This window comes from Malania oleifera, chromosome 10 (genome assembly GCF_029873635.1).
Source record: "Malania oleifera isolate guangnan ecotype guangnan chromosome 10, ASM2987363v1, whole genome shotgun sequence".
NCBI lineage: Eukaryota > Viridiplantae > Streptophyta > Magnoliopsida > Santalales > Ximeniaceae > Malania > Malania oleifera.
Window position 1 is genome coordinate 31,766,013 of NC_080426.1, and position 144,179 is coordinate 31,910,191.

The 144,179-nt window shown below is 36.2% G+C and overlaps 4 protein-coding genes across 7 annotated transcripts in view; 2 read left to right on the plus strand and 2 right to left on the minus strand.

Moving 5' to 3' along the window:
- The window catches only part of LOC131165709 (putative casein kinase II subunit beta-4), a 19,693-nt gene extending 12,762 nt beyond the window's left edge, over positions 1-6,931 (minus strand). The window contains exon 1 of the mRNA XM_058123716.1: positions 6,260-6,931. Within this exon, the coding sequence (XP_057979699.1) occupies positions 6,260-6,506 (247 nt within the window). The 5' untranslated portion in view covers positions 6,507-6,931. The remainder of the gene's footprint in view (positions 1-6,259) is intronic.
- An 11,487-nt stretch (positions 6,932-18,418) lies between these two features.
- LOC131165710 (cytochrome P450 714C2-like) lies at positions 18,419-25,434 on the plus strand. The gene is made up of 5 exons (XM_058123717.1): positions 18,419-18,973; positions 22,435-22,664; positions 22,884-23,125; positions 23,340-23,715; positions 24,860-25,434. Exons 1-5 carry the CDS (start codon positions 18,661-18,663, stop codon positions 25,283-25,285), a joined length of 1,587 nt encoding a protein of 528 aa, XP_057979700.1. The 5' UTR covers positions 18,419-18,660; the 3' UTR covers positions 25,286-25,434.
- Positions 25,435-52,575: 27,141 nt separating this feature from the next.
- Positions 52,576-91,887, minus strand: LOC131165711 (cytochrome c oxidase-assembly factor COX23, mitochondrial). 3 transcript variants are annotated; one of them, XM_058123720.1, is made up of 3 exons: positions 91,677-91,887; positions 68,470-68,546; positions 52,576-52,933 (listed from the first exon to the last, which is right to left on the minus strand). In XM_058123720.1, the coding sequence occupies exons 1-3, from the start codon at positions 91,765-91,767 to the stop codon at positions 52,925-52,927; spliced, it is 177 nt and encodes a 58-aa protein (XP_057979703.1). In that variant the 5' UTR covers positions 91,768-91,887; the 3' UTR covers positions 52,576-52,924. The 3 variants fall into 3 exon arrangements, with proteins under 3 accessions (XP_057979703.1, XP_057979702.1, XP_057979701.1); XM_058123719.1 differs by lacking the exon at positions 52,576-52,933 and adding an exon at positions 67,437-67,825; XM_058123718.1 differs by lacking the exon at positions 52,576-52,933 and having other exon boundaries at positions 67,437-68,546.
- A 2,844-nt stretch (positions 91,888-94,731) lies between these two features.
- Positions 94,732-119,631, plus strand: LOC131165712 (rac-like GTP-binding protein RAC2). Of its 2 annotated transcripts, none has more exons than XM_058123721.1 (7): positions 94,732-94,910; positions 95,038-95,125; positions 95,989-96,098; positions 96,231-96,297; positions 96,714-96,778; positions 118,627-118,692; positions 119,152-119,631. In XM_058123721.1, exons 1-7 carry the CDS (start codon positions 94,803-94,805, stop codon positions 119,242-119,244), a joined length of 597 nt encoding a protein of 198 aa, XP_057979704.1. In that variant the 5' UTR covers positions 94,732-94,802; the 3' UTR covers positions 119,245-119,631. The 2 variants fall into 2 exon arrangements, with proteins under 2 accessions (XP_057979704.1, XP_057979705.1); XM_058123722.1 differs by having other exon boundaries at positions 96,234-96,297.
- The last annotated feature ends 24,548 nt before the right edge of the window (positions 119,632-144,179 follow it).

Consider the following 144,179-nt stretch of genomic DNA (forward strand, 5'->3'; position numbering starts at 1 on the left):
CTTATCGATCAGGTGGAAAGGAAGGCTTCTCTACTAATTTACAAAGCATAGGCTCAAAGAACAATATATATTGCATAGCATAGAATCAAAGTTCCTCATCTTCGCATTGACCTTGTCCAATGCAGAGGTAAAAGTAACAGCCATTTTTTTTTGTTTTAATATGCTGTCTGACTGGTTCAGTCTTGTTTAGCTGAACCCATTCAGTTCAATGGCAGCGAATTGGCTTGTCAGAAACTTTTTTGAAACCCTTTTTTTTTATAGGAAGTTTCTTCTTTAAGCAAGAGTGAGGCTTTGTGACAATTCATCTTCTTCCAACAAAGGAGGTAGTGTTTCCGTACCTTTCATCTTCCAAAAATAGAAATAAGATCAGAGCGACCAAAGGTTAGGGTTTCAACAAGCAGTGAACGCAGCTGCATCAATAAGCAGTGACGCCTAACTATGATTTGTGGGGTGATGAACGACCACTGAAGGACCTTGAATGCAAAAATGGACTGAATGACTGCAGCTTGCTCCGGCGACAACTAGAGCTTTGCTCCAGCAAGTGTGTGGGTCTATGACGATGCCCACATGAATCTTCTCTATCAACAACGATACAACCTGCTTCAGCGAATGACACAAATTCTTGATGTTCTGCTGTGGACAAAGATTCCTGTATATATATGGAGCCAGTTCTTCATTCTTCATCGCAGCACAGCTTTATTTCTCCGCAACCGCAACTTCATTCTTTGTTGCGGGACTTTTTCCTTTCCAACTGCTGGGAGTGAAAAAGGGTCAAATGGTGAGATTACAGAAGAACTGCGTGCTACAGAAGATGGAGATGGAGATAGTGTTAGTGCAAGGCAATTTAAGTTAAAATCACCAACCCTAGGAGTTTATGTGAAAACTCACATAACCCTGTCAAACATTGACAGCGGTGGTGATGAAATTACAAACCCTGTCAATAACATCGACAGCAGTGTTAATTCAAAGCAGACCACTTGATGCAGGACCAACATCCAAGAACTTTAATTCTCATTCCCTAAAACTAATGTTGGAGGCTTTTTGTAGGCTTACAATGCTTGAAAAATGTTAGGGCTGCGGGAGTTTTCACATGCATAGTCATTAAGTGTGAACTAGACATAACTAGGTGAGCACCAACTTAACCCAAATACTTAGCTACTAGGTTGGGCCCAATCATGTATATGAGCCACACGTCCTCTACTCAATTTTCCGAGGTGGGACAAGTTGCAAGTGGAATTCTCAAAAATATCCTCTTGTGACTTCAACCACTTCCCCTTGAAAGGAAGTCATTCTTGATCACTTAATGTCACGCAACAATGAGGAATCATTACTCAATCATGGGAAAGTCCACTTAACTGCAAGATTCATAGGATCAACCACTCTTCTACAAGGTCTACATCCACAACATCACAAGCAAGAACACTCGAGCCAACTTGAAGAACTGGCTCTTATACCACTTAGTTGAAAAATGCATGCTTACAAGATAATGATAATCAGGAATTGAGACCTCTTCTTCATGACAAGTACGTGGTTGGACATTGCTAGGTGTTAGGCCATGAAAGTCAATATAGATGGTTACGTGGCTACTTTGAAGGCCCAGCTTGTTGCTAAGGAATGTGCTCAGTTGTGTCGCTTGGATTATTCTAAGTTGAACACATTCTCCCCAGTCGCCAATCTTGCATCAGTTTGTTTGTTCATCTCCTAATCCAGCACACGTCATTGGCCTCTACAATAGTTTGATGTGAAGAATGCCTTCCTACATGGTAATCTTCAAGAGGAGGTCTATATGGAGCAACCTAGCTCAAGGGGCTATTGGGATTATTGTGTTGGCTCAAGACATCTGTTATGTAAAGCAATCTCCCAAAACATGGTTCTGAGACCTAAACCCTACAATAACAGAATGGTTCGAATTGTCCTCTCTTTTGAAAAGATCTTTCATTATATAGGCAAGACTTCCAGTTATACAAGGAAACTTAAATCTGTACATGTTAATTACACAAAGTGATATTAGGAAGCTATATATGATAAGCCAGCTAATTTACATAGAGTGATTTTAGGAAACTATACATGGTAAGCTAAATCTCCTCTCCCATTTATGAAAGTATATACAACGTAGATTAATAGCTATTAACAAGGCATAATTTATGGCCTTCTATTGACATCCCCCCTCAAATTGATCCAGATTATCCATAAGCCTCAATTTGTTTGTAATTGTAAAAGAAGATGAAGATCTGTTGAAGAAGACGAAAACAACAGCTGCTAGAGTTCAAAGACGAAGACGAAGACAACAACTGTGACGACTGCAAGAATCTCAAACAATGGTGAGATTACGACTCGATCAAAATCAGAGTGGCTCCATAGAACCAAGAATCCAGGACATGATTTGATTATCTTTGGCATCCCAAGTTGCCTTGTCGGCCACAGACCTTTCCGCAGTAGATCCCCCTTTGCTGCTGCCATCTATGTCCCCACAGCTCTTTACCATTGAGAAAGGTCTCCAATTGAAACTCCCAAGCAGCATAATTTTTGCCAGTGAATCTGACAGAAACATTATCTGACTTCTCTATAAGTACTGAGGCTATGACTGAGAAAACTAGGGCTGAGATTTCTTAGAGAATGGCTCTGATACGATAACAGAATGGTACGAATTGTCAGCCAGTTATACAAGGAAACTTAAATCTTTAGATGTTAATTACAGAGTGATCTTAGGAAGCTATATATGGTATCCAGCTAATTTACATAGAGTGATTTTAGGAAACTATACATGGTAAGCTAAATCTCCTCTCATATTTATGAAAGTATATACAGCCTAGATTAATAGCTATTAACAAGGCATAATTTATGGCCTTCTATTGACATATGAGCCACAGCCACTGCCAAACTGAAGCCTAAAATCCTAAAGAATGTTGCAAGTCTACAGTCGTAGGAGAACTGCTAGAACCAACGTAGGCCTAAAAACCAGCAGCCACTGGAAATTCTGTGGACCACACTGCAAGTTCAAGAACACCAAAACCACTTTAGATCTTGCAAAGCAACGCCATAGCCTCCCACAGACACTGCTGAAATCCATTGCCAAAGCTGCCTTCAGAAGTCCTCACGTGCTGGTTGAAGGCTGGAAGTGCCAACCCCATGTACTGCCACGTGAAACTTCAGCCATGTTTTTGGCCTGAACTGTTCATATGTTGTTCAAACCTTTCTAGAAACCATATTATTGAATTTTTTGTGATGAATTTTAGTCCAAAAGGATCTTACCTTTTAGTTGTTCATGAGTGCACTCCAGGAATGATTGTGTGGTATGCTGGAAGCTGTTTGTCGGTGTCTACTAAGTTCATTGAGTCTAAAACAGTGGCATTTGTTATGTTAGTGATTTCTTCAGTTGTTTATCTCATTCATTGTGTGCTTTTGATTTGCGTTGTGTGCGTCCGTATGGAGTCCAAGAATCCCAAAAGTATATTGTCGGTTGCGTGCTTGTGATTAGCTCCTGTGGTCAAGGTTGTGTGTGTTGGGATGAAGTCCACAAATCCCTAAAGTCATCAATCACATGTGAACAGTTTACTATAGCTGTCTTAAAGGAGTATACAAGGTTCCTACAGTATCAAAGATCCAAACAAGCATCTCATCACATTGCATCTTTCGTTTAAAAAGGCAATCCTACCTCAACTAGTTCTTGGATTATCGATTCTGCTGCCTGAGCATATGACTGATGTAACCAACTTCTTTTCTACACTCCAGTATTCTAAAAATGTACCTTAAGTTATCCTTGTTAATACAATTAAGGGGATATGAACAGTAAATCCTACTCCCTCAGTCTCTCTTTCTTTTATTTTGTAGATTCCTAATTCCCCTCTCAATCTCATATTAAGATTACAAGGTTGCTAAATAATTATTTAACCTTCTTTCCTGATTCTCTATTCATTCACAATATGAAGATGTGGAAGATGATAGGCACAGGATGTGAGGCCACTTTGAGTAGCTCTCTCCTCTTATTGCTGCAGAGTTGCTGCTACACCGCTTGAAATCCACTGTAACCTTGGTCATCCTTCACTAGACAAGTTAAACAGCTAGTTCCTACTTCGAATTTTGTGTCTAATCTTGAGTATGCCTCTTGTCAATTGGGAAAGCACCATCATGTTCACCCTGCTTCCCAAGTCAATAAACCGGCATCCAACCTTTTCAAGTTAAGTTCATTCCGATATTTGGGGTCCTAATTGTCTCACATCAAAGTTGGGGTTTCAATATTTTATTACATTTGTCAATGAAGCTTTCTCCACTTGGCAAGTTCCTCACCAAAAAGGGAATTGAATTTTGGAGGAAAGGGGTAGAGAAGGAGGGGAGGATATGTACTTAATTTTTCATCGTGATACAAGGGTAAAACTTCAAAAGAGTTCTACTTAACAACATCTATCATATTACCGAGAATGGATACTAGTGGAATTTTTTAAAAGTCAAAGGTCTCCATCATTTCAGCAAAACAAAGGTCACTCTACATTGCCCCTGAAAATATACTAAGCAAAATGTACAAATGCCTTTGAAATTCCACATCTTAAAACAACCATTTGCTCAAAATCGAGTTTTTTTTTTTTTTTTAAGAAAAGCGAAGAATTCTACCAAAGGACAAATCCAAGTTCTTATAAATTCTCACTTGTACATAACCGCTACCTCCAGGCTCCAACAAAATTTCTTTCAAATCCCAAACTTAAGCCAACTACTCCCTCAAGTTAAAACTCATTTAAATCCAAGGTCCTAGACGGCTACTTCTCCCAAACCCTTCATAGAATATTATGTGGTGCATGTATGTATGGTGCAAACATATCGCACATACACCACATCCAGTTTCAAGTAACAAATATTCATTCTAGTTACTTTTCCTACCAGATGTTTATATTGCTACATTATGCTAGCTAAACTAGGTATAGGTACCAAATTCATATCCTTACATTACTTTCTTTGATGCCACTTTTTTCACTTGTGAAGTAAGTTGAGAGAGGATACTGCTGATAACTAGGAAAAAAAAAAAAAAGGGTTTTGTACAGCTAATATGCAAAGAACAGGAAGAGACAGTCAACCATCTTCTGTGGCATTGCAAATAGGTGAAGGTTCTGTGGAGCCTGGTTTACATGTCACTGGAATGAAGTCGGCAGCATCAAAGAAAGATGAGCAGGAACTGAATGTGTGGACAGAAACTGATTGGAGCTGTGGGATGCCATTCCTCTCCGTATTCTGGATTTATCTGGAGAAAAAAGAATTCCTGAGCCGTTGAGGGACAGGAAAGTCCATAGAGAGACTAAAGGAAGACAATTCTCGATCATGCAATTTTGTACTAGGTTTCTTTTTCTGATTGCTGCATCTCTTCAGGGATTTTGTTGAAAGCCCTTTTGGAGGTTGCTAACAAATTGTTTGTAACTGTTACTGCGCCTTTCCCATCTTTTAGTCCCCTCCACATTACTCCATCCTTAATGCAATATTCTTACTTATCAAAACATGCTAATTCAACACTCAAATGTGCTTGCAAAAAGTGAGCTTACCAATAACAGTATCGAATGGTCCATTAAAATGTAAAAGCTATATGAGCTGCAAATAAACTGATGATTAAGTAGGCCATATCCATATCAAGCAGAGAGTGAACACAACAATGTTAAGCTTGAAAAACAGTTCAAACCTCATTGCTTATAGTTCAAAACAATTGTATAAACTTGACACTTTTTGCACCCACCAAACATCATTCCATATGGCTATATTTATATTAAGTACTTGGAACTTTAAAAATTTTGAGCAATCAACATCACAGCCCTGTGCCCACCGAAGACCCAAAACCACCTTCTATCTTTTATTCCTTTTACTTCACTTCCAAAAATATAAGATAAACAATCATCATTCCATCTTGCCATCTAGAAGCGATTTCCTTCCTTCAAAAAAGGCAAAAACAGTACTCGCTTTAGATTTAAAAGAAGCAAGAAAAGTCCTCCAAAATGCGCCCACCAAAAAAGTTGCCAAAACAACATAATCACCAATTGTGCATAATCTCAGTTAACCCAGATCCCCTATGATAAATTCACGTCCGCCCATATCACAACACAAAATGATCAAAACGCAAACTTCTACAAGTATCCATAAATAACTTAAATTTAGTATAAGCATGTGCATTTACGCAGAAGCCCAGCCATATATAGACATTACGAATACGTGCACATAGGGCAAAAAACGCACCCAAATTTTTTTTGTCCAACAAGAAATGAAATGAAATTAAATGAAGGCTAACCATCAGAGCATTTGTTCTTGGGTAGAGTGGACGAAGCGGAGCGTGTGTCGCGGTGATCAAACTGCAACTTGCCGGTGGAGGTGGAAGGTACGGACAATCTTTCCTTGTCCTTCAAGCCCCTAGAGGTCGAGGGGGACGACTTCTCTAGGTGCTTGTCCAGGGCATCGTTGATGCGCTTGCGATCCAGCGACGGCCCGCCACCAACAATTTCCGACTTAGCCGGTCCTCCGCCCCTGTCCCGGTACATGTTCGCCTCTTACCCCAATAAACGAGATGGGTTAGAGATTTCACACCTTTTCACCAACCATGGGACGTGAATTGGGTGCAGGAAACTCTAGATTCTGAAGAATGAATATGGTTCTTTGGATCCAGAGGTGGGAGTTAGCCGGGAGGACATAGATCAAAACGAAGAAATCCTATATTTGCAGATGATAAAGAGAGCGAGAGTGGAGAATTAAAGGCCAGAGCCTGAAGAAGGAGGGTAGAAACTAGGGTTTCGATGAGACGGGAGAGACCGCGAGCACCCCAGAGATCTCTCTCTCTCTCTCTCTCCCTCCCTCTTGTTTATGGTGTGCTGTTTTTGTTTTCTTTTTTGGTTATTCTCTCTCTGTGTCTTTCTCTGTCTCTAACAGAAAAATATCAAAAATATTACTCAACGCATAGCCCATCAATGGAGCACACATATGTTATATACATATATATTGGATGTTACTAATAATAAAAATAAATATAAGATGAGAAATGAACAATCTATCAGTATATAATTATTTTTTATCAAAAAAATAGACTTTTTTTTTAAAATCATCTTACATGTATAATGATGATGTTTATGCACACGTTGTGATATGCATTTTAAATTTTATATTTATTTAAATATAGAGTTAAAGAAATTAGTTGATGTGAGTTGAACAGCGTCAAACTTTGATATTTAAGATCATTTCAACCAAAGAAATTTTGTATATGTGTGTGTGTAAGAGAGAGAAAGCGCTTTGAGCTTCATAGTTTGTTTAGACTTTATTTTACAATCATAAAAGTCGAGATTTTGAGGTTGAACTTAAATTTGTATAGTTACAAACAAATATGTCGAGTTGAACCTTTACGTGATAACACTTGGTGCCGTAAACTAGTAGGTAAGCTTTTTCAACTGCCAGCTCAAAAATCATGTCTTGAGATTGGCTTGTGAGTAGAATGCAAACTCAGGCTCTAGCTTAGGCTTGGTTTGTTTGCTTGTTTGGGCTTTACTTCGAGCTCGCTTCTTACATAAATTTTTTTAAGATAAAAATTCACTCAAGTACCAAATATAAGTTTGAAGCTTTTAAGGATTAAGGTGCCTTTGAGTGGAGATATAAATGGTAAAAAGGCTTAGCTCAACTAATATGGTTATGGTAGCTCAGAGAGAAATGCACCTTATGTTGGAAAAATTATAGCAATAATTGCAACAAATTAAAAAATTAACAAAATAATCATCCAAATATCATTAGTTGAAGCGTGAGAGTACAATTGTCCTCAAATCTAACTTTGCGCCTACCAAGAATGTAGCTTAGCTAATCATTGTGTACAAAGATTGAAACTATAAGAATTTAAATATCTAACTATATAACAAACAAAAGGCAAGTTAGTTGTAGATGAATTAGAAGTTATGCACGTTGCAACAACAGTCAAACAACTAGACCCGACTCGTCTGTTTAAATCGGGTTTAGGTTTAATATAAGCAGACCCATTTATAAATTGATCAATCCAGACCCGACTCGATTAATAAATGAGTTAGGCAGGTTCGATTCGAGTGACCCATTTAAAAATAAAATGAATGAGTGTTTTAAAAAAAATGTCATTTTATATGAAATGTTTAAAAAAATTAAATAAATAAAATATATTTTTTAAACGAATGATCCATTTATTAAACGGACAAATTTGGATTTATATAGTAGTCACCTGTTAGTAAATTGATCAACTCAAACTCATTTAACCCCGATCCGTTTATGACTTGTCAGTTAACCTGTTTTTCCACTCCTATCTAAAACCCTCATGGTTTCGAACTTCGATTCGGAGCTACCTTTGAGAAGTATCAAGAAACAATCGATGATTTAAATACGCAGTTCTCTTAAATCTCTCATTGTTGATTGCATGTTTAGTACCCTTGTTCAGTAGCAAGAAACGGTTGACGATTTAAATATGTAATTCTCTCAAATCTCTCGAAAAGGATCTTCTTCCGCGGATACCTCTAGGTTAGAATCTAATACTTTAATGAAACTAGATCTTGTAGAATCATAGGTCGTATATTCTTCTTATTGATCAATGATGATAACAATATCAGGCAACCCCATATATATTTAATCCCACCCCCTCAGTCACTACGAAACGAACGCCCCCAAAGATTGACCTTTTTAGAAAGGATGATTCATTCAAATTGACATGAGAATCCAACTACATTGCATTGTTAGAATTCATGTTGTATATTTGAAAGAGGTTGACCTTCTTGCTTCCCTCGTGGTACAATCCTCTTCACGCTGAATCCCTTTTCGTCATTGATTGCATGTCTATTGGTTTATTTTTAAAAATTTATGGATATTTTTGTCTTAATTATATTTAAATTTGTATGATCATTTAATATAAATTTTAAATTTAATTTAAAAGTGATATAAAATGAATAATTTAATCAAAAAAATTATTTATAGATATTAAAATTTATGATAACAGGTTATTGAAAATAATAAATTTTGATTTTCAGTTTTTTGACAAAGACAACAAAAATAGAAAACTGACAACAAAAACAAACTTTTTTTTATAATATATATTTTTTACTATGAAGAAATAGAAATAAAAAATAAGAAACAACAATGATACCAACTAGACCCTTAGAATTTGAAATGGGACGTTCAAAATAGAATATCAATATTATTATGGTCTTTTGAGGATATTTTAATAAATTAAAAAAAATTAAGAAAAGAGAATCAGTTTTCTATTAGTAGAGGTTAATATAATTTAGTAAATATAAATTTTAGAAACATCAAATTATTGTGGACAACATACTCAAAATTCAACATTCTAAATATATATCATTAATATGACAATATTAATAGATTATATTTTGTTGGAATTAGTATAATCCCAAAAGGAGGGTGATTGGGTAATAAAAATTTTCTTCCTAAATTCAACTAAACCAGTAGTAGTAATACATAACCTATGGTCTTTCTAAACATATACCAATTGTGCAGATAAAAATAATATGTAGAAATTAAATCATACGCAACATTTACAATATATCAAATATAACATACATATACAAAAATATAAAGTGTAAGAAATTAAAAGCAGATACACAATATATTATCGGGGTTCGGCCAATACTGCTTACGTCCCTGCCTCAAGCTCACAAGTCAGAGGATTCCACTAAGTTGCTCACTTACGGGTGGAACGATACCGTTTGCAATACCTTACTAGAATAGTGAACCTAGTTCTCCTAACCGGATTTGAACTAGTCTAGTGCTCTCCTAATCGGGTCTTAACAAGTCCGGGACTATTCACAGGGTTAGTTTGCCTCTTCCGACAACTCATCGGGAATACAACCAATAATCGAATAAAATATTTTTCGTACAACAAATAATGTTTCTAAACTAAGCATATGTGTACAACAATAAACTCAATGTCCTCACATATGATATGAATGTAAAGCTCAATGTGAGTATGAAATTTTCTCAAAATAACTTTTACAATCTTTGAGTAAGGTGTATATATATATATGTACAATAATGACTCAAAGATTTAACCCTAATAAAATATTTTTCTCCAAAAATATTTTCCAAATAAAGTGTATGAGAGTTTAGGGTTTATGTCTCTAAGACATTTTCGCAAGTACAAGCCAATGAGCCATTGAATCTTGCAATTGATGTGTAAGATTCACAAGCAAATAATGAAATTTTCTCAAAATAACTTTTACAATCTTTGAGTCAGGTATATATATATCTGTACGATAATGACTCAAAGATTTAACCCTAATAAAATATTTTTCTCCAAAAATATTTTTCAAATAAAGTGTATGAGAGTTTAGGATTTATGGCTCAAAGATATTTTCACAAGCACAAGCGAAGTATTTCTGAAAATATTACACTGGCTCAAGAAATGGTTCAATCTTTGCACAAAAAAATAGTTGGAGGCAATGTGATGATAAAACTATATATGGCTAATGCTTACGATAAAGTGAATTGGATTTTTCTTCTAGAAGTACTTAAAGCTTTTGGTTTTTTTGAGAGGTTTTGCAAGCTCATAAAAAATTGTGTGGAGTCTCCATGGTTTTCTATTTTGATGAATGGAATCTTTAAGGGGTTTTTTCAATCTATGAGAGGCTTGCGGCAAGGTCCACTATCTCCTTATTTATTCATCATAATGGAGGAGGTTTTGATAAGGTTGCTTAGGAAAAAAACTATGAGACTAGTCAGATTGGTAAATTTAATAATCCGATTGGGACCCCATTGGTTTCACATTTGTTATATGCGGATGATATTCTTATTTTTGCGAATGGTGGGAAGAGGTCTATGAGAAATTTAGTTTATGCTCTAGAAAGGTATGAGAAGTGGTCGGATCAAAAAATCAGTAAGACTAAGTCGGCGTTATTCCTCTCAAAATACATCACTCCCACTAGAAAGCGTGGTTTATTGAGGATCACGGGTTTCATGGAAGGTAAATTCCCTATTTCATATTTGGGTGCGCCTTTAGTGTCTGGAAAATTGTCTTCCAGGACATTGGAGTCTCTTGTGAAAAAGATTAAAAAGAAAATTGTAGGGTGGAAATCTAAGTTGCTCTTGCAAGGTGGAAGATTGATTTTATTAAGACATGTGTTGTCTAGTATGCCTATTCATTTGAAGTTTGTTATTAAGATTTTGCAGGTCACATATTCTCGCATTAACTCTCTTCTTTCAAATTTTTTATGGGGAGAGGTGAAAGATAAAAGGAAGATTCATTGGCGCTTTTGGGGGAAAATTTGTAAACCTACCTCGGAAGGGGGTTTGAGCTTGAGAGATCTTAAAGAAGTTCAGAAAACTCTTTTCATGAAATTTGCCTTCAAATTGCTCACTTCTAACAATCTGTAGGCAGATTTTTTCAGAGCTAAATATTGCAGAAATGATCATTTATTAGTAAGGAAGTGGAGACCAAATGACTCTTGATTTTGGAAATCAATTATGGCCACCATTCCAGAAGTTATGGATAATGTTAAAATTTTGGTGAGAGATGGGAACTCTTCTTTTTGGTTCGACAAGTGGCTGTCATCAGGCCCGTTATCAGTGAGCACTAAGGATATTTTGAGCAAGAAACTGTGTAGTAATGATTGCTGGCTAAATAATAATTGGAACTTTGATTTAGTATGGGAATTGGTTGGTGCTGATAAAACAAGGGAAATTTTGCAATAGGTGCCGACGGGTAAAAGTGGGTAGGATATTTTTGTCTGAAGCCTGCCCCCGATGGTAATTTTTCTACAAAAAATGGCTTGGGAGACAGTGAGGAGCATAAGTGATAATTTTTTGTGGAATGATTGGTTTTGGCATTCTTTACTGCCCAGAAGAATTTCAATGTGGTTATGGAGAGCCTGGTTTAAACACTTGGCTGTAGATGATAGAATTCATACCAAAGGAATATCGATGGCTTCGGCTTGTGATTGCTACGTTCAGAAAAGTCAGGAAAACATTGATCATATTCTTTCTTTAGGAGAGGCGGCTTCAGAGGTTTGGCATCGAGCTAGTGTGACATTGGGGATTCCTTTCCAACGATCTCTTCCTTGGAAAAATAAAATGGCAAATTGGTTCCACTAAGCAAAAAAATCGTCTATTAAAGGTATTTTAATCGGGCTGATTTCATGTTTGATTACGTGGTGCCTCTGGAATCGAATATGTAAAGCGAGAATGGAAGGAGTTTATTAAAGTGCGGATCAGATGTGGAGAAGTGTTTGATTCTGGGTCAGTTTTATTGCTGAGAGCACCATTTCTTTTCAAAAATTGAAGAAGTCGGACATTAAGATTTTGAATAAATTTCAAATTAAACATTAGGGAGTTTGCGATAGGCCTGGAAAAATTATTTCATAGGTTAAACCTCCAATAGGGTGGATAAAATTTAATTGTGATGGGAGTTGTAGGGGCAATCTAGATACTTCAGGAGGTGGAGGAATTATTTGGGATTGCCATGACATGGTAAAAGTGGCTTTTTCAAGTTATTTTGGCAATGGTATGAATAATAGTGCGGAATTAAAAGCAATCAGGGAAGGAATTCGTTTGTGTAAATGTTTGCATTATGTTAATATGATTATTGAAAGTGATTCACGAATTGTAGTTGAATGACTTTGGAAAGGTAAATGTACTTTGGGGTATCTTTGGGAATTTTGGGAGGAGCTCGTGACAGAGTTAGAAGGAGTGAATGTCATGGTGATGCATTAATATAGAGAAGACAATAGTGCGACTGATTTTCTTGCTAAAGAAGGAGAAATGAGAAACAATGTAATTTATGAAGAACAACACCTTCTACCACGTTATTTGAAAGGTATCCTTCAGATGGATAGGTGGGGTCTTGTATCCGTTCGTCGTTAGTTCATCTTTAGAATTTCGTTTGGTGTATTTAGTTTTGTTTTTTATTGTTTTTATGTTTTTATCTCCTTTGTTAGTTATGTTTAATTTTGTTTGTCCTAATTTGGTTGGTTGATTTTAACTTGTAACCATGGTATTCCTCCGCCAAAAGTGAAGGTTTATTAAAAAATAAATGGAGGTGCCGCCCTCTTTTAGCAAAAAAAAAAAAAAGCCAATGAACATTTGAATCTTGCAATGGATGTGTAAAATTCACAAGCAAATAATATTAACTCCCAATAATATTTATCAAATGAAATATGTTGAAGAATCTCAAAATTAGATATAAGAAATATATGCATGATGAGAGTAAAAACAATATGATTTAAAAGCAAATGTCTAATATATGTAAAACACTCTCTTTAGAATTTGATTTTTCAAATAAATGATAAAGAGAGGATAAAAAATAGGCTTAGAAAGATTAAAATATGATATAAGAATTTAAAAGGATTTTCTAACTAATCATCTTACTAATTTTGAGTTATGAGAGGGTATATATAGATTTGGGTGAAAATATGATCGTTGGAGATACAAGGGGTATTTTTGAAAATGTTTAATTATGTTTAATGAAAAATAACCCTGTTTAATCATGGTAAAAATCTAACCAACCTGAAAGGTTTGGTTGACCATATTCAAGGTTCGGTCAACCATATTACTAAGTTCAGTTGACCGTGTCAATTTTGAACAACGGATTTGGTCGACCGTCTCAAGGCAATTTTGAACCCTTCGTAGGTTCGGTCGACCATGGCTAAGATTCGATTTATGGTTTGGTCGACCATGGCTAATTTGAACTACACATTTGGTTGACCAAATTGTTAAGGATTAGACACGTATTAATTCGGTCAACCGTGGATGATGCGTTCATTTTAGAACGGTCGACCGAGCGAAGTCAATATGTTGACTTCTAGTCGGTTTGGTCGATCGTGACATTTATACTACCACATGTTTGGTCGACTGTGACTTAGTCAACATTGGCTTATAGCCAACAGAGTATTTGGTCGACCAAACTGATTATTACCAGAAGGGTTCGATCGACCGGGACTATTCAAAAACACAATTTTGACCCTCAATTTGACCCTAAAAGTCCAACGTAGGTCAATGAAATTTGGTTTGATTTCCTACGGTCAATCTATGGTCATATTGAGTTTTTCATCCATATCATTCATGCATGCAATGTATTATTATGGACCAAGATATAAAACAAATTGCATTACAAGTAAAAACATAAGCTTTTTTCTTCATCTTTACTCTATTGCTTTCTTGGAATACGGCAGATGATGTAAGTTTTTAAGTTATATTCTGACTTCCATTTTCTCTTTCCTTATGTATGTTGAAATTTAAGTATGTTAACATACTAAATACACACATAAGTAACATGTGTTTTGTCAGCATCAAAATCGGGATCGGACTCAAAAAGTCAACATATTTGTTTCGAAATATTCCAACTAAATGTGTAAAACTAATTTCTTTTAAAAATTTTATATTCTAAAGTCTCTTATAGCTAGATTAGGATGTTTTAAATTTACATATTTTTATTCATTTTTGTTTTAAATTTGTTATTATACTACTTACATACATTACAGGTCCACCTTTGATGCTTCAACATCATATGTTAGCTAGTCTGCATATGAATGTAAGTGAGTACCTATACATATATATATTACAATATTATTTTTTCGTAATATATATTATTGATGTATTATATTTATTTTAAAATATTTCAATAAAATGCATAGAATTATTTTTTTTCAAATTTTATATTAGAAATCCTCATTACATAATAGCACAGTGAACATCTATATTTTATTTTTCTAAATTAATTTCCATTGAAGTTGTTCTACCATGAAGTGCAACCCTATTTAGTATTATTTTTTCGTTAATTTTTTTTTTAAATGTCACATTAATTTTTTTTTAATCATACATTATCCAAAATTAGAATGACTTTACAGTTACTAGAAATTTTCACTCTATTGGCTAATATAAGAATACAATTATGTTGCTGTCTGAAAATCGAATGATGTTCGTGAATCATTCTTCGATCGCGAAAACCTGAAAAAGATCAAACAATAATGATTTAGAAGACTCGGACTGTACTTCAGGGGATCACTCTGATGCCTAATTAAGGGACTAATGAGAGACTCCGAATTGTAACAATAGAAAGAAATGAATATGAGATACTCATCTCCCCTTGGAATCCCCTTATTATAGTAACAATGGTAGGCTTTTCCCCAGCTCAACATTCATGAGTTATCATTATATCCAGGGGATTATGAGCAACTTATGGGTTGCAAGTAACTTTCGGGTGGTCATGTAAGCCATTAATTGTTGCTTCCATTACCACGTTGGGGATTATTAATAATTTAGTGGGAGTTACCCAAAGCCGACCTTACGGTTGCCTGCCTCTATGGGCATACTGATTTTGAGCGTATCAAAATTCATTTTTAATTACACAAACAAAAAATGCAAGAACTTAACTATATTGTTAAATCTAATTCCATTTTAGGTCATCTTTGGAAATCAAATGAGACAAGATATGATAGAATTTATTTGGAATATAGGTGCTGATATTTGCAGAGTCTTAGAAAAATCAAAGCGCAAGGTGTCGTGGGTATTCGGGTCCATCCTTTATTCTCTTTCTTGTTTTTCAGATATTTTTTAACTGACTTCATTCCACAACTTGATTGTAGGTAGGCCAGATATGACAAACTGATAGAAGATAGGAGAAATAAAAAATAAAAAGAAAAATATAATAATTTGCGCAAATTGCTTGAAAACATTTTAGTTTATGTCAATTATTCAACCAATAATTTTATTATTATACTAACCAAACATACAATTTGTGAATACATCTCCGTCTCAATATAAGCTTGTTAATATATATGGTAATTGGTAGACTACTTCATTATTTAATGAATACAATAGAAAATTAAACCTACTAATACAATATCTATATTTAGAGGTGTGCAATCGATTAGTTCCACCAATTCGGCCAATTAAATGAATTAACCGATTTTTTTCGGTTAACTCCACCCTATAACCTAACCGAACCGACCAAATTGATCTATTTAACCAAATTGTACCTGACCGAACCAAATTGTTGGGTAGTTCGGTTAACCAAATAAAATTAAAATTAATTATGAAAAAAAATATGAATGTATAATTTGTATGCCAAAATAGGAATGGTTGAATGAGAAGGGAACCTAGGAATGACTGAATGGAACATTGGAAGTTTGGAATCCTAGCCTAAAATCATATAATTTAATAATTTATATTTTATTATTAATTAATAAAAATTCAGGATTTTCCCATAATTGAATCGAAAATCAAATATCTGAATTTGCCCCATTCTAAAACCGAACCGAACTACAAATTAACCGAATCGAACATATCGAATTTGGTCAGTTAATTCGGTTAATTCATTTAAAACCGAATTATGCTCACCCCTATCTATATTTATATTTAAAACTTGGATGAAACATGTGTCAAAATTTCAACTTTTTTTCACTTGGCTTTTATTTATTTTTCCTTCATTTGTCTTTTTCTTATTATTGTTCTTTTAATCTCTCTCTCTCTCTCTCCTTGTACGCAACACGGAATGGAGTTGCCCCATTATATATTCTATTTTCTAAATATAAAAGTAAAGCCTATATATTACTCAATAGGAATGTACATACGCATATTATATGTATATATACTTATAAAATTATTTCTCGTCAATATATATTATTGATATATTATATTTGTTCAAAACTACTTCATGTATATGTACATTTTATTTTTTTAGATTAATTTCATAAGTTGTCCCGCTGAGTAGCAACTTGTTTACTAGGTCAGTCCCTCTACCCTTTTTCACTTAAATATTAAGATATTATTTCAAATTAAAAATCAAAGCCCTCAATAATATATTATCACAACATAATAGTGCCGTTATTTCTTATCATTTTTTAAATATTTAATAATATACATTGATACCAAATAACTGCTCTATGATTGTCACGTCTATGCGAGCCACCCATAGTTTAAATGTCTCCTATTTAGATATTGTGATATTTTACGTAGGAAATTACGACCCTTTTTTGCCCTTCTAAATTCTATTTCGAGGTTACATAATCTATCTATTAAAATATATTTTTTCCCATCATTATAATAATTTATTATTGTAAATATCAATAATAATTTCCATTGATGATGTAACGTGGGGGCATTTATGTCTACCAACCAAAAATGGTAAAAAGAATTTAGTGATGTTATGACATTCATGGATGAGGATGGGAATGAGATTAATACATCTTTCAAGAATTCATTCATCTTCTAGAATGTGATATTATGCTCATCTCACTTTCTAATCCCAAAATAAATGCTTGAGTAAATGGTCATCTAACTCAATGGTTCAACCTTTATTGAGATTTAATTCTCATAAAATCTCATTTTTCATATTTAGTTGGTTATCAAAATCTTCCGTGATAGATATTTTAATATGGGTCACAGGTTTGGATCGAGTACCCATCAAGTCACATGTTTATATTAAAAAAATAATATTTTGCAATTTATTATTTTACTTGTTGACTTTTAGATAAATAATATTTTATAATTACGAATTATATAACTAGGTCTATAAAAAATTTGAAGAAATGATACACAACGCAAGTAGTAGATTATATTTATAATGGTGTTTTTCTTTTTTGTTTTCAAATTTTAAACCATATTTTTTTTGAAAAAAGTAAAAGCGATGTGCTGATTTTTAAATTTTAAACTTTAAATTTTTGCTAAGATATTAATAAATAAAATAAACGACTAAATGAGTGCTATTTTTCTTTAAAAAAATTTAAGTTAATTTTGATGAAATGTTAGAAAAAATTAAAATAGATAAATTATATTTTTAAATAGATGCTTAATGAGTATTCGGTTATGACTTGTTTATTAAAGGAACATGTTTGGATTCATAGCTTTAGATGAAATATAAGAAACGGGTTTATAGAAAGGAGGACCCTATGTTTGTATAGATCTTGGATGTAGAGCTATATTTAGTCTAGATAAAATGTAATATAAAATTATATTAAAATTTGTACAAATTTATTCAAAATCCAAATTCAAGGTCGATATTTCTCATTTCATGAATGTAAAATTAAGGTTACATTTAATTTGTAAAATGCAAAGGTAATATGTTAGTTTTGATAAGTTGTACAAGAAATTATTTAATTAACAATGTGAAACATTTTATGAGTTCTTAATAAGAATTAAATAAAGAAGAATGTCTATTTCTTTGTCTTGAAAATGTCTGTTTCTTTCTTATTAAATGTTGAATGAAAAATTTAGAAATATATAAGAAATAATTATTCCCTTAATTCCTAAAATTTAAACTATATTACATTTGATTACGAAGAAAATCGAGAAAGAATGATAAAATCTATGAGCAAAATTTTGATTTTATAAATTATTAAAATTTTTAATCATATCAAGATAAACTTATATTTTTAATAATATTTCATATTAAAGAAAAAAATGATATATTTTTTTTTCTAAATAAAATCCTCCATCCAAATAAATTCATAACATCGCGGGCCCAAATCAATTTTATTTATCATTCATCGCGGTGCAAGTGCAATTCAGCACATACCTTAAATGGCAGAATCGTTGAGTTAAGCTCTAGCGATTCAGCGAATGCCTTAAATGGCAGGAGGCAGGAGGCAGGAGGCAGGCGCCCTGTAATAAATAGGGCCGCAGAGGCTATACTGCCCGCTGGTACTCTGTTTAAGGCACAGAGAGAGAGAGAGAAACAGAGAAGCAGAGAGAGTGATGGAAATGGAAGTGGGTAAGGTGATACTGACAGTGGTGGTTTGTGGGTTAGTGGGTTTGGGGCTGCATCTGTACCATTTGCTGTGGCTGAACCCAAGGCTGCTGAGGAGGAACCTGAGGAGGCAGGGGATCGGAGGGCCTTCCCCTTCATTCCTGGTGGGCAATATCCCTGACATCAAGAGGCTCCATCTCCAAGCAAATCTCAAATCTTCATCATCACCACCTGCCGACAGTACACATGAAAAACATCATCTTGCTCATGACTGGCCGACCAGGCTCTTCCCATACATTCAGCACTGGCAAAAAGAATATGGTACTCTCTCTCTCTCTCTCTCTCTCTCTTGTTGATTGTTTTTCATATATTCATCTGTAGTGGTATTGCATATACGTGAATGGCATATGAGTGAAAGGTTTTCTTCTTCTTCTTCGTTCTGCTTCATCTTCCCTTCTCTCCAGTTTTATCTGGTTGCTGCTCTTCTGGTAATTAGCTTGGCTCATGTTGTCCATATACCATCATATATTATTTTCCTGTGAATCCCTTCTACCAAATCGTAAACACTCCCTTAATCTTCATTGACTTCAAGCAATACTATGTCTAGCCCTGCAATAGTTGTTTCAAGAAAAAGCTAAAATTGCATAGGATGAACTAATTTATAATTAAATTAGTCAATAAAATAAATTTATGCCTACACATAGGATTTTTCCTGGTAAAATTCTCTTAATTCTCACATTTCTTTCATATACTAAAAATATAAAATAAAATGAAATGAAGCTCACATGTGTCCTTGGAACAGATCTTACAGTCTTATTTAATTTTTTTTAGAATGCTAATATTGCATCCCTTTTCTCAGCCACTACTCAGCTTCCCTGGTTAAGAATCTGTAGGAGTTAAAAAAGTTTTGCTTCATAATTAAAAAATGATCACACACTTAGAATGTGATACATGCACGGGAAGTTAGGTTTTTGGAGGGTCTCTGCAGTAATTAACTAGAGAAGGTTGTAATTGAATAGTTCTAAGTTCAAAAAAGGATGTACAGCACCAAATTCAATGAACTACATAATAATAATAATAATAATAATAATAATAATAATAATAATAATAATAATGACGACGTTGCATATTTATAATTTTAGAAAGTGGACCAAATCAAGTGGTTGAACATGCATTGCATCCTTAATATATAATACAACTTTAAAATGGAAAAAGTCTGCATACATTAAAACAGCATTTGGACTATTGCATTCATACAAAATCTTAACAATTAATTTTTTTCCTTTTTTAAGGTTACAACTCATACGGCATACATTAAAACATCATTTGCATTATTGTATTCATACAAAAATTTAACAATTAATTTTTTTCCTTTTTTAAGGTTACAACTCATGCAATCCACACGTGCTCCCATTTGTTGCTTTTTTTTTCCCAGTTGTGTTTTATTTAACATTTTTCTAGGTGCATTAAAAACAAAAATATTCATTAAAATACTATATGCATGGTCTAGCTGCAAGAACTAATAAACATTTTTCTCGGTGTATTCAAAACAATAATAGACATTAAAATACTATATGCACAATAATATATGCATGGTCTAGCTGCAAGAGTTAAGAAGCATCTTTTTCGGTGCATTACAGACAATACTATACATTAAAAATGCTATATGCATGGTCTAGCTGCAAGAAATAAGAAAATGGAAGGATCACTGCATATGAGTGGGTCACACACTTCTTTGAAGTATAGAAAAATGAATTCTCCAAACGTGGAAGATGCAAAAGGATTTGAAGGCTTTGCTCCATTGAAGCTTTTTGTTTACTGTTTCCCCCCCTATTCTTGAGGATATCTTATCCTCTCAGTAATTGATTTCATCCTTCTTACTTAGTTTGTGTGTTTATGTTAAAAAAAATATAATTATTACATATCCAATCAACAATTAACCGACTCATAATTAAATGTACATTTAAAATCTTGCTCAGATTTAAAGATCTAGAAAAATGCAGCATACAACAACAACAACAACAAAACTCCGCCTGTGATGCACTTAAATGTCCTAATTTTTTCACACACAGCCGGTCCCAAGCCCAGGTTAAGGAGGAGGGTTGCGTTAGGTAGCTGACAGCCAGCGTAAAATTTGTCAGATCACTATGATATGAATCCTTACCGAAAAATGCAGCATATTGTCATAAAATGTTTATCATATTTTTCACAATAGAGTTGAATAATAGTTTTATGATATACAGAGTAACTAAAGGTTATAAACAATATTCAATGAAAATTTTAAATGTGTAAAATCCTCAATTACATACACTGCAAATGTCTATTCATTTATTCCCTAATCTTCAAAAGTGAAAATCAGTTGAAGAGCTAGAAATTCACACTCATAGCAAAGAAGTAATAACAACATGTGAAATGCCACATTATTGAATATGAGGGTAGGAACTTGGAGATAGAGATAGGGAATATAGGGAATATTGTATCAAATAGGAAGAGGAAAAGAGGAGTGAAAAAAGATATGCCAAATCAAAGAAAAGAAAATAGAGGAGAGAGGAGGAGGAAGAAGCTTGACAAAAGGGAGAGAGAGAGAGAGAGAGAGGTGATGGCGGCATATGTCAAACTAATTTTAAAATGCAACATAGAAGAATAGGTACATGCTTCACCTACACATAGATTACTAGATTATATTAGGTATTTCTTAAATTGTTTGTGACATAGCCAATCAAGACAAGCTTTACCTGAAAGACTAAGATAATTAAAATTCATTTATCAGAACACCAAGGTAATGTTTCTTAAGTCAATTATAGTATGCATTTAGCTCTTTTCTTATTTTTGTGTGTTTTTTGCTAATCTTCTCTGTACATTCCAATTTTATCAGGTGTGTCCAAACAGACTTCAAAATCCAGTGAGCATATTGACAATTACAATAACAACATACTTTGAATAATTTCTTACATGCATTCATAAATTTCTATTAGATAGAAACAGCACTATGTTAGTTTATCCTTTCTCAAAGCAAGGAGGACCATATTATTCACCACTATTAAAGTTTGTTTTCGTCTTAATTGTAGAACTTCTATATATACAAAACATTTTCTAACTTTGACTCTTCTAAGTGAGAGAGGCTTTTACGCCACATGCATACAGTACCCCCTCCACAAAAACTGTGCCATGTAAGCTATTTGATCCTGTACATCCATACATCGCATGGTATTAATGGAGGGAGTATGGCACTCCTGTGGCACCTAAGTTTTTTTTTTTTTTCCCTTCTAAATAGGCTCAATCATGATTGCCAGCACACATATAAGGGCTCACATGAGACTGTAAAGGAGATCTCGAACATTGACTCTGAGATTATCAAATATCATGCTGAAACTTTTTAGTCATTTTTTATTTTTTAAATTGAATTTTAACTATTAAATACAAACATGAATGAAATGGAGCTCAAATTTCTTCGGGTAAAACATAAGGTAAACTTTCAATCCAACAGAGAAGAACCCATGATAGCCCCATGTAGGTGGGTATGTGTGCGTGCGATAATAAAAAAAGATACTTCTGTAAATACAAGGCTAAAATATTATAATTTATAAATCACTAGCTAGATAAGTATAGGAAAATTTTCTTTATAATAAATGCTGGTAAAAATAATCTTTTTTGAATTTATACGTACTTCAGTGATTACAAGAACACAGAAAATTGGTTTAAATTTTCTTTCCCTTTTATTCTTTTCTCAGTTGGGGTTTATCATGATTGTATAATTCATATGTATTTGTGGGTGCTGGCAGGCTTAACATTCATGTATTCAGTTGGAAACCTACATCAATTATGCATAACAGATCCAGAGCTGTTAAGGGAGATGAGCACATACAGCACATCTTTGGACATGGGGAAGCCAGAATATCTAAAAAAGGAACGAGGGCCTTTGCTTGGTGAGGGCATTGTATCTTCAAGTGGCCAAATTTGGGCTCATCAAAGGAAAATTATGGCCCCTGAGTTCTTCATCGATAAGGTTAAAGTAAGTTTCCTGTATTCTTTTTTCCAAATGAAAGCATGTCCAGACTATCATTGTAGAGTTTATTTTTTAACACATTGGCAATACAGTTCAGTTTTAGCAGAAGGAAATGTTAAGAAAGAAAAAAATCCTACGTATGCAGAATTGCTTTTTAAGTAGTTGAAGAAAAAATTATGTGCTATTTTCATTCAGCTAAGATCATTTATGGGTGTTTATTTCAAGGGCATGGTGAACCTAATGGCGGACTCTACAACCTCAATTATAAGATCTTGGGCAAGTAAAATCGAGAGTGCAGGTGGGATTGCGAACATTAGAGTTGATGAGGATTTGAGGCGCTTGTCTGCAGATATTATATCCAGAGCTAGTTTTGGAAGCAATTACCCCCAAGGAGAAAAAATATTCTCAAAACTCAGAGATCTTCAAATAATCATGGCCAAAAAAAACTATGGGATTCCTGGTTTAAGGTACAAATAGATCCATTATGCACACTATGCTCATAATCTACAATTTTGCAGAATGACTTTTAACTTCAATGTACATTAACTACTAATTAATGAATACTTTAATATAAATTAGGTTTATAAAGAGATTTTGAGTTTAAATTTGTATGCACATTTTATGCGAGGGGTACCCTACCAAGGGAAAAATTGTTAAACTAATCAATACAACATGTTATAGATATGTGCCCACCGCATCCAACAGAGAGATGTGGAGATTAGAGAAGGAAATCAACTCAAGTATACTAAAGGTGGTGAAAGATCGCAGTGAAGGTAAAAGTGATGAGAAGGATTTCTTACAAATTATGATTGCAGCCGCTAAGAACTGTGGCAACTCATCTGATGGTCAGTCACCGGACATTAGCCTAGACAAGTTCATAGTAGACAATTGCAAGACCATATACTTTGCTGGCCATGAGACTACCGCAACCACAGCTTCATGGGCCTTGGTGTTATTAGCTGCTCATCAAGACTGGCAAGCTCGTGTTCGTGCTGAAGTTCTTGAAATATGCAAAGACAATCTTCCAGATTCTGATATGCTTCGAAGCATGAAAACAGTATGTGAAACTCTTCTCTCTCTCATTTTTGATTTATTTTTGGGGAGAAATAACTGTATGTATCCTAAACAATTAACATGTAGCTATGAACTTAAGCAAGCCAAAAGAAAACTACAAACAAATATAAGACACCAAGATTACACTAGAACTATTGAAATTGATTGGGTTGCATGGGAAAAGAAGGATTAAAATCAATTCAAAACCCACTGAATTTTTGTCCATAACAAGTTAATCCTCTAATTTTAACTTTTTGTTGAGGAATGAAGAAAGGAATAGTCCTATGGAGATGTGTGGTTTTTGCTCTGTTTTCAACCATTGAAAGGAGTGCAAGGATTTTGGATACAAAACAACTTTCTTACATGTTCTTTGGGATATTTTTTATTTTCTTTTTGTGAGATTATATTTTAAATTTCTTGAAATTTTAGTTGGTATTATTTATTTGAATTCAAAATATCTTATTCAACTTATTTTCAAATTAATCTATTTTTTTGAACTTATTTAATTAAACTCATCATATACCATAAAGTGCCAAATACTTAATAATGAAAACAATAAAATGGATTCAACAGTAAGATAAACTAACTTTAGCATCTTGGAGACTTAGTATTTTTTGGTACTGGATTAAAGTTGGTAGGTTGAGTTGTTAAAAGGAAAAAAAAAAAAGTGTTTTACCCTATTATTTTTTAACAAGATTTTGATGGAAGGATTAACTTGTCCATTGTAATGATTACTGGATCTTTTTGCACTGTGTTAAAAATAGTGGATTAACTTGTAACTAACAAAAAGTAAGTGATTTAATTGATTTTAACCCAGAAATGAAATAAATATCCTACAGTGTTCGAGGTAAAATTTGGAGAACGGTGACCATCCATGCATGAGAGAGAGAGAGAGAGAGCATATCTGCACTTGCAACAGTAAGGTGAAGAAATTGAATACTTATGTAATGAATGCTGGCATGTCGCATTTTATATTGAACTTGTCTGCATGCTACGGAATTTATCCATATGATTACCAGCTTAGCATCTCAGGGAAGTTGTTGTAATGTGATGGTGTTCTCCTATAGCTTCTTATATCTTTCATGACTAGACGTCATTATGCATGGTCTATATATTTTCTCTTACATTCTATCATTTGGCTGTGGCAGCTGACAATGGTGATTCAAGAGACGTTGCGTCTTTACCCACCAGCAGCATTCATTGTTAGAAAAGCCTTCCAAGAAATAAAGTGCAAAGATATTCAAATACCAAAGGGCATGATCTTGTGGATTCCAATAGCAGCACTGCACCATAATGCTGATATATGGGGACCTGATGTCTATGAATTTAAACCTGAGAGATTTGCCAATGGAACCACGGCAGCTTGCAAGATTCCACAGGCTTATATGCCATTTGGATGGGGTTCTCGCATATGCCTTGGCCAACACTTCGCTATGGTAGAATTGAAGGCAATTCTATCTCTCATTATATCCAAGTTTCAATTTTCGCTCTCCCCTGCATATCGCCACTCCCCCACATTTACACTGGTTGTGGAACCTGGGCATGGTGTTCTTCTCCATATGAGCAAAGTGTGACTGATTTCCTTAGCTCCTTAAAAGTTCAATAAGACTATATATGCAGCTAGATTTTGTTTTATGTATGTCATGTGTCTTCATTCATGTATATGAAGTCATTATGCCTTAAGACATCGTGCGCGCGCGCGTGCGCGCTGCTGTTCTCTCTCTCTCTCTCTCTATCTACTTCTCTCTCTGCACATATAATGCAAGCATGCACAAGCACTCCATTGCTCTCTTAATTGGTGCTTAAACCTATACTAACTCTAGAAATGATCCAAAAACAGGATTATTAACGGTGAAATTTTAAACAAAGAGAATAATAAACAGGCTGAGCATCTGTTAAAAGGTTCTTGACTATCTGGATAACGAATCATATCGTTGATTCATCACTTAATCTATCTTAGCTATATTAGGAGCAAATGATGCTAAACAAAGTGAAAAAACCAAAAAATATTTCCCTCATTCATGCCAACTAGAGAGTAGGATAAGACGTGTCTAAAATGAACTGCAAAATAAACTATATACGGGATGTTGCTGAAACCAAGATATCCACAGGTATTGCCCATGCCAACTACTTTAGATCCCCATGCACTTGTATCCTGCTTTGATCTTTGCACGGTCTGAATACTGTGGTCACACAAATGCACATGTACCTTAATTTATCAACCGGCATTAAAATAATGCCTCCCTTGATTGAGCAAAAAGTTTCCCCTCAAATCCCTTGTGTTTTTAGCTAAATAATTTTCATGGAAAGCTGAAGCTCTTTTTATGGAGGCATTCATGTTAGACGAAGTTCTACGAGAAGAGTAACAATTAACAAATCTGAAGTCCCACTGAATGTTCTCCTTAAGAAGAACAAAAAAAGAAATCCCATTAAATGGAGGAGGCTCCATGAATCTTTTTCCACTATTCTACCCAAACAGGGTAACATACTCTGAATGCTGGAATGTCATCAAATTGATTCTTAGTGCTTCAATCAAAATTATCCTAGGTTCACCAGCCTCCTCTTTCCTACAGCTTCTAATGTCAACTAAAATCTCTCTCTCTCTCTCTCCCCCAAATCATCTTAGCCACCACTACATCAAAGTGCTACTCCTCTCTCTCTCTCTCTCTCTCCCAAATCATCTTAGCCACCACTTCATCAAAGTGCCTAACTTGCTGTGGAAGTTTTTGTTTCTTATATAGTAAGAAATTGCTGTTTTCATGATGAGGAATCCTAAAATACCTGTGTGCACACTTTCCTTCCCTAACTCAATAGAAAATTAGAAATATCTAATTTACCATGACCAACAGCAATCTATCTTGAACGTTTTCCAAAACAAGAAAGTACCAATTGAAGCAGAAATGCTCGTCACAGTTCACATTTAACAAGAACAAGAGAGAGGAAATAGGACATTAAAAGAAGTTGAGGGTATTTACATTTTGTAGCAACAGGGAAAGGTAAGGTAGGGCGACTTTCCTGTAATCACAGTGTTTGACCCAGAAGCGATCATCATCCCTCCTCGCCACCTCAGCTCTGCAGATGAGAATCCCACTTCGGCAGCCGTCGTCCTCCGGTGACGGCGACAACGATGATGACGAAAGAGCACTCAACGAAATGGACGATGCAATTTAGAGTTTTTTCCCGTTTTATTATTAAAATGAAATAAAATACTAAATAATATTTTGATTGGGAAAAAAATTTCCAAACTGATGCACTGCTACGATATTTAAATTAATGGGCCACTGGAAAGGTAACGCGTGGCACAGGGATATGCAAATCTCGCAGGACCAACCTGCAAGATTTGTTGCGCAAAAGTTTACTGAGCTGACGCGTGGCAAATTTCACAAATTGGTATTGCAAGATTTGTTTCGTTCATTCTTCAACCCCTTCCTGCTTCATTTTTCTTCACATTGCAGAGCAGAGAGCAGAGGCTTCACGTCGCAGGTTACTGTTGGCGAACGACCATTGCTGGGTTATCGTTGTTGGCAGGAGTTGCTCGAGGAGGAAGATTATAAAATGAGGAGATGTGGTAAGGCCTTGGAAACCCTAAACTCATTATTTTTTGAAAGGAAAATACATATTCTTTGATTGATTGGTTGATTTGTTAGTGTGCATTATTTAGTCTGAATTACCTTCAAATCGTTGATTGAAGGTTTTTATTTCAAACTCCCAAATTTGAGGTATGCATTTTAATTTTGTTTGGTTTCCATTTAATTTTTCTATTGCAATTTTTATTATAAGTGTATTGGAGATTTATATATATATATATATAAAACAATCATGAGATGATATATTAATAATTTTAAATCCAATAATTAATAGACGATTTTTTTCTTAATTTTAGAATTGAATTATATTGCATCACTAATTAATATGTTAAAATATATGTTTAGTTTCTAATATGTTTTACACTAAAATTAAGAATATTTTTAATTAAAATTTTAAGTGATAATTATGTTCTTATTATTTTAACTAACATTAAAATATTCTTATTAAATGATAATAATAAATATATTATTTTGTAATAAAAAATAATCTTATTCTTGATGTATATATATATAACATGTTATAAAATATGGTACCTGTGGGGGGAGAGAACAAATTAAGAAGCATGCATTGAGATAATAATTTTTCATAATTCTAGGTCATATTGTGCATAAAGTGATAAAGTGCTAATTGAATTATATTTTCAAAATGAGTTTATATAAATGACATAAAATTTCTCAAATTGTAGTTAATAAGAATTTCTAAAGAATTTAAAAATTAGTTTTATAAAAACTTACGAAACTGTCCAAACTTTAATGAAGAATACATAGAAGTACGTGGCAATGTACGTTTAATTTTTTTAAATTATATTGTATTTATATGTAATAAATATATAAACATGTAAAAATAAATAGCAAATTCAATCACATTCTTGTTAATTATATTCTATACATGTGTTTGAAAGAATAGTTAGTTTCATGACAAATCATAAGTAGAATACGAATCATGCCTGATTGAACTGGGTATCCTTACGTTAATGTCATGATTTTATTCCATAAATTTGTCAAGATTCCATTTCTCATCTATTTATGTTTCGTATCAAGACTGTTGGTACTTAAGTGATAAAGTGAAGGGGTGAAAATTATTTATTTAGTTTAGAGCTTCCATTTAAAAATTAAAAATCAAACAACTTATTTTTAATATAACTTAATTAATTCTTAATTGAACAATAAATTAATAATAAATTTGAGTGACATATTGATCTGAATGCCTCCTGCATGGCTGATGCAGTGATGTGAATTGCATGCTGGTAGATATTATAAGTTCTCGCATGCTCAAACTATGTTATTACATTGCTTGCAAATGTTTCAGGGTTATTGTAAAAATGGGTAAATGTTCAAATTACAAACAGCATGCTGCCAAAATTTCGGTAAGACTTTTCCCAGAAAAGTCATAAATGCATGCAAAAATATTTTTGAAGCGACAAGTGAAACATTTAGAGAAGATTGCATGCGCATGAATATAGTGCAAATAATTCTTGATTACTATTGACTTAACATATCACTTATACATGCAATTGTTGTTTTGCGTAGGTCTTTTATCTTTCCCGATCGTCGATCTAAATAGCAGGAAGTTCAAGCAGTACTCCGGTGACTGTATTGTTGTACATAGGGGGTCACATTATAACCGGACAAACCGGTGTTAGTTATAGTATTCCGCCAGTTCGACCTATTCGAATTGGCCATAGGTGTAAATTAACTAAATTGTATACGAAGATATACAAGTATTTATATATTAATCCAAATCAATATGCATTGCGGGTAACCGCAAGATACCCAATTCTAGGGCATCATGATACAATCCTATATGAGGCTGTTCCCGTAACTGATGATTACGGTCTGCGCATTGTGTTGGATGCACACTACGTAGGGATGACCTATTTGACTGTGCAATTATATGTCGAAAACATTCCTTACATGGGTGTCACCGCGGATGGGCAGACGGGAACGTCTATTGAACATGTGGTTGAAGCGGAGGAAGAAGATGCAAATCCATACATGAGTATAGATGTTGGTGTGATGCCTGTTGTGGATATGAACGAATGTCCGGGATCGTTGTTCGAGCCACACATGTACGAAGGACCTATTATTGACACGGATGATCATGGTGTTTGCGAAGAAGTTCCAATAGAACAACCAGGATCATTGTTCACCATTGCGAACAACGTGTTAGACGAGGGAATGAACATCATGAATGATGTTCATTTACAAATGACACATACGAGCAGGAAATTGGCGAAGGGACGAACGAGTTCCTTGATGATGTCGACCCACCCCCCCGTGAAACAAATGATGCCACGTATAACGCCGAGTTCATGGACGAACCTCCTATGTATGGAGTAATTGACGTACATGCTGCAGATTTGTCACGTGGTGAGGAGCTTCCTATACGGGTAACTCGTTGGGATGAGTCGTCAGAGCTGAGTAAAGGGATGCTATTCGGGTCGAAAGATCAGTTGATAGCTGTTGTGCGAATATACCACGCTCGAACGCACCATGACTTCCATGTCGTGCAGTCGACCCCACTGTTATGGGTGGTTAGGTGTAAGAACTCTGATTGTAATTGAAGAGTGCGTGCAATGTATCGTCAGAAACCCCGATTTTTTGAAATCACTCAATATGGTGGTCCGCACACATGCTTGAACGAACTTCTCTCGCAAGACCATAACCAAATCACGTCGTCCCTCATTGCTAGGGAGATCGTGAATATGATAAGGGGTGATGTGTTGACATCAATCGCTACATTGAAAGAGTTCATAGATCATCGTTTTGACTATTCCATCTCATATAAGAAGATTTGGTTGGGCAAACAGAAGACAATTGCCCAAGTTTTTGGCGATTGGGAGATGTCTTATCAGACTTTGCCTAGGTGGATGGAAGTAATGTGCGCTCATAATCCTGGTACTGTTGTCAAGTGGAGGTGGAATCCTATACTAGGTAGCAATCGGATCGCAACATTTGTATCAGTATTTTGGGCGTTCGCAACATCTATTCAGGGTTTTCCCTACTGTCCTCCTGTTATATGTGTAGATGGGACACACTTGTACGGTAAGTACAGGGGAAAACTCCTTATTGCGACGTGCCCAGATGCAAATAGGCAAATATTTCCCCTTGCATTCGCTATTGTGCAAGAGGAAAGTTTGGACACATGAAATTGGTTTCTGTGTTGTCTTCGTTCCATTACCGACAGGGATGACATTTGCCTTATATCAGATAAGCATCTAGAGATCCTCGTTGCATTGCATTGCAATCCCGATTGGCAATCACCACGTGCCCACCACCGATTCTGCCTTCGACACGTGGTCAGCAACTTTAGCACGAAAGTGCACAGTGTCAATCTTAAGCGAATGGCTGAGTGAGCGGGAAGTGAGCATCAGGTAAGAAAGTTTAACATGTGGATGGAAAGGATATTCGATGAGGGTGGGGAACCTGCGAAGACGTTTTTTGATCAGATCCCTCCTTATATGTGGACTCAGTGCTACGATGGTGGCAGAAGGTATGGAAACATGATGACTAACCTCGTCAAATGTTTCAATGCCATCATGAAGGGCGCTCGTAGCCTTCCAATCACTGTCCTTGTGCAATTGATATTTTATCGCGTTGCACTATTTCAACAGCCGATGGGAGGCTGCTCGTAACGCAATATTGGGAGGAAATGCATTCACTCCTCATATATTGCTAGCGATGGAAAGAAGGAAGTTGAAGGCGATTGGACATCGTGTGATGACGTTCAACCGGTCTAGGGGTACTTTTAGCATCACGATTGCGCAGTTGGGACCTTATAAAGGAAACAACGTGCAAATCCTGCACATTGAGGATACGCACGAATGCTCTGTGGGAAGTGGCAAGCGTTACACTTTTCATGCTCCCACCTTTTTGCTGCATGTGCGGAGACACGACTGAATGCTATGCAGTACGTTGAGTCATGTTGGAGCACCGCCGAACACTATGCGACATATGCGGCGGATTTTCATCCGATTATGCATGAGGCGTACTGGCCAGCATCCTTGTTGCCGACTATATAGGAAAATCTAGCGTATGCTCGACATAAAGGTCGTCCTAGGAGCTCTTGTATACACAATGAAATGGACGCAAGGGAAGGTAGGAAGAGGAGCACGTGCAGTATATGTCATCAAGAAGGACATAATTGCACAAGGTGTCCAAGAAGGACCCAACCCGGGGATGTAGCTGGACCGTCGCGTTGATTTCGTAGGCAGTTTGGGACTCATTCAAATCCTTCTTCTTTTGTATATACTTATTCTAATGCGATGATGCATTTTACAGGATTGATCCAGGGTTGTCTGATCCGAGCGTATTGACGATGGGTGATGATCATAGGGCCAACCGAGCGTGGGCTGATGGGCACACCGACCCCTTGTTCTACTGAGGGGGCATGCAGTTTGCGGAGCGCAGGTTGGAGGCAGACGCTCGCATCATCCGGGTTGGAGGCAGACGCCCGCACGCCCACGAGCCATGAACGATCGCACTGCCAGACTAGTGGAGGGACCTACAGATCGTCAGGGACGACTCGCCCTGCGTACTATGTGCGACCGTTTGTTAGGGGTCGTTCCACCTGACAGCGAGTTGGTTGGTGCACGCATTTGTATGTGTTTCCTCGAGGGGGATGCGTTTCATCAGCTCCTGGCAGATGTAGATGCACGGACGATAGCATGCCACGCACGAGCCCACTTGTTGCGTTTGATTTATGGGGTGATATTTTTTGATGTTTCAGGCAGCTATGTGCATCTGATGTTCCTTCCACTCCTTGAGGACTTCGAAACGTGTCACTCGTATAGTTGGGGGTCCGCTACTTTGGCGTGGCTGTACAGGGAGATGTGTCATGCCACTCACCAGTCGAAGACACAGATTGCGGGCCACCTTCGCCTACTCCGGGTTTGGTCCTGGGAGAGATTTCCTTCCTTCGCGCCTATGCGGAGAGATTTCTTGCAGATTCAGAGAGGTCAGGACGGTCGTCCGATTGATCCACTCTCACTCGAATACCGGTTAGTACCAACTTCATCTATCCTTCTTCATTCACTCTATAAGTACTACGAATACTAATTCGTAGTACGTACTAGTTGTTGCATTCGGAAACTTACGTTTCATCTTATATAGATGGAGGGACGACTTGAGGGCACCGATGGTTGTGCTTTACACATTGTCCTGGTACAGGTTCGAGTTGGACATGCATCGGGAGCATGAGGTACAAACCAATTAAAGTATAGCACATGATATTCTTTCTTTCTTTCAATTATTTATAGTTCGCTTAATTTTTGTTTATGTCTAAGTGCAGTTTCTATGGATGCCCTACACGACTGAGATTCTTGCCGACCTGCCGCCTGACTATGCAGATGGGAGTGACCTGTGGGTAGCCAAAGTGCCACTCATATGCTTTCATATTATTGAGTGTTATCTCCTCGATCGAGTCATGCGACAGTTTGGGTATCAACAGGGCATTCTCGTCCAATTTTTGACGTTGGGGGTAGATGTAGTTGGGGATGACGTCCACGACATGGATGGGCGCGGTTGAGGGGTTACAGACTGCTCGACTATGCACTCGATATTAGTCACTGCGTGGGAGCATTGGCGAGACTACAACGTACCAGAAGTGGCGGAGGATGGTCCGATGCGTCTAGATAACCCATACTTTACTTGGTATAGGTCTATCACACGCCGCTTCGTTAACAGGACCGCTGCTGTATATTTGAGTCTCGTAAGAAGACTTTAACCCACAACCTATTTTATTATGTATACGTTACGATTTGCATGCGTTAATCAAATATTTTCATATCTTGCAGGCTGACATAGTCATTGAGGCAGACCAGATCTCGTTCGAACCTGCGATCCACCGATTGATGAGTGCTGCACCGGACCTCGTCCACGAGGATGGTCGACGGATCCCAGCACGAGGAGGTTGACCAGCTCCAGTACGAGGAGGACGACATGCCTTCTCTAGTCGTCTAGTGACTCCCATCTCCTCGCCACCGGTTGTATAGGTAGAGTACGTGTTCGGCCCGTCAGCGCCGTATGCGCCTTCCACTACAGCTGATATTGCCAAACCGTCGAGTAGACTGGCTGACGCCCCATCCGACTCTGTTGCTACCCCATTGATGTCATTTTTATTGGATGATCTTTTCGATGGGGAGGAGGTCGATGCACCCGCTACGCCGCCTCGTTCTCGTCCCGAGACATCATATCAGTTCTCACCACGTGCGTTCCGCACACCACGTGCGTTCTGCATGGATGATGATTATATAGTACCTCTTGGCGGAGAGGATCCATATCCAGGATGACGAGACAGGACACCTGATGCTGCTGACCAGCAAGGAGAGGGCAGATGCAGACGGTAGCCACCACGACCCCAGAGACAGCCTCGCTGTGGCATGGAGTAGTTTAGCATTATTTTCATTGCATTTCATTTGTATGTATATCATTGATTATTTTGATTTCATTTGTATAGTATTGATTATTTTTATTTCTTTTGTATATATCATTGATTATTTTCATTTCACTTGTATAATATTTGATTATTTTAATTTCATTTGTATAGTCATGTGTCTTGTGCACACTTCATACTCTTGAAGTTTATTTATATAATTTTTCAAATTAAATTGAGATGAATAAAATTTTTTTTATTTAACTAAACAGTGAAAGATTCGACCTTTGTTCCAAATAATTAAATACTGCCAAATATAAAAAATGACACATAACAGTTATATATATGTTGCAACATGCAAAGTGCGGAAGCCTTCACCCAAAATGACAATGGATAACAAAATTTTATTATTTTAAGTTTGAATGGTATCGCAACATCTACAAGTGTCTGAGATTGCTGGAGGTCATAATAATCTCTTTAATTTCATAGAATCGATACCACCCTATTATTTTTCTAACTGTATTTAGATCATTTAATTACTACTTGTTGATTGGTTTGTACACTAATTATAAATTCGGTTTTAATTTATCTTGACAATATAAAACAAATAATAATGTGATCTTTTTATGAGTTTATGACAAATAATATATAAAAAATTATTTTCAAAATAATAGGAGTAAGAGCTATATATATATATATTAGATCGAGTGAAGTATGATTTTTAAGGATTTTACCCACTTAGATAAGTCGAAATAAATTTTTTTGATTTTTATTTAACTACGGTCAATTTAGTAAGTAAAATTAGATTCGTGATTATCTATCAATATCTTCTAATTTATTTTTTTAAAATGTTTGTAAATAACATGTTCTTTTGATTAATACTCCAATTTTACGATAATAGTTTGTCATTATGAATAAATTAGTTTGCATCAGTTGATTGGTTCTTATTTTTAGTCTTGTTGAAGACCATTAATAACATAGTAACTTTGGTAAAGTCAGTGAAATTTTAGTTTACATTTTTTTTGATACTATATTTGATACATTACTTGACTCTAAAAATATTAAATTATACTTTATTTATTTTATAATGTGTTTAATTGTTAATTTTAAATATTACATCCAATAAACATTTTGTAGCATTATAATTACTAGGCATTTTTATAACTTATTGAGAAATTTTATTTTTTCTAATTATATTTTAATTTTTTTTTGAAATAATACAAATTATTTTGTCAGACTTATATAATTAGTTGACCCAAAGCATCAAAGCAGTCAATTCAAAATTTTTGTTCGGTCCCTAATCCACTTATTTGACTTTAATAATTATATTAATCATTTTTTTTACTAAATTAATGTCATTTTAAAATATTTAAATTTAAATTTGTAAAGATAAACACAACCTAAATTTCCCAAGATAGACCTACGAGATTATCCACATGCCGTGCCATTTCAGAGACAAATCTCGCAGCTTGGTACTGCAAGATTTTGCCACGCGTCACCTTCTCGCTCGCTGGTCGCTTTAAATCTTGCAGCACCAAGCTGCGAGATTTGCTCACCTTCGTACCATGCGTCACCTTCCCAGTGGCCCATCAGTTTAAATCTTGCAGCATCAAACTGCGAGATTACGTGAGCATTAGTTTGGAAAATTTTTTCCTAATCAGAGTATTATTTAATATTTTATTTCTTTTTAATAATAAAATGGGAAAAAACTCATGTAATTTAGCTTAAAAATAAAATAAAATAAAATACAAAGTTCGATGGAGTTTTTTCCTATTTTATTATTATTTTATAATAAAATATAAAAAAAATACTTTGTTTCGGAAAATTTTTTCCTTTTTTATGCTTACGTAATCTCGTAGCTTGAGAGTACAAGATTTAAACAAATATTGCAAGTTAGGGCTGCCAGATTTAAACAAATCTTGCAGGCTGGTCTGGGAGATTTGCATGGATCACTTCTCTCCTCCTTTTCTTTTTTCTTCTTCACGTGTTTCCTGCGCCTACTTCTCTCCAAGTTTTCCTCCTCTTCCGGTGAGAAGGTTCAGCTCCCCCTCTCTGCCCACCCGTTTCCGTCCACGACCACCACGACGTGAAGCAAGAGGCGCTGGATTTGACGGAGATGATGGGATTAGTGGAGAAGCCTCAATGGAGGGAAGGATTGTCAAAAGGTATAAGATTGTCAAAAGTAGCAGGTGGGTCGAAGCTCATTTGCTGAGAGTTTTGGGAATCTGGGAGCTTGGGAAGGTGAGAAATGGTGGGAAAGGTGATGGAAGAGGTGATGGATGTGTGGTAGAAGCCTAGAAGGTTCAAATGAGGGGATATGGAGTTTTGATAAAAAAAATAATTTTTTTTATTTTAAAACAATGAAGTGTCATTTTGCAAGGTGGGCACTGCTATGCACATACTTTTTTCTATTCTAGAATAATAATAATAAAAATAATGTCATTTGATTGAGGCCATGTATGTGAACAGTCTTGCACCAATTAATTAATCATTTTCAAAAAATTTTAATTAATTAATTGATTTTTAAAAATTTTAATTTATCAAAATAGAAGAAATCACAGGTGGGGCCCAAAAGCCCAAAATTTACAAACAAAAATTTAGAGAACCTAAAAATAACGAAAAAATGAAAAAAGAAATCCTAAAAAATAAGAATTTTGTTATGAAAACCATAAGGGTTTAATGCTTAAATGGTACCCGATAATATTGCAAGTATCTTTTTCCATAACAAAATATGCATTATATTAATTAATATAATTTAATTTATGCATTACATTTAAAAATATGATAAAAAATTGCATTATATTATCACAATGAAGAAGGACACTTCTTTTTCCTTGGAATACCATATACAATTTAACGGCGCAAGGTGTGAATTCTTAATTGCACATGTTAATTTGAAAAAAATAAATAAATAATGACATTATAGGTAAAGTGTAAATTTTAATATTTTATTAGATTTTTATCTAACATATAAAGTTTTATAAATATTATTGGGTACCATTTAAGCATTAAACCCTTATGGTTTTCATAAAAAAATTCTTATTTTTTAGGATTTTTTTTTTTTATTTTTTCGTTATTTTTAGGTTCTTTGCATTTTTTTTTTTTTGTAAATTTTGGGTTTTTGGGCTCTACCAGTGATTTCTTCTACTTTGATAAATTAAAATTTTTAAAAATCAATTAATTAATTAAAATTTTTTAAAAATAATTAATTAATTGGTGCAAGACCGCTCACATGCATGGCCTCAATCAAATGGCATTATTATTATTATTATTATTATTATTATTATTATTATTTTAGAATAGAAAAAAAGTATGTGCATGGTAGTGCCCATCTTGCAAAATGACACTTCATTATTTTAAAATAAAAAAAATTAATTTTTTTAATCAAAACTCCATATCCCCTCATTTGAACCTTCTAGGCTTCTACCATACATCCATCACCTCTTCCATCCCCTTTCCCACCATTTCTCACCTTCCCAAGCTCCCAGATCCCCAAAACTCTCAGCAAATGAGCTTCGACCCACCTGCTACTTTTGACAATCCTATACCTTTTGACAATCCTTCCCTCCATTGAGGCTTCTCCGCTAACCCCATCATCTCCGTCAAATCTAGCGCCTCTTGCTTCGCATCGTGGTGGTCGTGGACGGAAACGGGTGGGCAGAGAGGGGGAGCTAAACCTTCTCACCGGAAGAGGAGGAAAGCTTGGAGAGAAGCAGGCGCAGGCAGCACGTGAAGAAGAAAAAGAAAAGGAGGAGTGAAGTGATCCGTGCAAATCTCGCAGGACCAACCTGCGAGATTACGTAAGCATCAAAAGGGGGAATTTTTTCCAAAACAAAGTGTTTTTTTATATTTTATTATAAAATAATAATAAAATGGAAAAAAAACTCAAGTTCGATGTCCTGTAAATGTCATAAATGTTCAGTGGGCTTATAGTGACAATTTAAAATTTTCAAATTGTTATGAACTTCATAACCACTGCAGTTAGTCATCGCAGTCGTTAAAAGTGTGAAAATTCAATAAAGTATAATAACCCTCGACTTCACTCAACAAATTAGAGTTTTTTTCTTTTTTGATTTTTTTATAATAAAATATTAAATAACGGTTTGGTGGAAACTCTTTTTTTTTTTTTTCAATTTAATACGTCTCAAATCTCGCTAGATAGTCCAGTAAGTTTTAAACGAATAGGGTCACACGCTAGTTGACGTGTGACAAACAAAACTCGCTGGATGATTTATCGAGTTTTTTTTTTTTTTAAATCTCGCTGGACGATCCAGTGAGTTTTGTCTGAGAAATGAAACATCGTTTGATGCGTGACAAATGTTGCAGGATGATACAGCGAATTTTGCTCGGGTTTTTGAAGTCTTCTTCCTCCTCCATTTCTCTCGTGAAAATACAGAGTGACAGAGTCTTGCAAAGCATGCACAATAGAGGCTGGATGATTAAACACTCGCAGTAGGTGACCGTTGGAGGGAGGAGCCAAACGTTGCTCGTAGCCTCACCGAACATTGGGAAGGAAGGTATAAAAAAGGGAGATGAGGTATGTAGCTTAAGTTGAAACTCTTATGCTCTTATATTATTTCATTCAAATTTGTTAATTTGATTCAAAGATTCGTTAGTTTGATTCATAAATTAGTATTTCATACATTTAATTTTGTGATTAGAAGCATCATTCGGAAACCCCCAATTTGAGGTTAGGGTTATTTTGTTTTCGTATTTTATTTTTTTTTGAATTTTTTTTTATATTTATATGTAATTGTTGTTGGGTAATTTGTTGTAATTTACTGTTTTAAAATTTTTTATTGGAAAAAAATTAAGGTTAAGTTTAAAAATTATAAAAATCTGAATGCTGAAGTGTTAAAAACATATAGATAAGGGACTGCCTTCCTGATTTGTAAGGCAGACTAAGTTGAGGAAAAAAAAAAAAAAAACTTTGGGTTTTCTCCTCTAATGACTTTCTAAAACCTCTCTTTTTCTGACACTATTTGTCCAAAGAGCTTTTAAGCTTCACTTTTATGAGCTTGTAATGTTGTTATGGTTTCATGAGGGATAACTTTACAATTGATACCTACAACCTAGCCTTTGGGGCTTAAACTCAGGTTTAATGAAACTGTAATGGATACCTCTGATGGTCATGTCATGGCTTCGAGTATGCTCTATGCTTACCTCTAAGGAGGATCCTACACATCAAAAAGATTATACGGTCCCCATTGATCTTCTTTGGTAAAGCATTGATTGAAGACCCAAGTTCTTCGTTTGAAATCCATGGGAATGATTATGTTGGAGAAAGGGTCCTAGATTGGTTGCTTTCATTGAAGGATCAAGGGGCTCCCGACTCTGTGTGGTATTAAAGCCATGTTTCTTGCCTGAAGTCCAGGAAAGTTAAGCTCATAGAAGTGATTTTAGAAGAACGAGGTACAAATAGTTAAGGGAAACTTCACCTATGGATTCTCACCCTCAGAGTTCTAAGATCACTCCAGCCAGACTCTCTTCTTTGATTTCTCTTCCTCCTTCCATAAAAAGAACTACTTCTTCTAAGATTACCAACTTAGTTGAATATTCCTATATTCTTGACTTTGCTCAGATTCAAGAAACCTCTCTTTCTCTTATAAATCCTTATAATATTTTCAGAAGAAAGAAATCTCTAGTCAGTCAAGTTCGTACTCTCCTTGTTTCTCACAATAGACCTCATATTAAAGAATATGTCCAAACTATAGCCCTTGATAAATGTCTTATCCCAAATTCCTCCAAAGAACAATACGTGATCTTGAGTTTGACTAGGATTTGATCAATCAATGGACCAGAGAAGGTTATACTCATCTTCACTTTGGAGTTGTTCGACTTCTTCTTACTCTTCATGGTCGTAAATGACTTCCTGTTACAGTCATGATTACCCTTTTTAATACTACCTATACCCAGTATGAGCATGCAGCCGTTGGAACTTCGCTTACCACTCTTCAAGCTGGTAGCGTTTGTCTCACCTTTTTTCCTAATTTCAATATTACTCTAAAAGACAAGAATTTGAGAAATTGTATAAAGGTTCAGCTTCAGATTACTGGTGCTCTACAGGTTTCTTCAGCTTACATGGCGACTCTTTATCATCAACTGATCTATAGACTTCAAGATCATACAGTTGATCATCCTCTCCCAGGACAATACGAAGACACAGTTTTGATTATTGCTGAAAGAGAAGATGATGTTCCCACTATCATTCAAATTCCAAGACAAATTCCTAGAGAAAAAATTAAAACAACTTATTCCTCTGGAATGTGTTACCAATTATGAGCAACTTCACCAGCAATCAACACCCATCCATCTTACAAATCCAAAATTTCAAAGACTTCCATATGGAACTGTGAAAACTGTGTTTAATCCAAAAGATATGGTTTCATCTAGCACATCTCCAGTTTTCCAGTCTCTAATGATAAAACCAATTACTTTTGAGGAAGATATTCCTTTAAGTAGTGTTGAAGCAGACGAATTTCCCATTTACACTGATAAAATTGAAGGACATTTTATCTAGGATGTTGATCCTTCCATGTGTGATCCTGATTGTGATTGCCATTCTTCACACAAAAATGATACCAGGACAACATGCAGACCCCCCAATGTTCACAAAAGACCTGATGATTCAAATAGTCCATGGATAGGAATTCGAAAATCATCTACTAAACCTAAGCCTCTCTGGATATATGAAAGAGCTCTTGAAATCCTCAAATAAGAAGGCTTAATTCCTTCAGATTCTCTAGAAAATTCAATTCTAAACCCCATTTTTAACCAGACCCATTCACAACCAATTCCCTGTTTCATGGCTTCCCCATATGACAAACATTTTCCTCCCTTGGAACCAAGGTCATACATAGAATCCAACCTTTATTCCAAACCTTTCGTTCAACCTTCTGAAGTCCAACCAGATGGATCCAAAAAACTTCCCTCACAGGCTGAACAAGTCTTGAACTGGAAAACTCAGAATGCCTGGTCCTAGAATACAAATTTATCTGCCATTGCTCACAAGGTTGATAAGCTTATACATCATGGTACTCAAATGGACCAACCCCTTGGTCACCTTGATTCTAGAATTGAAGCTATGTATTCTAATCTTCAAAGAAGAATTGACAGACTTGATGCTAAGCTCAGGCAATATATTTCTGCAGGATACTATGGAACAATGTTTGATGAAAAAGAAGTAGAAATCAAAAGGCTTAAAGACCAATTATCTCAGATAAAGCAAGACCATCATCTATCTCCACCATCTACTTATATTCCTAAAGCTTTTCCCTATACTCCTCCTTACTCTTTGATTTCTCAGTCACCTCCATCTCCATCCTACCTACTAGATTATTCCAAACATTTCAAATCAACGACTGAATTCTTTAAGAGACACTCTCTTATCCCACAAAAACCCATTTCTTCAAAATCTCCAATCCTAGAAAAACCCTTGCCCTCCAAGTCTATTGATCAAAACCTTAAAAAGTCCTTTTTACCTCCTGATCAGACTTAATCCCTGCTTGCAGACTTCATTCCTGAATTACCTTTTGATGATGATGGTAACAGTGAAGTTTCCACTAAAACATTGTCTTCCTCTGAGTAGGAGATTACTGATCTCACCCATATGTTGATGGCTTCCCCTACTGATCCTGGATCATCTAAAAAACAAGAATTTCATGAGGAATCTGACACCACAATTCCTATTGTGGAAGAACCTAATGAGGCTAATTTGACTACTCAACATTTTGGTCCTCAAAATCCTACTAATGGTTCTTGGTTCTCTTTTGAAGGATTGCCTCCAATTAAATGGAGAGACCTGATTGGTGAATTTGGTGCATGGATTGATCGTCAACTCTCTAAACTTGGGAATACCTTAGAAACAGTTCTTATTGAATTCACATCCAGATTTACTGGGACATTAAGAGATTGGTTTCAAAGTTTTGGTATTACAGACAGATACAATTTATTAAATCCCAGACTCCCTCCTATGCTTTGGGATCTCTTTATCGAGAGTTTATTGGATACCCTGATGCTCATGCTAACGAGGTTAGACAAGAGTATTGTAATGACCCGAAGAATAATGGTATTTAAAGAGAGAGGAAAAGGAAATTAAAAGGGGGTACAACAGGTCCTCGTTGACGAAGGTGTACTTCGTTGACAAGAAGATATCGAGAGGATGTTTTGGGCGACTCTGAATTTCGTCGACTTCGTCAACGAATTTCCTCTTGACCTCGTCGACGAGGTGACGTGAATCGTCGACGAAGCCCATATTATAAATAGTCCATAACTCAGATGTTTACACAGAAAAATCGGCAAAAACACACACTCTCTCTCCTCTCTACGGTTTCTATCTCCTCTCTCTTCGATTTTGGCTCCAACGTTCGCCGAATCGACGATCTGAGGCCACCACGGTGCTCCTGGGAAAGTTCTCTCCAAATCTATCGGAGCGGATCCTTGGTGGGACCGAGTTGAAATTCATCCCTGGTTTAAGATAAGACTTTTTATACGAAATTTGGTCTTTCCATAGTTATAGGAAATGTTATTCACGAAAAAATACTGAAGTTTAGTTCTAAGAGTTGTCATTTTCAGGGTGTTGAACGGGGAACCCTATGGGTGTAGGACGAATACATTTTAGGGGGTTTCTTCTCAGAAATTAGGTAATGAAATAAATTAAAGAAGTTATTTTCCATACAAATTATTATTATTTATCAGCAAATTAATTTTCAGGAAAGCATGTATTATATTTATATATTATGGAGAAAATGCATATTTGGGAAAATACTACTATTATGTTGAAATGTATATATATTAGTATGAAATGTCAGAAACTATGATTTTAGAATATAATGTATGGTTTTATACAGCAATGTGTGGCATGAATATTATTTTACGTGGGAAGTATTATGATATGACAATTTTATGAATGAAATATGTTTTCAGAAATTATGCAATAATGTAGTACATTATGGTTTTAAAATACATGATAAACGAATTATTTATTTAGAATGATATGAATGAAATATTCGGCGCAAGACCGTGATTGATAGCCGGCGCAAAGCCACATTTATGAATGTCCGGTGCAAAACTGCAGATATGAAAGAAACTGGCGCAAGGCCCTATGTATGTATGTTATTTCAGAAAATGCTATCAATCTATTTATGTTAGACAAGTATATTGTCATATATTATATGTTATCAGAACCCGGATGATAGTTCAGTTCAATTATAGGAGTACGGTACCGTAACTATACAGATCAGATTACTATGTTCAGACTTGTGCTAACCGCCCCATAAGGGGGTGGGAGATGGATAGTCGATGTGACTTTCAGTGTAGAGTTGTAGACGTCTACCTGACAGTCCGGACTAGGGTATGGTGGGCCTATCGTACTCACAAACATTTTTGACTCGGCAATGGTCAACCAGCCATTGTCGGGTTCCGCCTTCGGGTTGCACAACCCGTCATGGGGGGTAATACATGATATCAGTTAGCTATACATGCTGGGTAAATTTTCAGTATTATTAGTTATACCAGGCAGTTTATGAACAATATGATTTATCAGAAATATGAAAGTATATGTTTATGGAGTTATTAAATGATTAATGTTTTCTGGTATGCAAAATATACTGTATATCTATATCAGCATTAAATATTCATGTTGTCACATAGCTGTATTTAATTTATTTTTCCTTACTGAAAAGTGTCTCACCCCCGAACTTAAATAAATTTTTAGGAAACCCAAAAAGACCGGCGGATCGAGGCCGCTGTTGAGATAGTGTGATAATACCCTGCTTGGAGGGTAAGTTTTGATCTAGGAACGATAGAATTGTGTTGTGGATTCTTAGATATGTATATATGTATATTTGTATTTTTGGAAATTGTATATAAACACAATATTTTGGGAATGCAGTAGGGTCTGGTATTATATACTTTTGTGGTTACGAGAATGTGAATCATATTTACTACTGCTTAGGTTTCCGCTGTGAGTGTCAGGTGTGTCCCCGTTACCCACGAGTTCAGATTGACTTTGTTATTAAATATGTTTTACTATATAATAAGATAAGCAGGTCGTTACAGTTTGGTATCAGAGCCTAGGATATTAGATTCTGTAGACTCTAGAATGCAACAGTAATAATACTAGAGTATAAGATAAGGGAATTTGAGGTCTGGTTTTATAGTTTAGATGCAGGATTTCCATCGTGGTTTGTGTGATTTTCCTTGGGTAACAATTTCAGGAAAATCATGGTAAACTATCGTCGGGTTGGGTATCTAGGTTGTAGGATTGAACCTTAAATTAAGATCAAGAGTGATGAATTAATTAAGGAAATATTATACTAGTTGGATGATATGTTATGGTGACAGGGTTCTAAGATAACTTATTTGTTTTTCAGGATGGATCCTAGTGGTAGTAGTGCCCATGCTAGTGGAAATGAGGGTGTTGGGCCCTCAGGCGCTGCGGACGGTGATTCAGATGCAGTTTTACGCAGCGTGGTACAACAAGTTATGACTGAAATTGCTAGAAATTTGAGGGAGTTGGGTGGTTCGTCTGCAGGCCACGACAGCTCGATCGAGAAATTCATTAAGATGAATCCTCCAGCATTCTCAGGAGGAACTGATCCTGAAGTTGTTGCAAACTGGGTGCAGGAGATTGAAAAAGTTTTGGCAGTGCTGTAGTGTTCAGAGGAGCAGAGGGTACTATTTGCTACTAATAAATTTACTGGAGAGGTCGAGAGATGGTGGACGGCGGTGAAACTTTTAGAGTAGCAGAGGACAGTACCTGTGGAGATGGCGTGGGAGCGATTTAAGGAGACATTATTCAATAGGTATTTTCTAGCCTCGTCCATGGAAGTTAAGATAGAGGAGTTCCTGAATTTGAAGCAGGAACAGTAGACGGTGCAGCAGTACATGGCGAGGTTCATCGAACTATCTCGCTTCGCCCCATACATTATTTTGGATGAGGCGAAAAAGGTACGATAGTTTGAAAGAGGATTGAGAAGAGAAATATATAAGCAGGTGTCGATACTGAAGTTACAGGATTTTACTGAGGTGGTTGATAGGGCCACTATAGTAGAGATTGGGGAGCGGATGGAGGCTGAGGAGCAGAGACAGAAGAAGAGATCCACGCCTTCTGGTTCCCAGCAGGGAGTCGGTCGTGGTTTGTGGAAGAGAGGTTGCTACTACAGAGACTGGAGGTAGGAGGCAGGGAATCATAGAGTTCAGGGTATGAAGCCACTTCCAACTTGCCCAACTTGTGGGAAGAGGCACCCGGGGGAGTGTTGTGCTGGGCGAGGTGTTTGCTACCGATGTAGAGAGCTAGGACATGTGATGAGAGATTGTCAGGCTCAGATTGGTGCTGCTCCTGCTCCAAGACCTGCTTGAGGAGGTTATCAGGCGCCTCGTGGAGGCTAGCAGAGGAATATGGCTCCAGCCAGGGTTTTCGCTCTAACGCCGGGTGATGCTGAGATAGCCGGCAACGTGATGACAGGTACGATTAATATGTTTTTATTTAAAGTTATTGCACTCTTTGACTCAGGGGCCACACACTCGTTTATATCTGTGGGGTGTGTTAAATTGTGTGGGGCTGAAACACAATCACTAGATGTTGAATTATTAGTGTTACACCGACCGAGTCAGCGGTGAGATGTAGTAGGGTGCTCCGTGGCTGTCCAGTTGATGTTCAAGGGAGAATTTTGTCAATTGATCTGATAGTGCTGGACATGCATGAGTTTGATGTCATATTCGACATAGATTAACTAGCAACTAATTTTTTTAGTATTGATTTCCGTGCGAGGGAAGTGATATTCAGACCTTCAGGAATACCAGAATTCATATTTACAGGGTCACGAGCGCAATCTCTGCCTTAGAAGGTTTCAGCTGTTCAGGTGAGGAGATTGCTCTTGGGTGGTTGTCAAGGATTCGTGACTTTTGTGAAGGAAATGTCAAAGAATCAAATGAAGCTTATTAACACGCCAGTAGTAAAAGAATTTACAAATGAATTACCAGGTCCGCCACCTAATCGAGAGGTAGATTTTCCTATTGATCTACTTCTAGGTACAGCGCCAATCTCTAAAGCACCGTATCAAATGGCATTGGCAGAGTTGGTAGGATTGAAAGACCAGTTGCAGGATTTACTTCATAAGGACTTCGTATGACCTAGTATATCTCCGTGGGGAGCTCCGGTATTATTTGTGAAGAAGAAGGACGGGTCTATGAGGATGTGGATAGATTAAAGGGAGATTAATAAAGTGACCATTAAGAATAAATATTCTCTACCCCGTATCGATGATTTGTTTTACCAGCTCCAGGGTACACATGTATATTCTAAGATCGACCTCAGATCAGGCTACCATCAAGTAAAAGTAAGAGCGGAAGATGTATCGAAGATGACTTTCAAGACCAGATATGGGCATTACGAGTTCTTTGTTATGCCATTTGGTCTGACGAATGCTTTTGCAATATTTATGGATTTGATGAATAGGATTTTTCATCCATATTTAGATCAGTTTGTTATTATTTTTATTGATGATGTAGGGGTCTATTCGAAGAGCTATGAAGAGCATGAGATACATTTGAGGCAGGTTTTGCAGACACTCAGTGAAAAGAAGTTGTACGCCAAGTTCAGTAAATGTGAGTTATGGCTCGAGAAAGTTGTGTTTTTGAGGCATGTTATTTCAGGGGACGAAATTTCTGTGGATCCCAGTAAAATTGATGCGGTAGTGAATTAGGCTAGACTGAGAAACATTCAGGAGATCAGGAGTTTCTTGGGGTTAGCCGGTTATTACCATCGTTTTGTTGAGGGGTTCTCAGCATTATCAGGGTCTCTGACACGACTAACTAGGAAGAACACCAGATTTGAATAGGACAACAGCTGTGAGCAAAGTTTTCAGGAACTGAAACAGAGGCTAGTCACAACACCAGTACTGATCATCCCATCAGGGGGTGAGGGTTACATTATTTACTGTGATGCGCCCTTGAAAGGACTTGGCTGTATATTGATACAGCATGGCAGGGTGGTGGCATATGCGTCTAGACAGTTGAAAGAATATGAGAAGAACTACCCTACCCATGATCTTGAATTGGCGGCAGTGGTACAAGTATTGAAAATTTGGAGGCATTACTTGTATGGCGAGCAGTGTGAGATTTTCTCTAGCCACAAAAGTTTAAAATACTTCTTCACTCAGAAGGAATTAAATATGAGACAGAGAAGGTGGTTAGTGTTAATTAAGGATTTTGATTGTACTATCAGTTACCACCCAGGGAAAGCAAATGTGGTAACTGATGCGTTGAGCAAGAAGTCTGGGGAATCAGTGTTGATAGTTATAGAGATCCAGTATCCGATCATGATGGATCTGGAGAGACTCGGCATAGAGTTGGTAGAGAGTGATCCTCCAGTGTGTGTCGCCAATTTAGTGGTACAACCTACTCTACAAGAAAGCATTAAAGCCGCTCAGAAGGAAGATCCAGAATTAGCAGAGGTGATAGATAGAGTACAGACTGGTCAGGGAGAGGAATTTTGCATTACAGATGACGGAGCTTTACGATTCCATTCCAGATTGTGTGTTTCTGCTAATGCTGACATTAGGAAGAATATTTTAGAGGAGGCTCACAGATCTTTGTATACATTTCATCCCGACAGAACGAAAATGTATAGGAATATGCGAGAGTTTTACTGGTGAAGCGGTATGAAGAAAGAGATTGCCGAGTATGTAGCGCAGTGTCTGACGTGCCAGCAGGTAAAAGCTAGGCACCAAAGGCTGGCGGGTCAGTTGCAGCCGCTATTTATCCCAAAGTGGAAGTGGGATCATATATCTATGGATTTTTTCTCAGGGCTGCCGTCGACATCGCATGGCCAGAATGAGATTTGGGTGATTGTGGATCGATTAACTAAGACCGCCTATTTCCTCCCTATCAAGATTAACTACTCCCTCAACCGCTTGACGAAAATTTACATTCAGGAGATAGTTCGTTCTCAAGGGGTGCTATATCTATTGTATCAGATAGAGACCCGTGTTTCACGTCACATTTCTAGAGAAACTTGTAGGAAGCTTTAGGGTCTCAGGTATCATTTAACACGACATTCCATCCTCAGTTAGACGGGCAAACTGAGAGGACGATACAAATATTGGAAGATATGCTTCGAGCGTGTGTATTAGATTTTGGGGGTAGTTGGATTCAATTCATGCCGCTGGTAGAGTTTGCGTATAATAATAGTTATGAGGCCAGCATTGGCATGACACCGTTTGAGGCTTTGTACGATAGGAGATACCGTTCTCCGTTATATTGGGATGAGATGGGTGAGCGACGAATTGTGGGACCAGAGTTTGTGCAGCAGGCGTACGATAAGGTTCGGCTCATCAGGGATAGAATCAGTGCAGCTCAGAGCCGACAGAAGAGTTATGTCGACAATCGCCGCAGGAAATTAGAATTTGATGTTGGTGATCATGTATTTTTGAAGATAGCTCCGTTAAAGGGGGTTATGAGGTTTGGAAGGAAGGGTAAACTTAGCCTTAGGTTCATTGGTCTGTTTGAGATTTTAGAGAAGGTGGGACTAGTTGCTTACAGGTTAGCTTTACCACCTATGCTATCCAGGATAGACGACGTATTCCACGTTTTTATGTTGAGGAAATACGTCCCAAACCCTTCTCATATTATCAATTATGGTGAATTAGAACTTAGTAATTCGCTAGTTTATGAGGAGGTACCAGTACAAATACTGGATAGAAGAGCACAAGAATTGCGTAATAAGAAGATTCCTCTGATAAAAGATCTATGGAGAAATCACGCGATAGAAGAGGTTTCTTGGGAGCTCGAAGAACAGATTAGACAGAAATACCCGCAGTTGTTCCTTGGGAGTCAGTAAGGATCAAGAAAATGTAAGTGATTGTATAATGTTTCTTTTGCAGGTACATGTAATAGTTTAGTTAGTAAGTGGTATTTTAGTTTTGGGGGAATTTTCTTTCGGTAAATGTAATCTCCCAAGACTCGGAATGTAACCACGGTATTCCTCCGCCATAAGTGAGGTTAAGTAATAAAATAGGTAGACCATTTTTCTTTTAAGGGATGATGAGTTATATAATAGTAAATTTCGAGGACGAAATTTTATAAGGAGGGGAGAAAGTAATGACTCAAAGAATAATGGTATTTAAAGAGAGAGGAAAAGGAAATTAAAAGGGGGTACAACAGGTCCTCATCGACGACGTGGCAGTGTAGGCTTGTCGACGTAGGTGTGCTTTGTCGACGAGAAGATACCAAGAGGATGTTTTGGGCGACTCTCAATTTCGTCGACGAAGGAGAGAATTCGTCGACGAATTTCCTCTTGACCTCGTCGACAAGGTGACGTGACTTTTCGACAAAGCCCATAGTATAAATAGTCTAAAACTCAGATGTTTACGTAGAAAAATCGACAGAAACACTCTCTTTCTTTTCTTTACGATTTCTTTCTCCTCTCTCTTCGATTTCGGCTACGAAGTTCGCCGGATCAACGATTAAAGGCCACCACGACGCTCCTGGAAAAGTTCTCTCCAAATCTACTAAAGTGGATCGTTGGTGGGACTGAGTTGAAATTCATCCTTGGTTTAAGGCAAGACTTTTTATGTGAAATTTGGTCTTTCCGCAGTTATAGGAAATATTATTCACGAAAAGATACTGAAGTTTAGTTTTGAGAGTTGTCATTTTCAGTGTGTTGAACGAGGAACCTTGCGGGTGCGGGACAGTACATTTTGCGGGATTTCTTCTCAGAAATCAGGTAAGGGAATAAATTAAAGCAGTTATTTTCTATGCAAATTATTATTATTTATCAGCAAATTAATTTTTAGGAAATCATGTATTATATTTGTATATTATGGAAAAAATGCATATTTGGGAAAATACTACTACTATGTTGAAATGTATATATATTAGTATGAAATGGCAGAAACTATGATTTTAGAATATAATGTATGGTTTTATATAGAATGTGTGGCATGAATATTATTTTATGTGGGAAGTATTATGATATGACAATTTTATGAATGAAGTATGTTTTCAGAAATTATGCAATAATGCAGTACATTATGGTTTTAAAATATATGATAAACGAATAATTTATTCAGAATGATATGAATGAAATATTCGGCGCAAGACCGTGATTGATATTTGGCGCAAGACCGTATTTATGAATGTTCGACGCAAGGCCGCATATATGAAAGAAACTGGCGCAAGGTCCTATGTATGTATGTTATTTTAGAAAATGCTATCTATAATAACCCCAAAAAGGGTTATGCAAGATTAGTGGAGTGATTAAAAAATAATAATAAAAAAAACAAAATTGAATTTATAAAAAAAAGAAAAAAAATAATAATTAATTTTTTTTATTAATAAAATATATTATTATTATTATTATTATTCACTCCTGAAGCTTCACAAAAGCTTCAAGAGTTATCTTCTTTAAAAAAAAACACATCTACGTAGAGATCCAGCCCTCCTGAGCTTCTCTCTCTCTCTCTCTCTCTCTCTCTCTCTCCTCTCATTCTCTCTTACTCTCTTCTCAGTTACATGGCAGATTTTCGCCTGATCGAAAATCGGAAGATACTGCTGGACTCCATTCTCTGTTGCCGTCATTTCTCCTAGAACGGATCGGTGGTAGGAGTGGCGTAGACGTATCTCCTAAGATAAGCTAATTTTTAATTTTTCTTTAATTTCTTGCAAATTATAAGCTTGATTGACGAACGGACACCACCACAAGAATCTAGGGATGATTCTCTACAAGTCTAGCGGAACATAATTCTCGTGGGATCGTCATGGGTAAAATCCCAAATTTAGGGTACGAGAGTTATTAAGAGGCTTATTTTTAATTAATTAGGATTAATTTAAAAATACTAAAATATTGAGCATCTAGAGTTGAAGTAGAATTTTTAAAATTTAGGACCCGGGTGAGCGCCGCGGGTGTAATTTTGGGACCCGCAGGCATAATTCATAAAATTAAGTGGAGGTGTTAAATATTAGTTTAAATGTTAATTTGAGACATATAAAGCCTAGGGAAGGTTAGATGAGTATTATTTTTAGAAAATGAATTAAATAATCTGGGAAAAATACAAATTGCAGGATTTGAGTTTTGGGCGCCAAGGGCGTAGGATTTGGGGTTCTAACGAGACTCTCAGTAAGTCAGGTAAGTGGAATAAATTATAGCCGTATTTTTAGAATTACAGTTGAAATTAATATATGAAAATGAGCATATTGTATTTTGCATGAAAATTATTATGATATAAATATCAGATAAATTATGTGGCATTTGAGTAATATTAATTTGTGATGCTTTAGAGTCTGAAATTAATATATTATGAATATTAGATGAAAACTGTGTGGCGCATGACATGTGTTGAAAAATGTGAAATATAATGATAGGTATTTTCTGAGAAAATATTGAAATGAGAATGATTGATGTGATTAGTGAAAAATAATGAAATGTGATATTTATATGTGAGTGGAAATTATTTGCATAAGAAATGAGTTTGTACAAATTATTGATATGACTATTTTGGGAAAATGTTAAAATACATGAAATATGATATATATTATTATGAGATGATGAAATGTGCGCAGAAAATGATGAGAATATTTATATTGAACTGAATTGTGATATACTTAAATATGATTGATAAAATGCCAATACCGCATAATGATTGCGGGTATGTGGTAGTGAACCCTGATGGATGATTATGATATTGAGCACAGTACCGTTGCTAGTGGTGTTAGTGCAACCACACAGACTCTTGGAGCATATGGCGTGATAGTCGTCTGAGCCATTTTGTAGGGTTGTGGGCCACCTGAGTCCGGATCAGGGCTATAGGTCAGCCAGTCGTACTACAGTCGCGATATGTGATATGATATTTTGATTTAACTGAGTCGGCCAACCTCGGTTAGATCCAGCCTTCGAGCCGCACAACCTTGACCATAAGGGGAAGCATGACGTGGAATGAAAGATCCTCAGGGTGGCCATGAGTTACAAACGCGATGTTGGTATTTGATACCAAGGATACTCATGAGCCAAAAAGTAAAATGAAAATAGAAAGTGAAAGAATACTAAAATTGGCTAAAATGAGAAATGAAAGAAAGAATGGGAATTGAGAAATAAAGAATGTTAATCATGAGAAATGAACCATCTGAGTTAATGACATAAATAATTGGCGAAGTGAAATTCTCTGCCTGAGGGCTTACTGAGTAAGTTGAGTACCCTGATAAGTATCAGATGTGGTCATACCCGGCTGCATAACGTGTTAGGGCAGAGGGAAGGTACCTGTATGGGCCGGTAATCTTCCCTATTCTCAAGAATTTCGCAGGTAAATATGTGTTGGAATGATTAATTTTGAGAAATGATTTTAAAGCTTATAAAAGCTTGTGTTATATATTTATATGACTATGAGAATATATTTTCCAGTGTATTTTCTCAGGTGAAATGTTATTTTGAAAAGTAAAGCATGTTATAACTGAACTCATATGGTCACACACTGTAAATAATTTATTCCTTCTTACTGAAATGTGTCTCACTCAAATTATCTAAATTTTTTTCAAGGAACAGGGATAGATCGGGTGATAAAGCTCTGTGATCATAGGGAGCTGGGACCCTGATATACAAGGTGAGTTTGGACTAAGGAGGTGTGATTCCCTAGGGTTATATTGTTTTTGGATATAAGATAGTATTGTGTATTTATGTATGTTGATACTATGGGTATTGTATTGTGGATGTTATAAATATACTGTCTTCTGCTATTAGGTTGTATAAATAAAATAACTCTTTACCCGATACCCAATGCGGGTTGGGTCATCTGAATGGTAATAGGGTTGTTGACGTGGTCGATTTATGGATGTGGTTGATGACGAGTGAATAATTAATTATTGTATTTTTTTATTATTTATGGAAAAAAATAGTACGAAATCCAGGGCGTCACACTATCAATCTATTTATGTTAGACAAGTATATTATCATGTATTATATGTTATTAGAACCCAGATGATAGTTCAGTTCAGTTACAGAAGCACGGTACTGTAGCTATACAGATTAGATTACTATGTTCAGACTTGTGCTAACCGCCCCACAAGGGGGTGGGAGATGGATAGTCGATACGACTTTCAATGTAAAGTTGTAGACGTCCACTAGGCAGTCCGGACCAAGGTGTGGCGGGCCCATCGTACTTACAGATGTTTTTGACTCGGCAGTAGTCGGCTAGCCATTGTCGAGTCCGACCTTCGGGCTGCACAACCCGTCATGTGGGATAATACATGATATCAGCTAGCTATACATCCTGGGTAAATTTTCAGTATTATTAGCTATACCAGACAGTTTATGAACAATATGATTTATCAGAAATATGAAAGTATATATTTATGCAGTTATTAAATGATTAATGTTTTCTGGTATGCAAAATGTACTGTATATCTATATCAGCATTAAATATTCATGTTGCCACACAACTGTATTTAGTTTATTTTCCCTTACTGAGAAGTGTCTCACCCCCGAACTTAAATAAATTTTCAGGAAACCCAGAAAGACCGGCGAATCGAGACTGCTGTTGAGATAGTGTGATAATACCCTACTTGGAGGGTAAGTTTTGATCTAAGAATGGTAGAATTGTGTTGTGGATTCCTAGATATGTGTATATGTATATTTTTATTTTTGGAGATTGTATATAAACACAATATTTTGGGAATGTAGTAGGCTCTCGTATTATGTACTTTTGTGGTTATAAGAATGTGAATCATATTTATTGCTACTTAGGTTTCCGCTGTGAGTGTTAGGTGTGTCTCCATTACCCACGGGTTCGGATTGACTTTATTATTAAATATGTTTTACCAGATGATAAGATAAGCAGGTCGTTACAAGTATTTTGAAATGAGATGCTGCTCCTTGAAGAGAAAAGATCTTGATTTCCATTATCAAAGAATGTCCAGGCGATATTATCTTCTTGGTGGTTTTAATGATGAAAATCTCAAATAAGTTTATATTAATTCTTTACCAAAAGATATCCAGCTAGAACTGCAAAGAAAGATTTCATCTCTCTCACAATCACTCAACGAAATCTTTATTGGAAAAATTCACGAGTTAGCCCTTTTTGCTCTTGAAAAACTATGTGATACACATAAGTTGTTCTCAAAGATGTTGAAATAGAATCATAAGTTTACAAAATAATGCAAAAAGCCTTATCTTCAGATCAAATGCAAAGAAAAAGATTGCATCTGCAATACCAAGAAGAAAAAACATTTCAAAGAAATCAGCTTTGATAAATCCAAAAGGGGTTTGAGGAAATCAAAGCAATTTAGGTTCTTCAAGAAAAAGTCAAAACATGGCTATAACAAATCTCCTCGATGTTTTATTTGCAAGAAGAAATGTCATTATGCAAAACAATGTCTCGAAAATAGAGCAAAATTTGCAAAATTGGCCAAACAATTGCAATCTGAAGATCTTAAGGCTGATATTGAATCTATCCTATCAGAACAAAAAGAAATGACTATGGAAACTGTCCTTGTCCTCACTGATTCAGAAGAATCTTATTCAGAAGAAATTTTTACTGTTCAAACTTTGCTCAATTTTGAACAAATAAGTCCTCAAAATCCAGCTTCTCACTAAAAAATATGGTAAACCTATATCTGCCATTGCATATATTGATACTGGTTCTCATAGGACCATGGTTGATCCTAAAGTCCTACCTTCTGATTGTTGGTCTCCCCATACTCAATTTTTCAGAGCTGCAAATGATCAGATTTTTACCACTTCTTTAATTTCCAAAAAGAAAATTAGGATTAAACTCCTTCCTAATTGCATCATTTGGACTCATGTTATTGGTAGCCCACTTCCTCAAAAAGATGTTCTTCTCAGATGGGATGTCTACTGTCTTTCAAAATCCTTAAGGATTCTTCTTCAGGAATCAAATTCAAAAGAGAATACAAACCCTTCACTTCGATAAACAAAATCTATTCTCTTTCTTATTCCTCTCCAGATTTTCGACCCATCCAAGAAAAGCTTTTGAGATTATGTGCTGAAAGACATGATCAGTTCATCCATGATCATCCTCTCTGGAAAAATCCAGACTTTTTGATTCATATTCCTTTTAAACTAAATGAAGATGTTAGTCCAACTAAGGCCACTCATCTAGGGATGACTCCTTCAGACCTTAAGCTCACCATAGAAGAATGCCAATCTTTACTTAAACAAGGATTGATTGAGCCAACTAGCTCATCTTGGGCTTGTCAAACTTTTTATGTTGAAAAAAGGTCAGAAAAGGTTAGAGGAAAGAAACAATTGGTTATTGATTATAAACCTCTTAACACTGTCATTAGGGATGATAAGTTCCCTATTCCAAAGGCCAGAACACAGTTTGTTCATCTTGCTGAAGCAACAATATTCTCCAAGTTTGATCTAAAAGGTGCTTCTTGGCAACTTGAGATCCATCCGGATGATAGATACAAAACTGCCTTCTGCATTCCGAATGAACAATTTCAATGGACTGTATTACCCTTTGACTTGAAGATTGCTCCATCACTGTTTCAAAAAGCAATAACCAGAATCTTTAACCCTATACTTCATAGTACTCTGATATGCATTAATGATATTTTATTATTCTTAAAGTCCCAAACTGATCATTATCATCTCCTTCAGCATTTCCAACAGCTGGCATCACAATATGGGATAATGCTTTTAGAAAAGAAAAGCATGATTGACCAATGTGAGATTGATTTTCTAGGAATGGAAATATCACAGGACACCATTCATTCAGGACCCCACCTTGCCAGAGAATTATTGCAATTTCTCGATGACGGTCTATGGGTAAAGCAGATCCAACAGTTTCTTGGCATAATCAACTATGTTAGAGATTTTATCCCATATGCTAGTCACTTTACCAGTACCCTGTCAAGGCTCTTGAAGAAAAAGCTGCCCCCATGGGGCCCTGACCAGACAAAGGCTGTCCAACATATCAAAAAAGCTGCAGATAATCCACCGCCCTTTACTATTCCGTCCATGGGATTTCTTATCCTCCAGACTGATGCCAATGACCATTACTGGGGAGCATTATTACTTGAAGAAAAAGAAAAAAGAACGTCCTATTGCGGATACGCCAGTGGGAAATTCAAGGATTCACAGAAGCATTATCACACAGTCTTCAAAGAAATTCTTGCGGTAAAAAATGGGATTTAGAAATTTGAATTTTATGTCAGAACTAAACATTTCACCATTGAAATGGACAATTCATCTTTTCCCGACATGCTTGAATTCAAAAATAAGATTCTTCCTGATCCACAAATTCTCAGGTTAAGATATGATTTCTCTGTGAAACATATAAAAGGCGTCCACAATGTTCTATCTGACATGCTCTCTCGCCCTCGCAAAACTTCTTTCCTAATATCAAGCCATCGAGCCATCCCTTTGATCTTCATGACCTCCTCCTCTACCTCAGAAATCCTTCATCTAAGTGCTTCTAATCATATGTTTTTCCCTCCTGAAATCCCTTCACAGAATCTAAACTCAGCCCAGTTAAAAATTCTTGCCATTACCCATTTCAGATCTTATGCTAACAGGATAAGCCACCACCTCACCTTTCCATCTTATCCTTCCCTCAATCCATACATCATCAAGCCTTCATCTTTTGATACTAACAATATATGGTATATGTGGTATGTTTCTATTTTACAGGTCCATGTTGTATTCATACCTCTACGGGAAACCTATGCTCATCTCCATGATCCAGCTAATCAAGGCTCTCTGCTATGGACTTTTTTTCAATGGTTCGACCCACTTCTCACTTAGAGAAAAAAGTTGACAAATCTCATGGGAAATCACAACTTTTAGAAGCTTGAACCACATATCGCATCCACTGTTCATAGTGTCTTCATCGTACACATACCGTATTTCTACAACTCAGCAAGGAATCTCCTTTGGTCACAGAACAGTGCATATGAATGAGATACTCTACATGATTTTCCCAACTCATGGCCAAATTACAAGCTCCCACTCTTCAATTTCCTCTATGAAATGAATGATTTTAAGTTCTGTCCTGAGATCCTCCATGCCATTCCAGACATATTACCAGCTCCTAAGCAACCACCTTACCCTTTGCCAGATTCTCAGGATCCAATGGAAACAGATGATGACCCCTTCATCACACCCACATATCATCATCCCATACATGGAGAAATAACCGATGAGGATTACATCAACCTCAATCTATCTCCATCCCATCACATGTAACTTGTAGCTACTTTGTGAAAAGTTGTGTGCCTCTAAGTCAAAAGTTGTTGGCTGATTGTAAGTTGTGTTAAAAGTGTGTGCCCCTAAGTCAAAGTTGAATGTATTTTACACCGAAAGGTGGTGGGAAAAATTTGATCTCCTTGGTATGATAATCTTCAAAACACCCATATATATTGCAACCTAACCTAGTCACTAAATCTCAATTCAGTAGGCCAACTATTTTTGAATCATCGAATTAAACGACAAAATTCATTTTCTTTTTCATCCAAAACTTGAATCATCTTTCATGCATAGTCACGCAAACTATAAAATTTTATTACAACATATGTAAAAATTAAAAAATAAATATTAATGATATGTCAAATAAACATAATAATGAGGTGTTATACCATGTGCTTTTATATACATTTTTGTTTTTCACAGGTCTTACTATTTCTTGAAGGTCGGTCTAAATGACAGGAAACTCAAGTAGTGTTCTAATGACTGTGTTGTTGTACATGGGGGAGGGGGAAGGAATTATTATTGGAGTAGAAGGTGTTAGTTATAGTACTAAGCCTATTTGAGCAATTCAAATTGACAATAGGGGTAAATTAAACAAATTGTATGTGAAGATATACAAATACTTGCATATTGATCAAAACCAATATGCATTGCAGGTGATCGCAAGATACCCTATATGTGGTTCAATTATACAATATTCTATGAGATTGTTCCTGTAACAAATGACTATGGTCTGTGCATTGTGTTGGATGCACACAACTCATGCGTGACACATATAACTGTACAGTTATATGTGGAGACCATTCCTCAAATAGGTGTTGCTGCGGATAGGTAGACAGAGATGCCTACCGAACATGTGGCTAAAGTGGAAGAACACACCCAACAAACACGTCATTATGAAATGACTAAGTCTGGCTGTATTAAACCATACACGAGTGTGGAGTTTGGTGGATGTCTTCAATGGATTTGATTGAAGGCCTGGGATCATCATTCGAGCTGCCGACGTATGAATCCCTATTTATTACACCAATGAACAGGGAGGTCGCGCAGAAGATCCTGCTGAAGGTCTGGGATCGTTGTTAGCCATTGCACACGTTGCGTTAAATGAGGATATGAATATTACAAATGATATTTATTAAGAAGATGAAGAAATGTACGAACAGGAAACCGTTGAAGGGTTAAATGAGTTCACCGATGATGTGAACCAACCCCCATGTGAAACGAATGATGTCATCTACAATGCTTAGTTTATGGATGAACCTCCAATGTACGCTCAAATCGATATTGATGCTGCAGATTTGTCATGTGAAGAGGAGCTTCCTATACAAGTAACTTGTTGGGATGAGTCGTTCAAGCTCGGTAAGGGGAAGCTCTTCAGGTTGAAGGATTAGTTGATAGTTGCAATGTGGATTTATCATGCTCGAACCCACCATGACTTCGACGTTGTACAGTCTAATCCAATATTATGGGTTGCTAAGTATAAGGAGTTTGATTGTAGATTGAGGTTGCGTGCAATGTTTAATGTTTCGCAAGAAACCCAATTTATTTGAAATCACTCAATATGTGGTTCGCACACGTGTTTGAATGAACTGGTATTGTAGGACCATAACCAAATCACATCGTCCCTATTCATGAAATATAACCATTTAATTTCTTTTCATAGGACTTTTATACCATTTATGAAGTCGTTTATATCCTATTTTAAGTATTAGTTTTTGCACCCTTTATATGTATGTCTAAATTATTATTAGTATCCTCTTAGTTTTATGAATTAGGACAAAAAACCTACTTGAGATACTATCTTAAATATTTGATTTTCATGATATTTATAATCTCTTCTTAGGCTTGATGATAAATTAATAAAGCAACATAAATATCTTAAAAATCAAACGCATAAGAAAGTTTATAAAATTTTTTAAATCCTCAAGAAAAATTTAAAACTTGTGAGTTTTTAAACTTTAAAATTTAAAGTTTTAAAGTGGGAAGAACTTTCACTTGCAAGTTCTCCCTCACCAATAGAAATTTGGCTTGCCCATAAGTTGGCTAGGAACACATTGATTGGATTGGTGACAAATAAAAAAAAGGTAACCCTTGGGGTCTTTCCAAAAATAAAAGGGATATAACCCCAAAATTTTTTAATGAAAAATATGAAGAGGTACAACCCCTCAGTGCAAGTAATAAGGAGAGAAATGAAGGGACAACCTCCACATAATATCAATGATCTCTTATTGTGGGGATATTTATTGTGAAGTCCTCTAGGGGTCAATGGAGATAGCCTAACTTCTTTTTTTTTTTTGGTTGAAACTCAAATTTTGATATTAACATAATGATGTGTTAAGTAAGATGAGCATGCTTACCACATAGCAATCATTGTGATTAGGTTGGAAAAAAAAAACCGACCATCACACTCACCATTTTTTATCAAGAGTGAAATTGGTGGAGAGAGAGAGAGACTAGTCATATTAATCACCTTTATACCATGAAGAAACTCTTCGTGTATTGTGTGGAAGTGGGAGAGAGCTCGAAGTCATGATTTCCTCGTAACTCTCAGTTACATTCTTCATTTTTTTAATTTTTTTTTATATTTTCATAATAAATGTATATGCTCATTAAATGTTTGTTTAAAAGCTTAACTAAGAAGTTGCATGAGAGGCAAAGGGCCGATATGCTACCTATTTAGAGTAAGGGATCTAGTGTAATGGTCTTGGGTTCAACTCTGATGAGATATTGTTTGCTTTAACCTATTGGTTTCTTGAATTTTGTCCTATAAAGGTGTCTCATATAATTGGAGTTCAAATCATCCTTATAAGCCCAAGATCTCTCTAGTACACATCTGATGTGTGATCATGACAGACTCTCCTGTCCGATTTCTAACATCCTCGTCAAAGTGATATCCCTAGTACACATCTAATGTGAGATCTATTGGTTTCACGGATTTGTACTATAAAGGTATCTCATATAATTGGAGTTCAAATCATCCTTATAAGCTCAAGATCTCCCTAGTACACATCCGATGTGTGATCGTGGTAAACTCTCCTGTCCAATTTCTGACATCCTCGTTAGAGTGATATCCCTAGTACACATCTAATGTGAGATCGTAATGGACTCCCTTGTCCAATTTCTAACATCCTCGTTAGAGTGACTTACACTTCTGTGTATGATCTACTTATATGATAGTACCCTGAGGGTGGATCCACTCACATGATAGTGCTCTCAAGGTGGTTCGGATACCAAATATAATAGTTTTGGGTCCAACTCTGGTGAGGTATTGCCCGTTTTGGCCGACTGACCTCACAAATTTATCGTATAAAATGCACCTCACATAGCTGGAGTTCAAACCATCCTTCTAAATCCAAGATCTTCCTAATACACGTCCGATGTGAGACTGTTATAGCCTCTCCCTTTGATTTTTGACGTCCTCGTTAGAGTAATTTCATTAGTATACATTCGATGTGAGATCGTGATACCGAGCATAACATTGTGCTTGCAAGATGCTTGATGAAAGTTCTCTAGTAGAACATTAGTTCATGCATATTGGCATGCATAAATAACCTATCCACTTAATGATTTTGAGTGGCTATTTGGCAAAATGACCAAATGAAAAAGGCCAAATAGACCTATTTAGTAAATAACATTGAAGAACAAACCATATTTCGATGTGGTAACCTACGCAAATAGAAGGCCACCTCTTGAGGTGGTAATCTTGGCAAATAGATTTAAAGAGCAAGCCACCCTCTAAGGTAGTAACCATAGAAAGTGCCTAAGAAATAAGGTCACCTAAAAAAGAGAGAAGTGAAGAAAGAGGGAGAATGGGCAGAATGAGTAACCTTTGGGTCTTCCCAAAAATAAAGGAAATATAACCCTCAAAAACATTAATGAGATATATAAAGGGACATAATCACCGATAATGTTAAATTCAATGGGCTATTTAGCCTACATGATAAGACATTTGGTTACAATTATGAATATAACTACAATTAAGGATGACACTAGAGGCCTAAGTCCCCCCCCCCCCCCCCTTATTGTAGTTGATTGCCAATGATATACTCCATAGAAATCAATGATTGATTTTTAGTGCCAATAATTATTAATAAGAATGCAACCATATTGAAGTAACCTTTTCTCCAATTTATCTTATCAATGAATGATTCTATGGGCAAAAAAATAAAGAAAGAAAAGAAATTGTTCTACAATGAAAAACTAAATTGAAGGTATGAAAGTGAGCAACTTCTTTATATGAATAAGTCATACGTTTAATATGTTCAACCTTTAGATTAACTTTTCTATGCTCATAGAAAGCATTTAAGTTTTCTTGCCAACTTAAATTCAATTTGTTGCCTTTGTTAGTATTTTTTAATAATAGTTTTTAATTATAAAAAAAAACAATATTTTACCTTGCCTAAAATGAAAGGCATGAAACTTGTCACCAAATAAAATTCTTACTTATTGGCCCGAAGTAATATAAGTGTCCCTCCATATTTTGATTATTGAAAAAATAGGAGCATACATTTGTGATTATGAATTGCATTGCATGCATGTAATCACAATAACCCTTGTTCACCCAAATTGTTTTAGCTTACCACATTTTAATAAATTTTGCTTCTCAAACTTTAGGAGTATATTTTACTTCATCTCTTTTTTTTTTTTTTTCCTTGTTAACAAAATTACTTTTAAAAATATATATATATATATATATATTTAATATTAGCTTAAGAAATGAAAATTTTCTAAAATTTATTACATATGTACGCTTTGGTGATTCCTATTTTATAAACAAGCATAAACAAGTACCTATACATGAATTAAACACATCTTTTATGCGCAATAAGAATTTAAAACCCATTTTTTTTATTCTTTAACATATTCAATGATCTAAAAATACTTCTATTTTTTAAGAACATTGTGTAAGCGTTCATGAGTTTGATATCACTTATATGTTACAAATGACTTTATTTGATGCTAGTCAATACCTAAATTGATGGCGTGCAATTGAATATATCAAATTATTGAATAAAACTATTTCTCACTTTGCAACAATTTTTATTGGTAAAAGACAAGCACTATTATGAGTAGTATAAACATTTTGTGTTATGCTAAGTTAAAAAAGTTTGTATGTGTACAATTAATATTGAATACAATAATGAAGCAAAAAATATATATATTTAAAAAAATTAGAGTTAGCAAGGGAGAAAAAAGGTTCATTAGAGTATTACAATGTGTTATTAGAGTACTCAAACATTAATAGTGTTCTTACTCATTGCTTGACCCCTTTGTCCCTAATTTTATTGTATTTGATTGCGTCCTATAGGAATATAGACTTTTTGAAGGTCTCGGTTCAAATTAATCATGTTAAGAAGGATAAATTTACAAGTAATCTTTGGCATGGTAGAAGTTTTCTTTGTTGTCCTTTTACTATCGTGTTCCAACTAGAGAAAAAGACGCTTTCACACCTTCTTAACCCGAAAAAGCCCTTTCATGGTAGAAGTTTTATTTCCTATTCCTACCAATGTAGTCCTTCATTGCTTATCTATGTTTGTCCTGTCTATGTGCAGAAAACAAGACGTATATTACATTCGATTTGCTAACGACCTTTTTTTTATAGATATCGGGATATGTGGGTGAAAGATAAATTGTCTCTTGTTGTGCAACTATGTCTAGAGCCCAAAAAATTGTGTTTGACCCCACTCTTAATAGTTTACTCATTCAAATGCTACATATTTTCAATATCTAGTTTGGTGTTTCTTCATTTATAAATCACTAATTGTTTACATTTTGCTTAATATGGCATATATTTACCAATTTCATGACCTTGGAAGATGAGAATAATTGTGGGACAGGAGAAATTGTAGTAGAGATAATTTTAGTGATAATTTTTTTCTCATGGTCTGTATTCCAAATATTAGATTTATGCTTTTTCTGTTAAAAAAATAAGGGAAATTAAGACATAGATGAACTTGGGTATTTTGTCTTTGTTACTTTAAACATTTTTTTTTTTTTGATTGAATGACCCATGTTTTTAATTACTTTAAGATTATGTTCGTGAGAAAATTACCTTCTAAGGGATGGTTTTGAGCTACTCATAAAGAATATTTTTCGAAAAGTACTTGTAAAAAAAATACTAAGATTACTTATTATAAATACTTCTTGAAATAAATACTTTTTTATAAAAAAAAAAATACTTATTTTCCTATAACAAATAGTTTGAAAAAGATTTTTTGAAATAAGTATCTATTTAATGTTGAAATGTTTTCTAAATATATGATTTTATGGGGTTTTCAAAGTTTTCTTTTGATGAATTTTCTAAACTATTTAATGTTATGTGGGTTTATCCCACATTGGAAAAAGTGGAAAAAGAAATGTCATTAATAAATGACAAGGTAGAATAATCTCTTAAAATTGATTAAGAGATAGTACTAGTGTGTACTCTAATGCACCCTAGGACGGTGCGAAACACCATCCGCATGCGCGTGTGTGGAGTGGGTTGTAGGGCGCTAGTGGGGGATTTAGTTGGCGCACAAGCACTTAACACTTAGTCGACCAGGTGCGACTTGGTTGATGGTACCATTGACTGAACATGAAATCCCGAGAGTCTCGACCAAGGGCTCGATCAGGGCAAATCTGCTTCGCGATTTGAACAGATGCAACCTTTCGGAAAAAAGGCATAATTCTATCTATAAATAGGCAGAATTAACTCCACGAAATACACAAAAAATTCATTATTCTCTTATTCTTTTTCTTACATAAACTTTCCACAAATTATATCTTTTTAAAATTTGGATTCTATTATCCACAGAAATAGAATTCCGGAAAATTTATTCAGATTATTCTAAGGGTGTTAGTGATCAGTTTTCGTCTATGTATAACGCAAACTGATATCAGATTATATTCTAAACTTCATTGTATCCTGAAAACGTATATACTGACTTAATACACACCAATCTAGTGGGAGCAAATAACGTTTTAAGGAAAACAATATTGTAACGTACCTTGAAGCATTTTTAGTACTACAACATTCTCTACTTCTATTCCTACAATCTTAAAATGTTATTACGCGAAATGACAGGTTTTTCAACCTTGAGGGAATTTGCTGTGGATTTTGTCAAACTTGAATGATTCGATGGAAGCAATTTCAGGCGCTGGGAGAAAAAGATGCACTTTCTTCTTGCGGGTCTCAAAGTGGTGTATATTCTGACCACCCCTAAACCTGCTGTGAACGAGAATGAGACTTTGACTGAAGGACGTGCAAGACTAAAATGGGAACAAGATGATTATATATGCAAAGGCCACATTTGCAAAATCTGTTTGATCTATATTAGAATATGGCTACTACAAAGGAGTTGTGGGATGCACTTGAGGCTAGATATTTCACTAATGATGTGACTAGTATGAAATTTTTGACTGGTAAAATTTTCAATTATACCATGGTTGATAATAGGTCTATTGTAGAGTAGTTTTATGAAATTATGCATATCCTTAATTAATTAAAGCAGCATAATATGAAAATGGATGAGTGCATTTCTATTTCATCTATTATTGATAAGTTACCTCTATCCTGGAAAGATGTTAGAAAATCTTTGAAGCACAGGAAGGATGATGTCTCTTGAACAATTGGGCCAACATTTCCAAGTTGAGGAAGTATTCAGGCAGAATCAAAAAGGTGTAGAAGAGCATACTTCCAAAGTGCATATGATGGAAGGAGGCAATTCTAAACAACCCGAACATCCCAAAAAAGGGAATTTGAAGAGGAAGTACAATCCTATCAAGAATCAAAATAAGAAAAAGAAAAGTTCATGCTTCCATTGTGGAAAACCTGGATACTAAAAAAGTGAATGTCATCTTCTCAAGAAAAAGCAAGATGAAACAAACTCTAACAAGTTTGTGGCAATGATTTCTGAAATCAATGCTGTTGAAGATGACTTGGCATGGTGGATTGACTCAGGTGCAACAAAACATGTTTGCAACGACAAGAGTTCATTCTCATAGTATGAATCAATAGAAGATGACAATGTTCTTTATATGGGAAATTCGTCCACTGCTATAGTTAAAGGCAAAGGAGATGTCACTTTTAAATTTACTTCTAGAAAAAGTTTAATTCTCACTGATTTATACCATGTACCAGAAATTAGGAAGAATCTAGTTTCTGGAAGCCTACTTAATAAGTTTGGCTTTAAGTTAGTGTTTGTATCTGACAAATTTGTACTCTCCAATGGTGGAGTCTTTGTGGGAAAATGCTATATGTATGAGGGTGTGTTTAAGCTTAATATTAATAAAGTGAATGTTTCTGTTTATATTGTTGATTCACTTTCTTTATGGCATAATCGTGCAAAGTTAGTTGATATACTAGTAATCCTAGTGATATTCATTGGCATGCTATATAGAGTGTTAAAGTATTTGAAAAATACTATGAATTATGGCATGCATTATGAAGGATATCCTACAGTTTTAGAAGAATTCATAGATGCCAGTTGGATCACTGATCGTAATGATCATACATCAACTGGTGGGTGGATATTCATCCTTGGTAGAGGAGCAATCTTCTGGGGTTCAAAGAAGCAAAGCCTTATAACAGATTGCACTATGGCATCAGAATTTGTCGTTTTAGCATCTTGAAGCAAAGAGGCAGAATGGCTCAGGAATTCGCTATTAGAAATTCCAGTTCGGCCAAAACCTATGCAACCTATATCTTTACATTGTGACGGTGAAACAACTTTGTCACGGGCATATAGTAATATATATAATGGTAAGTCCAGACATATTGGCCTAAGAAATAGTTATGTGAGGCAGTTAATTACTGATGGTGTAATTACTATAGATTTCGTGAGATCAAGCCAAAATTTGGCTAACCAATTAACAAAAGGTCTTGCAAGAGACATGGTCTGGAAAACATCAAAGGGTATGAGACTTAAATTCATAACCCATAGTCACCAATGATGGAAACTCGACTCAACACTTGAAACTTTCAAACTCTTGAGTTCAATGAACAAAGTACATCATATGCAGTAACTGAAAGCACTAAATGTATGTGTCACATAATCCATCCAAAGGAAAATAGTGTTTTGTACCTATAATGTGAAAAGGTGAAGGTTGAGCTTAGGCCCTTAATATGTTCATAACAGTTTCTATGAGGTACTTTAATTACAGGAATACCTTTGATAAACCTACCTATATGAGTGTTGGAAGTGATGTCGCTTCCTATGAGAAATGGATTTATCTCTAGAGCACTCATCAAATTGGGATATAGACACAAGGCCAGTCCACGTGTCGGCTTTTAGTAACACCCAAAAATCTAATAATTTTTGTGATATGTATCAAAAGAGGATTGCTAGTTCAAAGTTTGTCTACTATGTAATCCTGATTAACTTTGATATATATTCACTAAGTGAAGGTTCAAGTTCTAAAAACACATTAATTAAGCATAAATTATCTCTTATCTGAATAAATTGTTTTTCATCTATATTTTGAAAATAGTAGGGGAATGTTGAAATATTTTTTAAATATATGATTTTATGGGTTTTTCAAAGTCTTCTTTTGATGAATTTTTTAAAGCATTTAATGATATGTGGGTTTATCCCACATTGGAAGAAGTGAAAAAGGAAAGGTCATTAATAAATGTCAAGGTGGAATAATCTCTTAAATTTGATTAAGAGATAGTGCTAGTGTGTACTCTAGTACACTCTTGGACAGTGTGAAGCACCGTCCGCACAAGCACTCACACGTGCGCGCACGTGTGGCGTCGGCTTTAGGGCGCTAGTGGTGCATTTAGTTGGCACACAAGCACTTAGCACTTCATTAGAGTTGATCATGATCAGATGGTTAAAAATTAATCTTATATTTTTTAAGATTAAGTGGTGTGACCAGGTGTGACTTGATCAATGGTACCATCGATTGAACATGAAATTCCAAGAGTCTCAACTAGGGCGCGACTTGGCTCGACCAGGTCAACGTCGGGTGTGACCAGGTCGAATCTACTTCGCGATTTGAACATGTGCAACCTTTCGAAAAAGGCATAATTCTGTATATAAATAGACAAACTTAACTTCACGAAATACACAAAAAATTCATTATTCTCTCATTCTCTTTCTTATATAAACCTTCCACAAATTATATCTTTTTAATAAAATTCTAGAAAATTTTTTCAGATTATTCTAAGGGTGTTAGCGATTAGTTTTCATTTGTATATAACGCAAACTAATATCAAATTATATTCTGGGTTTCATTGTATCTTGGAAACGTATTTACTGACTCAATACACACCAATCAGGTAGGGGCAAATAATGTTTTAAGGAAAACGACATTTTAATGTGTCTTGAAGCATTTTCAGTACTGTATCATTCTCTACTTCTATTCCAACATTTAATTGCAAACCAAACACTGCTTATTTTGATACAAGTATTTTTTTTTTTCAGTTTTTTAAAATACTTATTTTTTAAGACGTTTCAAACAAGGGCTGCTGCACTATTATCACATGAGAAAAACATTTGCATACTATCATACAATGTTACCTATTTGACAAATGAATCATGCCCCAGTTCAATGCTTTGCCTGGATTTCAAGGGACCAATGAATTGACACACCAAATCAAATCATAGTGATTTCATTTGGTCTGAATTTTAAAATCATGATTTAATCAGACTTGAGCTTAAGAAACATCTCAAACCAGAAGCCTTAATTCAGCTCATTGAACCAATACAATATGATTAGAAACGGGAGCAAAAAGAGAATGGAACAATGAGAGTCGCCTACACTACAAAACTGAAATTGATTAAGATATCGAACTCCATTTTGTGATTTGAGCAGGATTTTATTAATATTAAGCAAAAGAGGACTAATCGGCATTCCCTATGACCTCTATAATTTAAACTTTAGCAAGCATTTCACGACTAGCAGCAGTTCTCCAAGGAAATTCTCATGAAAATAAGGACCGATTCCTATTACGTTCCAATCGAGCTTCCCTCTGTGGAATAAAAAGAAATTAAAAAGAAAAGAAAACACCACACTGATACAATTGATTAGAGTTTTCTACTAATTCAATAGAAATATAAAATGCATTCAAGAAGTTAATATCCTACATTAGTTTGTTTGCTTATTTGGTGCTATTCTGATACTTCTTCAAGAAAAACTAACACAATTTAAAAAAAAAATATAGTACATATTACAATATTGCAGTTTCAAAAAAGAGCCCTAATTCAACTATTTTATTTAATATTATTTCTAAATAGCAGAGAATTAAAAAGAATAAAATGCATGCATAAGTGTCTTAGAGCTTTCATAGAACACTTGTGCAACTTGGGGATCGAAAATCTACTCCTTAAAATCATTAGAACATCTAAAAACCACCAAAAAAACACCTAGGGGGAATGGGAACACCAAGTCGTAAGGCATACCATAATAGCAAAAAAACGATAGTAATCAGCCACTCAAACATATAGTCCCACACCCAGAAAAGCAGCATGGCAATCAGATTATATCCCACCCAATACCAGCATCCTGGTTCAACTTTTTGTCATCCAGATTTATCATACAGATTCATCACACTTCAATGTAACAAAATAAATACATGAACCACAAATAAGAGGGATGAGCAAAAGGATTAAATACCTCTTTTTTCTTGCATTCTTTGTAAGTGTCGAAGTGTTCTTGACATTTACTCTTGTCTTCTCTGAACACTTCTAGGCCTGCCAAGTGTACCTTAGAATTATTACTTGACCAAGGAGATAATGGAAAGAAATTTTTAGGAAGAGGTAACTAAAAGCAAACCTTCAAAAGCAAGGCAAGTAGCAGATTCTAGATACTCCAAATTGCACAATGAATTAGGTAAAACAAAATAATCGAAAGAAAAATAAATTGTAGGAGTATTGTTTGATTATATCTATGGTCATAAAATTTTCTACTATTCTGACGTTGTCCAAGTGATGTCGTTCCTCTGTATTGGTATTTTGGTATGATATTTGCCACATCAAACTCGTGTGTGCATTGACTAAAATCAACCAAATTGTGGTGACAGATTTGCAATGTATATTTGTGAAAGAGGGTTCTTGAAATGACCAATGTGGGTGTGGGGGAAATTGTTTCAATAGGCTAACAGAAAAGAGACATGCAAGATTTAAATTTCAATATCAACAAAATTTCCAGGCTTCAAAAGCACAAAAATATTGATGTTGACTTCATATTTTTTATTTCAATTTTCTTTCTAAAAATTATGGACATTTGTCGTAAAGTATGAAACGTTTTTAAGAAGCATTAGAAATTGTCACCAGAAGAGGAAATCAAGCAACCTGGAAGCCTCTTACACACAACCGACCACCTAAGACATCAAGAATGTGGGGAATTGAATGAACTCACCATTGGTGGCAAGACTCCAAACACTTTGCTACCTACATGACAAAACTGATGCAAATGTCCACTTTTCCTAAGGCAAGGTGCTCATTGTCCTCTAAGACCACCGAAATACTTTGCATCATTCTGGTACAGCTCATGAGTACGTACTTTAATCACTTATCACTTATAAGTACATGTACCGAGTAAGTCTAATTTGATTTGTTAACAGGAAAAGTGTATAGCTAAGTACCAATTAGAAACCTCTTAAATAAGAGGTTTTCTGAGAAGTAGCGCAGATATGCCTACAGCAACATATAAGGGGCCAAACAATATACTTATAGTATGCTCATGATCTTAAATTTCAATGAAATTATTGAAATGTCCATCAAGTTTTCTGCACACCATGACCCTCAAAATTGAAATGGCAATAAACGTTCGTCTGTTTGAAATATCTATGAAACACTCAAAACTTAACAAAATTGTGAAATTTCAGCAAAATTATAACTATAGAATGAATTTTCCTTGAAATTCAAACCTGAGATTCAAAATTCAAATTGAAATTTCTCTCTTCATTTATCTTCTTTTCTTATTGGAACTTGAGATTATTGCAAGAAGAATATGAATAGCATTCAAATTTTACAACATATATGAAAAATTTAAGCTTAAATATTAGCTACAACATTTTATTTTACCATTTACGTCTAGACTATCTGCATTTAAATAATAAATAATATTTATATGATTTATGAATTTTTATTTATATTAATTGAGAATGTTTAATATCATATTATATTATAGTTATTGCACATTATACACCACATACCTGTCCTTGATGTATTTTATATATAATATTTTAGTTTTAAATCTTGCATTATTATGTCCATTAATAGTTTCTAAAGTTTCATAAAAGAATTTCATGCTTTATTGCATATTTATATCATTTTTCAACTTCAAAATTGAAACTAATATCAACATAAAAATTTCCATACTTTAGTAGCATTGAAAATTTAGTCAAAATCAAAATTTAAGACCTTGAGTATACTATTATGAGAACTTTTTCCAATTTAGTACTAATCAGTAAGTGGTGCCAAACCACCATTTGCCAAAATTTTCCTATGTCTACCCTGGAGTCACAGGCCGAACACAGCTGTGCAGCACTAGTTGTAGCACACAAACTTAACTAATAGCAGCAGATTCACACATGAAGATGTGCACAGGTATCAAAACCCAAAATGCATGGTAACCAATAAGTAAATAAAAAATTAAACACAAGAGTCATGTGGTAAAGAGTAAAGAGGTATGATTCATCTTATTACACCTCCAAAGGCAACATTTGTTTAGTTAAGGAAGCAAGTAGGCTAAACACATTTACAATAAGTATAGAGTTTTACAATGTGTAATGAATACTGCTCCTCCTCTAAAGTGCTTTCTATACAATTCCTACTCTAGCACAACGCATGCATCATTATGTGCACGGAGTCATACCTCCCTTTTTCCCCAAGGCACCATACAACTTAAAGAACAAACCTTACACAACTATTTACATTACATGATGGTTACTCAGTCAATCAGCACAAGACAAGTGATCATCGTCAAGCTTGACTTATGACACTTGGTTTATAGCTTGAAGGGTCAATCCCAACTCTACTAGTAATTTTTGCACTAAGTGGGAATTATAGTCGCTCTTGTTCATCCTAGTTCTAAAGGACATCATGATACTCCTTGCACCAAGAGAGCTCCCTCCAATCCTTTAACTATTTATTAAAAGTCCTCTTCTTAGGAGATAAATCTAGCCAAATCTTCGACATCTACTCCCTCCAATAAGTCCAACCTAAGAATTCATCTCATGCGCCTTACTGAACCTCACTCATTCTCTTGCCAATTTCACCTCAAATATTAACAAGGAAAAATTGAATAAAATTTTCGAGCAAAAGCCACGAGATTTCATCCCCTCTAGATCGGGTTTCAAATTCCTAAATATGGCTCAGATTGCTTCTAAAGCCTAGCCTAGATACTACGAACTCTAAGAATCCTAAGTTTGAGTGCTACAATAAACCAACAATGTCAAAGAACACTTTACGAATAGTGTTATTGAGAGCCTATGGGTCTAAGTGCTTGACAAATTGAGATAGATGGGAGGATGTCTGCAAAAAGTTCTTTTCCACCTAAGAAAAGGCAACTGATAGACCTTGAAAGCGTATTTGAAAACTAGGGAAGATCTCATGGACAATGTTGAGTGCCCCCAAGAAAGGGTGCTACATAACTAGATGTCATTAAAGAGAAGGCGTAGGTGAAAGTGTGCATCCAAAGGGATGTCCGAGTACAGAGTATATCTAGATATGGATTCCACTAGGAGAACTTGGATTTACCATCTTTTTCCATTTTGATGGAGGTCGCAAAAAGGATCAACTAATAAAACATTAAAACTACCCTAAAAATCCAAAATTGTATTTCACTATAGTCCTCCTATAACAAGTTTCATAATGACAATAATATCCTTACAAACACATTTATTTAAATTTAATCCCCATTCACACTGATGTCCCTAAGCAAATTGAACTGTCACTTTGATTTTGCACTTTCCCTTCTAGTGATGTGCGTCAACTCTGTCTCTCCAATTCCTGTTCCCAATCTTTTGACCTCCCAACCACCATCTCTCAAATTCCAATTCCCAAACTATCATTTTCACTATTTATATCCTCAAACCTTGATTTCAAAAGCTCTAACCTATAAGAATATTTTCCAACAAGGACACCCACTCAGCTTCAACCAAATTCTCTTTTGTGGATTGAAAAATCTAAATCTATTGGTTTGAAGCTCTGTGCAGGATATCAAGGGTAAAGATGTGGACCTAGCATTTACAAAGAGAAGGTTCTTCTTCTCACTATCACAACTTCCAAATGGGTCTTCCCCTTTTTCCAAATCTAATTTATCATTTTGAAATTATTCTCAAATTACTGTACTATAAAAGGAGAATAATGTCTATCTTATGTGGCTTAAGTTAAAAATACACTTATTTTACATGACTTTTTAAAATATTTCTTCTTTTAAAATTTAAAATAAGTTCCCCATGTGACCCTTAATATTGCATTTCTATGTAGCATCTTTTCATTCGAGTATTTCAATTCTTTTGATTCTTTTAATATTCCGGACTCTTTATTTCCCCACCAATGTTCAAACAATTACATGACTATTTGATATTTTTGTCTCTTTAGTTTCCACTTCAATTACATTTAATCGTATTATAATCACATCTGTATTGCACATTTTCAATACTTTTCTTAGTACAATCTTTTAAACACTCAAAATTTTAACACATTTATTTAGAAACACAAGAAGAAATTTTGGTATAGTATATACTAATGTTTAGCCAAAGCACAGTAGCACTTCAACTTCGGCGATCATCCAAATCTTCATCTACCAAGTGTACTATATTCAATATTGATTCTTACATACTTTCTTACACCCTTTATTAGTCCGAATTCTTGACAAACTTTTGTTTTTTTTTTCTTAGTGATTTTTCTTTTTTAATATTGTGTGAATGTGGGCATTTTTTATCTATTTGAAAAGCTCTTTAATTATATGATATTTATCTAATTTTACATTGTTTTATGCAAGCTTATGAGAAATTTGGGACCATTTTTTTTTTCTTCCCAAAATATAAAACTATCATATGCATACATCAATACTATAGAGTATAGAATAATGTAAAGAGGAGAAAAATATATATGTATATACATATATATTAGCACAAAATATGTAAAATGAGAAATGACTATTTGCATTGTGTAGAATATATGTATTTTTATTAAAATCAGAGTTTTATATTCCCTGGTTTCTCCTTCTCCTTTTGATGAGATTTGTATAATGATGAAATGACTGAAAGAGTTTTTATTAATTTATCAATTTTTTTGTTCAAAGCATCTATAAAGCTTAAATTCCCCATGCATTACACAGGCTAGTATCAAAACAAAAGTGAAGAAGTAACAATGCCCATTTGGGAACAGAGGTCCAAGCACAAATGCCGTCCAAGGTGGGGAGTATAAATTCCAGAAGGAGACAAGGATTAATGTTGCCCCAAAGATAAACCTAATCCTTTGCCGCTTTTCCACTTGTCTTGAACAAACTTAAACACCCTCGTTAATGAATAGGACAAGGATGGAGTGACTGAGCTCTCCAACGTTCAATGCCATCTCAACATTAAAGATGAGGCAGACCTAAAGTACCACCACTTTAACAGGGTTGTTGGCCACCTCATAAGAGTCTTCTAAAGGAGCACGTAAGATGGAAAACTCTTGATTAAAGGGAATGATGTTTATAGTATCTCCTTACCTGATAACCAGGAAACCAACACCAATATCATAGTCAGTATTCCATTGAGACCCTTGCCAAAGAGCCCATCTCAGCAGCTCGAACATCCAACCAATTGGGAAGTCTAATTAAAGAGATAAAAGATGATCCTGTGGTATAAACCTTATGAAGACCTCCAACTTTAGAAGTTTTTTAATCAATTAGGTTCTCTAAAGAATCCGAGTGCCACAACTAAGGCTTTAGCTCTGCTTTCTAACTCTCTGTTTAGGGGATGCAACTGATTTACCCTAGCTACAGCCAGAATGGCTAGAAGCCATGAGAATGCCACAATCTTCACTAGAGTGGACATATGCACCAAGTCTCCTACCCCAACAACCCACACTATTTGAAGAATAAGTGACGGCCTCTTGTGTACCCTAATTGACAATGGACCTCCACAAATATTATGCCTCTTTCCACCTTCAAGGTCACCACTACCAAAGATCAACACTTGGTGAGTCAATCCATGGCAATCCAAGGGTCTAAATAATACTTCCATCAAAGCTTTGGGTTATTTGAAGTTAACCTTTTTGATGGGATCGATCAGGGTTTCCATTAAATTTCACACGATTTGTGCTCTTGTCCTAATTGACTCAATAATCATAGCCTTGTTCTCTCCACACTTCACCAAGCATAAAAGGAAGATTGAATGGAAAGGATGTTTTTATCTCGGCATGACAAAACACCATTCACTGAAAGTCCATTAGGCTGAAATCAAACTTCTAATGAATTTGAAGAAGAATAAGTAACTATCGTTGCTTGCCAAGCTGATGTACAACTCCACTTCATATGAAGAAATTGAAAGAACTGCAAGAACAAAAAGCCTAGAAAAAGACAAGGAAAAATGAAGAGGGGGAATTCCAGGCCATGAAGATAAAAAATAAAAAATAAAAAACTTCATTCATGTAGATGAGAATAAATTTCACAGCTAATGAAGGAGTTTCCCCCCTGTGCAACTGGGGTTGGGTTTGTTCTAGGAGGAATCCTCAACATAGCAAAAGAAATCAAATCTTCCAGCCCCTTTTCATAGCAAAGGAATCACTGAACAATGAAATTCCAGAAACGCATTAAACTCCTCAAGGAGTACTGATACATTTTTGCATGGACTTACGAAATGATGCCAAAATTTGATTGAAAATTAGTGATGCATAGGCTAGACGTTGCTTTAGGCGCTAGGATGATAAAGCATCCCTAACGTGCCTTCTGTGGTGGGATAGAAGGTCAAATTAAACTATAGATTGAGAAGTTACATCTAGTGGGATTCACAAAGCATAGTCAACATTGTGTCTAGGAAGAAAATTATAGTTATAGGTAAAATGAATGGCCAAATTGGAGTATATGTGAATTTCAAGGATATCAACAACAAAAAGCTTGTCCCAAAGATAACTTCTAGCTCCTCAACAGTGACGCCTAGATACAGCAGAGCATAAAATTTTTTCACTCATGAATGGCTTCAGTTAATACAATCAAATCATAATGGCTTCTTTTGTACTCCAGCGATGAAATTCTACTTCACAATTATGCCTTTTAAGAATGCAGGCGCAACATATCAGCTGGCCATAACTACTCTTTTCAATGACATGATGCATGAAATCATGAAAAAAAAAAATACGTTGATGGCATTGTCGTGAAGCCTAATGGAGAGGAAGACCATTATAGCACTTGAGGAGGGTCTTTGACGTAAGTACAAGTTGGGGATGACACTGGAGTTTTATCAAGAAGTCTTTGGGATTTGTGATTCACATCAGAAATAACTCCCTAACCAATTAAAAACTAGCCCAAAAATTTCATCTCAAATGCAGCTCAAAAGCTTCATCAGCTAGGTGTCCCATATAAGAAGATTCATCTTGGTGTTGGCTAAGATTTCAACAATGTTCAAAAATTGTTGAAGAATGATGTTCCCTTGGAATATGGCTTTTGACAAGCATTAATGTCCAAACCTATAAAATTCCTCCCCAATAAGGCTCTAGGAATTTTGTGGGCCTCCACTAGCACAAGAAATGCAAGCAAGAATGCCCAATTTATGACCTGTGTTGAACTTTGCATCTAGTGAATCACACCATTCATCCATCCAAACACATTCTCTAGCACTTTGTCTTTGCCGCTCAAGAACTCCAACAAAATCTCTTGGCCCACAAATCTGTTGTCAGTGACAAAAATACAAAGTCTCCCTTCACAAGACAAAGGATATCCAACTAGGCAATTTTTACTGCTTGCTGGTTACTTCTATCATCCTAACATGGGAGATTAGATCCAAAAAATTTGCTGATCTGTTAACTCAATTTCCATCAGTGTGACTAGGTCATATCAGAATTCCACAAAAAAGTTAGTACTCATAGCAACCGAAAATAAAGAATGGAACCTATATTTTGATGGTTCCTTAACAGCTTTAGTACGAGGGGTTGGAATGCTAGGTCAAAATGACTCCCCAAGATTGGGTTGAAAACCTCTCTCCCTAACCCTCATTCAAGAAACTCTCCTTGGAGCCAATTCAAAAACTTAAGTCCCTTATATTGAGTTGAGGGGGATCTTACCTAAAATTCATACAAAAGCCAACCTCCTTGGAGCTGGATTCCATTAGCCTAGTACCAAGTTGAGGAGTGTTATTGTTGGCTGGTGGTCAAGAAGTTTTCTAGGTTATCAAAATTGATGCATCTTCTTCACATTGGGTCAAGATTCAATCAACCAGTAGTCGCGTGGAGATTACATCTCCTCAATGTCAAGTGAGGTCCAATCTTCCTAACCTACAAGTTGGATTTTCCTAGCTTGAATATGAAAAGGAGTAGAAAGCCCATATGCTGAGACTTCTTACAGCTCCTCTTCTTAGGATTTGTTGAATAATTGGGTAAAATGGAAGACTTAACGTTAATGATAGGTCTCTCCCTTTATTTTTAATATATGTCAAGTGCAATACCAATGACCATATTAGCCTTACTAGTTCACACCTATTGCTAACAAAACTCAACACATAAAGATAATGCTAAATGACTAAATAACCATTAACACTCCCCCTCAAGCTGGAGCATATATATCATATGTTCCTCGCTTGCTACAAATGATTTTCACAAAAGCACCTCCCAAGGCTTTATTGAACAACTCAACAAGCTAAAACTCAAACTTCACATGAGCGGTTGTAATGAGCTTTTGTACAAGTTTCTCTTGAATAAAGTGGCAATCAACTTTAATGTGCTTTGTACACTCATGGAAAACCAGATTGGAGGTAATTTGAATAGCAACTCGATTATCCCACATCAACTCCATAGGCTAAGAATGTGGAAAACCAAATTCTTTCAACATGTTCTTCAACCAAACAAGTTCACATGTAGTGTGCGCCATAGCCCTATACTCTGACTCAGCACTTGGCCTAGTCACCACAGTTTATTTCTTACTTTTTCAAAACACCAAATTACCACTAACAAAGATACAAGACCCAGTTGTGGATCTTCGCTCAGAAGGTGACTCGACCCAATCTACATTTGTGTATCCCTGAATATGAATATGATCTTGATCCTAATATAAGAAACCTCTCCCCAATGCACCTTTGAAATATCTCAAAATGTGAATTATCAAGGAATCGAGAAATTGACTCACAACATTTGTTGCGAAGGATGTATCTGGTTGAGTGATTGTGAGATAATTCAACTTTCCAACAAGTCTCCAGTACCAAGCTAGGTTAGGCAACAAATCACCCATATCAGGCACTAACTTACTATTAAGATTCATGGGTGTATCAACAGGTTTGGATCCCAACAATCTTGTCACATCTAAAAGATCAAGAACATACTTCCTCTGTGACAAGATAATTCCTGTACGAGATCTCAATACTTCTATACCCAAGAAATACTTCAATGGTCCCAAGTCCTTGGTCTAAAACTTACTCTGTAGGAAAAGCTTAAGTCTTGGATGCCTCAATCATCATCACCAGTGATCACAATGTCATCCACATACACAATAAGCAGAATCCTGCCAAATGGAGTATGACGATAAAAAACAGAGTAATCTATTGCATACCGTTGATGGCCAAACTCAAGTACTACAAGACTAAAATGGGGGCAAACTATGCTCTTGGTGATTATTGTAATCCATATAAGGATTTCTTAAGCTAACACATAGAGCCCCACTTCCTCTAAGCAACAAACCTAGGTGGTTGCTCCATAGATACCTCTTCATGAAGATCACCATGTAGGAAAGCATTCTTCACATCTAGCTGATGTAGATGCTAATGACAAGTGGTGGCTAAACAGATCAACAAATGTACTGAGGCAAGTTTAGTGACCAAAGATAATGTGCCTGAATAATCCAAACCGTACACCTAAGTATATCCATTAGCAACAAGACGGGCCTTCAAACAAGTCACAAAACCATAAGGATTGACTTTCACATTGCACACCTAGTGACAACCAACCACAGACTTATCAGGAGGAAGAGGTACCAAATCCCAAGTATCATTATTATGTAGTTCAGTTCACGCATCTCTTCAACCATTGTAGTCCTCCACCTAGAATGGGATAGGGCTTCAAAACAAGCAAAACTGGAGATTGGATGTTGGGTACAAGTGCGTTTACCTTTCTGAATAGCTATAAGAATATCAACATAATGGGAAATAAGATCATTTGACAAGGGAACTAGAGGCGCAATAGTAGAAGCAGGAGGAGGCTCTTCTCCCTTGAGTCGTCGTGCATATACCTGCAAATTGGGATGATCCAAGCGACGAGAAGGACTTAAACTGGATGAAGATGTAGGAGGATTAAACACAGATAATAGGTTTGGATCTGGAAGGCAAGGCAGAAGAAAGAATTCATCAAGGTCAACAGAACTCAAGGAATCAAAGTAGTATGGTGCAAACTCAAAAAAGTGGCATCAACAGAGACAAATAATCGATGTAAAGTAGGACTATAACATTGATATCCCCTTTGAGTATAGGAATACCCTAGAAAAATAAATTTGATAGCATGAGAATCCAACTTATCCATTCCTGTAGTTAACTGATGGACAAAGGACACACAGCCAAATATATGAGGAGGAAGGGAGAACAAAGAAGCCTTAGGGAAGATAACTAAATATGGAATTTTACCATCAAGGACAAAAGATGACATTTTATTGCTGAGGGAGCAAGCACAACATCACTCCAAAAAACTTTGGGGACATTCATTTGATACAAGTGACTTCAAGAATATGTTTGTTTTTCTACCCTGCAACTCCATTTTGTCATGGAGTATGGGCACAAGAAGACTAATGGATCATACCAGAATTAGTCATATAGGTACTGAATCGGTTATTGAAGTGCTCCTTACCATTATCACTACAAAGTATCCTAATTGGCATATCAAATTAAGTATTTATTTGGGAATGGAAGGCACAAAAGATATGGGTTCGTTTGGAACCACTTTTAGAGAAATTTTTTTAAAAAAAAAAAACGCTGAAATTAATAAGCGCTGATGATAAGTGCTGAATTGAAAAAGTGCTGAAAGTCATAAGTGGTGTTTGAGTGTATTTAAAAATAAGTACTAATTATAAGTGTTGATGAAATAAGTAGTGGTTGGATACTCACTTTTGTCATAAGTTTAGTATTAATTCATATATATATATTGCATAAATAACCAAAATATGTCATAATATATAATAAAATAATATATGATTATTTTTTACCCAATATTTTTGATTTAAATTATGAATATTTTTCCAATTAACAATTTAATAATATTTTATTTTAATTAATAATTTAATTAATATATAAATATTTTCTATTAAGTAAAACAACACATAATTATTATTTAATTAACAATAATATTCTAATTAGAGTATTTACATCAATTAAATTAACATATTTAATTTAATTTAATATTAATTTAAATTAATATGCCCTTCAGATTTCAATATGCAGATGAATCTCTACAGAAAGGTGCAGCAGTGCTGGTGGAAGCAGCGGCACCGCTGTCAGCAACGTTGATAGCTTGTGAAGGAAGAGCAGTGGTAGAATCCGCGTTGATGGCTTGTGAAGGAGGAGATGGAGGAGGCATCGATAGGGCACGGTGGCACTCTACAAGATTTGGAAAGTAGAGTGTTGGGGGGGAAAGAGAGGCGGCCATGCTCTACAGATCTAGACAGACCAGTCCAACTGAACGATCAATTTGAGTTGGAAGGCACGATTTGAGGAGAAGAGGCTTGGGAAAGTCCAAAGGGAGAGAGGGAGAGACACGGTAAGAGGACTGCTGCAAGAGAGAGAGAGAGAGAGAGAGAGAGGAGGAGGAGGAGGAGGATTTCTTCAAAATTACAATTTTGCCACTAAAGTTTGTTATAATTATGAAATTGCCACTGCCTCTCTAAAGTGGCCACTTTTAAGTCGGCAAAAACAATCCAAAATGACTTTTTAAAATTCATTTAAATTTTTTGAAAAAAAAAGTGGTTGTATAGTACCACTTTTTACAAAAACACTAATTGGAATATCAACCAAACACCACTTTTTCAAAAAAGTACTTTTTAAGTGATAAGTGCTATAAGCACTAATTTTTTAAGTGCTCCCGAGGGCTTAAACAACTAAAGACGTTTCATTAAATACAATCAAGTCATCCTAGAGTAGTCATCAACAAATGTAACAAAGTACCGAAACCCTAACTTTGACGTCACACGAATAGGACCCCAAATATCATAATGGACTAGCATGAAAGGACTAACCATCCATTTATTGACCCCGGAAGCAAAGGGAACATGATGATGTTTTCCCAATTGACAAGACTCACTTCCAAGATTAGACACACCTCAATGTAGAAACTAGCTGTTTTAACTTGTCCAAGGATGGATGACTAGTGACAATGGATTTGAAGTGGTGTAACTACGACTGTGCAGGCAATGGGAGGAGAAGGCAACTCAAAGTAGTAAAGTCCACAAGCCTCACGTCTTGTGCCAATTGTCTTCCTCGTCTTTAGATCCTAAATAACCATAGAATCGGGAAAGAAAGTGATAGAACAATTCAGTGACTTTGTAAGCTTAGTAACTGACATGAGATTGAAAGGGAATTTAGGAATATATAAAGCAAAAGAAAAAAGATATGGAAGGAGTAGGATTTACTGTTCCTATCCCCTTAACAGCAATAGTGGGCCCATCAGCAAGGGTAACTTGAGGTAGATTTTTAGAATATTGGAGATTAGAAAAGAAGTTGATTGCACTTGTTATATGGTTAGTGACAGTAAAATCGATAACCCAAGAACTAGTGGGAAAGATAGATGACATGCAAACTCTAGGATTACCTTTCTGGGCAAAAGATGCAATGTGATAAGATGCTTGTTGAGACGATTAATATTGTAGAAACCTTAGCACTCCTCTGATATAGTCACAATATATAGTTCACTCAAACAAGTGACTAATGAGGGAACCATATTTTTGGGATTTGCAAACTCCATCCCAACAATCACAAACTCAGACCAATTATAACAAGATTAATTGTTGGAACAATCAGAACAACCACAAATATGGTAACCCAACATGAACAAGTCACAAATAAATCAGCATGAGGCTGCCACAGCACCAAGAAACTCAGATGCAGCCCCAAGAAACCAACACATGACACTGGAACAATTGGAGAGGTGAACCACCAAAACAACCATGGACAAATCACTAACAAACTTATATAAGAGTGCCACAGCCTCAGCAAAAACAGCTTACGAACACTACCACTGCTCCAAAAGAGTCACCAATCACTTTTACTAACATCAAACAACAACTAACGAATTACCACAAGTACATGGTCAAAACAAAGATTGGATCTTTGAGCAAAACACATGCCCAACAGCTTGATATTTTGGTATATGGAAGGAATTAGAACATTGAATAAAAACACAGCTATCCTACTGTTTCAGACCCAATAAACTCACTAATCATTGATTAAAAACTTCACGAAACATCAAACAACCATCCCTCGGGTGCCACAAATGAGTAATTAAAAAAGGTGAGATCTTTGGACAAAAAAACATATTAAAAAAAAAGAAAAAAAAAACTCTATCAACATGTAAATAGAGGGATTTTATCACTGCTGGATGATTTCAGGTCAAAAAAACATGCCTGAAAGTAGCTTCACACGCCGGCGTGTGGGGTTTGCCCTGGCAGCCTTTGACCGGTGCATGACAGCACATGGGATGCTCCCTGGAGATGCGATTTCAGTGGGGGGAAGATTGGCAGTTTCTGTGGGTGACTATGGTGTTGTTTTTGCATAATCTATGGTAGATTTTGTGTTCCTGAACAGGCAGTGTTGCCCAGGAAATTTCCTCCAACTGGTTTACTTCCGGCAGCTGCTGGCTGTTTTCTAGGGCTATAGTGTTGCTGGAAATTCTTCAATAATGGTAGACATGCAGCAGATTTTGTGTTTTAGGCTTCAGTTTTTTTTATGGTGGTGGTAACAATTCGGGTTTAGGTTTCAGAATCATGCTCTGATACCATGTTGAATAATTGGGCAAAATGGAAGACCTAACTTCAATGATACCTCTATTTATACCTATTACCATAATACCCTTACTAACTCTCACTTATTACTAAAAAAACTCTAACAAATAATAATAATGCTAAATGACTTAATAACCATTAATAGCCTATACATCCATGGTGATTCACTGATTCCAACCTCATTGTCAAATAAACAAATGGCAAACTTGCTCTAAGGGAACCTTCAACTTGCACTGTACAAAAGAATACTACAATCTTTGATGGGAAAATTCCATGCATGCTTGCATGCACTGAGGTTGACCAACTAGCTAGCGGATGCTTGGCCAATCTAACATCCAAATCCTAAGACGATGGAGACAAGTGGACATCTATATTTTCAAAAGGATTTTGCCCAGAAAAATTGTGAAAGCTTGTGGTTTCTATCAGCGGAGGTGAGAATGGTTGGAGCCCGTATCAAGAACAACTCCCTCAACTATTGCTTGAGAATGTTTTGATGATAAAGCACTTCCATCTCATACATAATGTTCTTCATCACAATGTGATTGTTGGAGCATTGGCCAAATGCATTTCCACTTAAGAACCTCAACAAAGATTAAGGCAAGTGCATAAGCAGTGTTATGGGAAGCCCCAACCCTTCACCACTAATTCCAAAGGGTTGAATATTTCTACTCTACAATGGAAGGGATGGTTCTCAATTTCTTATGCTTCTTAGTTTCAAACTTCTAGACGTCTATAGGTGTTCTTTGAAAGCTCAAAGAATTAGCATAGTTCACACATTGACTTTCTTTCATAACAGAATACTTCCCTCCTGACTTGAAGATGCATGAATCATAAAAAACAAAGCAAAAAAAGTTCTTTTAGCGTGACAGAGGACTATACACCACATCTTTTTTTTTGGGAAGCCCCCTACATGCCTCTCCGCTTTTGAGATAGATCGCTTCTTGGAAGAGGTGCATTCATGTGCTTGTCAAAAGCATTAAGTTGGGAAGATACTCATTAGTTACAATTGGTCCATCATGGAGAAAGTTTCCTTGACCATGCCAAGAAATGTCTGCCATCCAAAGTTCCAAACTCAAGAAGTTAAGCTCCACAACATCATAACACCATTGCCTTTCGGCACTTGTGCACTTGATTGAATTAAACCCATCACCATAGCATGAAAGAAATCCATGGATCTGTGGTAGTGGGATGTTTCACCAAGAGGGTGGAAGCAATACCTTTGAAGAAAGCTACAAAACCCATGGTTGCAAGTTTTATCAATGAGCATACAAATCTAACATTTGAGATCCCGAAGCACATACTTTATGACAATTGTAGAATTCCTTAACTCTTATGATATTGATCATGTGAAATGGACAAGTAAAGGCAACAAACACTTTGCTACAAATAGTATGTGTATTGCCCCAACCTGAGTCTGCCAGAGAGCACTACGCCTCTCCTCCTCCACCTGGATTAGAGAACAGGGGGGGCAGGCCTTATCGGACTAATGACTGGCCCCATAGACCAACATGTGTCCTTTTCAGTGTGTTTTGTCCTCACTCACACACTTTATGAGAAAACTTCCCAGAAGATCACCCATCCCAAGATTACTCCAAGCCAAACGTGCTTAACCGTGGAGCTCTTATGCGAAGGCTCCCGAAAAGAAATGTGCACCTTGTTGATATGGGTAGTAATATCTACTCCTTTTAAGTTTTTCTTCTACGGGGTATCACATTCTCCCCCACTTACAGAACGCAACGTCCTCGTTGTGAACCCACATTTTTAAACTCAGGCGATGTGAACCTCATCACACTTCTGGCTAGGTAATTGTTTTGATACCATTTTGTAACGCCCCAACCTGAGTCTGCCAGGGAGCACTACGTCTCTCCTCCTCCACCTAGACCAGACAACTGGGGGAGCGGGCCTTATCGGACTAATGATTGGCCCCATAGACCAACACGTGTCTTTTTCAATGTGTTTTGTCCTCACTCACACACTTTCTGAGAAAACTTTCCAGAAGGTCACCTATCTCAAGATTACTCTAAGTCAAGCACGCTTAACCGTGGAGTTCTTATGGAAAGGCTCCTAAAAAGAAAGATGCACCTTGTTGATATGAGTAGTAACATCTAATCCTTTTAAGCCTTTCTTTCACGGGATATCACAGTATGCATGGTGGTGCATGAGGATCCTGTGCCATGACATGATATGCTCCCATTGGCACTCTGCACCGCCAAGAGCATGTTTAAGGCAACTCATTCTCCTTTGTCTATGGAACTAAAGTCATCGTCCCAGCTTGGTGCTATTTCCTTCTGCAAAACTAGTGTTGGATGCTAGACTCAATCCCAGCTCTCTAAGACTCCTTGATCTTGAAGCCTTGAAAAAGAGAAGGGATATATCTAAAAGAACCTCGCAACCTACCAATGAAAGCTGAGCACCACACATGTTAATAAGGTTCAGAAGGGATCCTTTCTAGAGGGTGATAGTCTTATGGAAGCTATTCATTGTGAACTCCAAGCTTGGCCTCAAGGGGGAAGGCTCTCACTCACCCATGAGGTCCACAATAGCAGACGTTTTGAACTTCTCAATCCCAAGATTGCATTGGTTGGAGAGAATTGGAGAAAAAGAGAAAAAATTAATTGGAGAGAAGAGAAGTGAAAAGAAAGTTGTTTCTTTCTTGTATGTTCTGCTCAACAAGAGGGGAACCTGAAGAAAATCTATTTTTTTCCCCATTTGATTCAACCAATGGAAGAGAAAAGAAAAGAAACAGTATGTAGTAATTTTACAATACTGCCCTTGTAAGAAAAGCACATGATAATGATTCCCTCATAATAATTCAATTGCACAAAATTCTATTAAATGAGAAAGCAGCCTATAAGCACATTAAACTCCATGATCATAAAATTTTCATTGACTATATTTTTAAAAAATAATTAAACCATATAAAAATAAAATAACATAAATAATATTTGTGATTTTAGAATTTTTTTATTTTGTTGAGGGCATAATTGTCTTTTGCAAAGTTATGAGTTGGTTTCTCTTCTTTTTTTCCAAATCTCTAAGGTGGGCCTTTTTCTCTCAATTTCTCTCCCCTTCTTTCCTCCTTCCCTCTTTATATGAGCCAACAAGGTAAGTGAAGAGAAACTTTTTTTTTCCCTCTTCTCCTCTCCATTTCTCCCCGACCAAAACCTACTCTAAGACGATTGTTGTGAGTGCTCCAATTAGTTTGCAGTATGTTTAAAAAAATCATGATATTATAACGCAAGACTACTCTTTGATGAATGAAAGAAGCCATGACGAAGCATTCAACCATTTTTCATATTCTTGAAAGAGCATGCTATTCTCTATGTGCATCTTTAAAAAAAACAAGAAAAAAATTATACAACATCTCAAGAAAAAAAAAAATTTGTTCATTGCTTCCAGCAATATCATGCCCACATCGTCAAGTACAATTATGGACAGCAGACAATAGAAGAATACATCAATGACCGATCAAACAAAATACTACGTCATACCCTCCCAGACCCAGAAGATTGTTGGTTTCTTTGTGTGTTGATCCATATTGAAACCAGTCCTCCGCAAAAACTCCATCATTTGAATCATGAAATCCAACTACAATCAGGAAATAGTATCCCAATGAGTACCTAATAGTTGATGCAGCTTCCCAATGAGACCCTAGGGTTTTATCGTGGAGAAATTAGGAAAATTTAAAGAATGGAAAATATTAAGAGAAATTGGGTTTGATCACTTCGAGGGGATCTACCTTCAAATTAGCCAAAGGCTATTATCCCCTTGAATCCTAACTGATTTGGAAATCCTAACAAACATTAAATAATCCTAACAATAAATAGAATCCTAATTTATTTAGGATTCATATTAATTAGAAATCCCAATTGATTTGGGAATCCTAACTAATAAACATTAAATAATCCTAACATTAAATAGAATCCTAACTGATTTGGGAATCATATTAATTAGAAACCCCAATTGATTTGGGAATCCTAACATTACCGACTCCTTCAACTCAGCCTTGTCCTCGAGGCTGAGCAGCAATAAATTCCGAGAATCTCTCCAATTTGTAGCTACATGAACATTGAGCAGCATCTCTTTGTTGGTCATGCCAATGAGGAATGGAGAAAAGGGGTAAAAGCAATGGGGCATTTGTCTTGCATTAAAACTACACCAATGTCAAATCTAATGCATCAAACTAAATGATGAATACCTCGTTTAATCTAGCAATGCAAGAACTAGTGTGGTGGTCATTGTGTGCTTAAGCTTGAAAAAGGCTTGTTCAACTTCCTTACTCCATTTGAATGAATCTTTTTTGAGTAAAGTGGTCAGTGGAGCTCTAATCATTCCATAATCCTTAACAAACTTGCAGTAGTAACCAGTCAACCCCAAGAATCCTCACAACATTTTCATTGTTTGTGGAATAGGCCAGTTTGTCATCACTTGTATTTTAGAAGGGTCAACTGAAACACCTTCTTGGGAAACAATATGCCTAAAGTATTCCACATGTGGTCGAGCAAAACTGCAATTATATTTCTTGACAAACAGATGATGCTCACGAAGAGTGGTGAGTACAGGCTCGCAAATGACCTAAATGATCTGGCAGTAAAGGAAGGCAGTGATCATGCTTTCGCTAAGGTAGCAATCTCTGTGGCTCCTTAAATAGGTCAGAAAAACCTGAAATAAGAGATTCTAGCCCTCCATCCTGCCCACATTAATGTTGTAACTCCTTTGATGCTCAAAGTTGTGCCAGGCAGCCAAGTCACTCCTTTTTAAGAGTCACTCTCTGGCCATTCACAATGAACTTTATGACCAGTTTAGAGAAATTCCAAGTTATATCACCTAATGTCTTTAACCATTCAATACCCAAAACCACTTCATAGTTTTATAGTGGCAGAAAAAAGAAATCAACATACAACCTATGATTTTGCATAGAAAGTTTAATCATCGGACACTTGCTTTGACATGTCAAGGTCTTTCCATTCGCAACCCTCACATCAAACTTTTCACATTGCTCCACAAGAAATGTTAGGTGTCCATGAAATTATTAGTGCTACCCGTATCAATCAAGATAGTAATAGTTTGGTGTTTTAGGAAGCCACTAATTTTCATGGTTTGAGGATTAGCATAACCAACTAAAGCATGAATTGAAGAAGTGATAAATTCATCATTATCATCAGATTTAATACCTTTTTTATCTAAATAAAGGGGGTCATCCTCAATCTCTTCTAGCCCCTCCACTAGTTCAATCATCAAGAGTTGTACTTTTCGGCAACGGAGCCCTCTATGCCATTTTTCCATCACATTGCCAGCATAGTCCTTTTGTCATTCACTCTTTAAGTTCCTCTTGAGTCAATCATTTGGCAGGGGGATTGTAAGAAGTAGATGGTGTGATAGTGCTGCTATCATTCTGCTTGCTAATGGTCTTGTTAAAGCAATGTCATTCTTCTCCCAACTTTTCTTCTTCTAACCGTGCAAAGGAAATTGCAAGAGTCATAGTTCGTGACCGATGCACTTTGACCTCACGTTGAATGCTGAGAAGGAGACCTTCAATAAAAGTACTGACAAGTAGGCTTTCATTCCAATCTTTAGTCCTATTTGATAGCCCCTCAAATCATGTATGATACTCCAAGGTAGTGCTAGTTTGGCGTACTTTAGCAAGCTCTCCATCACTATTCTCATATCCAGTGGGGCCAAATTGGACTAGTAATCTAGAAACAAATTCTGCCCATGAAAGCATTCCATAACAACTTTCAAACCAATCATACCATTGAATAGCATCACCATCCAGACTAATAAAGGCAATCTTAACTTTAAATATTTCGGGAGCTTGATGGAAGTGAAAGTATTTTTCAGCCCTAGAAACCCAACTAGTAGGGTCATCACTGTCCTTCCACCTTCATACAAGGATAATGTCTCCTTGGTAACCTCCTTCACGCATCTACAACTGCTCCTTGTGATTAGCTGATTTAGAGACATCATCTTCACTCTCTTTATGGGAATTTGTATTGAGTAGTTAAGATAGCGATGCTTGGATCTCTTCAAATTGAGACTTAAACATATTGCTAAGTTCAGCTTTTAGCATAGCTTCCATCTGGGATTATGCTAAATTTTTTAGGCCATTGCGTATGAGTGAAGATCACAAATTCCAAGTTCTTGCTTTTGTTGGCGGGTTAATGGCATCCACAAGAATGCCAACTTTGATACCAAATGGTGAGACCCTGGGGGTTTTATTGTGGAGAAATTGGGGACATTTAAATGAAAAACATTAAGAGAAATAGGGTTTGATCACTTCGAGGGGATCTGCCTCCAAATTAGCTAAAGACTATGAATTATGTTATTACTTCATTGCTTGCTTAACAAAAGCTCCGCAGGGATCACATATATATATAGGGTAGAGAAACTAACTCCTATTTGGATTATAAGTATCCCCTCGAATCCTAACTTATTTGGGAATCCTAACAAACATTAAAGAATCCTAACATTAAATAGAATCCTAATTGATTTTGGAATCATATTAATTAGAAATCCCAATTGATTTTGGAATCCTAACATATTGAATAAAAATGAATTAGTGTTGTTGCAAAGTGTTGTTGTCAAGTGACTTTGCAACAACACAAAAAATCACCTTCTTCTATGAACCATCTCTAGATCAGTCAATTATTCCATATGCAAAATGCATCAAGAGAGCCTTAGTACCATATCTACCCATTATTCCAACTAGCGGAGGGGCAATGCAAATGGGAGAAGGCATAGTGGTGCATACAGGAGAAGACTCCCACCAAAAAGGTGTATTCTCGTGCCTGAATATATGAGGAGAATGAGGTGGAGTAGTACTCTAACATTGAGATGTATTGGGGGAAGAAACTAAAGTAGTTTTATGCCAAATAGACTAAGAAGGCAAAGGCAAAGTAATATGCTAGCTGGAGAATGAGTCCATGTCTTGGAGGAAGAACCATGTGGCGAGTCCTCTCTAAGTCCATCCCCTTGATGCAACAAATAAAGAATGCTAAAGAAAGTACACATGCACACTTGCCTCACTTTTTTAGGCAATCTAAGAATGCCAAGAACAAAGCCATCAAGTTCTTTGGACAAAGTTTCAAGCATGCATACATGGCTCTTCATGCCAACATGTAGGGGAACCTCATTTGCTGAGCTAGTTCGCACAGTGCAAGATCATGTGTGCAAGGAAACCCAAACAGAGGGGAAAGACCCTCATGCACAAAAGTTCAGCCTCAATACGCAAGTGCAAACCCTAAGTATAGGGCTAGGAATCGAGTGAGGCCATCCCCGAGCCATCCCCACAGAAGCCAAGTCCCCATACCAAGCCAGCTCTGGACAAGGCAGACCCCCACAAAGTGGCAGCCCTACCAAGGTTTGCACAGCACCAGCCACACAACACCCATTTTTTGCCATTCTTTTTCTTTCAAATACACATACAACAAATAAATTTGTCTTATATATATATGTATATATATATATATATATATATATATGTGTGTGTAGGTGTGTGTATTTATATACACACACATTTGGCAAACAAATGCATTGTTATTTCTTCTATTCATATCAAAAACAACCTTTTTGGATTGACATTGATGCGACAGTTGGAGCTGGCCTGGAATTGCCTCTCTTCTCTCCCTTGAATTCTCTTCTTCCTTGGATTTCCTCCTAGAATTTGAGACCATTACTTCGTTTACTTGGGAATGAAGCGTAAGGATTCCTCCCACATACTTCCCATATCCTTTTGTGTCTTTCTATGATCACTGAAAGAATGTCGTATTTCCTTAGATCTTTCTTGACAAATCTTTTTGAAACTTCCAATCATTGGCTGCTTTCTCCTGCAACTAATAATTTTGGTGCATGAAAACTCCTTTGGACTATCCAAAGGATTTCATGTGGACGGGGCTATATGCAAATGTTGTTATTTCCCGTTTTAACTCTTAATCTTGAATTAATCCCAAAATGGGCCTACAATTAAGAAATTATTGACTGTTTCGTTTTTATACCTTTGTAGAGACCATACCTAGCACATGCTTAGCCTGGATTGCCCAAATTGATCATGGGGTACATAGCAGGATCTTGATTAATTAGGATCACAAAATTTTCTAATGAATTTTGACTTGGTGGGCTAGAATTGAGGTTTGTTAAAGAGTGACCCAACCGGTTTAGCCCATAGCTACCTCACGCATATGCTACTTGTCATATGCAACATGAATCCTACCCTCTCTAATCTTCCACCACCCATCACATTATTGAAACCTGCAAATTCTTTTTTTCATTGACTGGGCTCTAAGCGGCATACTCCTATTGGAGGATGACAAAATGGAAACCTAGCACTATAAGTACCCTTCCCTTACTCCACTAGTGAGATTTTTTAAAACCTTGCAACTTGCAATTCTCTCTCTCTCTCTCTCTCTCTCTCAGTAGAACTCCCAATCTTACATCCCTTCCAGAATCTAGAATCCCTTCACTTGCTCCCCAAAACTTGGCTTCCTAAAAACAACTTGATTCTCATTTCTTGGTCCTTAGTTGTGAGTGGTACCAACTACCAAGCCCCCTCTCCCCTACCCCCAAAAAAAACAAATGCCCCTATACAATGTGTTATTTAAAATACAAATATGATACGGGTTATGGACAATAAGCCAGATATTAATATAAAATTTAATCTCCACTATCATGCCACATCAACAAATGTCAAATTGTGTCAAATACTCAAACCTCAAACACAGATGTGTAGGACTTCACTAATTCTGTAGTTGAGAATTGAGATTGAGCATCACAATTGAGATGGAATGAGAAATAGCCCGTCACGACGAGGGGGTCCAATTTGAAGCAATTTGTCATTCAAGAAACTTAGGTTATTGTAAACCATAAACTCCTAAAATTTTGGAAAACTAATAGATACCATACTATTTTCTAGTAACCATTAAAAAATACATAGCCCTGATATTGTATCACACACCCTAATTCAGAAACTAACCTAATGATAAATGGAGAATGCATTTGAGGGTGCTCTAGCCTCTATCCATAAACCTACCTCAGAACCACCTATGATGCATTGAGCCACCCAAGTTTACTTGGAAAATACTAATATCTACCCTTTCAAATCAAATGCTTAAGCATGCTGAGAATAAGCAGTCCTCTAAGCAACACCATTAATTACACGTCAAAAATATCACAAGGGTCAAAACCTACAAGCACGTTTTACTAAGAACTCTTCATAAAGGATCAAAAGCTTTATCTAATTAGCTTAGTTATTGATTTACCGATGCAGGTGCCTCAACACAAAATTCCCAATCAATTTAACTTTAGGTCTCCATTACATTTAGCCACTGCCAAGACCAATATTTTGAGTAAATAACATCCAATCATAATTGCAAAATCAAGTTTCCAACACACCTAGATAACTATTTCACAGAATCGGCTAAATAAAACCGTCCGTATAAGAACTCAACCGCGGAAGTGTTAATTGAGCATGAATTACACAAAATTACCTGAAAGATCGTAAACCACAGAAACAAGGCAAAAAGAACAGTTACGGAAAACAAATATCAAAAAATCTAATGTGAAAAATGATCTCAAATTAATCACAAATAGTTGAAGTTTATTCGCATTTTAGACTAGTGGGTTTCGAGAACTGTGAGAGAGATAAGGAGCGAGGGAGAGAGAGAGAGAGAGAGAGGCAAGAAAGAAGGGTTATAAAGCGGGCATACATTTTAGAGAAGCAGTGTATTGAGGGTAGCACATAGAATCAGCTAATCTCGCAGCACTGGGATACGATGAAGAAGATGTTTCAGATGTCATCGCTCCTCTCTCTCTCTCTCTCTCTCTCTTCAGTCTCGAAATAAACTTGCGGATATCTTTCCGCCGGTGGCCGTCCGACGACCTTGACGTAAAAATTCCTATTCGTGACAATGTAATAGATAAGATGAGAAGTAATAAAATATTATCCGAGAATATAATAATAATGATTTTTCAAAAAAAAAAATACTTTTACAAATATTTATGTTATTTTATAAAAATAAAATAATTTTAAGAATAAATATTTCATGCCACAACTATGAATTAATAAAGCCATGACATTTATTATAAAATGATATTATTTTTTTTAAAGAACAATGGTATACAAGATTCTTTATACACTCTAGATAATGAATTCATTCTTCTACATTTTTCCACTTAAATGTCAATATATTATCTCAAATAGAAAGTCTTAATTCCAATATTTGAACCTTAATCATTTAATCAGAAAAATCTTAAGTTTACCACTTCAGTTAGACTTAAATGATAACGATTTTTATTTTCTTTTGTAATTTCTGATAAAAGTGGATTAGGGCCAAATTAAAGTTGGGTTCGAGATTTTTTTTTTATACTCATGCACATTTGAATTAGTTAATTTGACTTGACAAGTTCCTCTATAAAGTTCAATCATTTAAAGTTAGAATCCAATTTGAAGATTTAAGATCGCTTACTTTTATTAGATTTTTTGTATCTTGACCTTTTGAGGAAGTGGGTGATTTTTGTGGTTGGTGGAATACCCAATATTTAGAATTGGGACTTTGTAGTTTGGAGGATATAGAAGTCTCCTTATTTATAGGTAAAGCGTGCCAAGGAAAATAATGAAAAGAAGGAAGACTTGATTGACGAATTAATAGCCTTTTTGAACAAATATTTTTTATTCTTTTAAATTATTTATTGAGCTCCTTCACTTTGCTTTTATATGAACATTACATATTTTTTAAATTTCTATAGGTTTATTTGAAACTAGGAAAATGTAAAAAAAAAAAAAATGAAAGAAAAATATAGTGGAGTTCACTTTTTTTATATTTGGTTATCAAGAAAAGTAAAATAATAAAATAGAAAATATACTAAATTAGTGAATAAAATTTTTAATCTAAGCATTATTAGCATTTAATTTTTTTAATATTTAATTATATTAAAATAAAATTTTATATTTAGCATTATTTAATAAAGTAGTGCTACAATTACCTACCAAAAATCATACTTTTACTTATCCATTACTTTATATAGTTGTAAATAAAATAGCGGGTAAATAAAAACTGTAAAATTTATAAGGTAAGTATAACATTTTTGTTATTTGATATATAGAGAAAATATAATATAAAAAAAAGAATTTTTTACCCTTTTTTTTTTTCATTTTTTCTCATCAAAATCCTTTATTCAATTGTACGGACACATTTAATTGAATCTACTATATCCATATAATTATTTGATATGAAGTACAAATATTTTTTAAATATTTTTTAAGCTATTAAATTGTTGTATATGAACATTTTTTTAGAAAAAATTGAATATTTTGCAAATTAAACATAAGATTTGTTTTTTTTTTTCATTTTTTTAATAAAAATTGTATAAATTTTAACTTGAATTAGCTCTTTTGAAACTCATGTTGAGATGCCAAATTAAAGAAGGGGTAAACAGTAAGTGTAAGGTGTAAAAGCTTGTGCAATTATGATTCCTGAGCAATCATTTTCATGGCAGCATCTTATGCTAAGAAATAATATTATAAGACAATCCATCGTAGCCAAATTTCAAATTTAGGTGCAAAGATTGAACTAATAATGTTTTGAGGCACTAAAAATTCCCCACATTGAAAAAAAAAAAAAACAAAAAGCTTCTAGCTTAAAAATCACATTTCCCCTTATACTAATTCATTCTTTTTTAATTTAAAAAATTTTACACAAAATACGACTCTTCTAGACAGTCTTTTTCATTTGATCTATGTTGACCGACTCAGGAATGTCTTTATCGTTTACTTGGCTCAGGATGAGCCCTTTTATCGAAAAACTTCTTGATAATATTTGGTCGGACACTTGAATTATTTTCATTATTAAATAATTAAATATTATTTGTACAACCCAGATACGAATAGAATGAGGTTTCACATTAGCCATTATTAAAAAAAATATCACCTTATCACTGAGGGGAAGGAAAAAGTTATTAGGTAAGATGCATTTCATGGTAATAATTAGATTTCAAAATTATGAGTAATTATGACTCATAAAATTATTTAAATGATGTGAAATCATTATTAACAATATAGGTTTTGGAGCTTAAATTTTTAAAATTTTTAAATCTAAGAATGTAAGGGATACAAAATGAAAGTAGATTATTTTCTATTATGCTGTTTCAAAACTAGTAAATCTTTTTGATAAAGTAAAGTCCTTAATGCTACGGATCTTTTTTTTTGGGGAGATGCCTTAAATTTTAATTTGTATGTATTTGAACCAAATATGATATAAAAATATATTAAATTTTGCTCAAAAACAAGACTTCAAATTCATGCTATACATAAAGAGTTAGGTCATGATACAAAAGGAGAGCCGTTGAATTGGGTCCACAAGCTTCTTTTTTTATTCTCCTACCACATGGGCCCATAACGGCTACGAGCCCATGTAAACTAAGATTGCTAACCACGTTAACTCTCAAATATTAACTTAAGTGGAGATGATAACGTTGATAATAGAAGCTCTTGAGTTTGATTTTGTATTAGGTTAGAATTAATAATAATAATAATAATAATAATAATAATGTGATGATTTTCCGTCCCCTTGGGATCGTGGACTTGAGGTGTTATTGTCTTCCTTTTTGAACTGGGATCCCCACACCCTCCTTTTCCCTCTCTGACAGCTAAAAATAGTCATCCCACAACTTTCTCGCCGAGAAAATCTGATGGGAAAAGTTTGTTACTTTTTCTCTCTTGCTGCTCGCACATGCACTCTCTTTCTGTCCTGCATAATAAGGACCCCGAGACACACGGAGACAGATGGAAGAATTTGAGAGCGCCAGGGAGAGAGAGAGCAAATGTGAATGGTAGAATGAGCAGCAGCAGTACAGCCAAGTTCATCAAGTGTGTGACAATTGGAGATGGTGCCGTTGGGAAGACATGTCTTCTCATCTCCTACACCAGTAACACCTTCCCAACTGTATTAACTTCCTTCTCTCCACCCCCCTCCCCTCCCCCTGTTTCTCTTCTCTTCTTATCTTTTCTTTTATTTCAGGCCCTTTGAATTTCTGATGCATTTTCCATTCTGGGCTCTCAATTTTTTCCAGGAGTATGTTCCAACTGTTTTTGACAACTTCAGTGCCAATGTTGTGGTAGATGGGCAGACTGTGAATCTTGGGCTCTGGGATACTGCAGGTAATCTCTTTCTTTCTTTCTTCTTTGATTCATATGTTTTATGAATCTATTTTCTTTCCTTTTTCCTGGGTTTCATTTTTCACCCATTTTGTGTGCCACCTAAATGATTATAATTGTAATGATTGTTCTTTATTTATTTATTTTTTTCTCTGTCTGTTTGGTCCACCATAAGATATGCGTAGGAAAATATGAATAACAGTGGATTGTTAAAGCTGCAATTGCAAATCCAATTTGTTACTGTGACTTTCTTTTTAAAGTTCTGCGTTCTTTTTCACTTCTTCAATTCCCTGCAACGGCATTGCAGATAAAAGCTCACTTCCCTATATGGCTTTAGAAAATTAGAACTATTTCTTTTTATCTGTCATCAGTGAAGGAATTGGAGATGTTGTCCCACCATTACCCAGATACAGGACAGACCACTTTTCTGGTTTTTATTCAAATTTTATGCATCTTTGCTGAACATTACATTAAAAATACGTACACTTCCTGCTTTTTTTTCTCAATAATGGGTTAAGATGGCTAGACCAACTGTTCTCCAAAATGAAAGTACCCATTTTTATTTTCCATAGCATTTGAAGGCAGTACATTAGTAGGAAGTGGGAAGATGATCACCGAAAAAGTAAAAATAACAAAAGGTAGAATAAAAATGATTAGTGTTGCGTCAATTGCTAAGTCAAACAAGATGATTGGTTTCCTCTCTGCTAGATGGCCCGAGGCCCGCCAACTGTTTGAGCATATTCCCCAAGCTGTTGCCGTAGCAAGTATAGCTGTTTATGTTAATTTCCTAAAGTTGGCATGATGATGAGAGAAGTGATTGGTATACTTACATGCATGATTTGTTGGATTATGAATAATTTATGCAGGTCAAGAAGACTATAACAGGCTGAGGCCTCTTAGTTATAGAGGAGCTGATGTTTTCATACTTGCCTTTTCTCTCATAAGTAGGGCCAGCTTTGAGAATGTATGCAAAAAAGTAATGCTTCTTTCCTCTCTCCTTTACACGTATAATCTTTTATATCTCGTTCTGCTTAATTAATATCAAATGTAATAACACTTGGTTTTATTCTTCTGAGTTCTGACTTCCTCTTTATTGTCTATGTTGGAGAAGTGGGTCCCAGAGCTAAGGCATTATGCCCCATCAGTGCCCGTTGTTCTTGTGGGCACCAAACTAGGTGATACATTCTTTCCCCCATGAATTTGTTACCTCTGTAAATGAATAATGCCAACATTGTGCCCTTCCTTTTCATTGAAGTCTCTGAATGTCACTGATACTTGAGTTTGTGTTGATGAACGAACTTCTCAAGTGAAAATTCACAAACATCTTTTCCTTTCTCTCTCATTTTCCTTTTCAATCTTTTTCCTCTCTCTCTCTCTCCCCTTTTTTTTTGGTGTATCTGCTAGACTGCTAGATGACTACCTGCTTTTACATTTCTACTTTCCAGCTGTTCATCATAATGGCGTGTCAATAAATAATAATTAATATCGTTGCTTATGAAACAATAAAGGTCGGTCTGTCAATTCATGGATATTTTAGGCTCTGTCTGTACGTGTGCTGTGCGCGCAAATAACAATTTATTTGGTATGGCAGACTTAAGAGAGGACAGACAGTATGTCATGGACTATCCGGGGGCACGTACCATTTCTACAGAACAGGTACATATGCATTAGTGATCACTACTCATTTTCATAGTAAAAAGTGTAATTAGATGTCCTAATTGCTTTAACAATTCTTTTTGGGAGCATCGTCATCCCCATAATAATTACGAAATGTTTGACCACAAAATGTATTGTCAGATCGCCCATGTGACTTGTCCTTAATATTAAATCTATGCAGTAAAATATTCTCATTGGACTGCCAAAACATGGAGAAAAAGTGAACTCCAAATTGGAAATCGGCAACCCTGTGGGGATGGAAATTAATATGGCTGTTGAATGAGACCCCTAAAATCTTTTCTTTTTTTTTTGGGTATTTCGTTTTCTCAACAACCAATGGAAGGAAAAATAAAATAGAATTTAAAGTAATGAATTATCAAACAAAGCAATATACGGCTGCTGTCAATCGGTATTCTAGTTATTATCTCTATGTATATGGGTATTCTAGTTATTAATCTTCCATGGATTCATCATTTCATTGGTACCTCTTGAAGAAGGGAGTAAAAGGACTATGACACTACATTGAGATTCCAAAATTGCCCAAACCTTATCACCCTTTCTTTAACGCTAGTGTCTTTGTGAAGAAAAATAAAAATCACGAAAACGATAACCTGCCTATTTCGGTGTGCATCTTCACGCCTTGTTATGATTTGTGTTGATTGGTGAGCCACTTTGAACTATATATCTTCTTTGTTTTTACTGTTAGAATGCACGAATTGATGCAAAAGGAATACTTTTAACTGCTGCACAATCTCAAAGTGCAAAGATGTTGTATAAATTGTATTTGCACAACAAAATATCCATGCAACAATCAATGAAAACAAATATAGAACACAGCCACATAGTATATTTGAAAGCAATAGAAACAACACAAGAAATTACGTGGTTCAACAATGCCTATATCCACGGGAGCAATTGACAAAGAAATTTACTATCTTGGTGTCAAAAGACACTTATAATGATCTTCTTACATTACAAATACACCCAAAACAGTGTATATATAAAATTCCTAAAGGGTTTCTCTCCAAACCCCATCCAATGTAATGTCCTCCTTTCAAATTCAAAAATCTGCGCTGAGTTTTCAAGCCAAACTGTCAATGGATTGGGTCAAGCCATCGACGGTTTCAGACAGAATGTAAATTGTTTGAATGCTGATGCCAAACCATCGATCGTCCTAACCAAACCGTCGACGGTCCTAGCCAAACCATCGATGGTTTACCTGCTGCTCCTCAACACTTATGATTTTTCCACTATTTCTTCTTCTTGTACATGCATCCAATTAAGTATGTAAGCCACATATCACAACAATCTCCACCTTGACAAGTATACGCGCCTTAGGAGAACTCGAAAACATAGCCTACTACTCCATTTTGACTTTAGGACATTAGGTTGGGGACCGTCTCCCTTCTAGCACTTGGAGACATGAAACAAGTCCAAGTAATGCTTGAACTTTTCAGTGGTAACCGATTTTGTCAAGATCTGCTGCGTTCTCAAATGTGAAAACTTTCTCAAGTCCAAGTTTACATGAAGAAATCAATTTTCGGATTTTGTGAAACCTTACATCAATATGTTTGGTTCTAACATGATACACTTGATTTTTTGTCAAATAAATGACACTCTAACTATCACAACGCAGCACAACTCGATTTTGCTGTATACCCAGCTCCTTGACTAAACCAGTAAGCCATAACACTTCCTTTACAGCTTTGGCAACTACCACATATTCAAACTCAGTTGTAGATAATGCCACCAGGGATTGTACTATGGATCTCCAACAAATAGGTCCTCCCACAATGGTGAATACATAACCCGTTGTAGACCTTCTGTCATCCATATCCCCTGCATAATCAGCATCAACAAACCCCACAATTGATGAACTATCATGTTGCTTGCCGAACATGATACCATAGTTAGAAGTACCCCGTAAGTATCTGAAAATCCATTTCACGGCTTCCCAATGTTATCTACCCGGATTAGAGAGAAACTTACTCACCAGACTTACTGCATGTGCCAAGTTTGATCTTATACACACCATGGCATACATTAAACTCTTCACAACACTAGCATAGGGGACCTTTGACATGTCCTGGATATCACCATCCGTCCTTAGACATTCAATGGTAGACAATTTAAAGTGATTCGCTAGAGGTGTACATACCGATTTAGCATCAGCCATGCTGAACCTTTCCAACACCTTTTCCACATAATCGCCCTAAGATAATTACAACCTCCCTGCAGTTCTATCGTAGAGAATCTTCATCCTAAGTATCTTCTTGGCTGCACCAAGATCCTTCATGTCAAACTCTTTATGCAATAGAATCTTCAACTAATTAACCTTAGTTATGTCCTTTGCAGTTATTAGCATGTCATCAATATACAATAATAAGAAAATGAGAGAACCATCATCAAAATCTTTCACATACACGCAATAATCATACTCACACCTCCTGTAGCCTATCCGAATCATATAAGAATCAAACTGTTTGTACCATTGCCTCGAAGACTGTTTCAGCCCATAAAGAGACTTATTCAATTTGCAAACTAAGTGCTCTTGTCCGGGTTGACTGAATCCCTCTGGTTGTACCATATAGATCTGCTCCTTGAAGTCACCATGGAGAAATGTTATCTTCACGTCCATTTGTTCCAAATGTAGGTCATAATGAACCACTAATCTCAACACTACCCTGATGGAAGTATGTCGGATTTCATCACAATCTACTCCCTTCTTCTGTGAGTATCCCTTTGCCACTAACCATGCTTTGAATTTGTCTCCTTTCTTTTCTAAAATTACTTCCTTTTTCCTATATACCCATTTGCAGCCTATCGCCCTCTTCCCATTTTGTAGCTCCACCAAATCCCAAGTCTGATTCTTATGTAACAATTCCATTTCCTCAATCATGACACCCATCCACCTACTTTTTCTCCTGGCCGGGCACTACCTCTTGAAAAGTAATTAGATCCTTGCAACTGGTAATGAAAGCATAAGATACCAGATCATCAAATTCATACCTGGGCGGCGGTGGTCTGATAGTGCGTCTGGATCTTCGTATAGAAACACTGTCAACTTGCTAGTTTCTCGAGCTAGAACTCCCTGCAACCGGGGGACCAAGATCATTGCCCTGAGTTTCTAACTCCACCTGCACAACATGCTCATCTCTGCTCCAGTTTTCTGGCTCTTGGTTCTCTTCATCATCAACTTAAGTACTCTTCACCATTACTTTCTAATCGAAAACTACATCTCTACTGATCACCACCTTGTTTACCATTGGATCCCATAGTTTGAACCCCTTCACACCTTTCTGATGCCCTAGAAAAATACAACATCTAGACTTTGCATTAAGCTACGATCTCTCCTTACTAGACACGTGTACATAGGCTAGACAACTGAATACCTCAATCTGGAGTAGTCTACCGCATTTCTTGTCCATATCTCCTCTACCACTTTCCCCTCTAGTGATGCCCTTGGCGATTGGTTACTAAGAAGCAAGTCATATTAATTGCCTCAGTCCAGAAGTTCTTCGTTAGCCCTACATTAAGCTTGAGACACCGAACTCTTTCAACTAGAGTTCGTATTATCCTTTCTGCCACACCATTTTGTTGGGGTGTCCGACGAACAGTGAAATGCCCTACTACTCACAAAACTCCATGAACCTAGAATTAGCGTACTCAATCCCATTGTCTTATCTGAGGCATTTAATTCTTTTCCCAATCTAGTTTTCCATTTCAACTTTTCACAACTTAAACCTGACAAACGTACCTGACTTGTGCCGCATGAAGTACACCCAGACCTTCTATGAGTATTTGTCAACAAAATTCACAAAACACACATGTCCTCCCTGAGATGCTACTCTCACCGGCTCCCAAACATTAGAATATATGTAATCAAGAATACCTTCCGTCTTATGAATAACTGTTTTGAACTGCACCCTACTTTGCTTCCCAAAAACATAAAACTTGCAAAAGTTCAGCTTACATGTTTTCATGCCTTTCAAGAGTTTCCTCTTGTGAAGTTATTTCATGTCATGTTCACCCATATGCCTAAGACGCATATGCCACAAGACGGTATCATCAAATTTAGAATCTACGGCTGCAGCTCCACCTACAACTGTAGTGCCCAGCAGTGTATAAAAGTTTCCATCTAACTTTTACCCTTTCATCACCGTTAGATTGCCTTTGCACACCTTCATAACTCCACTTTTGGACTTGTAACTGAATCCATTACAGTCCAAAGTACCTAATGAAATTAGACTCTTCCGTAGGTCCGAAATGTGTCTTATATCACATAGAGTTCTTACAACACGATCAAATATTTTAATTCATACATCTCCTATTCTAATGATTTTACATGAAACATCATCATCCATAAAAACTGAACCTAAATTAACTGACCTATAAGTACCGAACCACTCATTGTTTAGAGTCATGTGGTAAAAACACGCCGAGTCTAGGATCCAATAGTCCATGAGGCAATCCAACCCTGACGAAATTGAAAGTATGTCACCATCACTACATTATGAATTTCCTTTTTCAACTACATTTGCTAATTTTGAAGCGCCTTCTAACTTTTCAGCATTCTCTTTCTTCCAATCCGGACACTGCGTAGAAGAACTCAAACCCGAATGGGTTCCTACATATAAATTTTTCAGCGGACGCACATAAATCTAAATTATTTTTATTACCAGAGCATTAATTAGCTTTATTACAAATATATGTCTCAACTATTAAAATGAAAATTTCTAAAATTCTAAAATATACAAACATATTCTAAATTGTATTATATTAAATTTTTATTTTACTTTACTCTTTCTACTCCCGTTCATGCACTTGCTATGCCAAATTTCTAGTATAATCTTCAAAATTATCTGAAATGTAAAATAATGATCGGGGTGAGATGACGCTTAGTAAATAAATAAGATTATTATTAGTGTGGGGTCAAAATGAGCTTTCATAATATTATATTTTCGTAAAATAATATTTAATATTATAACTTCAAAACTGCTTTTAAAATAAACGTGGATTTAAAAATTTTTACATAAAACTTTTACCATTAACTACACCAGTAAAATTTTATAACTATATACTGTAATTGTTAAGTTAAACTTTAAAATTGTAACTAAAATATTTAATTATATACATATATATATATATATATTTCCTTATACGTTTCCTTTAGATCATCATTTAGACACAAGAATGGTCATATTCATATAAACATATATTTTTCCTTCAAATTATTAATAACTTTGTACACGTAATTAAATATGTATATACATATATTGTAAAAACCACATTTAGGCATGTTAGTCATAAGTCATGTTTTTGTTAGTCATAAGTCATGTTCACCAACATGACTAGGTTGTGTAGTCTAAAAACTGGACTTAACTGGTTGGACGGCCAAACTAAATCAACGTATATAATCATTAAGTAAGATTTTCCCTTTTAAACCCTGGTCCGACTCAGGTGTGCACTTAGGAGAAATCCACTACTATATAAAACCACTCTGTAAACAATGTGGTGCACTCTGATCCATTTAAACTTTAGGCTATGGTACCGAACATTAGTAATTTTTTGTATCATCTAAACCATAAGAGGTTTTGAAAACATTTTATTATATAATTTATATAATTAAAATAAAATCATGAAAATCTCATTTTTACTCATATTTTTGTGAAATACGCAACATAAAAATCAACTCATGTCATCTTTATTCATATTTTCGTGAAATACATAACGTATAAATAAGCTCATGTCACACAATTTTCATGTTAAAAATATTTTCTTAAATAGAAATTAATGTTGTAAAATACCTGAGGGATTTAGAACATTTCTTAATTCAAAAATAAACCCAGGTATATTAAAGATAAAACTAGTATAATTAAATATAAGTAAAAATAAACTTGGGAGAATTTTATAAAAATAACTAACATAACCAAAATTTACTTACAAATAAACTCAGGTATAAATTTTAGATAAAAATCTAACATAATCAAATTTACTTACCTTTTACTTAACATTTTTTAAACGATCACAATGAATATCTCAAAAAAATGAGATCGAAAAGAGTGGGTGAGTGAGAATTATAATTATAACAAAAATTTTCCCTCCACCACTAATTTTTTCACTCACTAATCCTTCTCTTCCTTTGGAAATTTTTTGTAAAAAATTAAGGTTGAAAGCTTCCTATTTATAGGAAAATTTTAGGGAAGAAAATAGAATTCGTAAAAATGTGAGGAGAGAAGTGAAATTATAATTGTTTTAAAATAAAGGAATGGGTATGGGATGAACTAAGTATGGGATGAGGATGTAGATCATGTGGGGAAAATGAGAGTGCTTGCTGACACTCCCATTTAATTAGTTTTAAATTAATTTACTTAATTAATTATTATTTTTTTAAATCATTATTATTATCATTGTTATTATTTTTAAGCTATGCTTTAGTATATATATATATATTGAAAAAAAAAATTAAGTTCGAAATTCAAGAACTCATGTGGGCCCTACATGATCTTGTGGGTTCCACGCAACTTCGATGCTCAAGTGGGTCATACATAACTCTAATAGTTCTCACACGATTTTATGGGTCCTACACAATTTCGGGACTCATGTGGACCCCACACGGCTTCGATACTCATGTGGGCCCCACATGGTTTTGTGGACCCCACATGCATTGTATGTGAGATGGTCACTTATATTGTGAGATTTATGAAGTGTATACAAGGACATTGATGTAGAAAGGATTTGATCGACCTATGTCCTATGGTTCAACCCTCAGACAATCACATGTTGTGACGACCTGCTTAATTTCCACATTTTTTTTTCCAAAACATAATAAAATCAATATCACAAAACTCGGCAGATCATAGTCCACCTGGACCCGTGGGTACCAGGGATACATCAGGAACACATCACAGAAGCCTATGCAGCAGGAAACGTAAATCATAAACACCTCATTATACCATATGTCACAATACCAGAGTTACTACAATCACTGTATAAATATATACAACACTTAACCCAAAAAGATGCCTTAGGGCCATTTCCATAAAATACATCTAACCCTGTCAAAATACTTACCCTTTTGGAAGGGCAGATCTACCGTACTAGATTAGCGGGGCTTTACCTGCTCTCCTATCAAGGGCTCTTGAAATATTTATGAAATTCGGGGTGAGACACCTCTCAGTAAGGGAAATAAACTAATACTAGTGTGTGGCAACATGAGTATTCCGTGTTATACATATATCATATAGAAACATATTTAACAATTGTTATGTCATATCTGAGAAAACATATATATATCATCATAACATGGCAGAACATACTGCATTTTCATAATCATATTTCATCTCATAGAATATAATACAAAAACATTCCTGGTAGGTTAGCTGGTTGTTGTCATGTATCACCCCCACATGATTGGGTTGTGTGGCCCGAAGGCGGGACCTAACAATGGTTAGCCGACCACTGCCAAGTCAAAAGTACAGTCTATAAGTATGATGGGTCTGCCAGACCTGGTCTGTACACCAAGGACGCTCACACACTTCTTAAAAACCACATCGACCATCCAATCTCACACCACTCTGTATAGCTGCGTTAACACAAATATCATGATCATGATGACCATGGACACATAACAACGGTACCGTGCAAGTGTTAGCCTAAACCAAGCCAACCAGGTTCTGATACCATATAACATATACTGAAATTGTGATACATGGATATTTCATATCATTAATTATCAAATCAATCATATCATTTTGCATATATACGTATATCATGAAAATCATCGGCCCGTACGCCGGTATTACACATTTTACCATAGCTTGGCCCGTACGCTGGCAAATCACATCCATAGCTCGGCCCATACGCCAGAAAATCATATCATAGCACAACCCATACGTTAGCAAATCACATCCATAGCACGGCCGGTACGCCAGCAAAATATATCCGTAGCTCAACCCGTGCGCTGGCAAATCACATCCATAGCACGGCCCATACGCCGAAAGAACATATAAAAATCTCGGCCCGTACGCCGGTTTTGCATTATAAAAATTCATATCATTAACACATTCTCAGAAACAGTATTTCAAATCAATTTCTACTCATGCCACACTAACAAGTTTTCCGCATATTTAACATACCGTCATTTTTAACAGTATTTTCCCAAATATAAATCATATATAAATATATTTATTTTCCTGAAATCAAATGCTATAACAACATACATATTTTTTCATAAAATACTAGTTTAGTTTATCCCCTTACCTGATTCTTGAAAAGCCCCTAAGAAATTTTGTCCTGCACCCGCAGGGTTCCTTACTCAACACCCTAAAAACAGCATTCCCCAAAACTAAAGTTCATTATTTCTATGCGTGCTACACTTTCTACAACTGTCAAGAATTCAAATATTGAGTAGAAAGTCTTACCCTGGATTTGTGATGGTTTCCACCTCAGCCTTATCGACGATCCGCTCCAGCAGATTTGTAGAGAACTTTCCCAGGAGAGTCGTGGTGGCTTTAGATCATCGAACTAGCTAAAATCCAGCCCAAAATCTTAGAGAGAAGGAGGAGAAACTGTATAAGGAGAGAGAGAGAGAGAGATTCGGCGCAGGAAAATAATTGAAAATTCTGGTTTAACCCTATTTATACTGCGGGATTCATCGACGAGCCACGTCACCTCGTCGACAAGTCCTGTAGGAAGTTTGTCAATGAACTTCAACCCTCGTCGACGAATTTCAGGTTTTTGTAAATCCTCTCTCGGCATCTTCTTGTCGACGAATCCTGTCCTCGTCAACGAGCTTCTCTTATACCCTTGTCGACGAATCCCCTGTGTTCGTCGACAAGGAGCTGAAAAATTCCACGAGTCGTTACATTCTTCCCTCATAAAATTTCGTCCTCGAAATTTACGGTTCACGTAACTCATCATCCCTTAACAAGAAAGGGGTCTACTTATTTTATTACTTACCTTCACTTATGGTGAAGGAATACCGTGGTTACATTCCGAGTCCTGGGAGATTACATATACAAAAAGAAAATTCTCCCAAAACTAAAATGCTACACTAATTAAACCATTACAGGTACTTGCAAAAGAAATACTACCTAAGTACTTACATTTTACCTATTTAGACTTCTTGGAATAGATGCAGATACTTCTGCTTCATCTGTTCCTTAGATTCCCAAGAAGCCTCTTCAATTGCATGATTCCTCCACAAAACTTTTACCTGAGGAATCTTCTTGTTACGTAACTCCTGTACTTTCCTATCCAGAATCTGTATTGATACCTTCTCATTCACTGATGAATCACTGAACTCTAATTCATCATAACTGACGATATGAGAAGGGTATGGGATGTATTTCCTCAACATAGCAATATGGAATACGTCGTGGATCCTGGACAACACAGGTGGTAAAGTTAGCCTGTAGGCTACCGGCCTACTTTATCTATAATCTCAAATGGACTGATAAACCTATGACTAAGTTTACCCTTCTTCCCATATTGCATAACCCCTTTCATCGGAACTATCTTCAAAAACACATGATTACCAACATCAAATTCTAGATTCCTGTGGCGATTATCGGCATAACTTTTCTGTTGGCTCTGAGCTGCACTAATCGTGTCTCTGATAGGCCGAACCTTATCACGCGCTTGTTGCACAAGCTCTGGCCCCACTAATCGTCGCTCACCCACTTCATCCCAAAATAAAGGAGAACGACATCTCCTACCGTATAAAGCCTCAAACGGTGTCATGCCAATACTGGTTTGATAACTGTTATTATACGCAAACTCTACTAGTGACATGAACTGAGTCCGACTACCCCCAAAATTTAAAACACATGCTCGGAGCATATCTTCTAATGTCTATATCGTCCTCTCAATCTGCCAATCTAACTGAGGATGGAATGTCGTGCTAAATGACAATTGAGACCCTAGTGCTTCCTGCAGACTCTTCCAAAAACGTGACGTAAAATGCGGGTCTCAATCTGACACAATCGATACTGGTACCCCATGAGAACAAACTATCTCCTGAATGTAGATCTCCGCTAAACGGTTGAGGGAGTAGCTGATCTTGATAGGTATAAAGTGGGCGGTCTTACACAAAAGGTCAACAATCACCCAGAAGACATTCTGGTCATGTAATGTCGTCGGTTGTCCTGACACGAAGTCCATAGATATATGATCCCACTTCCAGTCTGGGATAAATAATAGCTGCAACTGGCCTGCCAGCCTCTGGTGCCCAGCTTTTACCTGCTGGCACGTCAAACACTAGGCTACATACTCAACAATCTCTCTCTTCATACCACTCCACCAGTACGACTCTCGCAGATTCCTGTACATCTTCGTACTGCCGGGATGAACTGTATACAAAGATCTGTGAGCCTCCTTTAAAATAGTCTTCCTGATATCAGTATTGGCAGGAACGCATAATCTAGAATGGAACCGCAAAGCTCAGTCATCTGCAATACTGAATTCCTCCCCATGACCACTTTGTACTTTGTCTATCACCTCTGCTAATTCCGGGTCTTCTTTCTGGGCAGCTTTAATTTTTTCTTGCAGCATAGGTTGTATCGCTAAACTGGCAATACACACTAAAGGATCACCCTTTACCAACTCTATACCGAGTATCTCTGAAATCCATAATAATCGGATGCTAAATCTCTATAGCTGCTAACACTGGGCTCACGATCTTCCTGCTCAACGCATCAGCTACGACATTTGATTTCTCGGGATGATAACTGATGGTACAGTCAAAGTCTTTAATAAGTTCCAACCATCTTCTCTACCTCATATTCAGCTTCTTTTGTGTGAAAAAGTACTTCAAACTTTTATGGTCGGAGAAAATCTCACACTGCTCGTCGTACAAGTAATGCCTCCAAATTTTTAATGCGTTTACCACTGCAGTCAATTCAAGATCATGTGTAGGGTAGTTCTTCTCATATTCTTTCAACTGCTTGGACGCATACGCCACTACCCTGCCATGCTGCATAAATACACAGCCAAGTCCCTTCGAGGACGCATCACTGTAAATGACATACCCCTTACCCCTGATAAGATAACCAATACTGGTGATATCACTAATCTTTGCTTTAATTCTTGAAAACTCTGCTCACGGATGTCGTTCCACTCAAATTTGACATTCTTCCTCGTCAGTCGTGTCAAAGGTCCTGACAAAGCTGAAAATCCCTTAACGAAACGACGATAATAACTAATTAGTCCCAAGAAACTCCTGATCTCCTGAAAATTTTTCGGTCTAGCCTAATTCACTACCGCCTCAATCTTGTTAGGATCCACAGAAATACCGTCTCCAGATACAACATGCCTCAAGAACACGACTTTCTCAAGCCAGAATTCACATTTACTAAACTTGGCATACAACTTCTTTCCCAAAGTGTCTGCAAAGCCTCAAGTGCATCTCATGCTCCTCATAACTTCTCGAATAGACCACAATACATCATCAATAAAAACAACAACAAACTGGTCCAGGTATTGGTGGAAGACTCTGTTCATCAAGTCCATAAATACCGTAGGAGCATTCGTCAAACCAAATGGCATAACAAGAAACTCGTAATGCCCATACCTGGTCTTGAAGGCCATCTTCGAGACGTCTTCTGCTTTCACTTTTACTTAATGGTAGCCGGATCTGAGGTCAATCTTCAAATACACCCGTGTACCCTGGAGCTGGTCAAACAAATCGTCGATACGGGGTAGAGGATACTTGTTCTTGATTGTCACTTTATTAATTTCCCTATAGTCTATACACATCCTTATAGTCATGTATTTCTTCTTCACAAATAAAACTGGAGCTACCCACAGAGATACACTGGGTCGTATGAAGCCCTTATCAAGCAGATCCTGCAACAGGTTCTTCAATTCTGCCAACTCTGTGGGCGTCATCCGGTACGGTACTTTAGAAATTGGCGTTGTACCTAGAAGTAGATCAATAGGAAAATCTACCTCACGATCGGGTGGCAAGCCTGGTAACTCATCTGGGAAAATATCTATAAATTCCTTTACTACAGGCGTGCTAGCAAATTTCAATTCATTCTCTGACATCTCCTTCATAACCATCACAAACCCCTGACAACCACTCAGCAGTAGTCTTCTGGCCTGAATAGCTGAAATTAGCGGAGGCGAGGATTGCACTCGCGACCCTACGAACTTGAATTTTGCCTCCCCCGGATGTCTGAATATCACTTCTCGTGCTCGGCAATATATGTTGGCAAAATTAGCTACTAGCCAATCCATGCCAAATATAACATCAAACTCGTGCATGTCTAGCACTATCAGATCAGTAGACAAATTCTTTCCTTGAATATCAACTGGACAACCTCGGAGCACCCTACTACACCTCACTGCTAACCTTGTCGGTGTAGATACCAACAATTCAACATCTAATGGTTGTGTTTTAGCCCCACATAATTTAACACACCCCGAAGACACGAACGAGTGTGTAGCTCTTGAATCAAATAGTGCAATAACTTTAAAAGAAAGCATAATAACCATACCTATCACCACGTCACCTGCTATATCAGCCTCACCCGGCGTTAGAGTAAACACCCTGGCTGGAGCCGCATTCCTCTTCTGGCCCCCACGTGGCACCTGATAACCTCCCCAGTATGGTCTGGGAGCTAGAACTACATCTGGTGGGGTACGGTAATCTCGTACCACATGCCCTGATCTACCGCAGCGATAGCACACCATCCCTCCTGCTCGACACTCTCCCGAGTGTCTCCTACCACAAGTCTGACAGACTAAAGGACCCTGCCCCACCTGTACCTCGCGTCCTCCCGTCTCCTGTCTCCGCCCTCTTCCATAGTTTCCTCTCCTCCACTGACCCGGTCTATGACCCTGCTAGTAGCTGGTAGATGCAGATCTCTTCCTCTGTCCCTGCTCCTCTGCATCAAGACGCTCACCAATCTCTGCCAAGGCTGCCCTATCGACTAACTCAGTAAAGTCCTGGATCCGCAACACCATCACCTACTTGAATATATTCCGCCTCAAGCCTTTTTCAAACTGCCTCGTCTTCTTCACTTCATCGGGAACAATGTACAGGGCAAAATGAGAGAGCTCGACGAAACGCGCTGCATACTGCTGGATGGATAGCTATCCCTGCTTCAGACATAGGAACTCTTCTACTTTAGCCTCCCTGACAGTAGCTGGAAAATATCTATCAAAGAACAATTCTTTAAACCGGTCCCATGTCATGGCTATCGGAGTCACCCTCTACTGCTCCAATAGTCTCATCGTAATCTATCACCTCTCGGCCTCTCCAGTCAGTCTATAAGTGGCAAAGAGGACCCTCTGTTTCTCAGTACACTGCAACAAAGCCAAGACTTTCTTGGTCTCCTGCATCCAGTTCTCGGCGGCTACAGGATCAACTCCACCTGAGAACGCCGGAGGGTTCGTCTTCATAAACTTTTTTACAGTGCACCCATGGCCTGCAGATGAACCACCCTGCTCCCTCGAGCTCCTAGCAATCTCAGTCATAACCTGCTGAGCCACGCTACGTAATACCGAGTCAGAGTCGGTCCCAGCTGCACCTGATGGTCCTACTCCATCACTACCACTCACATGAGCACTATTTCCTCCTGGGTCTATCTTGAAAAATAGCAGTTGCAACTCAATAATCCTATCCTCATAATTTACCCACCTATCCTCACCACTTATCTCAACATTTCTAACTCATTCTAATCCCCAGTCCTACATTCTAGGAACACAACCCGACAATAGCTTACTATGGTTTTCTTGAAATCGTCACCCTAGGAAAAACATAGAAACTACCACGAAAGTCCTGCCTCCAGACTGTAGAATAACCTTAAATTATTTCCTAAACTCTGGTATTGTTTCCGCTGCATTCTAAAGTCTACAGAACCTAACAACCTAGGTTCTGATACCAAACTGTGACGACCTACTTAATTTCCACATCTATAAATCTGATGGGTCTACCAGACCTAGTTCGTACACCAGGGGCACTCACACACTTCTTAAAAACCACATCGACCATCCAATCTCACACCACTCTATACAGCGGCGTTAACACAGATATCATGATCATGATGATCATGGACACATAGCAACGGTACTGTGCAAGTGCTAACCTAAAACAAGCCAACCAAGTTCTGATACCATATAACATATACTGAAACTGTGATACATGGATATTTCATATCATTAATTATCAAATCAATCATATCATTTTGCATATATACGTATATCATGAAAATCATCTGCCCGTACGCCGGTATTACACATTTTACCATAGCTCGGCCCGTACGCCAACAAATCATATCATAGCACAGCCCGTACGCTAGCAAATCACATCCATAGCACGGCCCGTACGCTAGAAAAATATATCCATAGCTCAGTCCGTACGCTGGAAAATCACATCCATAGCACGGCCCGTACGCCGGCAAAACATATAAAAATCTTGGCCCGTACACCGGTTTTCAATTATAAAAATCCGTATCATTAATACATTCTCAAAAACAGTATTTCATATCAATTTCTACTCATGCCACACTAACAGGTTTTCCGCATATTTAACATACCATCATTTTTAACAGTATTTTCCCAAATATAAATCATATATAAATATATTTATTTTTCTGAAATCAAATGCTATAACAACATACATATTTTTCATTAAATACTAACTTAGTTTATCCCCTTTCCTTATTCTTGAAAAGCCCCTAAGAAAATTTGTCCTGCACCCGCAGGGTTCCATACCCAACACACTAAAAACAGCATTCCCCAGAACTAAAGTTCAGTATTTCTACGCATATTACGCTTTCTACAACTGTCAAGAATTCAAATATTGAGTAGGAAGTCTTACCCTGGATTTAGGATGGTTTCCACCTCAGCCCCATAGACGATCTGCTCTGGCAGATTTGTAGAGAACTTTCCCAAGAGCGTCGTGGTGGCTTCAGATCATCGAACTAGTGAAAATCCAGCCCAAAATCTTAGAGAGAAGGAGGAGAAACCGTATTAGAAGAGAGAGAGAAAGAGAGAGAGAGAGAGAGAGAGAGAGAGAGAGAGATTAGACGCTGGAAAATGACTGAAAATTCTAGTTTAACCCTATTTATACTGTGGAATTCGTCAACGAGCCACGTCACCTCGTCGACGAGTTCTGTAGGAAGTTCGTCAACGAACTTCAACCCTTGTCAACGAATTTCAGGTTTTCACAAATCCTCTCTTGGCAACTTCTCGTCAACAAATCTTGTCCTCGTCGACAAACTCCTCTTATACCCTCGTCAACGAATCCCCTGTGTTCGTCGACGAGGAGCTGAAAAATTCCTCGAGTCGTTACACATGCACTCAAAACACACTTTAGTTTGTAACTCTTTGTAGGTACATATGGATTATTTGAAGACTTTCGATGCATGAAGATTGCAGTTGATATGCCGAAGCAAGTTCGAGTCCGAGACTCGTGTGGGCCCCACCCAGTCATGTGGGCCTCGCATAGGGTACCTATTTTTATTATTATTATTTTTATCATATATTTCTAAAAATTATGTCAGTCAAAACATGATTTTATATATATGTACTTATTTATGTGTACAAACAATGTCTACCCTATTTATCCTATGAAATTTCATTTTGACCAGACTGACCTACAAGGAGCGACTAAACCGCAATGGTCTCTAAGTACTCGTTAAGACAAGGTCTTTCTTAGGCATCAAATATAGAATCAAGGATCCTACAGAAAAGCACATCTGTATTGACATTAACTTAATGATTATTATTATTATTATTATTATTATTATTATTATTATTATGCTTTAATCTCATATATATATATATATATATATTGGGTCATTACACTCCGGTTTTATGTGCCCATTTTTACTGCACTTGAAACACCGGATATCCTTTTTCTTCTTGGACTCAGATTGGGATTTATTTTGACTCGATCCATTTATGAATTTTCCTCTCTCACATTCATGGTTATCCTTCACCACAAGCCCTTCACCATGTGAAATTTCGTCGCTGACTTTCTTTCTTTGATGAAAACCTAGCAACACACTTGTTACCTCTTCCAAATTCAAGGTCTCTTTACCCCATGTAAGAGTCGTAAACAAGTTCTCTTACGTGTGGTAGGAAATTCAATAGCATCAGCACCTTGTCATCTTCCTCAAATTACACATCAACCCGCATTAAATCACTTATGATTTGATTGAATACATTAATGTGTTGGTTCAAATCTGAACCCTCCACCATCTTAAGCCAATATAACATTTGCTTAATAAAGAGTTTATTTGTAAGAGAATTAGACATGTACGGGCTTTCAAGCTTTTGCCATATAGCCGCAGGAGAATCCTCTTCCATGACGTGATAGAACACGTCATCGGCCAGACACAATCTGATAGTAGCCACCATCTTTGCCTCCAATTCCTTCCAATTTACCTCATCCATGCCTTTCGAAAGGCTTTCACCATCCCTTGCTGCACAAGAAAATCTTTCACCTTTCTCTCCCATAAACCGAAGTTCTCGGTTCCATCAAACTTGACAACGTCAAATTTCGTAGACAAAGTACCCGAAGCCATTACAACAATTGCTCTTATACCAATTTGTTGTATAAAATGTATTTGCACATCGGAATATCAATGCAGCAATCAATGAAAAAAAAATACAGAACAAAACCACGCAGTATATCTGAAAGTAATAGAATCAACACAAGAATTACGTGGTTCGGCAATGCCTACATCTACAGGAGCAATTAGCAAAGAAATTTACTATTTTGGTGTCAAAAGACATTTACAATGATCTTCTTATATTACAAATACACCCATAATAGTGTACATATAAAGTTCTTAGAGGGTTTCCCTCCAAACCCCAACCAACTTAACATCCTCCTTTCAAAATTCAAAAATCTACGCTAGGTTCCCGAGCCAAACCGTCGACGGTTTCAGATAGAATGTAAATTTCCTGAATTCTAGTGTCAAACTGTCGACGGTTTACCTACTGAGGGCAATGGTGTAATCCCAAGAGGGAGGGTGAATTGGAATTTTAAAAAATTTTGCTGATTATTTTGCCGATTCATCAAACAATATCCCAATAAAAATAAATGTGTATATGTAGATAATTATAACAATAAATAAATAAACACACACATGCGGAAATTTAAATAGAGTAGGGAGAGAGAATAACATCAAGATTTAACGAGGTTCGGTTATACCCTCCTACGTCCTCGCCTTGAGCAAACTCCCCAAGGATTTCACTAAACTGTTCCCTTAACCGGGCGGAGCAAACCATTACACACTCTTTACAGGGTGGAGCCCTCCTTTACAACACTCCTTTAGTAGGATGGAGCCCTCCTCTCCAGGCGATACCTCACGCCTAGTAAACCAGTCCTTCTATGCCGACCAACCTTTCCAAGTGATGTCTCCTCACTTGGTCCACTCCTTTAATAGGGTAGAGTCCCCCTCTCCAAACAATGTCCCCTCGTTTGGTCTGCTCATTCTAGGCGGAGTTGTCTCTCCAAGTGATGTTGTGACGCCCCGATTTTCGTACAATTTTTTATATATAATAAATAAATAATCACGTCATAAATCCACAGCATCCACAAATCGGCCACGTCAACAATCCTAGTACCATTCATACGACCCGACCCGCATTGGATACCGGGTAAAAAGTATTTTATTAAACAACCTAACAGCGGAAGACAGTATATACACATCAGTCAGAATACGATACCCAGAGTATCAACGTACATAAATACACAACACTATCTCATACCCAAAAATAATACAATCCTAGGAAACCACACCTCCCTAGTCAAAACTCGCCCTGTATCTCAGGGTCCCAGCTCCTTATGATCACAGAGCTCTACCACCTGGCCTATTTCTGTTCCCTGAAAAATTTAGATAATTTGGGCGAGACACATCTCAGTAAGAAGGAATAGATTATTTACAGTGTGTAGCCAAATGAGTAAAATTATAATACACTTTACTTTTCAAATCACCATTTTATTTGAGAAAATACACTGATATTCACATACACATAATCATATAGATATACAACACAAGCTTTTATAAGCTTAAAAATCATTTATCAAATTTAATGATTTCCAACACATATTTACACGCAAAGTTCCTGAGAATAGGGAAGATTACCCGCCCATACAGGTAGCTTCCCTCTGCCCTAACACGTTATGCAGCCAGGTATGGCCACATCTGATACCCATCAGGGCACTCACCTTACTCAGTAAGCCCTCAGGCGAAGAGGTTCAATTCGCCTTAATTATTTATATTATTAACTCACATTGTTCCATTTCTTAATTTTATCATTCTTTATTTCTCAATTTCCATTCTTTCTTTCATTTCTCATTTTAGCCAATTTTATCATTCTTTCACTTTTCATTTCCACTTTACTTTCCGGCTCATGAGTATCCTCGGTATCAAATACCAACATCGCGTCTGTAACTCATGGCCACCCTGAGGATCTTTCTATACACACCATGCTTCCCCCCATGGTCAAGGTTGTGCGGCCCAAAGGCTGGATCTAACCGCGATTGGCCAACCCGATTAGATCAAATATCATATCACATATCGCGTTTGTAGTACGACTGGCCGGCCTAATACCCTGATCCGAACTCAGGGGGCCCAACAACCCTACACAATGGCACAGTCAACTGTCATGCCACACGCTCCAAGAGTTCGTGTGGTTGCACTAACACCACTAGCAACGGTACCGTGCTAAATATCATAACCATCCAACAAGGTTTACCACCACATACCCGCAATCATTATGCGGTATTGGCAATTCATCAATTATATTCTAGTATATCACAATTTAGTTCAATATAAATATTCTCATCATTTTCTGTGCACATTTCATCATCTCGTAATATCATATATCATATTTCATGTATTTTTCACATTTTCCCAAAATACTCATTTCTCATGCAAATAATTTCCACTCACAAATAAATACCACATTTCATTATTTTCCAATATCAATAATTCATAAAATCCCATTTTTCAGGAAAAACATTTCTACTCATATAATAATACCATATTACATTATTTTTCACTAATCAGATCAGTAATTCTCATTTCAATATTTTCTCAGAAATTACACATTATTATATTTTACACTCCAAAATATCACAATTTACAATTACTCAAATGCCACACAATTTATCTGATATTTATATCATAATAATTTTCAGACAAAATATTATATGCTCAATTTCACATATTCATTCAAATAATAATTCTAAAAACACTGTTATAATTTATTCCCCTTACCTGGCTTACTGAGAGTCTCACTAGAATCCAAAATTTCACGCCCTTGGCGCCCAAAATTTAACTCCTGCAATTTACATTTTTTCTAAATTAATTAATCTATTTCTCCAAAATAATACCCATCTAGCCTTCCTTAGGCCCCATATACCTCAAATTAATATTTAAACTATTATTTAAAATACCCACTTAATTTTCTAAATTTTTCCTGCGGATCCCAAAATTACACCCGCGGTGCTCACTCGGGCCCTAAATTCCAGAAATCCTACTTCAACCCAAAATGCTCAATATTTTAGCATTTCTAAATTAATGCTAATTAATTAAAAATAAGCCCCTTAATAACCTCCGCACCCCAAATTTGGAGTTTTGACCCGACACCCCCACGAGAATTCCGTCCCGCTAGACTTGTAGAGAATCATCCCTAGATTCAATTGGTGGTGTCTGTTCGTCAATTGGACTTATATTTTGCAGGAAATTAAAGAAAAAGGGGGAAATGGCTTACCCCAGGGAATACGCTTACGCTACTCCTACCACCGATCCACTCCGGTGGAAATGACGGCAGCGGCGAATGGAGTCCAGTGGTATCTTCGGATTTTAAATCGGGCAAAAATCCGTCATGAAATCGATGAGAGAGGGAGAGAGAACGTGAAGAGAGAGAGAGAGAGAGATTGCAGGAGTTGCAGAGAAAGAATAAAGAAAAGGAAAGAAAAGAAAGAAAAGAAAGAAGAAGAAGATGCGGTTTGGGGGGGGGGGCGTGAATTCAATTTAGAATCCACCTTTAGCTTCTTTGAAGCTTCAGGTGGTTAACATTATATATATATATATATATATATATATATATATAATAATAATAATAAATTTAACTAATATTTTATAAATAAAATAAATAAATAAATAAATTTTAATTAATTTTCTTTTTCTTTTTCTTTTAAATCCAATTAATTAATTTTATTTTTTTTTTATTTTTTGGAAATCAATCCGCTAATCTTTTATATATCTTTTTGGGGTTTTTACAGATGTACCCTCACTTGGCCACGGTTCACAACCCGAACCGCGAAGGGCTTGTTTTTAAAAATAATTTTACGTACAAAGAAATGTTTCTACAAAAGCTAGTTTGTACAATTGAAAATCTATATGCTCAAAGCTTTTCTTGAATAACTCAAGAAGTTTTCTCCAAAGATATTTTCAAATAAAAGAATAGGAGAAATTAGGGTTTTCTTTCTCAAGATGATTGACCTTTGAAAAATAAAATTGCAAGAAGGCTCTCAAGCAATATATATGAATGTGAAATATATGCTCAAGCCTTACTTGAATAACTAAAAATTTTCTCCAAAAAGAATTTTCAAAATAAGAGTGTAGGAGAAATTTGATCTTTGAAAAACATAACAACAATAAATGAAAAGGCCTTCAAGCAATATATAGGAAGGATGATATAAGTTCAAGCCTTTTTAAATAAAACCCTCAAAAAGATTTTCTCCAAAAATGATTTTCAAGAAGAGTAGGAGAAATAAGAATTTGATGCTCAAGAATTGGTATAAAAAATGAGGGAGAATCAAAAGATATTCAAATAAAGTTTCAAAGTGATTCTCCAACCTTTTCCAAGTGTTTAGGGTTGGTATTTATAGGCAAAAACACAATATAGCCGTTAATTGACCATTGGACATTAAAATATTATTTTATTTAAAAAAATCTGACTGTTATATGCCCAGAAATTCAAAATCCTGAGAGATTTGGTCGACAAGCCCAAGGTACGGTCAACCGACCCAAGGGAAATTTTCCAATTAGCGAGCTTCGGTCTGCTGGGGCTATGATTTGGTCTGCTGGATCATCTTTGCTTGAAGTCCGATCGACTAGGCTATATGAGCCGGTCAACTAACTCCTTTGAAAATATAAGTTTTGGCCAGTTTGTTCTAGTCGGTCTACCGGCCCCTTGTAAATTTGCCCATTTCTACTATTTGGTCAACTGAGCTTTAACAGCCCGTCGACTGGGTCTTTGTAAAAAACACATTTCTTGCCATTTGAATTGTTCAATCAACTTGGCTTATCATTCAGTTAACTAACCCTTGGGAAAAACTTAGCTTTCGCTTTCTTTTAAGTTCAAAACCACTTTAAACCTTTTGTATGAGTTAAACATTTTAAATGAGAAGTTTTTCATGTGACTTGGAGTTCTAGGGTCAATTTAAGGTCATTTGTGAGCTTCAAATTAAATCATATGAAATGCATATACAAATTAAACCTACAAGCATTACAACTGAAAAATGAATGAAGTCTCCATGCTTTGCTCATCTGAATTCCCATGGAATACGCTGAGGTATGTTCATTTAGGTACTTTCAAGGCTTCCATTAGGTATTTGTCTTTCGTGCTTCCAACAACATATATTTGTTCAAACACTCAATGCACACAAATAAAATGTTGTGATTTGTCATGATAAAAAATGGAATTTGACTCAAAAAGTCAACACCTACTGCTCCTCACCACTTATGATTTTTCCACTATGTCTTCTTCTTGTACATGCATCCCATTAAGTATATGAGCTACATATCAGAACAAAAGAGCAGCCACTTTTAGAGATCTTTAGACTTCTTTTATCAGTATATTTCAATTTGCAGGGTGAAGAACTAAAGAAGCAAGTTGGAGCTCTAGCATATATAGAGTGCAGTGCCAAGACCCAGCAGGTTTCTCTCACATTACCATTTGTTCTTATGCTGTGTTTGGAAACATGGAGTTAGGGTCTTGAATTTGAAATTGTGTGAAAATGGATTTTCCATGCTCTCAAGTGCAACTTTGGGGAAAAAATTTGCAGTCTCAGGACCATTTAATATAACTCAAGGAAAATTTTGATAAAACATGATGACACCCGTTCGTGGTCACTGTTTATGGAAAAATAAGTGTTCGAGACCCCAAATGTGGAGGTCCCAAGCTCTACAGATGTCCCCTAGGGGATGGCATAACAATGTTTTTCTTTATGTTGACTGAAGTTATTGAACAAAAACGTTTTCAGGAAGTACAAAAGAAACATATCATGCAAAATTTGCATGAAATATTTTCTTGAAACTCAGTTCCTGGCCCCAAATTGTGTCCAAGTTGGTGTGATGTGCAGGAAGTTTTGAGTAACTTTTTATTCTGGATTGCAGAATCTGAAGGCTGTGTTTGATACTGCAATCAAGGTGGTTCTACAGCCTCCAAAGCCCAAGAAACAAAAGAGGAGGGGCTGCCATATTATTTAGTCCATGCTCCCCTTCCCCAACTTGATCACTAGACTCCTTCTGTTCATTTTCTTTCCTTGTGGGTGTTTGTGTAAATTGTGACTTGAGCCGTGTGGTGACTGCATTTCGTGATGGGCATGCCCTCGCTGTATTTATGTAAATAGCAGTAAGACTGAAACGTGAAGTTGAGCTTGTCAGTATCAGTAGGGTGGGGATTCATGTTCTGTGGTTCTGATTTAACAAAAACTCTCTCCAATATTGTGTTCCTGAGGTTCCTTAATTGGGTCCCTTTTAAAAGAACGAATATGCCCCTCCATTGTTGACCCTAATGCTGTAATGCCCACATGGTGTGGTTGAATTGTCCAAAATCTAAATGAGAGTTTGCTGTAATGGGCACGTTGAGAATGACCTTTTGCTGTAATGGGCACGTTGAGAATGACCTTTCCGTGGTTCCTTTTGTCAAGTTTCTAGTGCGTTGAAAACTGGCATGGATAGTTGATTCGACCAATCAAATCGAGAATCAGCTTGTTACAAAAACGACAACAAAAGAATCGCCAGAACATGTAATAAAAAAACATAATGCTTAGAACACAAGATTTATGAGATTTTCAGCGTCGGATAAGTCTCCTCTTATCCAATAGTTTCTTTTCGTTTTTTAACCAAAAATATTACATATTATATGAGGTTGTAGTGTTAGGACCAGAGGAGCTTATGAATGAGCTTGATACACATGGGTGAACACCAACCTGACCCAAAAACTTAAACCTATTAGATATTAGACCCAACCATGTATATAAGTACTCATCATTCACTCTAATTTTCCAATGTGAGACAAGTTCACAAGTTGAATTCTCAATAATCTCCCCCTCACTTATGAGTTCCAACTGCTCCTCCTTGAACGGAAATCATCTCCCTTATGGGAGTAAGCCCAATTCCCCAACAGTTGCTCAAGTGGGTCTTACCACTAGCGTGTTACGTGCCTCAGATTGAATTTTCACATACCTCCGAACCAATCCTACCTCTCACGTCTTGACCCTATTCGGATCCATCTGCAGCCTAGATGATCCTTATTGGCCTCGACCACACACTTGGTCCTCCAAGTTTTAGCACGTCAGGAGAATTAATTTCACGTCTCGACTTTTTACGATGTCGCTCACCCAGAATTACGAACCATCGGTTTTGATACCACTTGTTAGGATCGGAGGAGCTCATGGGTGGGTTTGATATACATGGGTAAACACAAACTTGATCCAAAAGCTTAAGTGTATTGAGTCATGGGCCCAATCATGTATATAAGCAACACCCATCATCCACTCCAAGTTTTTAATGTGGGACAAGCTCACAGGTGGAATTCTCAACATGTAAGACAACTTTATAAAACACAAAATTATATAAGTATCTTTCTCAATAAAAATATTTCGTTTCGAGAGCACAACCGCTTGAACCCGTGCTACTACATTGGGAGAGAGAGAGAGAGGGGGGGTGCACCCCTCTCCGATTTCCTCCTCCTGCAAAACTACAAACAAAAGTTGTTCTCGAAATACTACTCATGTAATACTTCATGTACCAAAAATCAGATTCCATAATAAAACAAGACTTACTTTTTGGATCAAATTAAATATCATATTTGGCGATATAATAAGGGCAAAATTTGGGAAACTGGTAGACCAATCAATCTAGATGAGACGGTGAAGTTAATATGAAGTTAAGTTTTTGTTTTTCTATTCACATTTAACTTATAATTTTAACTTACATTATCTAAATTTAAAAACATAAATTATATTTTATTTATTTTAAAATGTGCTGGTCATTGACTTTGTATAGAAATTGCATATAACAAATTAAAATTTTGTTGTATTAATTATCTTATAGGTATTCTTTTCCAATTTATTAGGAAATTTATGTCTTTACCTACTTTAAAATATTTTAAAATAATAATATAATTATGTTATCATCTTACCTAATTTTCATTAATAGTCAAAATTTTCAATTTGCTTACCAATTTGATTCCCGATTCAAAGTTTTTACTAAAGGAAAAGTCTTGTCTTGTATCTTAACTTTTACTTCTCTATTAAAGGAAAAGTCTTGTCTGTTTCGTGGCCATCACACTAACTTGTGGTACTTTTATTCATTTGATTGGCCGCATTTTTTGAAGAGCATTTCAACAAATGTAATAATGTATATGATATTTGTTTTGGGTTTCAAATTTGATTGATGATAATATCACCTTATTTTTATAGTAAAGTATTTGTACAAAATATGAAAATATTATTTCTATAAGACTCCAGGAACTCAAAAATTATTTATAAATAAATAACTAAAAATACTGAGAAATCTACGTTTTTATGTTTGATTATTAAGAAATGTGAAAAATATATATATACCAAAGTTATAAACAAAAATTTAATTTTTAAACATCATTAATATTAATTTTTTAAAGTTTTAGTCAGATTAAAATATTTTTTTTATTTTTATAATATTTAAGAGAGAAAGAAAATATAAGGGGAAATGAGTTTCTTTATTATTTTTCTTTTCTTTCCTTTCCTTTTTTCGCAAGCAAAATCCTTGATCCAAACGGATCCTAAGTTTCATGGGGCTCTCATTTTCAAGGTATCCTAATTTTAGGGCTTATTTGGTATCATCACTGCTTTTTGTTTTACCTTTCTGTTTCTCCACAGTTGAAAAATATATTATAAAGATGCGTCTATTGTTTTTATTAGTTTTCTTTTTCTATTTTTGATTTTCAGCTATTTTTCAAAAAATCGAAAATCAAATTTTATGATTTTCAGTTGTTTTGACAACCTATTGTCAAAAATTTTAATATCCAGAAATAAATTTTTAGATTAAATTATTCATTTAATGCACTTTTAAATTAAAATCAAAATTAAATGATTATATGTATTTAAATATAATTAAAATAAAAATATGAATAAATTTCAAATAATAAAAATAAATCCAATTACAAAATACTTTTACTATTTTTCAATTGTCATGTCCAATAAAATTTTATTATAAAGTAAATTTTGAAAGTATAACAATTCGGTAAAATAATTTTAATATATTTTATTATTATAATATTTTTTTAAATGTGTATTATTTGAAATTTTATTGTTTTATCATATTTTATAAAATTTTGATTTAAAAATGAAAATGAGTATTTTTTTCAATTAAGTTTTTAATTTATATTAGTTTTATAAATGTTAACCAAATAGATTGCTAGTTTCTAGTTTTTAGCTTTTATCTCTGATTTTTTATTTTCATTTCTCTAATTTTTTTATAGTAATACTAAACATGCAACACCCCAAAAATAATTATTACAGGAGAATGTAGTGAATGTAAAAAAAATTGAAATTATAATTATAATTATAATTAAAATAATTAATTAATTAATTAATTAAATTATTAGTATTGTTGACTTTGATGCAATCCCAAGAAGAGAGTGAATTGGGTTTGTAAAATATTTTGGCTAATTTAAATATTTACGTCGATTCACCATAAATCATATTCCATTCAAAACATACACGTGTATAAAAAAAATAATTTAATAATGAATACATACATACACGAGTGGTGCAACTCTCATTTAAATTAAATATGTGTGCATGCAAAATAGTTATATTGATGAACGAACATGCATACGCAAACTGAATTTAAAGTACGGAAATTTTAAAAAGATAGAGAGAGAGCGATACAAGATATTTTTTATCGAGATTCGGTCAAATCAGCCTGCGTCCTTACCTTGGGCATACCCCTAAAGAATTATACTAACCCTGCTCACTTAAACGGACGGAACAAAAGCCTTTTACATCCTCTCCTTACGAAGCGAGGAAAACTTCAACTCAATTATTAGGCTGAACTGAACTAGTCTCACTTACGGGGCTGAGACTCCCCAATTCAATTTTCGAGCTGAACCAAATCGGTCTCATTTATGGGGCTAACACTCTCCAATTCAATTAACGGGTTGAACCCAATTAGTACATGAAAAATATTTTTATACATGAAAATGCTTCTAAAACATACAAGCAGAAATATACATATTTAAACTTAAATGCAAACATTCTAGTATAATATGAAATGTATGCTCAATAGAGTAAAGGTGTTTATTTAAATAATTATTGCACAAATGAAAACATCAAAATGATTATTATGTTCTCCAACAAAAATTCTTGCTAATAAAAAAGTTTGAAAAAACTGGAGTTCAAGTTTAAGAAGATATTTGTGCAATAAAAGATTTCTTCCAAAAAAAATGTTTATCAAGAAAAAATAATCAAAAGAAATATTACAGCTACTCTAAAAAACAATTTTAATAAATGAAGTTGCAAATGAAAGTAAATGTAAATGAGTGTAAAATAAATGCCCAAAGTAAAATATTTTTTTCAAAACAATTTTCAAAATAATGATTGGAAGAGATTGGAGAGTATAAAGTGTAACCCCAAAAAGATTTTGCAATGAAAATATGAGTGGGGGAACTTTGATTAAGAAAATGATTTGAGAGGTTTTTAAAGTTAATCAAAGTTGCTAATCACGAGTAATAAAGGGGTATTTAAAGATTTTACGGAAATTATGATCGTTGGAGACATGCTGGGTATTTTCCAAATTGTTTAATTAAAAGTTAATTACATTTAAGCCCTTAAAAAATTTAGAAGCTGAGAGGTTCGGTCGACCACTTTTGTGGTTCGGTCGACCGTGGTGCAAAGTTTGGTCGACCAGGATGAATTTGAACTGAGTGTTTGGTCAACCATTCTTAAGACGATTTCAGAACCTCTGCAGTTCGGTCGACCGTTTTGGGTTCGGTTGACCAGATCAACTTTCTACTAAAGCTTCGGTCGACAAGTGTAACGAACTGCCTATTTTACCATAATTTCTTTTTCCACATACATAAATATCACTCTTAATAATAACCTTGATACCAATATAGCAAAATCAACCCGAACTCGTAGGTACCGGGGATACACCTATCATACACAGCGAACACCTAAGTAGCGGAAAATATAAATTATATACATACCATCCAATAGTTACAATACCAGAGTGCTACTAATCTATCAAATATATATATATATACATCCCAAAAAGATCAAAAGGGTAAAACTAGGATCATAATTCAAAAACCATCTGACCCTAGTTCCGCAACTCACCCTCCCACCGGGGTAGTATAAACTGCCTCTACTAATGCAGAGTTTGGTCCCCCAGTCTAACTGGATTCCCTAAAATGTTTTGTAAGCTGGGGTGAGACACCTCTTAGTAAGGAAAATAAACTAATATCATTTGTGTGTCGGTATGAGTATATTCATATTATAATAGATAAACAATACATAACACATGTCTGGATAAAAACTAGTGATATAATACTAGATAAAACATACATAATCATAATCATGTTAAATCATACTGAATTTCAGTTATTATAAAATCATCTGTTATAACTAATAGTACTGAAATATTATCCAGGATGGATAGTTAGCTGATGTCATGTATTACCCCTCATGACTGAGTTATGCAGCCCGAACGTGTGACCTCACAACGACTAGCCAACCACTACCAAGTCAAATGTGTCTGTAAGTATGATGGGCCCGCCCCACCCTGGTCCAGACTATCAGGGAGATGTCTACAACAATACACTAAAGCCACATCGACTATCCATCTCCCACACTCTCTACTAGCAAGTGTGGTAGCACTAGTCTGAACTGAACTGAACTGTATAGCTACGGTACCGAGCCCTGAATACTGATCTAAACTAAACCATTCGGGTTCTGATAACATATAGTATGTTTACATATACTGTTTTAATATGAAACTAGATTAATAGCATTTTTTTGAATTCTAACATATCATACATAATCACGGCCTTGCGCCAAATATCATACATAATTACAGCCTTGTGCCGAATAATATACATAATTACAGCCTTACACCGGCTATCAATCACGGCCTTGTGCCAAGCATATTATAACGTACTGAACTGAAATTTGTACTGTTTATCATAAAATCTTGAAACCCTAATTTCCTGTATTATTAATGGTTTTCCTAAAAAATTGTTGTAAGCATGCTTTTACTAAAAATCTGTCATAACATAATATTCGTAAAATAATACTCATACCACATAATTTTAAATAATATTAAACTGAATACTTTAAGCTGAATATATTTCTAATTAAATATTTTAAAACTGCTTTTCCTGTTCAATAGTAGTATTCCCAAATATTCTGATATAACATACATAATTACTGTAAATACATGCTGTTTTAAAATAATAAATTTTCATAAAAATAAACTAACTTAATTTATCCCCTTACCTGGCTTACTGAGATGCCCCCAAAACACCCAATCCTATACCTGCAGTGTTCCCAACACAACACCCTGAAATTAACATTTTACCCAATAAAACTTCAATATTATCTTCCCTAACATATTCTCCTCAGACCAAAAACTCCAAATACCCAATAAAATTGAAATTTACTAACTTACCCAAATTTTGGGATGGTTCCCAAGTTAGCCTAACCAACGATCCGCTCCTACAAAAATAAAAAGAAACTTCACAAGAGTAGCGTGGCGGCTTTGGGATCGTCGATCCGACGAAGAATCGAACCGAAAAGTTAGAGAGAAGGTGAGGAGGGAAAAAATCTAGAGAGAGAAACTCCACATGCAAAATTTCCTCACCTTAAATCCGGGTTCAGGATATTTATAAAATGCAGACTCGTCAATGAGTCACGTCATCTCGTCGACGAGCGCAAGTAGGAGGTTCGTCGATGAGCACTTATTCCTCGTCGATGAATTTCAAGCCCTGAAACACTCCTCTCGGTAATGCCTCGTCAACGAGACATGTGTCCCCATCGATGATCCTAAAATTTTATTTTTCTCCCTCTTTTATTGTTTAATTTCTATAATTCTTCAGGTCTCTACATTCTCCCCTTCTTATAAAAATTTCTTCCTCGAAATTTACCATTTGAGCGATTCAGCATCCCTTAAAGAAAATGGACTACTTATTTTATTACTTACCCTCACTTATGGCGGAAGAATACCGTGGTTACATTCAAGGTTCTGAGAGATTACAAATATACATAAAAATAAAATTCTCTCACAACCAAAATACTATCTACTACCAAAAAGACTATTGCATGCACTAATTATCCTGCAAAAGAAACATTACATATTTACTTGTATCTCTTCCTAATTACTACTATTCCCCGCTAAACAGGTGCGGGTATTTTTGTCATATCTCTTCCTTAAGCTCCCAAGAAACTTCTTCCACTACATGATTCATCCGCAGGACTTTTACTAGTGAAATCCTTTTATTGCGCAATTCCTATTCCTTTCTATCCAGAATCTGTACTGGAGTTTCTTCATAAGCCAAAGTATTACTGAGTTCTAACTCAACATAACTGATGATATGGGAGGAATCTGAGACGTATTTCCTTAACATGGAAACATGAAATACGTCGTGAATTCTAAATAAAGCTGGTGGTAAAGCTAGCCGGTAGGCAACTGACCCTACTCTTTCAAGAATCTCGAAAGGGCCAATGAACCTAGGGCTAAGCTTACCCTTCCTTCCAAATCTTATAACTCCCTTCAATGGTGCTATCTTCAAAAATACATGGTTCCCAACTTCAAATTTCAACTCCTGGAGGCGTGTGTCGACATAGCTTTTCTATCGACTCTGAATTGCACTGATCCTGTCTCTAATGAGCTGAACTTTATCGTATGTCTGCTGCACAATTTCTGGTCCCAAAACTCGCCTATCACCAATCTTATCCTAATAAAGAGGAGATCGAAATCTCCTACCATAGAGCGCCTTATAAGGTGTCATGCCAATGCTGGTCTGATAGCTATTATTGTATGCAAACTCTACCAGCAGCATATACTGAGTCCAACTACCCCCAAAATCGTGCACACTTGCAAAATATATTTTAATATTTAAATCACCCTCTTAGTCTAGCCGTTCTCCAGAGGATGAAATGTCGTGCTGAAAGATAACTGAGACCCTAGAGCTTCTGAAAGCTCCTCCAAAATCATAACGTGAAATGTGGATCCCGGTCTGATACAATAAACACTGGCACTCCATGTGATCGTACAATCTCTTGAATATATAATTTTTCCAGTGCTGATCCCACTGATTTCCCGTTCAGAGTGCCAACTACCACGTTTGCTATCCTTGGGTGATAACTGATAGTACAGTCATAATCTTAATAAGTTCCAACCACCTCCTCTGTCTCATGATCAACTCCTTTTGAGTGAAAAAGTACTTCAAACTTTTGTGATCGGAGAATATCTCGCATCTCTCATCGTGCAAGTAATGCCTCTAAATCTTTAACGCGTGTACCACTGCAGTTAATTCCATATCGTGGGTAGCATAGTTCTTTTCATACTCTTACAACTGTCGGGAGGCATAAGCTACAACCCTACCATGTTGTATCAATACACAGTCGAATCTTTTCAAAGACGCGTCACTCTAAATTACATAGCCATCCCTCCCTGATGGAATTGTCAGTACTGGTGTAGTGACGAGCCACTGCTTTAATTCCTAGAAACTTTGCTCGCATTTATCATCCCATACAAATCTAGTATTCTTCCTGGCCATTCGTGTCATAGGCCTTGATAGTTCTGAGAAACCCTCTACAAACTGACAGTAATACCTCGCCAGCCCCAAGAAACTCCTGATGTCCTGAATGTTCCTTGGCCTTTCCCAATTTACCACTACCTCAATCTTACTGGGGTCCACTGAAATTCCATCCCCTGATATAACATGCCCCCGGAAACGCAACTTTCTCTAGCCAGAATTCGCATTTTCTAAACTTGGCATACAATTTCTTTTCCTTAAGTATATGAAATACCAGCCGTAGATGCGTCTTATGCTCCTCAAAGCTCCTCGAGTAGACCAGTATATCATCAATGAAAACTACAACGAACCGATCTAAATACTGATAAAAGATTCTATTCATCAAATCCATAAATACAACAGGAGCATTCGTCAGACCAAAAGGCATAACAAGGAATTAATAATGCCCATACCTGGTCCTAAAGGCTGTCTTCGAGACATCCTCTGCTTTTACTTTCAGCTGGTGGTACCTAGAGCACAGATTATTCTTCGAATACACCCGCTGTAGAGATCTGAATAATTATCGTAATTTAATAATAGGAGGAGGAGAAAGAAGAAGGAATTAAAGAAGGACTTAAAACAGGGTCTCGTCGACGAACACAGGGAGTTCGTCAAAGAGCACACATGAGGGGCTCGGGGACAGGGACGTGTCTCGTCAACGAGAAGATACCGAGAGGCTATTTCTCAGCTGTGAATTTCGTCAACAAGGAATAAGTGTTTGTCGATGAATTTCCTTCACGACCTCGTCAACAAAGTGACGTGTCTCGTCGACGAAGGCCAGTGTATAAATAGCCTAAATTTGACTTTTCAACCAAATTCTCACACACAAACTCCTTTCACTCTCTCTCTCTCTCTCTCTCTCTCTCTCTCTCTTCTCTCTCCCTCCCTCCCTCCCTCCCTTGTTCGTCCCTCTCCCCTTCTCTCTAAGTTTTCAGGCCGGATTCTTGCCGGTTCGACTATTCGAGGTCACCAAGCCACTCTTAGGAAAGTTCTCTTCAAATTTGCTGGAGTGGATCGTTGGTGGGGCTGCCTTGGATTTCATCCCAAATTCAAGGTAAGACTTTTATTCCAATATTTGGTTTTCCCATAATTATAAGAAATGTAGTACGCGGAGAAATACTGAAATTTTGTTATGGAGGATGTTATTTTCAGGGTGTTGAACGTGGAACCCTACGGGTGTAAGACTAAACTTTATAGGCTTTTTCAGAAGTAAGGTAAGGGAGTAAATTAAAGCAGTTATTTTTCATGAAAATCATTATTACTTATTAGCAAATTAATTTTCAGGAAGCATGTATTATATATATGAGTATATTGGTAAAAATGCATATTTGGGAAAATATTGCTGTTATACAGGAAATATGATTTTAGAATGGAATTATGGTTTTATTCAGTATTGTGTGGCATAAATATTATTTTACTTAAATTGTATTATGTTTAATCAAATTTACAGGTAAAGCATATTTGCAGTTATTTCTAGGGGAATTACACCCCCCCTTAGTCCAAGAACTCACCCTGTGTGTTAGGGTCTTAGCTCCCTATGGTCTCGAAACTCTATCACCTAGACTATCTCTATTCCCTGAAAAATTTAGATAATTTGGGTGAGACACATCTCAGTAAGAAGGAATAAATTATTTACTAGTATATGGTAATATGAGTTTAGTTATAATACACTTTACTTTTCAAATCATCATTTCATCTGAGAAAATACACGAATATACACATTCACATAACCATATAGACATACAACACATGTCTTTATAAGATTTAAAACCATTTCTCAAGTTCATTCATTTTCAACACGTATTTACCCGCAAAGTTCCTGAGAATAGGGAAGATTACCCACCCATACGAGTAGCTTCCCTCTGCCCTAACACGTTATGCAGTCAAGTATGGCCACATCTGATACCTATCAGAACACTCACCTTATTCAGTAAGCCCTCAAGCGGAGAGTTTCACTTCGCCTCAACTATTTATATTATTAACTCACACGAATCCATTTCTCAATTTTATCATTCTCTATTTCTCATTTTCCATATTTCTTCCATTTCTCATTTTAATCCATTTTATCATTCTTTCACTTTCTGTTTCCATTTCACTATCCGGCTCATGAGTATCCTTGGTATCTAGTACCAACATCGCGTCTATGACTCATGGCTACCCTGAGGATCTTTCTTTCCACACCTTACTTCCCCCCATGGTTAAGGTTGTGCGGCCCAAAGGCTGGATCTAACCGCGGTTGGCCGACCCGGTTAGATCAAAATATCATATCACATATCTAGCGTCTGTAGTACGACTGGCCGGCCTATAGCCTTAATCTGGACACAGGGGCACAATAACCCTACTAAACAGCTCAGTCGATGGTCACGCCACATGCTCCAAGAGTCCGTGTGGTTGCACTACACCACTAACAACGGTATCATGCTCAATATCACAACCCATCATTAGGGTTTCTATAACCATCCATCAAGGCTATCATTACCACATACTCGCAATCATTATGCGATATTGGCATTTCATCAATCATATTTCAATGATCTCATTGCAGCAGTAGCACTTTGCAATGTTCACATTTTCGCAATATTCACAATCAGTATACCCAATTCAATAATCACATTTCAATTCCATATTGCAGTATTCATATTTCCCATGTTCATATTTCAATATATACGTTTCCGAACTCACATTCTCATTTTCACGTTTCAATATTTTCATATCCATATACACCATTAATCTCATATCGGTATTGTAACGCCCCGAACCTGTAAACTCGGGTCTGGTGCGTTATATCTGATAAAATCCTGATAATCCATAAATCAAAACATACGCAGTGAAAAACATAAACATAATCTCCATAAATATAATACTATAATACCAGAGTTTACTATTCCTATCTATAATCCATATTATCCATCCATCACCTGCATTCCCATATATACATATCTCCAAAAACTTAATCCATAAAATTATTCACATTCATTCCTTTCTCAACGGACTTAAAACATAAAACATAAACTTAAACTTTATACAACCCCACAGTATTATCAGAAATATATCCTTCCTCTTTATAATCCTTAAAAATGTTATAAACCCTTGAGCTCTCTAAGCCCGACCTCGAGGATGTCCTGAAAAAGAAATGGTTATATTCAGGTGAGACACATCTCAGTAAAGGAAAAAACAATATATTAAAACAGTCTGTGGCTAACATGAGATTTATAAATATCATTTAATAACATTTGCAAATCATTATCATAAACACCGAAATCATTCTCTGAGCCTAACCAAACACATGCAAAAGATTTAACCCACAAGACTACCTGAAGATAGGAGTGATTACCCACCCATACAAGTAGCACCCCTCTGCTCTGATACTTAGGCAACCCTAGGATCGCTACTGAAGCATACCAGGGCACTCACCTTACTCAGCAAACCCTTAAGTATTAGATTGATCTCGTACTCACAAAGTTCAAACAAAGGTTTACTAGCGAAGGCCCCAAAGATAGGGAAATCTACCCACCTATACAAGTTGGTTCCCTCTGCTCTAGTACGTTATGCAGCTATTACCACATCTAAAGTTACTAGCCCTCAGGTGAAGAGTACGCCTCGCCCAATCGTAACATGTTCTATGAGAATAGAGACTTCTAAGATCATAATACATTATTCTTTCTATCATTATTCAACCATTTACATCTATTTATGTTCATAACTTAAACATTTCATTACATTTCACTTTAAGTGACTCTTTCCTATTTACATCGTTCACATTTCACATTTCATTCCATTGTCATTTCATTGCTGTTTCATTCCATTTTTATTCATTCATTCGTACTACAGCAGCTCTTTAGCTGCCATCAGTTAGTCCATATAGAAATGCGCTAGAATCTGCTAACACAACTCTTTTTAGCTGTCATCAGTTAGTTCACATAGAAATGCACTAGAATCTGCTAACACGACTCTTTTCAACTGACCTACAATTACATGGTTGCATTAACATACATAAGCAGCATAGTTCATATCATATTTCATTCTTAATGCATTACTTACTTGCCTGCATCTCATACATTTAACATATATTTGCACAAAACTTACATGTACTCATGCCACACAATTTAGTAGTAAAATTCATACATATTCTTGTAAAATAGCTCAATCAACTTTTAATGTTCATATACTGAAAATAAACCTTTCATTTCTTACATAATTATCCTAAAAATTGTGACAACCCGAATAAAAATGGAATTTGAATAATTAAGAGAAAGGGAAAAGAGAACAGTAATAGGAGGAGGAAGTCGATGACATTGCACTTTGGAAGAAATAACCAAGGGGGTTAGCAGTAGGGCTTCGTCGACGAATACAGGGAATTTGTCGACGAGGGCTTAAGGAAATTCGTCGATGAAGACAGGATTTGTTGACGAGGAAATACCGAGAGGGGTTTTTGAGCCGACTGAACTTTGTCGACGAGGGGTGGATTTCGTCGACGAAATTATTAAAGGACTCAACGATGAATGACGTGGCTCGTCGATGAATCCTCTGCTCTATAAATATCAAAATCCGGATTTAAACTTCATTATTAAGCAAGCTTCACTCCTCTCTCTCCCCCCTTTAGTTTTCTCTCTTTTTCTCATCATTTTTTGGCCAAATCTTTGCCGGATCGACGATTTGAAGCCACCACGACGCTCCTGGGGAAGTTCTCTCCAAATCTGCCGAAGCGAATCGTTGGTGAAAGTAAGTTGGGAATCATCCCAGAGCTGAGGTAACACTTTTTAAGTCAAATTTGGTTTTGTGATAGTTATAGGAAATGATGTACGCATGAAAATACTGAAGTTTAATACTGGGAGTTTTCATTTTTAGGGTATTGGTCAGGAAATCTTACAGGTGTTAGACTAGATTATTTTGGGGGTTTTCTTAGTAGCCAGGTAAGGGGATAAATTAAGCTAGTTCTTTTGAGAAAATGTATATATATATATATAGCACTTAATTTCACGAAAGTAAATATGTTTACATATATATGAATTATATTTGGGAAAATACTATTGAAAATGATGTTATGTTGAATATGTGAAAATCTGTTAGTATGGCATGAGTACAAAATGTTACGAAATACTGTTTCTAGAATGGGATTATGATACGGATTTTTATAATGTGTAAAACCAGCATACGGACTGAGATTTTAGTATATGTTTGTCGGCGTACGGGTCGTGCTAGGATGTGATTTGCCAGCGTGCGGGCTATGCTATGATATGTTGCTAGCGTACGGGCCGTGCTATGATGTGATTTGCCAACGTACGAGCTGTGCTATGATATGTTGCAGGCGTACGGGCCGTGCTATGATGTGATTTGCCAGCGTACGAGCTGTGCTATGATTTATTGGCGTATGGACTGAGCTATGATAAAATGTGTAATACCGGCGTATGGGCTAATGATTTTCATGATATACGTATATATGCAAATGATATGATTGATGTGAAAATAAATGATATGAGATATCTATGTATCATAGTTTTAGCATATGTTATATGATATTAGAACCTGGTTGGCTTGGTCTAAGTTAGCACTTGCACGATACCGTTGTTATGTGTCCATGGTCTTCTTGATCATGATATTTGTGTTAACGCCGCTCTACGGAGTGATGTGAGATTGGATGGTCGATGTGGTTATTAAGAAGTGTGTGTGATCGACCCTAGTGTACGGACCAGGTCAGGCAGACCCATCGGACTGACAGACTGTATGTTTGACTTGACAGTGGTTGGCCAACCATTGTCAAGTCCCGCCTTCGGGGCACACAACCCAGTCATGTGGGGGTAATACATGACAACAGCTAGCTAACCTACCAGGAATGTTTTTATGTTATTATTATTATATGAGATGAGATTTGTTTATGAAAATGCAGTATGTTCTCCCATGATTTGATATATATGTATGTTTTCCCAGATTTGACGAAACAATTACTAAATATATAATGTACGGTATATGTAGAACACGAATTACTCATGTTGTCACACACTGGTATTAGTTTATTTCCCTTACTGAGAAGTGTCTCACCCCTAAATTTTATAAACTTTCAGGAGCCCCAGATAGGAAAGCGGGAAAAGCCCCACTGAGCTAGAGCTATTGTCTGCCCTTTTTAAAGGGTAAGTTTTAGTAGGGACAGTTAGATTTTTGTGGGCAATGTCCCTAGATTTTGTTATTTTGGGATGTATATACTGAAATACAATGGATGTAGTAACTCTGGTATTTATAATAATGAGATGGATGTTTTGCATTTATTATATTGTGATTATATGTTTCTTGCTATTTAGACTTCCGTGTTGTGTTCTGATGTATCCCTGGTACCACGGGTCCAGGTCGATTATGATCTACTGAGCTGGGATTTATTGATATTGATTTTATAAAAAAAAAATGTGGAAATTAAGCAGGTCGTCACTAAAAATATTATTCACTTTCATAGGTTCATTTTCACATATACATAGCTAAATAAGCAGCCTTAAGTTCAGAAAATATAATTTACATGATTGCAATTTTATACCCACATGAAAACTCATATACACATATAACATAGTCCATTTTTATTTAATTCATAAAAAAAAAACCTAATTTAATATATAATTTCCCCTTACCTGACTTCTGAACTACCCTTGTAGGATCCCCAAATCGATACCTGCGGCGTTCACTTGGATCCTGAATCAAAACCCTAGTTTAGTCAGATATACCCCTAATAACCCATTATTTCAGCAGTTTATCAACTTTTAAATCAAATAAGCATCTAAAAACCCCCAAAACTAAGAAACCTAGCCCTTACCTTAACTTAGGAACATTCCCCAAAAAGCCTAGTTTAAGACTGATCCTCTAGATGTGTAGAGAATCCTCTTTAGAACACCGTAGCAGCTTCCGTTTAGCAATTTGGGCTGAATCCGGGCTGGATTTGAAGAAAGAAGAGAGAGAAAACGACTTCCTAGAGAGAGAAATGAAGAAAACGTATTTTCTTTGCGTGGAAGGTACCTTGGATCTTTTTATAGACGCTGCTGCAATGTGGATTCGTCGACGAGACACATGAGTCCGTGGACAAACCACTAAAGAGACTTCGTCGATGAGAAGATACATTCGTCAACAAAATTCAGAGTTTAAAATTTACTCTCTCGAGATTCCTTCGTCGACAAGAAATAGAATTCATCGACGATCTCTAGAAGGACACTCATCGACGAAGATAGAACATTCGTCGACGAGGCCTGCTATTCCTCCTCTAATTTCTTTCCTTTTTCCCCTATTATCCATTAATCCATTTCATTTATTATACTTCCCAATTATTTTATAGTTTTAATTTCTAGGTCATTACAGGTATGTAACGACCTACTTAATTTATCATATAATAAAACATATTTAATAATAAGGTCTACCCGAACCTGTGGGAAACGGGGACACCTGTCATACACAGCGGAACTTAGGCAGCAGTAAATGTAAATCACATTCTCATAACTACAAATACATAATACCAGAGTTAACTATAATCCCAAAACATTGTGTTTATATACAATTTCCCAAAAATACAAAAAAAAAAATAACTCTAGGATCCCATATCACAATCTCTTGATCATAGTTCAAACTTACCCTCCTAGCGGGGTAGTACAACTGACTCAACGGCGGCCTCGCTCCGCCGGTCTTTCTGGGTTTCCTAAAAATTATTTAAGTTCAGGGGTGAGACACTTCTCAGTAAGGGAAAATAAACTAAATACAGTTGTGTGGCAACATGAATATTTGATGCAATTATACTTATACAATACATTTCATATACTTGAAAACATTCATCATAACATATCTAAATAAACATAACTTTCATAATGTCTAATAGTTTATACTGATTATGAAATGTCTAATATAACTGATAATACTGAAAATTTACTCAGGATGTATAGCTAGCTAATGTCATGTATTATCCCTCATGACGAGTTGTGCAACCCGAAAGCGAAACCCGACAATGGCTGGCCAACCACTGCCGGATCAAACATGTCTGTAAGTACGATGGGCCCGCCACACCCTGGTTCGGACTACCAGGTGGACGTCTATAACTCTACACTGAAAGCCACATCAAATATCCATCTCCCACCCCCTAGTGGGGTGCTTAGGACAAGTATGAACATAATATTTGATCTATATAGCTACGGTACCGCGTTCCTGTAACTAAAGTAAACTAACATCTGGGTTTTGATAACATATAATACATGATAATATACTGTTTAGCATAAATAGATTGATAACATTTTCTGAAATAACATACATACATATGGCCTTGCGCCAGTTTCTTTCATATCTGCGGCCTTACGCCGAACATTCATAAATATGACCTTGTGCCGAAATCAAACATAATAAACGACCTTGCGCCGGCTATCAATCACGGTCTTGCGCCAAATTTTTCATACATATCATTCTGAATAAATAATTCATTTATCGTGTATTTTAAAAACCATAATGTACTGCATTATTTCATAACTTTTGAAAAACATACTTTATTCATAAATTTGGCATATCATAATACTTATCATGTAAAATAATATTCATGCCACACAATGCTGAGTAAAATCATACATTTCATTCTAAAATCATATTTCCTGTATAACAGCAGTATTTTCCCAAATATGCATTTTCTCAATAATATTCAAATATAATACATGCTTTTCTGAAAATTAATTTGTTGATAAATAATAATAATTTGTATAAAAATAACTGCTTTAGTTTATTCCCTTACCTGATACTGAAAAGAAACCCCCTAAAAATATGCTCGTCCTACACCCACAGGGTTCCTCATTCAACACCCTGAATCCAACAATTCTCAGAACTAAACTTCGGTATTTTTCCGTGAATAACATTTCCTATAAATACGGTAAGATCAAATTTTGCATAAAAAATCTTACCTTAAACAAGGGATGAGTTCTAACTCAGCCCCACCAACGATCCGCTCCGACAAACTTAGAGAGAACTTCCGTAGGAGCGTTGTGGTGGCCTCAGATCCTCGATTCAACAAACGACAGAGCTAAAATCAGAGAGAGAGAAGAGAGAAACCGAAGAGGAGCGAGAGGAGAGAGTTTCTGCGTGTTAAACAGGTGTAAAATCGCGTTTAGGGCTATTTATACAATGGCCCTCATCGATGAGGTTAAAAGACAATTCGTCAACGAACTCTCCCCTTCGTCAACAAAATTCAGAGTTGCCCAAAACACCCTCTCGGTATCTTCTCGTCGACGAGACACACCCTTGTCAACGAGCCCAAGTTGCCACGTCGTCGACGAACGCTCTGCTGCCTCCTTTTGTTACTGTTTCCATTTCCCTCTTTCTTTTTTATTTAAATACCATTATTCTTTGGGTCATTACAAGGTATATCTCAATTCATCCCTAATAATATGTATCGTTTTTCACATATATCAACATTTCTCAAACCCATATCAGTAATTTACACAATCTCATTTCCATAAAAATCATCTATGTTCACATATAAATACCATATTTCATTATTTTCCACTAACATATCAATAATTCTTTTTCCATTATTTTCTCAGAAATTACTTATCTTTATATTTCACATTTTTCATTATGCGCCATATGCTACACAGTTTTCATCTAATATTCATAATGTATTAATTTCACAAGGAAAAATACCATGACTTTATTTTCCAAATATTCATTCAATCAATAATATAAAAATACTGCTATAATTTATTTTCCTTACCTGACTTACTGAGAGTCTTGTTAAAACCCAGATCCTAGGCTCTTGGCGCCTGAAACTCAAATCCTGCAATTTGCGTTTTTCCTAAATTAATTAACTCATTTCCCAAAATAATACCCATATAACCTTCCCTAGGCTCCATATACTCCAAATTAACATTTAAACTAATATTTAACACCCTCACTTGGTTTTCTGAACTATACCTGCGGGGTCCCGAAATTACATCCGCGGCGCTCACCCGGGCCCCGAATTCCAAAAACCCTACTTCAACCACAACATGCCCAATATTCTAGCATTTCTAAATCAACACTAATTAAATAATAATTGGCCCCTTAATAACCCCCTTATCCTAATTTTGGGGTTATACCTACGACAATCCCACGAGAAATCCGCTCCGCTAGACTTGTAGAGAATTATCCCTAGATTCTTGTGGTGGTGTCCGATTGTCAATTGAGCTTAAAATTTCTAAGAAATTGAGGTAAAAGTGGAAATTTAGCTTACCCTAGGAGATACGCCTACTATCACGCCTCGAACCCGATAATGGGACCCAGGGGTAAATTAGTAACTTAACCTGTCCTTGTATCATACAAAATACCAAAGATACACTAAAGAATGCGGGTCCGACCTCGTGGGGTTCCCAAGCACCCTATACACATTCACATACAAGACATATACACAGCGAAAAATGTTCTTTCTATACATTATTCGCGCCATACCAGAGTCTATACAAAAAGGGTCTAGGCTTCATAATACAAAACACAAGCCTGGTTGCCAACTAAAATCCCAAAACGACAACCCAACATAGTCCTAGTACTTACACAAGTACTTCCTGAAGTACACCGACCACTACGCTCCCAACACAAGGACGCTAGTTCTGGTCACTCGAAGTACCTCAAAAGCATGTACGTACGATAGGGGTGAGACACATCTCAGTAAGGCAGATCCAGGTTATATCAGTGTGTGGCATATGAGTGTTATCATGACAATAAACATACACAGTTCAATGCAATTCCAGTATTTTCACAAAACAGTTCCAATATAGTGCATCACACGCACACACGCATGATCAAGTAACCCGATGTCGTTGCACCCTTCGTCTTGAAGCCGACCCGCATTACACGTCATCCCCGGCACATGGCGTAGCCCCTGGCTCCCTGGCATCGTACTGATACAACTGGTGGATCCACACCCTTCGGTGATCAGCCGGTAAGGCACACGCCCTCAGATATAGAGCCGGACACTCTTGCCAAACATGGTAGGTGATATTTCATACCCTCGAATATAGAGTCGGACACTCTTTCACAATCTGGAACAATTCAGAACCCAGTTCCTATTTCATTGCAGCAAAACACAACTCATGCATGTTCATATAACCAAACAATTGACACCCATTTGGTAATCTAAAATCATGATTTTCCAAAAATATACAGTTTAAACAAGTCAAGGTATGGTCATCCCCATAACATAATATATTCACGGTTTTCCAACGAAACCAGAGATGCAACCCAATGCCCCCGTTTTCCCAAAATTGTAACATGAAAAACCCATAATTTTACTCATTAGATTCCCTCAAATGAGTAACCAAAACACACATAGGACCGCGAATCACAGTTTTACTGAGTCCAATTTTAAAAATAACTGACATAAACAAAATCCCATTGCCTTTCCCCAAATATACAAATCCGAATTCTACGGCTCCTAAACAGCAAACCGAGTTCCCAAAACCTATAAACCACAGTACAAAACATACTCACAATTCTATTCCCTACATAACTACCGAAACAAAATTGAAAATCGAGCTTTACCTCAATTTTAAGCCAAAACCCGAAAATGCTTGGAATGAAGATCTGTTCCACAAATCTTGAAAAGAATCCTTCCTTGATCCTTGTGATAACGTCAGATCGACGATTCCAGCAACGTACGACAAAGAAATCTAGAGAGAGAGAAAGTGGTTCGAGTTCCTAGAGAAAGAGAGAGAGGATTTCTTGATTTCTTAGCTTATAAGCAATGGAAAAGATATTTATAGCCCTTTGACTCAACCGACCTCATCGACGACATGGCATCTTCGTCGACGAGCCAATGTAGACGATTCATCGACGAAACGGTGACCTCGTCGATGAGCTTGAGATTTTTGGTTTCCTGAAACCTCTCGACTTCTCCTCGTCGAAGAGCACCTAAAATTCATCGCCGAATAGCAGAGGACCTTCATTGATGAACTCTGGCTTCATCGACAAAGCCTGCTTAAATTAATGCCTTGTCCTTTCCTTTATTTATTTATTCCAGATCTCATGGATCGGGTTCTTACAACCTCCACTCCTTACAAAAATTTTGTCCTCGAAATTTGTAATCTCTCATTCACGAACTCATTCATACAATTAAACACATACTCGACTCTAGAAAGAACCGACGGCTATTACAACGAAGCCCCGTCACAGTACACATACATACCCTCACTTATGGTGGAGGAATACCATGGTTACATACATAGACCGTCTCGGGAGTTCACAATAACACACACTCCCAAAGACTAACCACCTATCCCAATACAAAGTAGGGTAATACATACATACTCGGAACAACTGAGGGTACTTTCGACGTATCTTTGCTTCCAGTTCCCAAGAAGCTTCCTCAACCTCATGATTCTGCCACAATACCTTCATCAACGGTATATCTTTCATATGTAGCTTCTGAACTTTACGGTCTAGAATCTGAACGGGTACCTCCTCATACGCTAAAGTATCCCCAATTTCCAAGTCCTCGTAACTAATAACATGCAATGGATTTGGCACGTACTTCCTCAACATGGATACGTGAAACACATCGTGGATCCTCGAAAGTGCTGGGGGTAGTGCAATCCTGTAAGCTACCGGACTCGCTTGCTCAAGAACCTCAAATGGTTCGATATATCTCGAGCTCAGCTTGCCCTTCTTCCTGAATCTCATCATCCCTTTCATCGGAGTGATTCTAAGGAATATCTTACCCCCCACCTCGAATTCTAACTCACGGCGGCGAACATCTGCATAACTCTTTTGCTGACTCTGAGTCGATTTAATCCTATCCAGGATCAAACCCACCTTCTCAGATGCCTGCTGCACGAGTTCAAGTCCTAACACCTAACATTCACCAACCTCATCCCAATACAAAGGAGATCGACACCTCCGACTATATAGAGTCTCGAACGGTGCCATCCCGATACTAGCCTGGAAGCTATTGTTATAGGTAAACTCTACTAGTGGCATAAACTGTATCCAACCACCACCGAAGTCTAACACGCAAGTCGGTAACATATCCTCTAAGATCTGTATTGTTCTCTCTGACTGTCCATCAGTCTGAGGGTGGAACATTGTACTAAAAGTAAGCTTCGTCCCTAATGCTTCCTACAAGCTCTTCTAGAAAAGAGAGGTAAACCTTGGGTCTCAATCTAACACAATAGACATCGGCACTCCATGCATTCTAACTATCTCCTGCACGTACAGGTCCGCTAGCCTATTCAAAGGGTAGCTAACCTTCATCAGTATGAAATGAGTAGATTCGTTAATCTATCTACGATCACCCAAATGGCATTCTGCCCTAGAAGTGCTGGAGGCAATTTAGTCACAAAGTCCATCGAAATATGCTCCCATTTCCATTTTGGAATAGCTAAGGGTTGTAACGGCCTTGTCGGCCTCTAATTTTCAACTTTCACCTACTGACACGTCAGACACTGCTCCACAAACTGAGCAATCTGCCTCTTCATTCCAATCTACCAGAAGGTCTTGCACAAGTCCCGATACATCTTTGTGCTACCTTGATATACTGTATACAGAAAACGATGCGCTTCCTCCAGAATCATCCTTCTGATCTCATCGTCATTTGGAACACACAGCCTGGTTCCAAACCTCAACACACCTCCCTCAGAGATGTTAAAATCTACAGCCAACCCCTACTGCACTTTCTCCATAGTCTCAACTAACTCCACATCACTAGCCTGCGCAGCTTTAATACACTCAAACAAAGTCGGGTGGATCACCAAGCTAGCAATGAAAGCCTAATGATCTTCGGCTACCAACTCAATGCCAAGGTTTTCCAGATCTCGTATGATATGATGATGAGCTACCACGGCAGATACTGCCGCATGCTCCGACTTCCGACTCAACGCATCAGCCACCACATTGGATTTCCCCGAGTGATAGCTGATTGTGCAATCGTAGTCCTTGATCAGCTCAAGTCACCGTCTATAAAGACCCGAAAAATTAAAATGATTAAAAATAATAATAAAAAAAATAAAATAACAAATAAATAAATAAAAGGAATGACGTGGGAAAAAAATTTTAATTAAAAAAAATTAAAATTAAAGAAATTAAATTAAATTAAGATAAATTAAATAATTAAATAACTAGTTGTTAAATTAAATTTTATTGTATTGGATTTATAAAAAAAATAATTAAAATAAGATATATATATATATATATAAAAGTTAAAGTAATATAATATATATATATATATATATATATATATATGATAAGTATAAGTTTAATATATATATAAAGTTACTGACAGAATGAGTAAAAGAAGAAGAAAGAAGAAGGAAGAAGAAGAGTTAGCAGACGCCCCCCCCCTCTGCAATTTCCTGCGAGCAGCACGCGCAGCCGCTCTGTCTCCGTCTCTCTTCTTCTCTCAATTACTCGGCGAATTGGTAGCGGATTGAAAAATGGAAGGTGCCGTTGGAATCCTGGTTCCGCTGCCGACATTTCTACTGGAGCAAATTTTTCATGGGAACGGCTTAGGCACTGCTCCTAGGGAAAGGTAGTTTTTCCCTATTTTCTTAATTTCGCCATTAATATGTGGTTAAATCAACGAACGGACACCACCACAGGGTCCAAGTCGTCATCATCGTCATTGTGACGTATGTAATTTTTTAATTGGGGTTTTCTAGGCCCTACTCCAAAGCGAGAGTGGGATTTGGGAAATTTGGCAATTTGGCTAAATTTAAGGGTTTTATTATTTATTTAAGAATTATGGCCCTAGGAAATATTTAAATAATATTTTATTCAAGAATAATTTATTAGAATTAGGAATTTAATTTCAGGGTCCGGGTGAGCGCCGTAGGTATTTTTCGGAGTCCCTGTTAGCGTAGTTCAAGAAACCAAGTAAGGGGAAAAATATATATTAAATCAGAATTTTTATGAATTTAATGGAAAAATAAATTGTGTTATATGTACGTGTATATGTTTCATTATGGGTAAAATGTCAACTGTTTAAATTATATTTTTTTCGAGTTTAGGGCTGTTTATTAGATATGTATGTGTGAAAATGAACTGATAAAAGTGGAAAAATATTTTCAGAATATTTATGTAAGATATGAAAGGTATTTTTAGTATATAAACATTAAATATTGGTTGGCTTATTTTACAGGCAGTGTATGAATTTTACTATTAAATTGTGTGGCATGAGAATCTGTGCAAATATATGTTAAATGTATGAGATGTAGGCTAAGTAAGTAAAACCATGAAAATAAAATATGATATGGACAATGTTGCATGTGTGTGTTAATGCAACCATGTAAACAGCTGAAAGATGCTAGGTAAAACAGTTAAAAGTGGCTGGGTAAATGTGTCACAGCTAAAAGTGGCTGGGTAAATGTGAAACAGTTAAAAGTGGCTGGGTAAATGTGTCACAACTGAAAGTGGCTGGATAAATGTGAAACAGTTAAAAGTGGCTGGGTAAATGTAAAACAGCTGAAAGATGCTGGGTAAAACAGCTGAAAGATGCTGGATATGAAATGAAATGAAATGAAAAGGGAAATGAATGAAATGGAAATGAAATGTGCAATGTGAACAATGTAAAATGAGAAAGAGTCACTTAAAGTGAAATGCAATGTAATGTTAAGCCATGAATATGAAAAGATGTGTATAATTAAATAATGATAGAAAGAATGATGTATTATGATATTAGAAGTATGTATGTACGTAGAACATGTTACGATTGGGCGATGCATACCTTTCGCCTGAGGGCTTGCTGAGTAAGGCGAGTGCACTAGTAGCTTCAGATGTGGCAGTAGCTACATAATGCACTAGGGCAGAGGGAATCTACTTGTATGGGCGGGTAGAATTCCCTATCCTTGGGGCCTTTGCTGGTAAACTATTGTTGAATGCGTGAGTACGGGATTAATTTAACACTTGAGGGCTTACTGAGTAAGGTGAGTGCCCTGGTATGCTTTAGCTGCGCCCTTTGGGTTGCCTAGGTATCAGAGCAGAGGGGTGCTACTTGTATGGGCGGGTAATCACCCCTATCCTCGGGTAATCTCGTGGGTTAAACATTTGCATGTGTTTGATTAGGATCAGGTAATGATTTCAGAAAATTATGTTAAGGATTTTCAAATGTTAAATATTATGTTATATATAAACTCATGTTGGCCACACACTGCTTTAATATATGGTTTCTTCCCTTACTGAGATGTGTCTCACCCGAATATAAATTTATGTTTTTTTCAGGATTTCATCGAGATGGAGCTTAGAGAGCTCGAGGTTCTATAACATTATTGGGAAATAGTAAAAGAAAATGGTATATTTCTATGTTAATTATGAGGTGCAAAAATTTATGTTTTACGTCCTTATATTTTAAGTCTGTGGAGAAAAGAAAGTTTGTGAACATACTGAAATGTTTTGGAGA

Excerpts from the sequence above, each read along its gene's own strand:
- LOC131165711 (XM_058123718.1), bottom strand. The coding sequence starts at position 91,767 with ATGACATCTGAAACATCTTCTTCATCGTATCCCAGTGCTGCGAGATTA. Across the intron at positions 68,547-91,676 it reads ATACACTGCTTCTCTAAAAT|GCCTAGAAGTGTTCAGAGAA; the intron begins GTATGCCCGCTT and ends TACACTTGGCAG.
- LOC131165712 (XM_058123721.1), top strand. The coding sequence starts at position 94,803 with ATGAGCAGCAGCAGTACAGCCAAGTTCATCAAGTGTGTGACAATTGGA. Across the intron at positions 96,099-96,230 it reads TTGAGAATGTATGCAAAAAA|AAGTGGGTCCCAGAGCTAAG; the intron begins GTAATGCTTCTT and ends TCTATGTTGGAG. Across the intron at positions 96,779-118,626 it reads GTACCATTTCTACAGAACAG|GGTGAAGAACTAAAGAAGCA; the intron begins GTACATATGCAT and ends TTCAATTTGCAG.
- LOC131165710 (XM_058123717.1), top strand. The coding sequence starts at position 18,661 with ATGGAAATGGAAGTGGGTAAGGTGATACTGACAGTGGTGGTTTGTGGG. Across the intron at positions 23,126-23,339 it reads TATGGGATTCCTGGTTTAAG|ATATGTGCCCACCGCATCCA; the intron begins GTACAAATAGAT and ends AACATGTTATAG. Across the intron at positions 23,716-24,859 it reads TGCTTCGAAGCATGAAAACA|CTGACAATGGTGATTCAAGA; the intron begins GTATGTGAAACT and ends TGGCTGTGGCAG.